Source organism: Chiloscyllium punctatum, chromosome 32 (assembly GCF_047496795.1).
Source record: "Chiloscyllium punctatum isolate Juve2018m chromosome 32, sChiPun1.3, whole genome shotgun sequence".
NCBI lineage: Eukaryota > Metazoa > Chordata > Chondrichthyes > Orectolobiformes > Hemiscylliidae > Chiloscyllium > Chiloscyllium punctatum.
In genome coordinates, this window is record NC_092770.1 from 31,382,001 (window position 1) to 31,503,896 (window position 121,896).

Genomic DNA, 121,896 nt, shown 5'->3' on the forward strand with positions numbered 1-121,896 from the left:
GCCGACCTGTCATACCAATCTGAAGCCCATCCATGTACGTCCATATGCTTGTCCAATGACGACTTAAGTGTACTTAAAGTTGGCGAATCAACTACTGTTGCAGGCAAAGCATTCCATACCCTTACTACTCTCTGAGTAAAGAAACTACCTCTGACATCTGTCCTATATGTATAACCCCTCAATTTAAAGCTATGTCCCTTGTGCTCACCATTGCCATACTTGGAAAAAGGCTCTCCCTGTCCACCCTATCTAACCCTCTGATCATCCTAGTGAACCTCCTCTGAACTGCTCCCAAAGAAATGATATATTTTATTAAATAGGGCATCTGAGACTTTGATTTATTCATTCATGGGACATGGGCATTACTGGCTGGACCAGTATTTATTGTCTGCTGCCTAGTTGCCCTTGAGAAGGTGTTGAACTGCCTTTTTGAATTGCAGTTTGACCCACAATGTCCTTAGGGAAGGACTTCCAGGATTTTGACCCAGTGACACTGAAGGAACAGTGATATATTTCCAAGTCAGGATGGGGAGTGGCTTGAAGGGGAACTTGTAGGGGGTGGTGTTCCTTTGCATTTGCTGCCCTTGTCCTTCCAGATGGAAGTGGTCATGAGTTTGGAAGGTGGTGTCTGAACATGTTTGGTGAATTTCTGTAGGGCATCTTGTAGATAGTACACACTGTTGCTACTGAGCGTCAGCGGTGGATGGGATAGTTGTTTGTAGACTTAGTGTCAATAAAGCAGGCCGCTTCGTCTGTAAGGTGTCAAGTTTCTTGAGTGTTGTTGAAGCTGCGTTCATCCAGAAAAATGGGGAGTATTCCAAGGCACTCCTGACTTGTGTCAGTTAGATGATGGACAGGCTTTGGGAATCATTAGGTGAGTTACTTGCCGCACTGTTCCTAACCTTTCTCCTGCTCTTGTAGCCACTGTATTTATGTGGTGAGTCCATTTGAGTTTCTGGTCAACGATAACCCCAGGATATTGATAGTGGGAAATTTGGTCATGATAACAAGGGTGGAGGTTGGGTTGTCTCAAATTGGAAATGGTCATTGCCCAACATTTTTATACATGCCACTTGTCATCCAAGGCCTGAATATTGCCCAGGTCTTGTTGCATTTGGACATGGACTGCTTCAGTATCTGAGAGGTCGTGAATGGTGCTGAATATTGTGCAAGCACTGGCACACATATCCCCAATTCTGATGTTATCATGGAGGGAAGGTCATTGATGAAGCAACTGAATATGGTTGTGTTGGGCTAAGACACTGCTCTGAGGAGCTCCTGCAGAGATGTCCTGCAGTTGACCTCCCACCACCACAAGCATCTTCTTAATTGTCAGGTATGTTTCCAACCACTGAAAAGTTTGCCCCTGATACCTATTGATTTCCAGTTTTGTTGCAGCACCTTGATGCCACACTCTTGTCAAATGCAGCCTTGATGTCAGGGGCTGTCACTCTCACCTCCCCTCCGGAATTCGGCCGTTTTGTCCCTGTTTGAACCAAGGCTGTAATGAAGCCAGGAACTGTGTGGCCCTGGGAGAACGAAAACAGAGAGTCATTGAACAGGTGCTGCTTGATAGCTCTGTTGGTGACACCTTCCATCATTTTATTGATGATCAAGAGTAGAGTGATGGGATGGTAATTGCCAGGTGAGATTTGTCCTGCTTTTTGTCTACAGGACATAACAATGTCAAAAAATCACCCAGGTGAGTCAATGCCAGTGTTGTAGCTATACCAGAACAGCTTGGCTAGGGAAGCAGCAAGCTTTAGAGCACAAGCCTTCAATACTATTGCCGGGACATTGTCTGCCCATAGCATTTGCAGGACGCAGTGACTTGGATGTTTCTTGATATCATGGGGAGTGAATCAAATTGGCTGAAGACTGGTACCTGTGATGCTGGGGATCTCTGGACAAGGCTGAGATGGATAATCCACTTGGCATTTCGAACTGAAGATTGCTGCGAATGCTTCAGCCTTACCCTTTGGAATGATGTGTTGGTCTCTTCCATCATTGAAGATGGGGATATTTGTGGAACCCCCTCCTCCAGTAATTGTTTAATTGTTCACAATTCCTGGACTGGAAGTGGCAGGACTGCAGAGCTTATATCTGCTCTGTTGGTTGTGGGATTTCTTTAGTTCTGTCTATCACTTGCTGCTTATGGTCTTCTGCGTTTCATTTTTTTTGTTGAGACTTTATAGCAACTGATACAACTGAGTGGCTAGCTGGGCTATTTCAGAGGGCAGCTGAGAGTCAATCACATTGTTCTGGATCTGGAGTCACATGTAGACTAGATCAGGTAATCAGTGAAAATAGACAATTGCATCTCCTCCACGATAACACTCAACATTGGAGCCCACAAGGATGTGTTCTCAGCCTCCAACTGTACTCCCTATACATCCATGACTGTGTTGCCAAATTTCAAATGAATGACATCTATCCATTTGCTGCCAACACCACGGTGCTGGGACAGAAATCAAACAACGAGTCAGAACACCAAAAGGAGATAGAGGGCTTGGTGTCATGGTGCAATGGGAACAACCTCTCTCTCAACATCAGCAAAACTAAAGAACTGATCATTGACTTCATGAAAAAAGGAGAACACATCCCTATCTATATCAACAGAGCAGAGGTTGACAGGGTGGAGAGAATCAGGTTCCTAGGAGTGATTATAACTGACAATCTGTCCTGGGTGTCCCACATAGATGTGACGGTCAAGAGAGCACAACATCATCTCTTCTTCCTCAGGTGGCTCAGGAAATTCGGCATGTCCATAAAGACCCTCATCAAACTCCTACAGATGTCCCATTGAGAGCATACTGTCCGGGTGTATAACAACCTGGTACGGCAACTGCTCTGCCCAGGACTGTAAGAAACTACAGAAGGTGGTGTGCACAGCCCAGACCATCACAGAAGCCAACCTTCCTTCCATGGGCTCCATTTACACAGCTCACTGCTGCAGAAAGGCTGCCAACATCATCAAAGAACCCTTGCACCCCGGTAATACTCTCCTACAACCTCTTCAGTCAGGCAGAAGATCCAGAAGTTTGAAAACACATACCGGCAGGTTCAGGAACAGCTTCCTCCCGGCTGTTATTAGATTGACGAATGGAGACTCTAACTTCAAATAACGTTGATCTTGCCTAGCGCACACCCTGTGTAATGTACCTGTATGGCTCTCTAAGTTTCTTTTCACCCTGTGATCTGTATGACCTTGCTCACTATGATCTGTCTGTACTGCTCGTAAACAAAGCTTTTCACTGTACTTAGGTACATGTGACAATAAATCAATCAAATCAGATAGCAGTTTCCCAGATGGGTTTTTCCACCAATCAATAATAGTTTCATAGTCTTCAGTAAATGCTTAATTCCAGATTTTGTTTATTGAATTTAAATTCCACCATCTGCCATGGCAGGATTCAAACCTGGACCACCAGAATAGTAGTGGCCCTTCTGGATTAATAGTGTCATGATAATACCATGAGGCCATTGCCTTCCCTGATCTATGATGGTGGACCAACATCTTACACTGTTGCAGTTTTATTTGATGTTGCTCTCAACACACTGGCTTCATTGATTGATTGATTGTCACATGTACCGAGGTACAGTGAGAAGCTTTGTTTATCAGCAGTACAAGCAGATCATAAAAAGCAAGTGTGTAGAGATCAGACAGACTTAGAAAGAGGCATACAGGTTCCATTGCACAGGGTGTGCATTTGACGAGATCAGCATTATTTGAGGCTACAGTGTCCATCAGTCTAATAAAGGCTGGGAAGAAACAGTTCCTGAACCTGCTGGAGCACGGCAGCAAGCCGTGTAAATAGAGTCCATTTGCACTTCAGCCCCACGCTCCTGATCTCTGGGCACCCGGTGCAGAATGGGGAGGGTAGGTCTGAGGACCTCTTGTTGGTCTGCTCCTGGGCCTGGCCAAACTGGCCATAAACAGGTTCAATCAGCAGGCCGTGGAGGAGATTGTTAGGGCCGACTGCCTGTCCCACTTCTGAGACTTTCGAACCCGGGTGTCTCTGGAGAAGGAGCACGTGGTGTCCACCAACACCCTCAAGATTTTCAGGGAGAGGTGAGCACTGCAGGGAGTGGAGTGCTTTATTTCCCCCTCCAACTCTATTTTGATTTAATCACTGCCAAAAAGAAAAAATATATAAATGGAGTCCATGGATGGAAGGTTGGTTTCCGTGATGATCTGGGCTGTGCACACCACCTTTTGTAGTTTCTTACAGTCCTGGGCAGAGCAGTTGCTGTACCAGGCTGTTATGCACCCGGACAGTATGCTCTCAATGGGGCATCTGTAGGAGTTGGTGAGGGTCCTTATGGACATGCCGAATTTCCCGAGCCAGAGGAAGAGGAGGCACTGTTATGCCTTCATTACTGTCGCATGTATGTGAGAAGTCCAGGACAGGGTGTCAATTATCGTCACTCTGAGGAACTTGACGCTCTCCTCCCTCTCAACCTCAGCTCCATTGGGGTAGATTCTCTTCCTCTCTTTTTGAGGTCAATGAACAATTCTTTGGTTTTGCCAATGTTGAGAGAGAGGTTGTTCACATTGCACCATTTTACCAAGATTTCTATCTCTCTTCTATATTTTGACTCATCATTGGTAGATATCTGTCCCATTATGGTGGTGTCATCAGTGAACTTGTGTTGGTGATGGTGTTCATTTGGAATTTGGCAGCACCGTCATGGGTGTACAGGGAGTACAGTAGGGGCTGAGAACACATCCCTGGGGGACTCCATTGTTGAGAGTTAGTGTGGAGGAGGTGCTGTTGTCGATCTTCATTGATTGCGATCTGTGGGTCAGGAAGCTGAGGGCGGAGGCGAGACCAAGGTCACAGGATTTTGAGATCAGTCTGGAGGGGATAACAGTGAAGACAGAGCTGTAGTCAATGAGCAGGAGTCTGACGTAGGTGTCCTTATTGTTCAATGTTCCAGGGATGCATGCATGGCTAGGGAAATGGCATCCACTGTGGCCAAAAGAGAAAAAGCTGGAAAATCTCAGCAGGTCTGGCAGCATCTGTAAGGAGAGAAAAGAGCTGATGTTTCGAGTCTAACTGACCCTTTGTCAAAGCTCCCACTGTGAACCTGTTACATTAGTTGGCAAATTGTTGGTGATCGAGGCAAACTGGGAGACTGGAGTTGAAGTGGGTCATGACCAGCCTCTCGAAGCACTTCATGATTATTGAGGTTAGAGCCACTACACTTCCTTTTCCAATTTAGTATTGCTCTCTCGGAAACTGGCAGGAAAAAGATTGAGTAAATTCCTCTCGAGCTCCACTAAATAAACAGATCCAAGGTGATTACAATTACCAATACTATGCTAATGAATGTACATGATCAACTTTCCTGCCTCACTTAGCGAATCCCAGTATACTGCTGGTTAGAAATCATCAACTCTTGAATTCCCTTCCTAAACCTCCCCGCCTCTTAATCTCTTTCACTAAGATGCTGAGTGGTGCCTTGACATATGTCTTTAAAAAGGTTCAATACATTAGACACAGGGATGATATTTTTTCTTATAAAATCATAAGATAATTGTGATAAAAGTCAACTGGAAATTCAGAAGAAATTTCTTCATAAAGTGTGGGGAGAATGTGGATATCAGTAGCACAGAGAGTGGTTAAAGTGAATCCGTTTTATAAATTGTTCTACCACAAGGTCAGAAGTGGGGATGTTCACTGATGACTCAAAATTGTTCAGCACTATTTGCAACTCTTCCATATCCCAAGACAGCAAGACCTGGACAATATCTAGGCTTGGACTGACACATGAAAAATAACATTTATGCTGCACAAGTGCCAGGCAATGGCCATTTCCAACAAGAAAGAATCCAACCACTGCCCCTCGACAATCAATGGTATCACAATCACTGAATGCCCCACTGTCAAAGTTCTGGGTGCTACCATTGACAAGAAACTGAACTGCACTAGCCATATAAAAACTGTGGCTATGTGAGTAGGTCAGAGGCTACAAATCTTGCAGCAAGTAAGTCACCAACACACTCTCTAAAGTCTGGAATAGAAGAGCATGCCAATGGGGTGAGATGAGATATGACGGGAGGAGGCTTAACATTAACATTAGCATAGGTCTACAGAGCTTGTTTCTGTGCTGTAAACACTATGCAAGGCCTACCTCTTTGGCTAAGCTTTGGTCATCTGTCCTAGTAACATTTCGCGTGGCTCAATGTCATATATACTGTTTGATAATGCTCTTGGAGAGCACCTTGGGACATGTTCCTGAACAACTACAACACTGCCATCTATTCGGCAATGTGGAAAATTGCCCATGTATGTCCTGTCCAGAAAAAGCAAGCCAAATCCAACCTGATCAATTACAGAAACAAAAACAGAAATCGCCGGAAAAGCTCAGCAGGTCTGGCAGCATCTGTGGGGAGAAATCAGAGTTAACGTTTCAGGTTGAATTCCTCAAAACACTTTACAGCATCTGCAGTTCTTTCAGTTTTTATCTGGTCAATTCAGTGTACTATCAGACATTATTAATGGTGCTATGAAGAAGCACTTGTTCAACAATAGCCTGTTCATCAAAGTTCCAGTATAAAATAAAAAATGAATGTGACTGAATAATTTTCACTTGCTTAGCTTCAACAATGATCAAGGTCTAGGAGAAAATAACCTGCTTAATTCCCCACCCCCCACCATCTAACACCTTTGACATTTACTAGCCCTAACAAGAGCAGTAGCATGTACCTGATACAAGACATACTGCAACAATTCACCCGTGCTCATTACACAGCATGATCCAAACTAAAATCTCAACCATCTAGAAGAACAAGAGCAGCAGATGCATGGAAACACCACCACCTTCTAAGCCACACATCATTCTGATTTGGAAATAAATCGCTATTTTCTCACTGTCACTGGGTCAAAATCCTGACACTCCCTCCCTTTAACAATATTGTGGTCTACCTACACCACACTGATACAAGAAGGCAGCTAACCACCCAGTCTGAAGAGCAACTATGGATGAACAGTAAATGTCAGAGATGCTCACAGCCTGTAAATGAATGAGAAAAGTTACTAAATTTTTAAAAATTACATAAATAGCTATTGTTGCAAATAAATGAGCCACAAAATTACAAGTACAATGGAGAAATCTTTAATTTTCATCTTCAGCTGACGACTAGGTATTTTAGTGCTATGGATCGAGTTAATATTCACATCAACTCATTTCAATTAATCCAGAACACAGTGTGAAAATACTTCACAGTCTGGCTGAAAAACTGAAGTATATTCTTCTACATCTCAGTCATCCAAAATAAAACCTTCCGATCTCCACCAATCGCACATAATGGGAGTGTTCGGTGCCAGCTCAGTCCTGAAGCCACAGACGCCGAGCCAAACAAAATGGCCTGCAGAAAGAAAACAGAAAAATAAAAGTTAGATTTTTATTTAGTCAAACGCCATGGTCAGCCTGCCTCAGCTATTATTCTTCATTCCGAGTCAGAGAAGTGGAGGTGCTCTCCCTGCCAACATTTATTTCTCTGCCTCTAGCTAATTATCCCATTTGCTATTTGCAAGAACTTGCTGTGTGCAAATTGGCTGCTGAGTTTGTCTATAACAATGTACAGAGGAACCTCAGTTATCCAAATATCAATTATCCTAATTTCGGATTATCCAAAGGAGATTACGAGGTCCCGATAGAAACATTACATCAAAGAGGTGTTTCCTACACTGATCGCATCTTTTGTTTACAGTGATTAAATATGAACCCTGTTTGTTGAAATGCTGCCGAGACCACTCCTGGACTGACCTCTCGCGCCCCCCTCTCTCCCCACACTTTCCCTAGAGTTCTACAGGGGTGTACATTAAACTCCCCTTCCCCAGATAATCTCTCCAACATTGTCCTGTACAGGGCAAAGGTGGAGCTTGGCAAAATGTTGCAGTAAAAAGTTGTGTGTGTGGCTGCGCACGTGTGTGGAGCTGCGTGCGTGTGGGGCGGCATGTGCGTGTGTGTGTGGGGGGCTGCGTGTATGTGGGGGGCTGTGTGTGGGATTGCGCGCTCGTGTGTGTGTGGCTGCGTGTGTGTGGGGCTGCATGTGTGTCTGTGTCTGCGTGGGGCTGTGTGTGCGACTGTGTGGGTGTGTGTGTGTGGCTGCGTGTGTGTGTGGGACTGCATACGTGTGTGGGGCTGCGTGTGTGTGTCTGTTGGCGTGTGTGTGTGATTGCGCGCTCATGTGTGCATGTGGCTGCGTGTGTGTGCGGGGGGGCTGTGTGCGCGCGCACGCATGTGTGTGTGTCAGGCTGCGTGTGCGTCTGTGTGTGTGTGTCGGACTGCATGTGTGCCTGTGTGTGGCTGTGTGTGTGTCGCTGCGTATGTGTCTGTCTGTGTGAGTGTGTGGCTGCGTGTGTGTCTGTGTGCGCACGTGGGGCTGCGTGTGTGGGGCTGTGTGTGTGTGGGTCTGCGTGTGCGTCTGTGGGACTGTGTGTGGGGGGCTGTGTGTGCATCTGCGTGTGCGCGTGGGGCTGCGTGTGCATCTGTGCGTGGGGGTGGGCTGCGTGTGTGTGTGCGCACGCGCGTGCGTGTGTGGGTTTGCGCACTCGTGTGTGTGGAGCTGCGTGCGCATGCGGGGGGTCTGCGTGCATACACACGCATGTGTGTGTGCATGGCGAGCTGCGTGTGTGTGTGCGCGCATGGGGCTGCGTGTGTGTAGCTGTGTGTGTGTGGGGCTGCGCATGTTTGGGGCTGCGCGTGTGTGTGTGTGGCTGTGGGGGGCTGCGTGTGTGTGCGCGCATGGGGCTGCGTGTGTGTGTGTGTGTAGCTGTGTGTGTGTTGGGCTGCGCGTGTGTGTGTGGGGCTGCGCTTGTGTGGGGCTTCGCGCGTGTGTGTGTGGCTGCGTGTGCGTGTGTGGGGCTGCGTGTGCGTGTGTGGGGCTGCGTGTGCGTGTGTATGTGGGGCTGTGTGTGTGTGGGGCTGCGCTTGTGTGGGGCTTCGCGTGTGTGTGTGGCTGCGTGTGTGTGTGTGTGTGGCTGCGTGTGTGTGTGGGGGGCTGCGTGTGTGTGTGTGTGTGTGTGTGTGTGGGGGGCTGCGTGTGTGTGTGTGTGTGTGTGTGTGTGGCTGCGTGTGTGTGTGTGTGTGGGGGGCTGCGTGTGTGTGTGTGTGGGGGGCTGCGTGTGTGTGTGTGTGTGGGGGGCTGCGTGTGTGTGTGTGTGTGTGTGTACTTTATTGAGACTTACCCTGCAAAGGCAGCAGCAGTCTTTCTGTTGGTGTGGGGGGCTGTTGGTTGGAGGCGAGAGCTTGCGTACGGTGTCTCCTAAACGGGGAGTGGTCATAGCAAATGCTCGCTGTGTCAATCCCATTGAATGGGGCGGGGGGAGGGTGCGGAGGCTTCAGCAATGCTGAAGTGTGTGTTTGCTCAGAAACAAACCCTGAGACAGAGAGAGAGGGAGCAAGGCAGGAAGAGCGAGGCAAAAGGAAACTTCAGAAAACACTGAGCTCCAGAGGAGAGGCATTGAATCAATTAACCGAATAATCAATTATCCAAACAAAATACTGCCCACCAATCTCGTTTGGATAATCGAGGTTCCTCTGTAGACACTTTGGTGACAAAGAAATTCACTGCCTCAGAAATGTTTTGGAACATCCTGCTGAATCACATCTGCTCTCGATCGCAAATATAAAAGATCCTGTGATGCTGTTTCAAGGAAGTGGAGGGATGTTTGTCCTCAATGTCCTTGACCAAATTTATTGCTCAATTATCACCCAATAACAGATTATCTAGTCACTATCACATTGCTACATGTGAGACTATGCTGAAGTAAAACTGGCTGCCAGGTTTCCTATGCTAGCACAGGAATACTTCAATAAGTGTACTGAATTGACCGCAAAGTAGGTTTCTAAATCCTGACGTAATGTAAGGGTCTAAAGAAACAGAGGTTCTTTTTAAACTGATTGATAGTTATTGAGAAACCCAGCTGGTTGTATCTGTACCATACCTGTGGATGACCCAAATGATGGACAAGTAATTGGCTGTTCGTCTTGCCTGGATAGCCAGTCGTCGCAAAAAGATTCTCGTTGGCTTTTGACCATCTAGTAACAAATAGTAGAAGAATTTATAAAGAGTAAATAAAGTCTGTTGACCAGCTACAAAGTGCAAGTCAGGAGTGTGATGGAGTACTCCCAACTTGCTTAGACGGGTGAAGCTCTAACAACTCTCAAGAAACTTGACAATATCCAGGACAAAGTAGTTTGCTTGTTTGGTGCCATATTCACAAACAATCACTCCTTCCATCAATGGTGTTCAGTTGCAGCAATGTGTACCATCTACAAGAGGGACTGCAGAAATTCACCAAGGCTCCTTAGAGAGTATCTTCCAAACCCATGACCACTGTCACACAGAAGGACAAGATCAGCAGATACCTAGGAATACCACCACCTGGAATTTCCCTCCCAAGCCAAACAACAGGGTAACTCAGAGCTCTCGTGTTGTTCCTTCACTGTCAATGGGTCATAATCTTCGTGCTCCATCCTAAATTTCATTGTGGGTGTATCTACGCCAACTGAGCCGCAGCACTTCAACAAGGCAGCTCACTGCCACCATCCGAAGGGCATTAGGAAAGGACTTTAAACACTGGCCTAACCAGCAAAGCCCACACATTTAATGGAGAAATAAAATTTACCTAACTTCCTGTTGGCCATATGGTACAATGGCAGTGGAGTGAAGGACCACCCAGTCTCGATGAACAAGTCAGTGACAGACCTAGACAGGAGATGAAGAACCACCCAACACCCCAGACCTTGAGCGACCATTGTCCAAACTCACTGATACTCTCAAACACACTACACTCAGCATGCATTATGTCACATTATTCACATACTGTATCCAAACCTGGTGCTTTAATGAAGGAAAACCCAGAAATTTATCTAAGTATATCCTCTAATGTAACAACCAGTTACGATCAGGAATGCATTGTCTGACAAAGTATTGGAAGCAGGTTCAAAACTCACTTTCTGAAAGAGAATTATAGATCAAAATGCAGGGCTATGGGAAAATAATGAGGGACTGCGACAAATTAGAGTTCACTTTTGAAGAGACAGCATGAGCTCAATGGGTGAATGGCCTTCATTTGTGCACATTTCCAAGAACAAATCCTGTCACCCGCTGCGTGTTCCCAATAATTAATCCAATGAAATCTCTTTATAAATTTTCAACTGTCTAATGCAGGTTTATCTCTGCCCCTCAGTTCAGCCATCTGAAGTGGTTCAGCTCTGTACAGTACTCTGCAGTACTTGGATGCTAACCTTTTGAGTAGAAACTATTTCATTGATGAAAGGAATAGGCCTCACATCAATGAATGAACTCTGACTCACCGGAATTGCTGTGCTCCATCCAAGTGTGATGGTCTCTTCTCTTGAGGATAACTAAAAGACAGAAAATAGACATGTAAAGTAAAACACTGCAAATGCTGGGAATTTGAAATAAAAACAGAAATGTCTCAGCAGATCAGGCAGTACATGTGGACAGAGAAATATAGTTAACTTTCATGTCTATTAATGTTTAACCAGAATATGCAAGGACATACGGAAATAACAAGTGGAGGCCTAGTGGTATTATTGCTGGACTGTTAATCCAGAGACCCGGGTAATGTTCCGGGGACCCAGGATCGAATCCCGCCATGGTAGACAGTAGAATTTGAATTCAATAAAAAAAAATCTGGAATTAAGACTCTAATGACAACTATGAATCTATTACCAATTATCTGAAAAAAATACCAATCTAGTTCACTAATGTCACTTAGGGAAGGACTGGTCTGGCCTACATGTGGCTGCAGAGCCATAGCACTGCGGTCGACTCAATCAGGGATCGGCAGTAAATGCTGATCGAGCCAGCGATGCCTTCATTCTGTGATTGAATACAAAAAAAACTGGCGAAGGCGCAGAGGGCCTCTTGGACTGCCCTCCCTTCAAAACAATCATTGGCTAATCTTCTACCTCACTATTGCTTAATCTCCTCAGCGCTCAAATATCTATGAACTTCTATCTCAAATTTACTCAACAACTGAGCACATACAGCACTCTCAAAAGTATCATAACCCTCTGAGTGAGGGAACTTTTCCTCATCTATGCCCTGAATCACTGACCTTTATCCTAAGACTGTGGCCCTGTGTTTTAGATTCTCCAACTTGGGGGAACATTTCCTCAGCATCATCCCCATCAAGCCCCTTAAGAATTCTACACATTTTCATTTGGATCACCTCCCATTCTCATAAATTCAATGAATACAAGTCGAGTCGACTCAATCTCTCCTCACAGGACTCCCAGATCATGATGCTTTTTCCCCTTTTCCAATCTATCACCATCCAAAGAATAATCTGCCTTCTTGTTTTTACCTACCAAAGTGGATAACCTCACCCTTATTCACATTATACATCCAACATACAATCGCTTGACTTGTCCAACAGAAAAAAACGTGCTTTTCCTCACCTAAACAAAAATTTCAGGGCAAGTGTTCCCTAATGCATTCCCCATGGCAACACCTCATTTCCTTGCTTTAAATTTAAACAAATGCTTGAGGAATAACTCACCTGGCCTATTTTTCATGGCAAAGCGTGTACCAATCAAAATTGTCTTCTCATGCGGATTTTCCTTTAAAATTTGATATCCTTGCATCTGGCCCAACAAGTGCATGATTTCTTTTACTCATTCACAGAATGGGCATTGCTGACTAGGCCAGCAATTATTGCCCAGGGGACAGTTAGGAGTCACACGTAGGCCAGACCAGCTAAGGACAGCTGTTTCCTTCCTTAAAGGAGACTAGCAAACCAGACGGGTTTTTCTGACAATCAGTCATGGTGTCATGGCCATCATTAGCCTCTTTAGTTCCAGATTTTTAATCCATCATCTGCTCTGGTCTCCACAACATCACCTGGGTCTCGAGATTAAGAGTCTAGTAACAATACCATTAGGCAATTGCCTCCCTTTGTTTTGATGACTTTGATAGCATGCATCTTTTTTATGCCATGTTATATTCGACCTGCCTTATCCTTGCCTACTCACCCAACACATCTATCTTTCTGTATTAGCCTTTGTGTCCTCCACTCTTACTTTCCTATCTAATTTTGTTTCAAGGGAAGAAGATCTCAGAGTTAGGAGTTAAGATATTTAAGACTGAGATGAGTCGGAATGTCTTCACATGGGGTAGTAAATCTTTGGAATTCCTTATCTCAGGGAGCCGAGGAAACTCAATATTTGTGCAGGCTTGAGGCAGAAATCAATAGATCTTGGAGACTAGGAAGGAATCAAGGAATATGGGGCAATGTGTGGAAGTTGCTTTGACGTATGGTCAGCCATGATCTAATTGAATGGCACAGCAGGCTCTAGAAACTGATAGCCTTACTCCCACGTTCATAACTTGGATATGTACAACACAGTCTCCTCATCCAAGTCATTAATGTAGATTGTAAACAGCTTTGCTAGTTTCCCCTTGCCAACCTGAAAAAGTCCCGTTTACTCATAAATCGGTTTCTGGGAAAAGGAGCCCCAATCTGTTTGGTCTTTCTATACTGTTCACCCTCTCTGTTCTGGCGTCTTTCTAATAAATCTTATTGTGAGTGAAATTGTTTACAATAATCCAAGTGTGGTCTAACCAAGAGTCAATACAAGTTTAACATAAAGCTTCTCTGACCTAAAAATGAAAATAATTATAATAATATTTATACTCTCAGAAACTACATATATATTATATACACACATGCCCTAAAACCCCTCATCCCAAACACAACTATTTAACTCCTTTGATTCTTTCAATCTCTTTGTTTTTCATACACAATGCTAATGGCCATTGAAGGTTTTACGTTATTGTTACAAAGGATTATAATTCCCACTGCACCTGCCTCAACCTTCCCAAAAATCCCCAGCAGCGTACCTGGAGCGAGTGATATCCCAAATCAACCAATCATTCCCTGCAACTGCACCAACTTTGATGGTATTGCCTAGACACCAGTCTGCTGACATCAATGGCATCTGCCCACAATCCAGAGACAGGATGGCCTGCAGAGTGACCAGGTCATAAAACCGAATGATCCCATTCTTCTGCGCCACCATCAGCTACAAAGACAAAAGCAAAGTCACCATTGCATCATCAAGTTGAATATACTCTGGAAGTCAGCAGGTATTGGCTTGACAGGCTTGCCTCATTCTGAGAGGTTTGGTCCGGTCCTCAAATTTACGCCACAGAAGCTGACAGTAACATCAGATTTATTGGGAGGGGTTAAACTGGCATATCCCATACTGGGGTGACTGAGCAGCAATTGGATAAAGCCTGGGGATGTAACTGAAGAGGCTTTTGAAACAGAGAAATGGGTTTCAACAACTAGGGTGGCACGGTGGTTAGCACTGCTGCCTCACAGCACCAGGGTACCAGGTCCAATTCCAACCTCAGGCGACTGTGTGGAGTTTTCTCATTCTCTCAGTGTCTGCGTGGGTTTCCTCCGGGTGCTCCAGTTTCCTCCCACAGTCCAAAGATGTGCAGGTCAGGTGAATTGGCTATGCTAAATTGCCCATTGTGTTAGGTGCATTAGTCAGAGGGAAAACGGGTCTGAGTGGGTTACTCTTTGGAGGGTCGGTGTGGACTTGTTGGGCCGAACTGTTTCCACACTGTAGGGAGTCTAATCTCAAGGTGGACGTTTTGGGAGGGTTTCAGGGTGAGCTACCCCCAGTGATAATTTACCGAGTTGTTGTGTAGTTTTAGTTTGCTCATCACATGTGAGGTCATAGATATTCCAAAGTGTCCCATATCAATATTCCAATCTTTCCAATTTCTGATTCAGTTGATTGCTTTCGCTTTCCATCACAAGGTCACAGCAGCAAACATAAATATAATGGAGGAAAAAAAAAAGACCAAGCTAACCTTGTATATCTCCTCAGGATGCCAACACAAGCTCATTCCTGGTGAGTTCAGGAGAAATGACGTCTTTTGGTTTCCATCAAGGTCCCAGATACTGCAATACATTTCAGAACAATGTCACCCCAAATAATGGTTAGTCAATCTACTTAAGACGCCAGATGCAGAGACGTGATGATTCATCTACTACCTCTTCTGTTGTAATGCAGTTAAATAATCCAGAATGACTTGTACAAGCATTTTGGGCATGTTAGGATCCCACAAACAGTAATTAAATAAATTGGCTGTCACTCTGTTTTTGGTTAAATCAGTTAAAAGCTTAATAAGGCCATAAGACAGAGGAGAAGAGGTAGGCTATTCAGCCCATTAAGTCATTGACATCATGGATGAAGTGAAAATCCTCAACTCCACTTTTTTGCCTTTTTCACAGAACTCTTGATTCCCTTATTGATTAAAATACTTTACAGCCCAGCCTCTATTATCCTCTTGGTAAATGATTCTACAGGTTCATTACTCTCTGAGCAAAGAAACTCCTCCTCATCTATGTCTTATAAGGGGTCACCCATTTTTAAAAAAATGATGCCCTCAGGTCCTAGACTCTCCAACATGGGGGACAACCTCTCCACATGTAGCCTGTCAGTCCCCAAGAACCTTACAAGCTTCAAAAAGGTCACCTCTATTCTTCTAATTTTCTCTGAGTACAGGCCCAAACCACTCCTCGTAAGAAAATCAACCCTGTGAACATTCTCTGGACTACCTCGAATGCCAAGTTCATCTTTGCCTAAATAGGGAGATCAAAACTATTCAAAGTATTCCAGCTGTGGTCTGACTGCTGCCGTGTATAGATTTAGCAAGGCTTTCCTATTTTTACACTCCATACTCTGTGAAATAAAGCTCCTTTGTATTTCCTATTACCCACTGAACCTGCATGCCAGCTTTCTGTGATTCAAGCACAAGGACTCCCAAATCTCAGTGTTGCAGTTTTCTGCAGTATTTCTCCATTTAAATACTATTCAGCTCATCTATTCTTTCTGCCAAAGTCCCTAACCCTTCATTTTCAACACTAGGAATATATAGTGCCTTCAAAATGCATATAAAGGTATAAAGCATCCAATGCAGAGTGAGTAACCACAGTCCTATGCAGACAGAGAAGGGTACCAGTGTAGTTGAAGAGGACAGGTTAAGCCACAGACGCTAAGTGAGCTAAGGAACCATCATTTTAGTCCCTTCAACATTCTTCAGAACTCTCTTACACAGACGTGACCAACGTTAAATGGACTGTTTGAAGGACTTAGGGAAATTGACAGTTATCTTGACATAAAAAATTTCTATGATAAATAGAAAGCCAGGTAATTTGAATTAAAAATAGGTATGTAAGATGAAAAAGTTTAAGAGCTAACAAAATGGCAGTTGATGGATCGAAATGACATTCTTTGTTATGTTCCCAGGAAAATATTTTACTGCAGAATACAATAGTCATTAACAGATCAGACATATAGAAAAAAACCCAGGTAATCAGTTGTTAATTAATTCCATAATTGGGTTAGGTGGAGTCAATAGATGTGGACAGTCTAACTAAGGAGTATAATATCAGACTAAGGGTTCAGTCATTTTGGACTGCAATGAGGAGAATTTTACTCAGAGAGTTGTGAATCCTTGATATTACATGTCCAAGATGCGAAATCATTGAGTATGTTCAACTCAAGGTCTATAGGATTTTGGACTTGAATGGAAACAAGGATATAGGAAGTGGCACTGAAATAGCAGACTGACCATGATCTTATAGAATGGCAGAACAGGCTGGAGGGGCCAAATGGCCTCCTCTTGCTTCAATTTCATTTGTGCCAGATTTCCTTTGAAGGCGTACAGGTAAGATATAAAAGGATGCTAGGGCAGTTTGCCTCAGTAAATCAGCGTTCTTTGACTGTTGCCCTCATTCTGTTGTATCACACATGCCTGAGTTTTTGTCTATTCTGTGAAAGTCTCAACAGCAAACACAGCTACTGGAATAAAAGGTTCAGCCATTGAGGCTGAAGGAAAGAATTCTCTGAGACACCACTACATGTTTGCAGGAAGAACTGAGTAGCAGCACGCAGGATTTTATCTCAAGAAGGTTGGAATATAAATGTCTATCTCAAGAGGTTTGGAATATAAATGAAGCCATGTACTTCTGAGAGCTTACAAAGCTCTAGTTAGGCCCTGTTTAGAATACTGTGTCCAGTTTTGGGCCCCACACCTCAGGAAGGATGTATTGGCACTGGAGCGTGTCCAGTGGAGATTCACATGGATGATCCCTGGAATGGTAGGCCTCACATACGATGAACGGCTGAGGATCCTGAGACTATATTCATTAGAGTTTGGAAGGTTGAGGGGAGATCTAATAGAAACTTACAAGATAATGCATGGCTTAGAAAGGGTGGACGCTGGGAAGTTGTTTCCGTTAGGACCCGTGGGCATAGCCTTAAAATTAGAGTGGGTCAATTTAGAACGGAAATGAGGAGACATTTTTTCAGCCAGAGCGTGATGGGCCTGTGGAATTCATTGCCAGGGAGCACAGTGGAGGCCAGAACGTTAAACGTCTTTAAGGTAGAGATCAATAAATTCTTAATCTCACAAGGAATTAAGGGATATGGGGAGAATGCGGGTAAGTGGAGTTGAAATGCCATGATTGAATGGCGGAGGGGACTCAATGGGCCAAATGGCTTTGCTTCCACTTCTGTGTCTTAAGGTCTCATGGATTGAAACAACCCAGATCAGCCACAATCTTAATGAATGGGGCCCAGGCTCAAAGGCTTTCTCAAAGTCTAATGTTTCTAACCTGGAGCAGATGAGAAGTAAAAACAAAAGGTTCAATACAAGCCTGCAAGTGTCGAATCCAAAAGTTTAAGCATATGATTAATAAATATTGAAATTGTCCATGTGACGATTCACAACTTTATCAAAGGTAATAATGCTGAGATTGCACAAAACTTCAGGAATACAAATCAGTGTTGTTTAGTTTTAACATTTCAAATTTCAGCACTTGTGTACTATCTCTTAGATGTCACAAGGAGGGAGGGGAAACTGGAATATTTAGAATTTAAAGCGTTAGCAATGGTGACCATCATCTTCAATAGTCATAATGATTCACCAAATTCACTAATATCCTTCAGGGAAGGATATCTACCATCCTTACCCGGTCTAGCCAATAGGTGACTCCAGACCAAAGCTATGTGGTTGACTTCAAAATGCCCTTCGAAATGGCCTAAAAAGCCATTTTGTTGAAGGGCAAAAAGGATGGGCATCAAATGCTAGTCTTAGAAATGCATACATTCCATGAAAGAATGAAAAAAAACTATGATTTCTAAATTACATTCATGACATGAGGACATTCCAAAGGACTCCACAATGAAACCATTCTTAAAAATATAGCCACTGTTGCAACATAGGAAACATGGTAGTTAATTTGCATAAAGCGTGTTGCCAGAATGAGCTAATACTTAAACAATCTGTTTGAGCTATTCTAATTTGAACCATCGATAGCAAGGAGAACAGCAAACTCCTCCTCGTACCCTGCTCACTAAAATCAGTATCACAGGATCTCTTTTTCTCCACCTGAGATGTTCATGTGAACAATCACTGGTTCAGAGAAGGTTCACTAGGATAATCCCTGGGACGGAGGGCTTGTCTAATGAGCAAAAGTTAAACAGGTTGGGACTCTACTTACTGGAGTAGAGAGGTGATCTCATTAAAACATGTCGGATTCTGAAGGGGCTTGATGGGGTCAATGCTGAGAGGGTGTTTCCCCTCCTGGGAGAGTCTAGGACCAGAGGGCATAGTCTCAGAATAAAGGGGCACCAATACAAGATTGAGGTGAGGAGGCGGAATTTCTCAGAGTGTTGAGGGTCTTTGGAACACCTTGCCACAGAGAGCTGTAGGGGCAGAGTCCTTTGTGTATTTAAGACTGAGGCATAAAACTCTTTATCAGCCAGGGAATCAAGGATTACGGGGGAAACACAGTTAAGTGGATATGAGGAATGTCAGATTAGCCATGATCCTATTGAATGGTAAAGCAGGCTTAAACAGCCAACCAACTTACTCTTGCTCCGAGTTCTAATGCTCTTATGGTGTATAGAACAGGAACGGCCTCAGTTTGATGTCATTTCCATAAGACTGTACCGGGAATATCAATCTCGACTGTGTGCTCAAATCTCTGGACTGGGACTTGAACTCGCAGCCCTCTGGCTTAAAGGTGAATGTGCTACCCAAACTGAGCTGTGGTTGCACACAGTCCAAGTGTAAGGTAGATGGAAGTGAGCTTGTATCGGCAAGCAACATGACAACTGTTCCACAGGTTATACAGACAATGGAGACAGCTGACCAACTTTGAACAATGCAAATCTTCAAGTCACATGTATTTTTGTATAATTTCACTGTCTCTAACAATTATAGAGGATTAAATGGAAAATTTGCAAGAAAATAAATTTACAGTGTTTCTTGGAATTGAAAGGAGTTCTCTGAATAAGAAGAATATTGGTTTCAGCTGTTGGCATACAAGAGAAGAGGCCGTTTTAAAAAAAGTAAAACTGCTTATCCATCTGCAGTTCCTTTTCAAAGACTGCATACTGGCGGGAATAATCAGTCAAAATCACAATATGAGTGCACAGGAATTTCACAAAGCCTTGGCTAATCCAGTGGTTTACAGTATTCGGTACCTCCCACACAACAAACTCTTGTCTACTTCACCCACTTGCAAATCCTTGGAGTAGCAAAGTCTTCTCATTGATTCTTGTTTTAAGAGCCAGCAAGAGAAATGTAAAGGATTACCTCAGGATTAGATGGTGGTTACTGATGGGGGTTAGATTGGGGTTAGTACATTGGACTGAAAACTATCATGAACTGGTGCCAAATTAAGCTGGCTAGAGAGACAGAGAGAGAAATACAGGTCAAAAAAAGGCTAACTGTATTCAAGGCAGCTGCCACAAAAGAGGTAGAAAGATGTTGCATTTATGCATTACCTTAACATCCTCAAGGAGATTCCCAGAATACTTAACATCCAGAAAATTTATTCTTGGAAGCCCAGTTGCCATTGTGTTGAAAAACCCAGCGGCAAATTGTTCACACAGCAGGATTTAACAAACAGCATCATCCTTGGTGATGGTGGATGAAAGGAGGGTGTTTGGTCAGGAGAGAGAGAGAACTTGAGTTTAGATCAGAGTGGTGCTGGAAAAGCATAGCAGGTCAGGCAGCATCTGAGCAGGAAAATCGACGTTTCGGGCAAAAGCCCTTCATCAGGAATGCCCGAAACGTCGATTTTCCTGCTCCTCGGATGCTGCCTGACCTGATTTGTTTTTCCAGCACCACTCTGATCTAGATTCTGGTTTCCAGCATCTGCAGTCCTCACTTCTGCCTATAGAGAGACAACTCCCTATTCTTCTTCAAAACTTGTTGAAGGATCCTTCCCACCCACCCAAACAGATGGTTTCATGTTTTCTTTTAAAACAACAGCACTTTTTAAAAAATAAGTTCCAACTTGGTCTGGCATTGATAGCACTCCACTGAGAAGGACAAAAACTAGGACGAAAGGAGCAAATATAGCAGCCAAATAGAGCACAGCAAGCTTCCAGAGAGCAACATGACAACCACCAGACAATCCATTTCAGAAGTACTGACAGATTTTACTCAAGAACTCCCCTGCTTTTGTTTTATTTGTTTATGCAATGTTGTGTCAGTGGCTGCTCCAGTATTTATTGTCCTTCCCTAATTGCCCAGAGAAGGTGGTGATTTGCCTCCTTAGACTGCAGCAGTCTTTATGGGGTAGGGACACCCCAGAGTTTTTATGGAAGGTTATTCCAAAATCTTTACCCAGCAACAGGAAAGGAACCACCATATAGTCAGAACGGTGAGTCGCTTTAAAGGGAATACACTTGTGTCTCCATGTAATTGCTGCCCGTGTCTTTCCAGACAGATGTTGTGGGTTTGGGTGGTGATGCAAAGAGCCTTGGTGAGTTTCTGCAGTGCACCTTGTAGATAGTAAACACAGTTGCTACTATATGTTGGAGGGGGAGAAAATGTTGAAAGTGGTGGATGGAGTGCCAATCAGGTTTTTTGTCCTAGATGGTGTGGAGCACCTGGAGTGCTTTACTCATCCAGGTAAGTGGAGAGTATTCTATAACTTGTACCTTGTGGATGGTGGACAGGCTTTGAGGAGTCAGGAGGTGAGTTACATCACTGAAAGATTTCTACTCTGACATGCTTTTGTAGTCACAGTGTTTATATGGCTATTCCAGTTTCTAATCATTGGTAACTTGTGTGTCATGAATGTTACTTGCCATTTGTCAGCACAAATCTTCTTATTGTCCAGGTGCTGCTGTATTTGAACATGGACTGCTTCAGTATTCGAGGATTCATAAATGGTGCTAAAGATGTAGTCATTGATGAAGCAGCTGAAGATGGTTGGGCCTAGGACACTACCCTGAGGAACTCTTGCAGAAATGTCCTGAACTGAGATTAGTGACCTCCAACGACCATCAGGTATGGTTCCGCTAATTTTACTCAGGCTTCTTGATGCTATACATTATCAAAATAGTGTCAAGCGCAGTCTCCCTCAATCATACTTCACCTCTAGAGTTCAGTTGATTGTTCATATTTGGACCAAGGCTGTAATGAGGTCAGGAGCTGAGTGGCCCTGGTGGAACCAAAACTGAGAGGCACTGACTCTGTTATTCCTTTGCAAGTGTCTTTTGATAACACTGTCAACAAATGCTTCCGTCACGTGATGATGGGAAGTAGACTGACGGGGTGGCAGTTGGCTGGATGATGAGCAGACAGGATTTAATGCGAGTTTAGACACGGTCATCAGAAACTCTGCTGCCTTCGAGTTTATAGAAGTTAGAACATGGGAGATGTGCCAGGGACAGTCTTCTGACAGTCGTATGGAAGCTGAGAAGAAGGTTGCCCGGGGGGTGTTGGGGGGGGGGTCCTCATAGAAACCTGTAAAATTTTAGACACATTAAGTGCAGTAGGTGCCCAATGACGAGACTCCAGAACCGTAGGTCACAGTCTAAGCATGCAAGCTAGGGCATTCAGGGCTGAGATGAGGAGAAATGTCTGCACCCAGAGAGTGGGGAGCCTGTGGGATTCTCTACCAGAGAAAATGGTCAAGATCAAAACATTAAATGTTTTCGAGAAGGAATTAGACACAGTTCTTACAGCAAAAGGGATCAAAGGGTATGGGGAAAAAGCAGAAACAAGGGAGTGAGCTGGATGATGAGCTGTGACTATATTGAATGGTGCAGCAGGCTTGAAGGGCAGAATGGCCTATTCCTGCTCCTATTTTCTATGTCTCCATATAAGCCTTGATAGTGATTGGCTCAAAGAGAAACATGCAGGGGGTGGTGGCATCTTGGGCCTGCCTAGGAACAAAGGTTAGCACAAAGTTCATCTCAGGGTCAAACATGGCACTAAGTAGCAAACAGTCTAGTTTTGCTTCCCCCACTTTCCAGAGAGTAGAATTTCAGTCAGTAGCTAATTTATCCTGGGGAATGAAGACAGCAACTTTGGTTTCTTCAACACTTAGTTGGAGGGGATTTCTGCTGACTGTGGACTGGATGCTGGAGATATAGTCTGAATAATTCTGAGGCAGAGAAGACTGAAGCTGATGCTATTACAGAGCAGGGAATCCACAAGGCACTATCTGAAAACTCATGCACGGTTTCTGGTGATGTAGCAGAACAGAATTGGCAAGACCACTGAGTAAACCCTTCAGGTCACCAGAGGTAGTGGTTCAGGAGCATATTGCCCAGGAACATACAGTTCTTCAAGTCTCCTCCACCATTCAATGGGATCATATCTAATCTGATAATCCTCAACCCCACTTTCCCGATACCCTTACTGATTAAAATTCTGTATCTCCACCTCAGTCTTGAACGTACTTAATAACAATTGTGAATGACTGAAATGCTTTTTAAAACTTTCCCAGTTTTTAAAACTTTCCCAATTCTCTGGCTTACCTTTACCTTTGGCACATTGTCTGCTTTTTTCATTTCTGTTCATGCTATCATTAATTTCCCTTATTAACCACAGCCAACTTGTCCCTTGCGTGAAAGCTTCTTTCTCACTGGAATATGCACGTGGTAAGTCATGTTTTCTTCAATGTCTATCATTGTTCCCAATCCACATTTAATGCTAAATCCCTTTCCCAGTTCACTTCAGCTGGCTCTCTCTCATTCCTTTTATAGGGGATCTATGCTATTCAATGCCCCAATATTTGTCTTTTCACATATGCCTTCCTATTTTGTCAGTGACCAATTTGCAGGTAGGTCAGGGTACAGGGTAGATACAGATAAACTATTTCCACTAGCTGGGGATCCTAGAATGATGGGCATAGTGTGAAAATCAGGGCCAGACCATGCAGGTGAGATGTGTGGAAGCACTTCTACACATAAAGAGTGGTAGCTGGGGTTGTAAGTTTGCTTGCTGAGCTGGTAGGTTTGTTCTTCGATGTTTCACCATCATGCCAGGTAACATCATCAGTGAGCCTCCAGTGAAGCACTGGTATTCTGTCCTACTTTCTATTTATGTGCCTTGGTCTGTTAAGGTGGGTGTTATCATTTCTGGTCCTATTTCTCAGAGGTTGGTAAATGGGGTCCAAATCGACGTGTTTCTTGATGGAGTTTGGTTTGAATAGGATTTCCTGTGCATATCTCTGTTTAACCTGTCCGAAGATGGATGTGTTGTCCCAGTCAAAGTGGTGTCCTTCCTCACCTGTATGTAACGATACTAGTGATAGCTGGTCTTGTCTTTGGGTGGCTCGTTGGTGTTTGTGCATTTTGGTGGCTAGTTTCCCGCCTGTCTGTCCGATGTAGTGTTTGTTGCAGTCCTTGTAGGGTACTTTGTAAATGACATTTGTTTTGCTACTTGTTGGTACAGGACCCTTTGGTTCATCAGCTGCTGTTTCAGTGTGTTAGTAGGTTTGTGGGCTACCATGATGCCAAGGGTTGGAGTAGTCTGGTAGTCATCTCTGAGCTGTCTTTGATGTATGGTAGTGTGGCTGGAGTCTCTGGGTGTGTTGTGTCTTCTTGTTTGGGTTTGTTGTTTAAGAAGCCAAAGTTTCATGCTGTACTTCAGCTGTGATCTCTTTAAGGCCTTGCATAACTGCAGTAAGACATCCCTACTTCTGAACCCAAATCCCCTTGCAATGAAGGCCAATAAACCATTTACCTTCCTAATTGCTTGCTGTATGCCTGTCTATTTTCACTGACTAATGTACAAGAACACCCATATACCTTTGTGCACACGCTTCCCAATATATCAATGCATTTTTTTAAACAATGAAGTGTATAATTTCATATTTAGCCATATTTTCATGCAACTGGGATGTGTTTTCCCACTCACTCAACTTGTGCAAATCACCTTGAATCGTCCTCACAACCCCGAGGAAAGATTGAATGTTGTTCCTTCACTCAGGTCCTTTTATAGCCACTTTTAGAATACTGTGTACAGTTCTGTTCAACCTGCTATAGGATGGATATTATTAGGCTGGACAGGGTTCAGAAAAGACTTACCAGGATGTTGCTAGGAATGGAGGGTCTGAGTTTTAAGGAGAGGCTGGATAGACTGGGATATTTTTCACTGGACTATAGGAGGTTGAGGGATGACCTTATACAGGTTTATAAAATCATGAGGGACATAGATAAGATGAAAAGCAAGGTCTTTACCCTTGGGTGGGAAAGTTCAAAATTAGAGGGCACATTTTTAAGGTGAGAGGAGAAAGATTTAAAAAGGACAGGAGGGGCAACGTTTTCACACAGAGGGTAGCTCATATGTGGAATGAACTACAAGAGGAAGTGGTAGATGCAGATACAGTTACAACATTTAAAAGACTTTTGGACACGTACATGAAGAGAAAACATGTAGAGGGATATGGGCCAAATGGGATTAGTTAGTTTGGAAAATTGGTCAACGTGGACTTGTTGGACCAAAGGGTCTGTTTCCGTGCTGAATGACTCTCTGACTTTATATATCATGAACAGCTGGCATCCCAAACACTGATCCTTGCGATACCCCATTGGTCACTGCCTGCCAATGGGAAATAGATCAATTTATTCCCACATTGCTTCCTGTCTGACAACCAGTTCCTGATCCGTGGCAAAATGTTACCTGCTGTCTCATGTGCTTTAACTTTGCCCCACTACCCTCTAATGGAGGGGCCTCTTCAATAGCCTTCTGAAAATCTAAATATACCACATCCACTGGTTCTCTCATATCTATTCTACTAGTTACATCCTCAAAAACCTCCAGTCGATTTGTGAAGCATGATTTGCCTTTTATAAACCCATGCTGGCTTTGGCCAGTCCCATCAATGCTTTCCAAATGTTTATCATTTTTTAAATGTTAGATTCCAGCATTTTCTAGGTTAGACTAAGTGGTCTGTAATTCTGTGTTTTATCCCCCTCCCTTTTCAAATAGTGCAGTTATATTTGCCAACTTTCAGTCTGTTAGACCTGTTCCAGAGTCTATAGGATTTTGGAAGGTGACCACCATTGCAATCAATATTTCCATGGCAGCTTCCTTTAGTACTCTGAGATATGGATTATCAGGCATGAGTGAATTATCAGCCTTCAATCATCATTAATATCCCCAGGACAATTTTCTTACTCATTATGATTTCTTTTAATTCCTGTTTCACTAGACCCTTGGTTTCCAAACAGTTCTGGGAGGTTATTTGTACCCTCTTGTGATGGTGCAGTGTGCACAGCAATCTCCCACAACAGTAATGTGATAATAGCCAGATAATTTGTTTTTTTGTTGAGGTATGAAAAATATTTTTAATAACAAACCGCATTCTTTTTCAAAATGATGCCATAGAGCTCTTTATATTTTCAGCAAGCATGTGGAGTTTTAGTTTAATGTCTCATCCGAAAGACTGCACAACTGTCTGTGCAACAGCCCCCCCAACTTCTGGCACCGGAGTGTCAGCCTGGAGTTGTGTGCTGAGAAGACCTGCAAAGGGATTTCTATTTCTCAGTGAAAGGTCAGTGCACCAACTAAACCATAGCTTGGGTAACACAGTGGCTCAGTGGTTAGCACTGCTGCCTCACAGCGCCAGGGACCCGGGTTCAATTCCAGCCTCTGACGACTGTCTGTGTGGAGTTTGCACGTTCTCCTTGTGTCTGTGTGTGTGTTTCCTCTGGGTGCTCCGGTTTCCTCCCAGTCCAAAGATGTGCAGGTTAGGTGAATCAGCCATGTTAAATTGCAGACAGTGTTCAAGGATGTGTGGGTTAGGTGCATTAGTCAGGGATAAATGTAGAGTAATAGGGTAGGGGAATGGGTCTGGGTGGGCTACTGTTCGGGGGTTAGTGGGGACTTGTTGGACCTATTGGCCTGTTCCCACACTGTGGGGATTCTAAGAGTCACCTGACAGAGCCAGAGGTTGAATTAATTGGCTTACGAGTTGCTTATACAAGTTGACAAGACGAAAGTGAGGGCTGGAGATTAGTGTCAAGATTAGAGTGGTGCTGGAAAAGCACAGCAGGTCAGGCAGCATCACAGGAGCAGGAAAATCAATGTTTCAGGCTGGAGCCCTTCATCAGGAATGAGGAGTTGATGAAGGGCTCCTGCCTGAAACATTGATTTTCCTGCTCCTTGGATGCTGCCTGACCTGCTGTGCTGTTTCAGCACCACTCGAATCTATACAAGTTGACAGTCAGCCGACTTTAAAGTTGGGCCTTGACATTTCTGTTGCTAAAACTGTGAAATGCTCAAATTACTTCATTCTCACAGAAGTTATTACTCAATACTAGAAGATGTCTATAAAAGGTTCCCTACATTGTTGATCTAAATGTACAAAAAGCAACATTTGAAATATATGAGTCTTTGATCTGAATCCAAGTGCAAAGAGATGAAGATAATTGATTTGCAAACAATATCAGATCTGGTTCATTATAATGGTTTTCCAGATTAGAAATCCTGATCACTTCCATTCATTTCATTGCTCCAACTGAGGCAAGCACCAGGACATCCCGCATCAAATGGGCTGTCAAGGCCAAACAGCTAATAGTTACAGGCTACAGCTTTAAAAGAATTGACAAAATAACCAAAGGCAACTGAAGAACAGTCTTTTTACACAACAAGTGGTTAAGATGACAGATTGGGTTACCTGAGGAACACACAATCAAAGTAGCTTTTAGCAGAGAATTGGATAAACACTTTGGGAACAAAGAGTGTGTAAGTGCAGGGTTTTAAGCAATTTTTTTTATTCACTTGTGGGACGTGGGTGTAGCTGGCCAACCAGCATTTATTACCTGTCTCCAGTTGCCCCTTGTGAAGGTGGAGGTGAGCTGCCATCTTGAACTGCTGCAGTCCACGTGATGTAAACAGACTCACAATGCTGCAAGGAAGGGAATCCCAGGAGTTTTGATTGAGCATCAATGAAGGAATGGTGATATGTTTCCAAGTCAGGATGGTGAGTGGTTTGGAGAAGCACTTGCAGGTGGTTGCGTTCCCAAGGTATCTTCTCCCTTTCACCTTTTATATTGAAGTGGTTGTAACTTTACCCTTTTTCCTTAAACTTTGTTTTGGACTCGCAGAGGGTGGTGCGTGTATGGAATGAGCCACCAGAGGAAATGGTCGAGGCTGGTATAATTACAATATTTAAAAGGCATCTGGATGGGTATATGAATAGGAAGGGTTTAGAAGGATATGGGCCAACTGCTGGCAACTAGGAATAGGTTAGGTTAGGATATCTGGTCGGCCTGGATGAGTTGGACCAAAGGGTCTGTTTTCGTGCTGCATATCTCCATGACTCTAAATACAGGAAGAATGTTCTTGTTGATAATCTGTCTTTTCTGTTAGAATTTTGTAGGTTTCTATGAGACTACCTTCCTGATTCTTCTAAACTCCACAGAATACAATCCTAACCAACTGCATCTGACCTCATAATTAATTCCTACAATGGCATGATTGACATGAGTAAACTTTGCTGAATTCCCTCTATAGCAAGAACATCTTTTCTCACTTAAATGATGAGACTAAAACTGCATGTAATATTCCAGATGTGACCTCACTGACGTGCTGTCTATTTGCAGCAACACATTTGAGTTCCTGTACTCAAATCCTCTCATCAAGGGGCCAATATTCAGTTTGTCTTCTTTACTACCTGTTGCACTTGCATGCTTACTTTGAGCAACTGATGCATGAGGACACCTAGATCTCACTGAACATTTCACCCCTCTCAATTTATAGCCATTAAAATAATAATCTGCCTTCCTATTTTTGCTACCTAAATGGATAAGGTATCATTTAATCACATTATACAGCATCTGCAAGGCCTTTGCCTGCTCCCCTTCCATTTTTTACAGAGTGGGGTGAGGAGAAAGGGCTGAGAAGCGAGGGCTGCCAGGAAGGGTAAGTGATTGCTTTTTATTTTGGGCAAGATCTAAACACCGTAGGGTCTCCCTCCCACCCACCACCTCTAACCTTAATAATAGCCTGTAAATTTGGTAAGTTCTTCAGGTTTTCTTTTCTTCCCTCTTCCTTCTTTAATCCCATGTGGGCTTTCAGAGTAGCAGGGTACGGCTGATAGGGCAGTTGCATGTTCCTCCTGCAGAATGTGGCAGGTGAGGGACAGGACACATGTCTCTGCCGATCACATCTGCGGAAAGTGCTCCCAACTCTAGCTCCTCGAAAACCGAGTTGGGGAACTGGAGCTGGATGAACTGCGGATCATCCAGGAGGCTGAGAGGGAAATTGGGAGGATGTACAGGGAGGTGGTCACTTCTCAGACACAGGATAAGCTGGGTTACAGTCAGGGAGAGGAAAGGGAACCAACGGTCAGAGCAGGGATCCTCTGTGGCCATTCCCCTCAGCAATAAGTATATCGTTTTGAATACTGCTAATGGGGACAGCCTACTGGGGAAAGCCATAGTTGTCAGGTCTTTGGCACGGAGGCTCAGAAGGGAAGGGGGGAGAATAGAAAAGTGCTAGTGGTAGGGGACTCAATAGTTAGACAGATTGACAGGAGATTTTGTGGTCAGGAACGGGACTCTTGGAAGATATGTTGCGTCCCCGGTGCCAGGGTCCAGGATGTCGCCGATCGGGTTTACAAGATTCTGAAGGGGGAGGGTGAGCAGCCAGAAATCGTGGTACATATTGGCACCAATGATATAGCCAGGAAAGGGATTGAGGATCTGAATAGTGACTACAGAGAGCTAGATTAGAGTCCCTACAGTATGGAAACAAGCCCTTCGGCCCAACAAGTCCTCACCAACCGTCCGAAGAGTAACCCATTCCCCTAAATTTACTCCTGACTAATGCACCTAACACTATGGGCAATTTAGCAAGGCCAATTCACCTGACCTGCACATCTTTGGACTGTGGGAGGAAACTGGAGCACCTGGAAGAAGCCCATGCAGACGCGGGGAGAATGTGCAAAAGCCACACAGACAGTCACCCAAGGCTGGAAGTGAACCCTGGTCCCTGGCGCTGAGAGGCCGCAGTGCTAACTACTGAGCCACTGTGCCGCCCCTGTTTGAAGCTGAAGAGCAAGACGAGTTTGCTACCGGCGCCATGAGATAGCGAGGTGAGGAACAGTCAATGAGTGCAGCTTAACACGTGGTTGCGAGGCTGGTGCAGGAGGGAGGGCTTCAGATACTTAGACCATTGGGATGCCTTCTGGGGAAGGTGGGACATGAAGGATGGGTTGCACCTGAACTGGAGGGGCACAAATGTCCTGGGTGGGAGATTTGCTCACGTGGTTCCTGAGGGTTTAAACTAGTTTGACAGGGGTGGGAACCATAGCTACATATCTGACAGGGGGGTAGTTGTAGATGGGGCAGTGACAGGATGTAGTGAATCTATCGGGAAGGTTTTTCACGTGATGGAACAAAAAGGATCCGTTAACGTGTGTCAACTTTAACACAAGGAGTGTCAGAAATAAGAGTGACGAACTTAGAGGATGGATACGATGTTGTGGCCATAATGGAGATGTGGGTTTCACAGGGCAGGAATGGTTGCTAGATGTTCCAGGGTTTAGAACATTTAAAAAGAACAGGGAGGGGGGAAAAAGGGACAGGGTGCAGCATCGCTAATCAGAAAGTGCATCACAGCTACAGAAATGAAGGTTGTTGAGGAAGGTTTGTCTACTGAGTCAGTATGGGTGGAAGTTAGGAACAGCAAGGGAGCAGCCACCTCATTGGGGGTTTTCTATAGACCACCTAATAGCAGTAGAGAGATTGAAGATCTCATAGGCCAGCAGATTTTGGAAAAATGCAGATGTAGCAGAGTTCTTATTATGGGTGACTTCAACCTTCCCAATACTGACTAGAACCTCCTTAGTGCAGATGGTTTGGATGGAGCTGTTTTTGTCAGGTGTGTTCAGGAGGATTTCCTTACTCAGTATGTAGACAGACCGACGAGGGGAGAGGCCATTTTTGATTTGGCGCTCAACAATGAGCCAGGACAGGTGTCAGATCTCGGAGACGGTTACAGAAAGTGATGAACTCGGTCCGGGCAATCACAAAGGCCAACCTCCCATCTATAGAATCCATCTACCAGGCCCACTGTCAAGGAAAGGCCGCCAGCATTCTCAAAGATCCATCCCACCCTGGCAATGTTTTTCTACAGCTTTACCATCGGGGAGAAGGTACAGAAGCCTGAACACACGCACCAGCCGGTTTCAAAACAGTTTCTACCCGGCTGTTGTTAGAATACTGAATGGACTCTCAAACTCTTAACATTCGCCTGTAGCTGTGTTTTTCTTTTTGCCGCTGTTTACCTATTATTCACTATCTATGCTACTTAACTTTGTGATCTGCCTGTATTGCTCACAAGACAAAGCTTTTCACTGTGCCTCTGTACACATGACAATAATCTCAATTCAGGTAGTGGATACAGGGAATTTGGCTCTCTGGATTCAGAATTGGTTGGCTGACAGAAGGCAGAGAGTGGTTATAGGTGGAAAGAACTGCCTAGAGGTCAGTATTGAGTGGGGTCCCGCAGGGCTCTGTTCTTGGCCCTCTGCTCTTTGTGGATTTTATAAATGACTTGGATGAGGAAGTTGAGGGGTGGGTTAGTAAATTTGCTGATGACACAAAGGTTGGAGGTGCCGTCGATAGTATCGAGGGATGTTGCAGGCTGCAGCACAACATAGACAAGATGCAGAGCTGGACTGAGAAATGGCAGATGGAGTTCAACCTGGATAAATGTGAGGTGATGCATTTTGGAAGATCGAACTCGAATGCTGAATATAGGATTAAAGACAGGATTCTTGGCAGTGTGGAGGAACAGAGGAATCTTGGTGTTCAAGTGCATAGATCCCTCAAAGTTGCCAACCAGGTGGAAAGGGTTGTTAAGAAAACATATGATGTTGCAAGGTTTGTGAAGGTTTGTAGCTCAGGTTGAGATTTAGGGTGTAGGTTTGCTCGCTGAGCTGTAGGTTTGATATCCAGACGTTTCGTTACCTGGCTCGGTAACATCATCAGTGGTGACCTCCAAGTGAAGCGAAGCTGCTGTCTCCTGCTTTCTATTTATATGTTTGTCCTGGATGGGGTTCCTGGGGTTTGTCTTTGCTTGGGACAGTCGACTGGGACAACACATCTATCCTGGGACAGACTAAGCAAAGGCATGCCAGAGAATTCCTAGAGGCCTGGCACTCCAACCACAACGCCATAAACAAACACATAGATCTAGATACCATCTGTCAACCCCTCAGAAAACGAACAGGAAATGACATCACCACAAACCTCAGGAACCGCATCCAGGAGAAAGATATAAATAGAAAGCAGGAGATAACAGCTTTGCTTCACTTGGAGATAGTGAGGAAAGAGATCAGTCTGAAACGGGTACAGTTGAGAACAGAAGTGAGTCAAACAGTCAGGGCAGGCAGGGACAAGGTAGGACTAATAAATTAAACTGCATTTATTTCAATGCAAAGGGCCTAACAGGGAAGGCAGATGAACTCAGGGCATGGTTAGGAACATGGGACTGAGATATCATAGCAATTACAGAAACATGGCTCAGGGATGGGCAGGACTGGCAGCTTAATGTTGCAGGATACAAATACTACAGGAAGGATGGAAAGGGAGGCAAGAGAGGAGGGGGACTGTCATTTTTGATAAGGGATAGCATTACAGCTGTGCTGAGGGAGGATATTCCCAGAAATACATCCAGGGAGGTTATTTGGGTGGAACTGAGAAATAAGAAAGGGATGATCACATTATTGGGATTGTATTATAGACCCCCTAATAGTCAGAGGGAAATTGAGAAACTATCTTGTAAGGAGATCTCAGTTATCTGTAAGAATAATAGGGTAGTTATGGTAGGGGTTTTTAAACTTTCCAAACATCAACTGGGACTGCCATAGTGTTAAAAGTTTAGATGGAGAGGAATTTCTTAAGTGTGTACAAGACAATTTTCTGATTCAGTATGTGGATGTACCTACTAGAGAAGGTGCAAAACTTGACCTACTCTTGGCGAAATAAGGCAGGGCAAGTGACTGAGGTGTCAGTGGGGAGCACCTTGGGGCCAGAAACCATAATTCTATTCGTTTTAAAATAGTGATGGAAAAGGATAGACTAGATCTAAAAGTTGAAGTTCTAAATTGGAGAAAGGCCAATTTTGACGGTATTCAGCAAGAACCTTTGAAAGCTGATTGGAGGCAGATGTTCGCAGGTAAAGGGATGGCTGGAAAATGGGGAGCCTTCAGAAATGAGATAACAAGAATCTAGAGAAAGTATATTCCTGTCAGGGTGAAAGGGAAGGCTGGTAGATATAGGGAATGGTGGATGACTAAAGAAATTGAGGAAGCATATGTCAGGTATAGACAGGATAGATCGAGTGAATCCTTAGAAGAGTATAAAGAAAGTAGGAGTATACTTAAGAGGGAAGTCAGTAGGGCAAAACGGGGACATGAGATAGCTTTGGCAAATAGAATTAAGGAGAATCCAAAGGGTTTTTACAAATATATTAAGGACAAAAGGATAACAAGGGAGAGAATAGGGCCCCTCAAAGATCAGCAAGGCGGCCTTTATGTGGAGCAACAGAAAATGGGGGAGATACTAAATAAATATTTTGATTCAGTACTTACTGAGGAAAAGGATATGGAAGATATAGACTGTAGGGAAATAGATGGTGACACCTTGCAAAATGTCCAGATTACAGAGGAGGAAGTGCTGGATGTCTTGAAACGGTTAAAGGTGGATAAATCCCCAGGTCCTCATCAGGTGTACCCGAGAACTCTGTGGGAAGCTAGAGAAGTGATTGCTGGGCCTCTTGCTGAGATATTTGTATCATCGATAGTCACAGGTGAGGTGCCGGAAGACTGGAGGTTGGCAAACGTGGTACCACTGTTTAAGAAGGGTGGTAAGGACAAGCCAGGGAACTATAGACCAGTGACCCTGACCTCGGTGGTGGGCAAGTTGTTGGAGGGAATCCTGAGGGAGAGGGTGTACATGTATTTGGAAAGGCAAGGACTGATTCGGGATAGTCAACATAGTGGGAAATCATGTCTCACAAACTTGATTGAGTTTTTTTAAGAAGTAACAAAGAAGATTGATAAGGGCAGGGCAGTAGATGTGATCTATATGGACTTCAGTAAGACACTCGACAAGGTTCCCCATGGGAGACTGATTAGCGAGGTTAGATCTCATGGAATATAGGGAGAACTAGCCATTTGGATAGAGAACTGGCTCAAAGGTAGAAAACAGAGGGTGGTGGTGGAGGGTTGTTTTTCAGACTGGAGGCCTGTGACCAGTGGAGTTCCACAAGGATCGGTGCTGAGCCCTCTACTTGTTGTCATTTAGATAAATGATTTGGATGTGAGCATAAGAGGTACAGTTACTAAGTTTGCAGATGACACCAAAATTGGAGATGTAGTGGACAGCGAAGATTACAACAGGATCTGGACCAGATGGGCCAATGGGCTGAGAAGTAGCAGATGGAGTTTAATTCAGATAAATGCGAGGTGCTGTATTTTGGGAAAACAAATCTTAGCAGGACTTATACACTTAATGGTAAGGTCCTAGGGAGTGTTGCTGAACAAAGAGACCTTGGAGTGCAGGTTCATAACTCCTTGAAAGTGGAGTCTCAGGTAGATAGGATAGTGAAGAAGGTGTTTGGTATGCTTTCCTTTATTGGTCAGGGTATTGAGTACAGGAGTTGGGAGGTCATGTTGCGGCTGTACAGGACATTGGTTAGGCCACTGTTGGAATATTGTGTGCAATTCTGGTCTCCTTCCTATCGGAAAGATGTTGTGAAACTTGATAGGGTTCAGAAAAGATTTACAAGGATGTTGCCAGGGTTGGAGGATCTGAGCTACAGGGAGAGGCTGAACAGGCTGGGGCTGTTTTCCCTGGAGCATCGGAGGCTGAGGGGCGATTTTATAGAGGTTTACAAAATTATGAGGGGCATGGATAGGATAAATAGACAAAGTCTTTTCCCTGGGGTCGGGGAGTCCAGAACTAGAGGGCATAGGTTTAGGGTGAGAGGGGAAAGATATAAAAGAGACCTAAGGGGCAACATTTTCACACAGAGGGTGGTATGTGTATGGAATGAGCTGCCAGAGGATGTGGTGGAGGTTGGTACAATTGCAACATTTAAGAGGCATTTGGATGGGTATATGAACAGGAAGGGTTTGGAGGGATATGGGTCAGGTGCTGGCAGGTGGGACTAGATTGGGTTGGGATATCTGGTCGACATGGACGGGTTGGACCAAAGGGTCTGTTTCCATGCTGTACATCTCTATGACTCGAGATCACACTGCATTAGTCTCCCGCCCAGCTTTGGGTCATCTGCAGATTTTGAGACAGTACATTTAGTTCCCTCAATTAAATCATTAACATATATTGTTAATAAGTGGGGTTCTAGTACTAATCCCTAAAGTACCTAACTAGTCAGTGTCTGCCATTTAGAAAAAGACTCATTCATTGCTATTCTGTTTACTGTCTGCAAAACAAATTTCTGCCCATCTCTCTGCACTACCCCCAATCCCATACATTTTACACATAGAAATTTACACATTAGTGATGTTGCTCGAGGGATGAATGAAACAAGCAAATGAGGGTTCAGCTCCCATGTTTCTTTGAATTAAATACCATGGAATCATTTAAATCCACTCAAGAGGAAAGCCAGAACCTTAGGTTAACATCTCATGGACCAAGCATGACTTTTTTTAAAAATCATTATATAAGTATATTGAGCAATCACAGCTATTTCTGCTTGAAATAAAAGGACTACTTCACACACTGTAACCAGCAACTTCCAAACTGGCTGTAATATAACTGGCATTATGTTTTGCTCAGCTTTCAATATAAGTAAGAGGCTGCTTTAAGCCTGGGAGCTTTTCGAGCAGTGGCAACCATGGCTCTGGTGTCCTCAACAACAATATCATCCAAAGCCATCTCTGCCAAGTCAGTATGCCGAGAAATCAAAATATCAAAGTTTGCCTTGGCAACAGTTTATTTAATCTGGCAACGGGTAGCAGAGAAAAAAGAAAATCAATGGAGAAAGACAGAATTAACCAACTTTTCCCTTACGTTAACTGTGAAAGAAACAAAGCACTTCCCCTTTTCCCACACAAGAAAGTTTGTTTGCAGGCGAATAGAGTTTTACAGCTTAAACCTGAAAATATGGATAATAAATCCTGTACCTACCGGCATGTGTGATCATCACTAACACTTGCGATTTGTTTCCCAGTGTTGGGGTCAAATACTACATCATTGATGTAATCAGTATGACCTTCTATTACCTACATGGAATAATAAATCAGGACACTTCAGTGGAAATCTAAATTTGAACAATGGCCTTATTTCAACTCAGCTGGTTCGATGTCACATTTCATTAATATTTCAGTACTTGGAACTAACTGACGTAGACAGTTCATTTAAGTCCAGCACAACACATTGGCTGAGCAGAGAACTCACTGCAAAATGATTACCTTAACTGCTGCCACTGAATAGCATACAGATAGCTCAGAACCAAATCATCTAACTTGTAATTTATCAATTGCACTCGTGTTTGGATGAGGTTAACCCTACCTTAGGGAGGATATCAAAGCTTTGCAAGGAGATTTACTAAACTAGTGTCTGGGATGAGGAACATCGAAGTTCAGAAAGAGACTGAAGAAACTGGGATTTTGTCTGGACAGCAGAAAAGGAAGAGTGGAATTTTAATCGAGGTGTTCAAAATTATGGAGACTTTTTAAAGAGCAAATCAGGAGAAGCTGTTCCTATTGGCAGCAATCAGAGAACATTTAAGATCTTTGGCAGTACAGCCCTGGGGAGGTGGAGATGAAGAGAAATCCTTCTTAATTCTGTGAGCTGTTGTGACCTGGGGCATGCTGCCTGCGAGGGTGATGGAATCACATTCAATAGGAACCTTTGAGAGAAAATACCTCAAAAGAAGATATGTTCAGGAGCATGGAAAAGATCGGGGTGGGGGAAAAAAAAAAAATCGGTGGACATTGGCACTTTATCTCAAAACCATACAACCAACAAAGTACCTTTTGAGATGTCCTCATCGTTGTGACACAGGAAAACACAACATTCATTTTGTCCACAGCTAGCTCCCCAAAACACCCATGCAATAAAACCAGATAAAGTGTTTTGATGATGTTTCACCACGGTCCCTCTCTATCCTGTCAGATTCCACAATACTCAAACAGAATGGCATAATATTGCCAAATTTCACAGAAACTACATGATATGCTGGAGTATCATCAGCAAGTCCTGTGTGTAGTTAAGTTTCACGAGTATTCCTTGCTCTGAATCCTGTTTCCTCATCTCCTGAACTCATTAACTCCTTGCTTAGACACAATTCTTACAACTTAGGGGATCTTTATTCAACTGCAGGTCTGACAAAGTGTCAACAATGGGTTCATTCCAGAACTGGTACAATGGCCATGCTCTTCTGACACCCAGGGAGAACTAACGGGGGTGAACACTTCACTCTAAAATATCCTTCATTTGGAGAAGCCTGTGTTGGACAGCATTAAAAAAAACACACACACAACATCAGGTTATAGTCCAATAGGTTTATCTGGAAACACTAGCTTTCGAAGCGCTGCTCCTTCAACAGGTGGTTGTGAAGCAGGATCATTAGACACAGAATTTATAGCAAAAGATTACAGTGTCATGCAGCTGAAATGTTATATTGAACAAACCTAGATTAAGCCTTTCATCTTTTAGAATGGGTTTGCTAATTTCAAATTGGAGATGCCGGTGTTGAACTGGGGTGTACAAAGTTAAAAATCACACAACACCAGGTTATAGTCCAACAGGTTTATTTGGAAGCACTAGCTTTCGGAGCACTGCCCCTTCATCAGGTGATTGTGGAGAATCAGAACGTAAGACACAGAATTTATAGCAAACGTTTACAGTAAATGAAATTATACATTGAAAAAGACCTGGATTGTTTGTTATGTCTTCTCACAGGCTTATACCCCATCTCACACACAGGCACACACTTTACCAGGCTTGCACACACACAAGCACACACTCGCTCACATGCACTCATACACTTACTGTCTGTCTGTCTGTCTCTCTCCTGCGCACGCCTGCGCGCACACACATTCACACATAATGGGGTGACTTCATATTTGCAGAATTATATTTGCATATACATTCTATTTTGCTCAAGAAATACATAACCTACAGGCAGTCAATCCATGTAATATCTTGTAAATTCCACCTTAGAAATAGATCCAGTCTGACTCAAGATTGGGATACAGACAAACTTTAACCTCCCACCTTTAATGCATTGTCTGAGCTGAGATGGCACCTTTTGTTATAAAACCTGAAGTTATTTTGAGAATGTGACTTAAAGGAAGTTCTGGGATTTACATATTAATGAACCCATTCTCAAAGATGAAAGACTTAATCTAGGTTTGTTCAATATATCATTTCAGCTGCATGACACTGTAATCTTTTGTCATAAATTCTGTTTTATGATCCTGCTTCACAACTACCTGATGAAGGAGCAGTGCTTTGAAAGCTAGTGCTTCCAAATAAACTTGCTGGACCATAACCTGGTTTGCATGATTTTTAACTTTCTCCAGAACATCCTGACTGATTGAAATGCCTCCTTTCTTACGATTTATCACTTCAAATGAATTAGGCTTTAAAAATCAGGGTCTGTATATTTCAGGAACTGAACCACTGGGGAATCTGAATTTTGTATTTTTAAGAAAGGAATAACCACTAATAAAACACTCCCTCATGTCCCTTAGCTTATCTCAACACAACAGGCAGGTAATAATTGTCATGCAGGGGAAAACAGCAGTAAATTTGTTCACAGCAAGCTTATCAAAACAGCAATGTGATAACGAGCAGATAACATGTATTTTGATGATGTTGGTTGCAGGGTAAATATTGGTCATAAATACGAGGGTAAAGCTCCCCTACCCTTCTTCAACTAGAAATTTCAACTAGAGAGGGGCCAGAGGAAGCCCCCAGCTGAAAGGATGTAAGAAAGGAAGATACAAAGATTTGCAACGAGATATAGACATGCCAAGTGTATATGGGAAATATCTGGGAGACAGATGTAAGAAAATCTGAAGATATCCACTGTGGCAGAAAGAACAGAAAAGAAGAATATTATTTAATGGAGAGAGACTGCAGATTGCTGCAGTACTGAGGGTCCTGGGTATCATTAACATGAATCACAAAAGGTACAGCTTGTGTGTGCAGCAAGAGGTTAGGAAGGAGAATGGAATGTTAGCTTTTATAGCAATAAGGATGGAGTATAAAAGGAAGGATGTCTTGCACCTTCTGTTACAGAGCCTTAGTGAACTGTACCTGGAGTTCTTTGCACATTTTTGTCTCCTTACTTGAGGGATGGACCTACACTAGATGATGATGCAGGTACTGTTACAATGTTTAAAATACATTTATAAATACAGAACAACCTCAGTTACCCGAACATCAAATATCCGAATTTTGGATTATCCAAACAAGATCTCAAGGTCTTGTAAAAAAGTTACATCAAAGAGGTGTTACCGATTCTGATCACAATCAGGAAATCGGAGTGCATCAGCAAGGAGGGTAATGAGTTGACTGCATTACCCTCCTTGCTGGATGGAGGGAGATTAACACAGTTTAAAAATAAGGGGTCTCTTATATAACATGGAGAGGAGGATTTTTTTTTTCTCACAGATGATTGTTAATCTTTGTAATTATCTCTCCCAGTGATCAATGGAGGCTAAGTCACTCAATTTATTCAAAGCTGATTTAGTGTTTTTTCGATTTACAAGTGAGTCACAGATTATAGGAGACAGACAGAAAATTTCAGTGAAGGTCACAAGATAATTCACAATCGTCTTGAACTTGGACGAATGATCCTTCTGCTGCTGCAACTTCTTAGTATATTATAATTGAGGGAGATGTGTGTTTTATTTTGTCATTGTGCGGTAAGTGCATCTAATGTCCCAGATATTCAAGATTTAGTAAACACATGCTCTCACTGCTTGGTCAGGCCACTGTTTATCCCTCAGTCCAGATTGCAACAGGTCAATCATTAGTTAATGTCTGTGAGATCTGGCTGTATACAAATTACTTGCCATGTTTCTTACATTGCAAGAGTAATACTTCATTAGTCATAAAACAGTTTGGAATACGAAAGATGCTACTCAAATGCAGCATTGTTCGTTCTCTTCAGTGGATAACTGATATAAATTTCATTTCTATAGTGCCTTTCACAATTAATGATGTATTTTGTGAAGCAGTCCTGCTTAGAAGATGTACCTGCCACCTGGTGTCTTCCTTGAGATCAGATGTTAGCAGCCTCAACTTTCTGTCAGCGTCTGCAGTGCAAAACCTGCAACAATTAAACCAAATTAAAGTAAGAAAACCTCAAAGGAAGCACTATTTACTTAAAAGCAAAATACTGTGCATGTTGGAAATCTGGAGAAATTCCTCAAGTCTGGCACCATCTGTGGACAGAAACAGTTACTGTTTCACGTTCAGTGTGACTCTTCTTTGGACTTGGAAGTGGTTCAAAGTGGGTTCTTTTATACTTTTAATGGAAGAGGAGAAGGTGCAAAGGGAGTAGATAAGACAGTGCACAAGACAAAGAGGTAATTAATTGTGGAGAAAGAGCAAAAGAGATGTAAAATGGGTAACTAAAATGGGTTTAAATTCAGGTGTGATAGGGAGACAGTGAGTAAAATATGCAAGACAAGCTCTTTGGGGGTTCGCAGGGGGAACATAGGATAAGCACTCAGTCTGCGTTTGATCTTGCCAATGTAAAGGTGAGAGGCCAATGCATCAGAGCTCTTAAAATAAAGCTGATCTTTATTCTTTCCATTATAGACCATGATACATGTACAGGTTAGAAGTTCCTGGGTTCATGGTGTACCCAGGAGATGTCAGCGCAAGGGTAAAGTAGGTTCAGACAAGGCCATAATGATATAAGATGCATGAGCTAGAGTAGACCATTCAGTCCCTCAGATTTGCTCCACTATTCAATGAGATCATGGCTGATCTAACAATCTTCAACTCCACTTTCCTGCCTTTTTCCCATAACCCTTGATCCCCTGATTGATTAAAATCTGTCTCAGCCTTGAATATACATAACGGCCCAGCTTTCAAAGCCCTCTGCAGTAAAGAATTTCACAGATTCACTGTTCTCTGAGAGAAGAAATTCCTCCTCATATCTGTCTTAAATGATAATTGCTTACTTTGAGACTATGAACTAGACTCTCTCAAGAAGGGAAGCAAACTTTCCACATCTACCCTGTCAAGTTCCCTAAGAGTTTTAAATGCTTCAATAAGGTTGCTCCTCATTATTCTAAACTCCAATGAGTACATGCCCAATCTACTCAACCTCTCCTTATCAGACAGTCTCTTCAGACCTGTGATCAACTGAGTGAACATTCTTAGGACTACCCCCAGTGCTGGTACATCTTCCCTGTGACAAAGGGCCTAAAAATAGTTCATATTCCAGTTATCACCTGACCAACGCCTTGTATTATTTTTAAGCAAGGCTTTCCTATTTTTATGCTGTCCCTATTACCTGCTGAACTTAGACACTAACACTTTATGATTCATGCATGAGGACTCCCAAATCCCCCAGTGCTGTAGCTTTCTGCAGTATTTGTCCATTAAAGTAACATTCAGTTCCGCTGTACTGTCTGTTAAAGTATTCTTTATGACAGCAGGTGGGACTTCTGTTTGACATTTCATCCAAAATTCAACACCTCCGACAGTGCAGCACTCCCTCAGTACTGCACGGGAGACGCCAGCCTAGGTCTCAAATCTCTGCAGCGGGATTGGTATATACAACATTCTGACTCAGAAACAGACACAGCCACTGAGGCCTGGCCAAAACACAGAGTATCACAAACCAACACGGTGGCTGGAAGTATCCCTTAACTGGTAGTACAAATTCTAACTACACTGAAAAACAAATTGAAAAGCCTCTAAAGTGCTTCTCATTTATAAGCTGGAAGTAATGAGCACATTGTAGTCTGTAATATTTCATATAATTTATCGCTAACTGACATCAGCCTGTATTTACATAGCGACAATCAAGCACATTATCCACTGCATTAGATATATTTAAAATCAATCAATAGAGCAATACCTCTATCTCAATAAAAAAGTTTTTTCAGATTTAATACCTGTCAACAAAACTTGCAAACTTTAATGGAAAACTCAACTGCAAATCTAACAGAATAAAATAGCCTTTTATAGAATATCATAAAGCAAAATGTGAGTACCGTCATTCATATAGGCATCATATAGGCATCATTCATCACCATCAACTACTACAAGTGTTCAAAATCATGAGTGGTTAATACAGAGCAGATGGGGAGAAACCAGTGCCATTATCAGAAGGATCAAAAACAAGGCATTGTTTAAGAGTAAAGGGGAAAAAAAAGCAGAGGTAACATAAGTAAAACTGTTAATATACAGTGGATGTACCGTCTGAGACTGTGATGGAGACATGCTCCATTGTGGCTATCAAATAGGAACTAGATAATTATTTGAAGAGGAAGGCTTGCAGGGCTACACAGAAAGGGCATAGTAGTGGGACGAGTTGAATTGTCTTTGTCGAGAGCATGCATGGATGTGAAGGCTGAATGGTTTCCTCTGTGTTGTCGCCAGTCTATTAGCCTGTTTTAATACAGAAGTACACTAAGGTACTGTTTACATTCCTGAGATTGTCATCCAAAAGGTCAGGGCTAATAATCCAGAAAACTGAAATCCCATCTTTGCAGTCACAATTCCAATTCAGTTTTACAGGCGGCACAATGGCTGAGTGGTTAGCACTGCAGCCTCACAGCGCCAGGGACCCAGGTTTGATCCCAGCCTTGGATGATTGTCTGTGTGGAGTTTGCACATTCTCCCATGTCTGCGTGGGTTTCTTCTGTTGCTCTGGTTTCCTCCCACAATCCAAAGATGTGCAGATCAGGTGGATTGGCCATGTTAAATTACCCAGTGTTAGGTGCATTAGTCAGAGGGAAATGGGTTACTCTTCGGAGGGTCGGTGTGGACTTGTTAGGCTGAAGGGCCTGTTTCCACACTGTAGGGAATCTAATCAAAAAATCTGCAAAATAAGATGTTGGTATCGGGAAAGATGACGTTGACACAATGCTGATTACCATAAAAATTCATCAGGGCCTTGAGGTAATTAAATCTGCCACTTTTACCCAGGGTGGACCTATTCCAGACCCACAGCAATGCGGTTGACTCTTGAGTGGCGTTTGCAGTGGCCCAGAGTGATACTCAGTTGTGTTGAATCTGCCGCGTGAAGTCAAAAGTGAAGGATCCATCATAACCTTCTCAATGACAAAGATAATCAATACCAGCCTTCCCAGTGACATCTACATTCTTACAATGAATTAGAAAGTAATCGTATCCCTTACTGGATCAGTTGTGTCAGTGTGTCCATCTTAGTTTCTGGGCTCCATGCGATCGAATCTACCCGAATTCCTCGATTAAATGTCTGAAGTGTCTTGAATTCCATACCTCTTATTTCCGCATCTTCTTCCTAAAAGATATTACAATGGAATACCCATAATATTCACAAATAAATTCAGCCCTGAGTTAATAGCGTCCTAGCCTCTGAATCAAAAGGTGCTGGGTTCAGATGTTACCCCTTAACCGAGTGGTTGCTGGGCCATTTCAGAGGGCAGCTAAGAGTCAGAGTCAATCACATTGCTGTGGGCCTGGAGTCACATGTCAACGCCACATTTCCTTCCCTAAGGGACATTCGTGAACCAGATATTTACATGGTCACCTATGCTAAGGTTAGTTTGTAAGCCAGGATTTATTAACTGAATTTAATTTCCCCCAGTGCTCTGATGGGATTTGAACCTGTGTCCCAGAGCATGTGCCTCAGCCTCTGGATTACAAGTCCAGCAATAACATTGAAACATTCAGCCCATTGAGCCTACTCCACCGCTCAATGAGATTAAGGCAGATCATATGGTCAAAAAGACCCTTCAGCCCATTGTGTCCGTGCCAGTCATCAAATATCCATCTATTCCAATTCCATTTTCCAACACTTGACCTTGTATGCTACAGTGTTTCAAGGGCTCATCTAAGTACTTTTTAAAAATACCTTGAGGGTTCCCAACTTCACCAACATTTTAGGTAGTGAGTTCAAGATACCCATCTCCCCTGTGGGCCAAAGGTTGGAGGTGTCGTCGATAGTATAGAGAGAGGGCTACTGCAGGCTGCAGCGCGACATAGACAGGAAGCAGAGCTGGGCTGAGAAATGGCAGATGGAGTTCAACCTGGATAAATGCGAAGTGATGCACTTTGGAAGGTCAAACTTGAATGCTGAATATAGGATTAAAGATAGGATTCTTGGCAGTGTGGAGGAACAGAGGGATCCGGGTGTGCAAGTACATAGATTCCTCAAAGTTGCCACCCAAGTAGATAGGGTTGTTAAGAAAGCATATGGTATTTTGGCTTTCATTAACAGGGGGATCGAGTTTAAGAGCCACGAGGTTTTGCTATAGCTCAACAAGTCCCTGGTGAGATCACACTTGGAATATTGTGTCCAGTTCTGGTCGCCCTACTATAGGAAAGATACATAGGCTTTGGAGAGGGTGCAAAGAAGGTTTACCAGGATGCTGCCTGGACTGGAGGGCTTGCCTTATGAAGAAAGGTTGAATAATCTCAGACTTTTCTCTCTGGAGAGAAGGAGGAAGAGGGGAGACCTGATTGAGGTGTACAAAATAATGAGAGGAATAGATAGAGTCAATAGCCAGAGACTTTTCCCCAGGGCAGGATTGACTGGTACAAGAAGTCATAGTTTGAAGATATTAGGAGGAAGGTATAAAGGAGACATCAGAGGTAGGTTCTTTACGCAGAGAGTTGTGAATGCATGGAATGCGTTGCCAGCTGTGGTGGTGGAAGCAGAGTCATTAGGGACATTTAAGCGACTGCTGGACATGCACATGGAGAGCAGTGAGTTGAGGGGTGTGTAGGTTAAGTTACAATATTTTACATTAGGATTAAGTCTCGGCACAACTTTCTATGTTCTAAAATTATTTCCTCAAATCTCATCTAAAGCTCCCGCTTCCTACCTTAAAACTATGAGCCCTGGTTATTGACTCCTACACTAGAAGGAAATGTTTCCCTGTATCAACCCTGTCCTTGCCCCTCTTAACTTTCTGCAATTCAATCAGGTCCCCCCTCAGCCTCTCTGCTCGGAGGAAAACAATATCAGCCTATCCAGCCTCTCTTCATAACTGAATCATTTCAGCCCAGACACATCTTCTCTGGACCCTCTCTAGTTCAATCATATCCTTTCTATAACGTGGCACCAGAACTGCACACAGTACTCCCTCTGTGGCCTAAGTGATGTTACATTCAGCTCCATCATAAACTCCCTGCTGTTGTATTCAATGTCTTGACTAACAAAGCAAGCATGTGGTTGACTCTTAACTGCCCTCTGACATGGCCTAGTAAGCCACTCAGTTTGAGGGAGGATTAATAAAATTCAGCAAATCCTGGAAACCAAAAAAAAGATTCATTGCCTGTAAAGTGCCTAGGGAGCACTGCATCCACACCTTTTTTTGGATCAGCTCAATTGATCTGCATGCAACATCACTGAACTTAGTTGAAGATAAAAACCCCAAAAAACTGTAGATGCTGGAAATCAGAAACTGCTGGAAAAAATTTTCAACAGATCTGACAGCATGTACGGGGAAAGACAATAAAGATAATTCATTCATTCAACATTTCGCCTCCACTGACTCTTCATCAGAACTGATGTAAGCTCGGCAAGTATATGCAATATGCTGAAGATGGAGTGGGGGAATGGCGAAATAAACGATGATTGGAGAGGGAACCCAGAGAGAGAGAAAACATAGTCGGACAGACAAACGAATGAGTATAGGTCAGCCTGGGAGAATCAATAGCTGAATAAGAAAAAAAATCAGCTCAGAAATCCTGAGAGAGTGGAGTGCTTCTTCAAGGTGAGCATACCTGCAAGAAATGTCATGATTTGGTGATGCCGCTGTTGGACTGGGGTGTACAAAGTTAAAAATCACACGACATCAGGTTATAGTCCAACAGGTTTAATTGGAAGCACTAGCTTTCACCTGATATCACCTGATGAAGGAGCGTCGCTCCGAAAGCTAGTGCTTCCAATTAAACCTGTTGGACTTTAACCTGATGTCGTGTGATTTTTAACTTTGCAAGAAATGTAGCAATGAGTCAGTTAGTTGAAGAAACCCTTCTTGTTGGGGGTGAAGCTTTGTTTTTTGTGTGCTTGGATGGGGCTGTTCCTACTCACTTGTCTTCCTTATCCCTTCCTCACCACCTCCCCCTCCCCAGAACAATCACACGCTCCCTGGAAGGACCTGCCCGGGCCGCCCACCTGGAAGCGGCAGCTGCCCACCACGATGTAGTTGTCGCCTCCGTAAGCGATCAGGCTGCCGGCGCCGCCGTCCTCGAAAGGGTTAAGCTCCACCACGTGCACCGTCTCCTCGGTGGGCACCGTGTGCGTGGCGCCCCGCGACCCAGCCTCGTTAACCATCATCTCTCCCAAATCGGGTCGCGGATCCCGGGGGAATGGGACGGAATCCCCGATGGAACTCTCAGACTCGATGGAACGTTGAGACACAGCCGCGCGCCGCTGATTGGCTGCCACCGCTTCGCTTCCGGGAGGAAAGTGCAACATTGTAGCGGCGGCGCTCTGATTGGTTACAGCGGGTCCGGCCCGGGACTTTTAAATTGTCCTGGAGCTCGCTGTGGGGGGAATAAGGCTGGCTGGGATCTTTCTTTACCTTTAAGCCGAGAAATAGGGGGAGGGGGAAAAAGGGGAGAGAGAAGAGAAAAGATTTACTCGCAAAACAAGGTGTACTGTTCGTGCTGACTTCTTTAGGCAGGGCTTTTGGTGAATAACCTACCTGTCTGCCTAGATTGGGAGTAACTGTACACAAGTGACAGTTGGTAAGTTCAAGAACTAAGGAGTTGCCCGCTTTCGACTGTCAGCCTCAAAAACTCAGAACAACACGTTTGACTTGGATAAACGTGGCAAATGGCAAAACACCCATGTTCTCCTCCTTCCGTATAGTCTTTAAACTATAGTGAATGAAGTATTTTTAAACGCTATTCAGCTTGACTGTTTATTGTTTCGCGGGAAAGGTTGTGTGTTTCAGTTCTGGGTGGGTAATTTATTTTAAAAACTGTTACTATCCTTTAGTTTATTGGTCGCCATCAAATTTTGAAACGTACCCCTGAACCTTTGGGAACTCCTCAAGTTTGAGACCGCCCGACGTTTCCCCCCTCTACGAGGCTGGGGGACACCTGGCCTCTTATATACATCTTTCTCTGGGAAAGAGTTTCCTATTCAGAAACGTATCCACGTTGGTGAACGGTTAATGGGATTGTACTTTTATTTGTATACTGTAGGATAACACTGTTCCATTGACGATGATCATTGTTCCAAGAGAAGTTGGAATGTGGCTTCAAGTGGAACGACAGGGATTAGATGCCTGATGACTGGCTGGAAGGCATGTTTCCATGCTGTTAAAAATCTACGATTTGCAGGCACTGGTGTTCCCGTGAATTGTTGCCCCTGGCCTTCCAGGTGGTCGAGGTCATGGTTTGGACAATATTGTGGGAGGGTCTTGTTGACCTGCTGCTGTGTGCCTTATAAATAGTACATACTGATTTTGTAGGTTTATAATGGCATGTAATCCCAATTACTTTTTAAAAAGTTATTAAATCTACTTTTGCCACACTTTTTTGTGTTGGCAATTCATTAAGTAAATTAAAAAAACTTACAGGCTTGATAAAATGGCTTATCATAATGGTATAGGGGGAAATGGTTAGATTTTGTTTTTAAGTCCCAAAGGCCAGAGAAGCTATGTCCTTACTGGGCCTGGCATATACATTACTCCAGTTCCAGATGACCTGCTGTGCCTTCATGTCCCCAAGGAATGGGCAGCATAACGGTGCTTCTACTCTTTCCTTTTTATCTTGACTTTTCCCACTTCTATCCAAACTCCTTGCCAAGTCTGATGCCAGTTTCTCCCTTCAGTATTCTCAGCTTTAAATGTATTCTCACTATGCAGTGTAAGGCAACAAGGCATTGGAGCAGAATGAGGCCATTTGGTCCATCCGGTCTATTTTGCCATTTGATCACAGCTGGTATGTTTCTCAGCCCCATTATAGAGTCAGAGATGTACAGCACGGAAACAGACCCTTCGGCCCAACCCATCCATGCCGAATAGATATCTCAACCCAATCTAGTCCCACCTGGCTTATCCTTCCAAACTCTTCCTATTTGTATACCCATCCAGATGCATTTTTAATGTTGCAATTGTACTAGCTTCCACCACTTCCTCTGGCAGCCCATGTCACACATGCACCAACTTTGCCCCTTGGGTCTCTTTTATTTTTCCTCCTCACCCTAAACCTATGCCCTCTAGTTCTCAACTCCCCCATCCCAGAGGAAAGACCTTGTCTATTTACTGTATCCATGCCCCTCATGATTTTATAAATCTCTTATAAGGTCACCCCTCAGCCTCCAACTCTCCAGGGAAAACAGCCCCAGCCTGTTCAGCCTCTCCCTTTAGCTCAAATCTTCCAACCCTGCCAACATCCTTCTAAATCTTTTCTGAACCCTTTCAAGTTTCACAATTTCCTTCCAATAGTAAGGAGACCAGAATTGCATGTGGTATTCCAACAGTGGCCTAACCAATGTCCTGTACAGTTGCAATATGATCTCCCAATTCCTGTACTCAATACTCTGACCAATAAACGAAAGCATACCAAACGCCTTCACTATCCTATCTACCTGTGACTCTACTTTCAAGGAGCTAGAACCTTTCAGCAACAGTCCCTAGGACCTTATCATTAAATGTATAAGTCCTGCTAAGATTTGATTTCCCATAATGCAACACTTTGCATTTATCTAAATTAAACTCCATCTGCCACACCTCACCCCATTGGTTCATCTGACCAAGATGCCATTGCAATCTGAGGTAACCTTCTTTGCTGTCCACTAAACCTCCAATTTTGGTGTTATCTGCAAATTTATTAACTATTCCTCTTAAGCTCACTTCCAACTCATTAATATAAATGACAAAAAATATTGGACCCAGCACTGATCCTTGTGGCACTCCACTGGTCACAGGCCTCCAGTCTGAAAAACAACCCTCTGTCTTCTACCTTTTGAGCCCGTTCTGTATCCAAATGGCTAGTTGCTCTTGTAATTCATGAGATCTAACCAGTCTCCCAGGGGAACATTGTCGAATGTCTTACTGAAGTCCATATAGATCACGTCTACTGCTTTGCCTTCATCCATCCTCTTCGTTACTTCAAAAAACTCAATCAAGTGTGTGAGACGTGATTTCCCATGCATCAAGCCATGTTCACTATCCCTCTCCTACCTTCTCCCCATAAACCCTTGGTCCCCTTACTAGTCAAGAACCTGTCTTAAAGACACTGAATGCCTTGGCCTCTGCAGCAATGAGTTCCACAGCTTCACCATTCTCTGGCTGAAAAAACACGTCCTCATCTAGTTCCTAAAGTGTCATTCCTTTGCTCTGAGACTGTGCCCTCCGATCCTGATGTCTCGTATAAGCGGAAACATCTTCTCCATTCCATTCAGGCACCTCTGTATGGTGCAAATTTCAATCTGGTTCCCGTGCAGTATCCTGGAATTAATTTCCTAAAGTTGCTTTGGGAGCACCATTATGATATACTGCTGTGGTTCATGGAGAGTCACCAAGAGTGGAAAATAAATTCTGACCTTGGCCGAGAAATATAAAATTCCAAGCTTTATCGCCATTTCCACATCTCTTCTGGCTCCTCCACTCTCAACTGCTCCAGTGCTGAAGAATCTCCTGAAAGTGTGGGTGGAGAGTTTATCTTACTCTTTCCGTTGCTGATGAGAATTATTGCTGAGGATTGATACAACAGGTCCTCCACTCGTGGTGGATTAATTTAACGTGTTCCCCTTGCTGTTGAGTAGTTGCTTAAGTTGCCTGTGCACCTTCTGGATCTGGAACCTGCACAAAGTGTCAGTCCAGTCACCAGTTGGCAATGGGGATGTGCAAGGCCTGACTTATATACATGTTCTTTTAACCTCGCCCTCCTGGTGGATTGAGGTCACAGATCCATCTTAGTCTGCCAGAATTTGCATTCCTGGAACAGTAGAGATTAAAACTAGACCAGGTCCCTAAAGCAGGTCCCTGAACTGATGCCATAGATTAGGATGAAATTGGGGTCTGCGTTACACCAGGATGACGACCTGTGACAGTTTAGAACAGTTTCCTGTAAAATCTTGCATGTTGTATAAAATAACAATGATACTACCTGACGGTACTGAATTAATTGTAGTTGTGGAGATCTACAACAAAGCCCCTCAGCTGCTCATGGTCAAAAGCAGCCACCTAACAATTCAAATCCCATTTTCCAACTCTTGGCCCATAGCCTTGTATAACTTGGTATCACAAGTACATATTTAAGTATCTCTTAAATGTTATGAAGGTTTCTGCCTCTACCATCCTTACAGGCAGTGGGTTATTTCCTCTGATCCAGGGTTAGAAATGTCACGTTATGTAATATGATGCCTTCCAAGCAGGGTAGAAGCAAAATCCTTGCAGGAAAGTAGGTTCTTTATGCCAAACCTGCCTCAGTTCTTTCATCAAGTTCAATAATATCCCACCCCTTTTTGTTTTGTTTACCTTATCATCCAGTCAGTGTTGGTTTTGAGAAACTGTACACCGAGAAGGATGTAAAAGTTCTAAATTGATCTAAAACTCATTGAGCATGCTAGGTGGCAGTGATTTACTGAAACTCTGTTCATGGATTGTAGCAATCAGAGTATTTGTCATTGGTCTCAAATTCACATTGAACTTCCTAGTGCATTTCAGAGGGCACTTAAGAGTCAATTGCGTTGCTTTTGGTCTGAAGTCACACAGATCAGACTGAGGAAGGACGACAGATTTCCTTCCCTAAGGACATTAGTGAACCAGATGGGAGTCTGGCAATCTGATAGTCAATAAGATTAACCTTTTTGATCCCTGATTTATTTAGTTAATTGAATTGAATGGTTTTCTTTGGCTCTGTTGGAACCTGAGCCCACATCTTTGGATCATGATGGTGATCTCTTGGTTTCTAGCTTGATGTCATATGCACCACAGATTTAACAGAAAAGTTCAAAAGAAATGTATGCACTGCCAATTGTCCTTTCTGTTGAAGACTAAGTGGATTGTTCTTTCAAAACAGCCAGGCAATGTATGATATGCCAAATAGACTACAGCACATGGGGAAGGAAACTATATAATATTTCTCATTCTTCCATACGATCAAAGTTTTGTTAGAATTAACTTCTGGTAAGTGTCACATTTGCTTTGCGTAACTCTTTTCCCAGTTTGTATTTTGTTGATTTTATTATAAAACAGGGTTTGACACCATGGGAAACTTGCCAATAACGTACAGTATTACAAGGCTGGAATTTAGCTTCAAATTTCTGCAAGTGTCATGTTTAATTCCTATTACAGTTTTAAGCATAGCTTCAGATTGATTGCGACCAATGCCACTGGAGATTAGCTAGCTATATGTAATGTGAAAATTTCTGTTTTTCATTCATGCTGATGAAAAGGAGAATTGAACTGATCCTGTCTCCATCTGTTAACACTTACTTATTATCTTACTTTAACTGCCTTAAAAATGCTATATAAATGCAAGCTGTTTCCTCTTGCAAATGTCTAATGGCAAATTTTCCTGTTAAATGCAGTTTCTGGCTTTTTAATTGGTTGGTTAATGTTTCTACAATCCCATTCTAGAAAATAATTGTTTTGTGCATAAAAACCAAATATTTAAATAAAATACTCCAACATACCCCTGTGATATGCCTGTCACAACATTAATTCTTCAACTCGATAACTAATGATGACCACAAAATCATTAGTCATGAAACACATCTGCTTCATTAATCATCTTCAGGGAAAGAAATCTCCAATCCCAACCCAATCTGGCCTACATGTGACTCCAGGCCAACAGCAATACGCTTGATGCCTCTCTGCCTTTAGGCAACTGGGGATAACCAATAAATGCTGGCCTAGTTAGTGATCCCCACATCTCGAGTAAATTAAAAATGAACTCCGAACATCTTAAACGGTGTCTTGAGTTTCTAGATGTTTGCATAATTTATCCTGGTGTTTGTTCACTGTCACACAGAGACATGGATTCTCTTCAGCAGCAAGTATTACAGTTGATAAGGAAATTCCGGAAAGGATGGTGCCAGTTACTGGAGCGTGAGAGAATGATCATTTGTGGTGCCGATAATATGCTGGTGGTTCTGCAGCTTGCTTTAGCTGAAATAAACAAAGAGGTGAGTTGAAATCATTAATAGAATAGAACTACAATAGAGGAAGCCATTTAATCCTCCTGCCAATAAAGTCTTGGCTGACTGGATGCACAATCCATCTATCCATCTTGTCTTGAACAGGCTGGGGCTGTTTTCCCTGGAGTGTCAGAGGCTGAGGGGTGATCTTATAGAAGTTTGCAAAATTATGAAGGGCTTGCATAGGGTAAATAGGCAAAGTCTTTTTCCTGGGGTTGGGGAGTTCAGAACTGGAGGGCATAGGTTTAGGGTGAGAGGGGAAAGATATAAGAGACCTAAGGGGCAACTTTTTCACACAGACGGTAGTACAGGTATGGAATGAGCTGCCAGAGGAAGCGGTGGAGGCTGGTGTAATTGCAACATTTAAAAGGCATCTGGATGGGTATATGAATAGGAAGGGTTTGGAGGGATATTGGCTGGGTGCTGGCAGGTGGGACTAGATTGGGTTGGGATATCTGGTCGGCATGGATGGGTTGGACTGAATGGTCTGTTTCCGTGCTGTACGTCTCTATGTAGCCTTTTGAAACCATGGCTTGGAAAAGCATTTCCCTCTCCAATTTGGGAGTATCAATTGAGCTCGTGCATGTTGCATTTGCTAACAGAATTCCACATTTCTACCACCCCGTGTGCAAAGATATATCTCCTATTTGGTGGTAATGTTACTAGATGGATTAGCCAAAGTCCACATAGATCCCTGAAAGTTGCCACCCAGGTTGATAGGGTTGTTAAGAAGGCATATGGTCTGTTAACTTTTATTGGTAGAGTGATTGAATTTCAGAACCATGAGGTCATGCTGCAGCTGTACAAAACTCTGGTGCAGCCGCATTTAGTGTATTGTGTACAGTTCTGGTCACCGCATTTTGGAAGAATGTGGAAGCATTGGAAAGATGCAGAGGACATTTACCAGGATGTTGCCTGGTATGGAGGGAAGGTTTTATGAGGACAGACTGAGGGGCTTGAGGCTGTTTTGGTTATAGAGAAGAAGATTGAGAGGTGACTTCATTGAGACAGAAGATGAGCAGAGGGTTAGATAGGGTGGACAGTGAGAGCCATTTTCCTCGGATGGTGATGGCTAGCACGAGGGGACATAGCTTTAAATTGAGGGGTGATCAATATAGGACAGATGTCAGAGGTAGTTTCTTTATTCAGAGTAGTAAGTACGTGGAATGCCTTGCCTGCAGAAGTAGTAAACTCGCCAACTTTAAGGGTATTTAAATGGTCATTGGGTAAGCATATGGATGAAAATGGAATGTGTGGGTTAGATGGGCTTCAGATTGTTACACTGACCTGTGGAACCATCGAGGGCCAAAGGGCCTGTACTGCAGTGTAATATTCTAGGCCTTCAAACAGAATAGCATGCTGAGGCTATGGATTCAAATCCCTCTAGGGTCGCTGGTGAAATTTAAAGTGAACCCTATTCCTGGCAGTCTGGATAGAGTAAAAGAAACAAGAACGAGAGGGCATACGTTCAAAGGGTTGTGAGAAAAACTTTTTCATACAGCAGAATAGTTAGGGTCTGGAATGTGCTGCCTGGAAATGTGGCGGAGTCAGGTTCAATTGAATCATTCAAGAGGACTTTGGTGTTTTGGATCCAAACTGTGTGCTAGGATTTCGAGACCGTGCTGATTTCCTGCCCTCTATGATTGATTGATAGATAAGAGAGTTGTTGCAAACATAATGGGTGAAATGGTCTCTCTATGCATCATAATAGTTCTGTGATTGAGAATCTCAATACTATTCTGAATAGCTCAACCTGATTTTAAAGCTAAGTCTGAGACTCTACAAACCAAGGACTAAGAAACAATCTCCGGCTATCTAATCAACTCCTTTTTTAAAGTTACAAAATATCAATCAAATCTCCCTTCTATATCCCATTAATAATCATTTGAGATTGACATTGATTGAGGAAGTAGTGTCAGTACACGGGCAATTCACAACGAAATAATTTATGTCCAGTATAGTGAATATGTTGAATGACTTGTTGAGAAAGGCACACGGTATGAGGCAATTTAAGGCATTGGTTCAATATTTGACTGTTTGGGCAATTAGGGGCAAGTGGGGTGTGGGGTTAAAGGATTTTATAGACCAGGTGAAACCCAAACCCAAATTAAAAGATACTATTGACACCAAGTGTTGCGTTTTGGAAAATACCACTGAATCTACTCCCATTAGATTCTGGATGATAACAGAATTCAAAAGAAGGGCATCAAGACCTCTATGAACTGTAGAAGTGGTCAGGATGGTGCCAGGGCTGGGAGCCTCCAAAAATGTGGGCTTTCAAGGGAGAAAAGGAAGGCATTATGTGGTTCTGGAGGCAGATGTAGTGAGTAGGGCAATTTTGATAGCTCTTTTTTTTAAAGAGTTGGCACTGGCATGAAGGCAAAATGGTCACTTGCAGAACTGTATTCGAGAATAAATATGTTAATGACATGATGATCTACGCAATGGTGTAACATAGTACGTGATTGATGTTCAATCAAGACACTGGAGAGCAAAAAGTAATATATGTATGTTTTTCTGGTTAGCAAACAGTGGCTAGTGATGTGCCTCAGATCAGTGTTGGGACTGCAATTGTTTACAATTTACTAAGATGGCAGGTGGGACTAGATTGGGTTGGGATATCTGGTCGGTATGGATGGGTTGGACCGAAGGGTCTGTTTCCATCCTGTACATTTCTATGACTCTATGACATGGAGGTGAGGACCACATGTAGTGTGCCAAAGTTTGCAGATGACACTAGGAAGAGTTGTAGAGCAAAGTGTGCAGAGGACACTGAGTCTGTACAGGGATATAGATAGGTTATGTGAATGGACATGGGTCTGGGGTAGATGGACTATAATATTGGTAAATATGAGGTCATTTGTTTTGGTTGGAATGACAGCAAAATGGGCTATTGTTTAAACAATGAAAATTTGCAACATGCTGCTGTGCAGAGGGACCTGGGTATTCTTGTGCATGAATCACAAAAGGTTTGCAGGTGCATCAAGTGATTAAGAAGGCAAATGGAATATTGTCCTTCATTGCGAGAGAGATGGAGAAGTTTAAAACCAGGGAAGTTATACCACAGCTGTATAGGGTGCTGGTGAGGCCACACTTGGAGTACTGTATACAGTTTTAGTCTCCCAACTTGAGAAGGCAACATAATGACACTAGAGCGAGTGCCGAGGAGGTCCACTAGGTTGAAAGGGTTGACTTATGAGGAGAGACTGAGTATACTGGAACTATGCTCACTGGAATTTAGTAAAAAGAGAGGGGGAAATCTTATAAAATTATGAAGGGAATGGATGAGGAAGAAGCAGGGAAGTGGTTTCCACTGGGTGAAACTAGAACTAGGGGCATAGCCTGAAAATAAGGGGGACCCAATTTTGGACTGAGTTGAGGAGGAACTTCTTCACCCAAAGAGTTGTGAATCTGTGGAATTCTCTGCCCAGTGAAGCAGTTGAGGCTACCTTGTTGACTATTTTTAAGACAAAGATAGATGGGTGGCACGGTGGCACAGTGGTTAGCCTCACAGCGCCGGAGACCCGGGTTCAATTCCCGCCTCAGGCGACTGACTGTGTGGAGTTTGCACGTTCTCCCCGTGTCTGCGTGGGTTTCCTCCGGGTGCTCCGGTTTCCTCCCACAGTCCAAAGATGTGTAGGTCAGGTGAATTGGCCATGCTAAATTGCCCGTAGTGTTAGGTAATATAGATGTAGGGGGTATGGGTGGGTTACGCTTCGGCGGGGCGGTGTGGACTTGTTGGGCCGAAGGGCCTGTTTCCACACTGTACGTAATCTAATCTAATCTAATCTAATCTAATGTTTGAGCAGAAAATAAATTTAAGCATTGTGGTGAGCAGATGAGTAAGTGAAACTGAATCCATGAAAAGATCAACCATGATCTTATTGAATAGCAGAGCAGGCTCGAAGGATCAGATGGCCTATTCCTGCTCCTAGTTCTTGCGTTCTTATCAGCGGATGGGGAGCTGTGGTAGTGATCAATATTCTTTACAATATCTGTGAACAGATGAGTTTATTGGCACTGAGACAAGAATTGCCTTTATGTAAGACAGTGACTTCTACAGTGACCCCCAGAAAGCTCCAAACTCTAACTCCAAAGCCTCATGATGGGCAGTATCTAGAAGGTTAAAGCAACCTGGAGTTGTATCCATGCAGGTCGCTCAAATTCTGTGTCAACTCAGTATTCAATTCTGTTTTAATATTTAAATTGTTAAATAACCTCTTATTCCCTTTCAAACCTGAAAAGTAAACTTCCCTTTTATCTTTTTGTAATTCAGACATTTTGAAAACAGGAGTCAGGACCGCTGATCAGGTTTCACTGGTCTAAACTGACTACTGTTTGTGGGGTTGTTTATCAGAGTCCTCTTTAAAGAAAGATTTGCATTTGTATAGTGCATTTCAGAATGTCTCAACAGTTTACAGTATGGAATTCCCTGCCCAGTGAAGTAGTTGATGCTACTTTAGTAAATGTCTTTAAAGCCAAGATAGGTTTTCTTTTTGAACAATGAAAGAATTTAAGGGTTCTGATGAGGGCAGGAGCTGAGGCCATGATTGTATTGAATTGTGGAGCAGGCTTGAAGGACCAGATGGCCTACTCCTGCTCCTAGTTCTCATGTACAGTCAATTAAGTACTGCTTGTGCCATCAATATTTTAATGACATGATACAACTAATTTAGATGCAGCAAGATTCCATGAACCGCAATGTGCTTTGTCATTGGTTGAGAGGCAGTTATTGCTCGGAACACCCTCTCTTTCAGGTAATGTTGTGGTTGTTAGACTTCTGTCCTAGGTGGTAGGTAGAGTCACCATTCAACACCTCATTCAAAAGGTGGCTCATTTGGTAGTGCAGCATCAATATGGATTATGTACTTAAGTCATTGTAGGGGATCTTGAGACTTCAGCCTTCTGACTCAGCAAGGACAGGACCCAATAAGCCATTGCTGACAGCTGTGAACAGGTAAACTAGGCTAGCATGCAATTTCCTGAAGAAGGGCTTATGCCCGAAATGTTGATTCTCCTCCTTTGATGCTGCCTGACCTGCGCTCTTCCAGCAACATATTGTTAAGCTCTGATCCCCAGCATCTGCAGTCCTCACTTTCTCCTAGCAGCAATTCCCAATTTAACATTGAAAGATTCCCACAAATTGGATCGTGCTCCAGTTATCTGGGATTAAACAACATTTGTTTGTTGATCCTCCTCCTCCTCTTCAATTTATTAACTTTCTTTGAATCATTTTCCTCTTGTTTTTAACATCATGCTTATAATTTCTGTTTATGCCTTGTTTTCCACTGACTCCTTAGTCCTATGGGGAATTCAGCGTTACCTTGAGTGAACTGCTCCTGTCTTGGAAACACTTACTTCGGGAGAAACTGGAGTTGCTGAGTGAGCTTGATGTGGCACCAGATGGGTACAAGAAAGTCCGAGAAACATATGAGGCTTTTCTGAGCAAAAATAACTCTGTGGACCTGATTGATGTCTACAAGATTTGTGCCAACTTAAAACCTGAAAGTGATCCTGCAGCAATATTGTCAAAGGTAAGCTGAGAGACTTAGAGAAAGGAATGAGGTAAACAAGCTAATTGGGTGAGTTTGGAAGGAGATGTGTGTGGAACATAAGTAGCTGCTGTGGAAGTTTTTGATCCCAATGGACTGTTTCTGTGTAAAATAGTTTTTTTTTGTTGAAGTATGAACATTGATCAGGACATCGCAAACCTTCATGGTCTTGTTCAATATAGTAACCACTGATGCTCACTAACAGCAGTATGTTATCTACAAGATGCACTGAAGTAATTCAGCAAGGCTCCTCAAGACAGCATGACCACTCCCATCTCAAAGGGCAAGGGCAGCAGATACATGGGAACACCACCCCGTGAAAGTTCCCCCTCGAAGTACTCACCATCCTGACTTGGAAATATACCACAGTTCCTTCACTGTCACTGGGTTAAATTCCTGGAATTCACTCCCTAAGTGCATTTTACCTTACCTACAGCATTTGCTCTACAGTGGTTCAAGAATGCAGCAATGCCCTGTCACAACAAGTGAAATTAACAAAATATATTTTTAAAAAGTGACAGGATCTTTTACATCCATTGAAGGGGGCAGTTGGGATCTCAGTTTAATGTCTCATTCTAAATATGGCAGATTTCTTGGTTAAGATTCACAATCTCCATAAACCCAATTAAAACAGCCCATTGTAATGTTACTGTTTGTCAGTACTTTAGCAGTAAAACACTTAGGAATGTCCTAGGTGTCTCAAGGGGCTATGCAAACATCCAGATGAACAGGTTAACTGGACTAGCATGCAATTCCCAAATTAACATTAAACCTCAATGCACCCGAATTTTCCTTGGTGTTGCCAAAGCCAGCATTTCTGGCCATTTCAAAATGCCCTTGAGCTGAGTGGCTTGTGAGATCACCCGACAGCGGGTAGTAGTCAGCTATCCTGCTGTGAATCTGGAATCACATGCAGACCTGGCAAGTGTTGATGACAATAATCCTATTTTTTTTCACTATTCCTGAGACTAGACCATATTCCAGATTGATGAATTGAATCCTTTTGAATTCTACTGCTCCTGTGATGAGATTTGAACCTGTGAGCAAGAGCCTGGACCTCTGGATTACTAGGCTAATAGTTTTCGCTATGCCATTGCCTCCCCTGACTGACAAGAATTGAACCGCAGCTATTTTGCTGAAACGTTTGAAGTTGATCACTTTTCCACTATTTCCCTGGAAAGTGTTGAATGGTTGTTAATTTTGGATCATTTAATAAAACAATTGAAAGGTGAAATGAAAATAGCTGGGCTGTGTGGAAAAAAGCAGCAGAGAGGGATTAATTATCTTTATTTCTGATTTTTTGCTAACTTTTTTAATGGGTAAGTAATTCATTGCAATTGTTTTCAGATGGAGCTGTTGAATTTCCTGTTGGGTACTGCAAAGCCATCGGAGAATTCCCTTTCTCCAGTTCCCACTTCTCCAGCCAATGAGAGTCATCAGACCATTGCTAAGGTGACAGTAACATTATTTGAGAAACAAACCTTTTTTTTCTTAGACTTTATTTCAGCTTAATGGTCATCTTGCAACTGAGAACATTTTTCATGGTTGACAAAAAATACAAGAGAAATGAGTGGGGGATTCAGGTCAAAGGGAGGATGAGGTGGGAATCCGTTGTTAGATAAAGTTGAGAATATTCTAGGGACAAAATGTTAGTGATGAATAGTAACCAAATGAAAGTTGATGACTTGCCAGTGTGTCCTTGACTCAGCTGACTTTCCTGAGTTAGAAACTCCTAACCAAGGCTAACACTTGGATATTGCACTGATGACAAGACAAGACAAGATGAGAACATGCCCCTATCCACATCAATGGAGCAAATGTTAATAGCATCAAGTTCCTTGGAGTAACGATACCCAACAGCCTGTCTTGGACTTCCCTTGTAGATGCAATAGTCAAGAGGGCACAACAACATCGCTTTCTCAGGTAGCTCATAAAACCCTCACCAACTTTTACAGATGCACCATTGAAAGCGAACTGTCCGGCTGCGTAACAGCCCAGTGCAGCAACTGATCTGCCCAGGATCATGAGAAACTGCAGCATGTGGTGTGCACAGCCCACACCATCAGAGAAGCTAACGTCCCCTCCACTTACATGTCTTGTTGCTGTGGAAAGGCTGTCAATATCATCAAAGACTCATCCCATCCTGGTAATACTCTCCTACAATCTCTGCCATCAAGCAGAAGATATAGATCATAGCATGATACAGCACACAACAGGCACTCTGTTTTGCTGACCTGTGAACTATTCTCACCTCATCCCCCTACACTATCCCAAAATCATCTATGTGCTTATCTAAGGATTGTTTAAATCTCCCTAATGTGGCTGAGTTGACTACATTAGCAGGTAGGGCATTCCACGCCCTTGCCACTCTGTGTAAAGAACCTGCCTCTGTCATCTGTCTTAAATCTATCACCCCTCAATTTGTAGTTATGCCCCCTCGTACAAGCTGACGTCATCATCCTAGGAAAAAGATTTTCACCTTCTACTCTATCTAATCCTCTGATCATCTTGAATGTCTCTATCAAATCCCCACTTAGCTGCCGCCTTTCCAATGAGAACAGACCCAAGTCTCTCAGCCTTTCCTCATAAGACCTTCCCTCCAGACCAGGCAACATTCTGGTAAATCTCTTCTGCACCTTTTCAAAAGCTTCCACATCCTTCCTGAAATATGGGGACCAGAACTGTACACAATATTCCAAGTGTGGCTGCACCAGCATTTTGTGTGGTTGCAGCATGATATTGCGGCTCTGGAACTCCATCCCTCTACGAATGAAACCTAACACTCTGTGTACCTTCTTAACAGAAACTTGAACACCTCACCAGGTTCAAAAAACAGCTTCTTCCGCCATTACTTCCTGATTGATGGACTCTCTAACTTCAAATAATGATATTTCTTGCCATAGCAGTGCAACCTATATGCCTTAATCAGTTCAAGCTTTTTCATCTTGTGATCTGTATGTCCTTGCTTGCTATGATCTGCATGTACTGTTCGCGAACAGTTTGTCACTGCACTCGAATACACATGATGTCACAATTCACTTCTCAGGTGAGGCATCAAATGGGTATTGTCGACTCCTTTGGCAGCTTTTGATAGTCCCAACGTATTAGAGTCATAGAGATGTACAGCACGGAAACAGACCCTTCGGTCCAACTCGTCCATGCCGACCAGATATCCTAACCTAATCTAGTCCCACCTGCCAGCACCCGGCCCATATCCCTCCAAACCCTTCCTATTAGTATGCCCTTCTGGATGCCTTTTAAATCTTGCAATTGTACCAGCCTCCTCCACTTCCTCTGGTAGCTCATTCCATACACATACACCACCTCACCACCACCCCGCCACATGAAAAAGTTGCCCCTTAGGTCTCTTTTATCTTTCCCCTCTCGCCCTAAACCTATGCCCTCTAGTTCTGGACTCCTCCATCCCAGGGAAAAGATTTTGTCTATTTATCCTATCCATGCCCCTCTTGATTTTATAAACCTCTATAAGGTCACCCCTCAGCCTCTGCTCCAGGGAAAACAGCCCCAGCCTATTCACCTCTCCCTATAGCTCAAATCCTCCAACCCTGGCAACATCGTTAAATTTTTTTCTGAACTCTTTCAAGTTTCACAACATCCTTCCGATAGGAAGGAGACCAGAATTGCATTCAATATTCCAATAGTGACCTAACTAATGTCCTGAACAACTGCAACATGACCTTCCAACTCCTGTACTCCATACTCTGACCAATAAAGGAAAGCATACCAAATGCCACCTTCACTATCCTATCTTCCTGTAACTCCACTTTCAAGGAGCTATGAACCTGCACTCCAAGGACTTTGTTTAGCAGCAGTCCCGAGGACCTTACCACTGAGACCCAGATTACACAAGAGTTTCAACCTTTTTGAATACAGATCTTTTCATCCTCTAACCATGTTTCTTAAAGTTCTAAATAACATTCCTTAGCTTTACAATTTATTGCACAGTATAATTCTGGCAGCTATTTATTCTGAAGACAGTCTGTTTTCTGATTGTGCAACTGTTGTTAATTTTTTTTTTTGTTAACATTGCTGTGATCCAAACTGCAGTTGGCACCGGTTTTGAGGAAGCTCCTTTGTGACTATTTTCACTTACTGGTGAACTCGAAGAGTGACCTTGCTCTGGCATGTATCTTCAACGTTCCTGAGCGAGGGTTTGGAAAAACTGCCTTCACTGATCTGAGACATGCAGCACGCAACAAGCAAACATCATGTTACCTGGTAAACGAACAATGCTTTCAATCGTACTTAAGTTGATATCATCTTTGATCAAGATTTGGAGATGCCGGTGTTGGACTGGGGTGTGCAAAGTTTAAAAATCACACAACACCAGGTTATAGTCCAACAGGTTTAATTGGAAGCACTAGCTTCTGGAGTGATGCTCCTTCATCAGGTGGTAGTGGAGGGCTCAATCCTAACACACAGAATTTATAGCAAACATTTACAGTGCGTAACTGAAATTGTACATTGAAAAATTGATTCTGTTAAGCCTTTCATCTGTTAGAATACAGTGATAGTTTCACTTCTTTCATGTGTAAATCACAAAACCTTCTTTTTAAAAAGTTGCATTCTTGGGTTAGCTATTAACAATGGTGATAGCTAGACAATATGTTGAAGGTGTTGGCCCCCTGTGTTCTGTCTATGCCATGATATTTAGATTGATTCTAATCTAAAAAGTGAGATAACTGATATCTACATGAATGCATGCAGTTTTTGAGCCAAGTACAATGTAACCCTGCAAGTTCAAATTCACCCCACAAAATGTGTGTGAGATATGGTGGTCACCTGTAATGTGACATGAACCCAAGGTCCCGGTTGAGGCCCTCCCTACGGGTACCGAACTTAGCTATCAGCCTCTGCTTGGCTACTTTTCTCTGCTGCCTGTCCCAAAGTTCACCTTGGAGGATGGTCACCTGAAAGTCCGAGGCTGAATGTCCTGGACCACTGAAGTGTTCCCCAATAGGGAGGGAACCCTCCTGTCTGTTGATTGTGCGGTGCCCATTCATCTGTTGGGGAAACCGAGCAAAGACTACGACAATGTACCATGCCTCCGGGTATCCTTGCCTGCAGCATATAAGGTAGACAATGTTGGCTGAATCACATGAGTACCTGCCATGTACAAGATGGGAGGTGTCCCCACGCATAATGGTGGTATCTATGTCCACACTCTGACACGGCTTGCAGTGCCTACTGTGACAGGGTTGTATGGAGTTGTCCTGAGCTGGGCAGCTTGCTACGAATAACGATCTGTTTGAGGTTTGGCGGTTGTTTAAAGGCAAGTAGTGGAGGTGTGGGGAAGGTGTTGGTGAGGTGCTCATCCTCATTGATAATGTGCTGCAGGTCACGAAGAACATGGCGCAATCTTTCAGCTCCTGGGAAATACTGAACAACAAGGGGTACCCTGTCGGTTGCAGCACGTGTCTGTCTCCTGATGGAGCGTCACTCCGAAAGCTAGTGTGCTTCCAATTAAACCTGTTGGACTATGACCTGGTGTTGTGATTTTTATCTTTGATCAACACCTCCCAATCCTATGTCGCCTGTAACATAGTCAAACTCCGCCCTCACTGAAGTGTAATCTGCCCAAAAACAATAGGATCATTAGAGAATTTTACAGCACTCAGGCGGCCGTGTAGGAAAGGTGGTCAAAAGTTTGTTTTGAGGAGGTAGCTTTTAGAGTTATCACAAGCTTTAGTGAGGATTAGCCACGAAGTGGCTGAAGGTAGTCTCCATGCAGAATATGCAAGAGGCTAGACTTAGTGGAGTGTAGGGGCATTGAAAACTCTGGATTAAGCTGGAAGGTTCGTTTTCAGACGTTTAATCACCATACTAGGTAACATCAATGGCCCTCCGGTGAAGTGCTGGTATTATGGCCCACTTTCTATTTAGGTTTAGGTTTCCTTGGATAGGTGATGTCATTTCCTGTGTTGATGAATGTCTGTCTGAAAATGAGCCTTCTAGCTCAGCGAGCAAACTTGTATCCAGAACCTCAACCTGAGCTACAAATATTCTCCAAACTCGCTAACATTGGAAACCCTTTTGATTGGAGAGTGATACAGAGCGAGGGAGGGGCGAGGCTTTGAGGAGGATTGAATGTTAAAGAATTTTAAAATCGAGATTTTGTTGGACCATGAGCTGATGTAGGTCAGTGTGTGATTATGTGAACAGGACTTTGTGCGAGTGTATGAACTTTGTGTTGTTGTTCTTTCGTGGAATGTTTGATGTCGTTGGCAAGGCCAGCATTAATTGCCCATACCTCATAGCCCTTGAATTGAGTGCCTTCCTCAGGCTATTTCAGAGGGGGGTTAAAAGTGAACCACATTGCTGTAGGTCTGGAGTCACATGCGGGCCAGACCAGGTAAGAGCAATAGTGAACCCAATGGATTTTTACTGTAGTCAGTGACAGCTTCACCGTCACCAACACTGAGAATAACTTTGCATAAATTAAGTTATGCAAAGCAGCAGTGATATTTGAACATATCCCAGACCATGAGCCTGGCACTCTGGATTTTTATCTAACAAAACTGCCACTACACCACTGCTCTCCCACACATTTTACATATATCTTCTCTCAAAGGGTAAAGATAAATAAAAAAAATTGCACTGTTTTCAAGAAACCGTTTAAAGTCTCAAATTTTAGACTTTTTTAAGGAAGTAACAAAGAGGATTGAAGAGGGCAGAGGTGTACATGTGATCTATATGGACTTCAGTAAGGCGTTTGACAAGATTCCCCGTGGGAGACTGATTAACAAGGTTAGATCTCACGGAATGCAGTGAGAACTAGCCATTTGGATACAGAACTGGCTCAAAGGTAGAAGACAGAGGGGGGTGGTGGTGGTGGGTTGTTTTTCAGACTGGAGGCCTGAGACCAGCGGAGTGCCACAAGGATCGGTGCTGGGCCCTCTACTTTTTGTCATTTACATAAGAGGTACAGTTAGTAAGTTTGAAGATGACACCAAAATTGGAGGTGTAGTGGACAGTGGAGAGGGTTACCTCCGATTACAACAGGTTCTTGACCAGATGGGCCAATGGGCTGAGAAGTGGCAGATGGAGTTTAATTCGGATAAATGCAAGGTGCTGAATTTTGGGAAAGCAAATCTTAGCAGGACGTATACACTTAATGATAAGGTCCGAGGGAGTGTTGCTGAACAAAGAGACCTTGGAGTGCAGGTTCATAGCTCCTTGAAAGTGGAATCACAGTAAGATAGGATAGTGAAGAAGGCATTTGGTATGCTTTCTTTTATTGCTCAGAATATTGAGTACAGGAGTTGGGAGGTCATGTTGCGGCTGTACAGGCCATTGGTTCGGCCACTGTTGGAATATTGCGTGCAATTCTGGTCTCCTTCCTATTGGAAAGAAGTTGTGAAACTTGAAAGGGTTCAGAAAAGATTGAAGGATGTTGCCAGGATTGGAAGATTTGAGCTATAGGGAGAGGTTGAACAGGCTGGGGCTGTTTTCCCTGGCGCGTCGGAGGCTGAGGGGTGACCTTGTAGAGGTTTATAAAATTGAGGGGCATGGATAGGGTAAATAGGCAGTCTTTTCCCTGGGGTCAGGGCAACTTTGGTGGAAGCTGGTACAATTGCAACATTTAAGAGGCATTTGGATGGGTATATGAATAGGAAGGGTTTGGAGGGATATGGGCCAGGTTCTGGCAGGTGGGACTAGATTGGATTGGGATATCTGGTCAGCATGGATGGGTTGGACCAAAGGGTCTGTTTCCGTGCTGTACATCTGACTCTGACTCTCTTGCTTTTCACCTCAACTGTGACCCAGCAGTAGTGCTCTCATCTCTGATGCAGAGGACTCTGGGATGCACCGCACTCAGAAACTTGGCATGTCGAGAGATAAATTTAAATCCTTGCCCATTTTCCCATCCATGAATTTAAAAAAAAAAAAAATCACTCGTGTCCGGGCTAAGAATAGGGGAGTTTTGCCTGTTGTCCTTTGCCAAAATAAATTCCTAAAATAACGTCACTTAAGCAGGTCATCTGGTTTCTGAACAGAAACTCGGTAGGTTTGGCAGCATCAGTGGAGCAAGGGACAGGCCTAATGTTTTGAGTTCAAAGACCGTTTTTCTTAACAGCTCAGAAGCATTGTTGGACTTAATGATAACTGCACAATTTTCTGCCACAATTGCTGAGTATCTCTAACACTTTTTAAATTTCATATTTCCAGCATCAGTAGTATTTTGCTCTTATTACATGTCAATCCAAACTTCTCGAAGACAATTTGCCCCCATCTCGAGTGCATTTAGAGATGTGCACCAAACTCTGGTCCAGCCTCATCCCATGAATAAACAAAATGAAAACCTTCCCTTTGTTGCTGTATTGACAATTCTATTGAAGGAGGTACTTCATAGGCAGAGATTCTGTACCACAACAAGGAGAGTTCTACATAGAGCAGAGAAGGCTAGATGGTGATTTCATCTATATCTTCAAAGTCATGAAGGGTTTTGGAGAAGTAAATAAAAAGAAACAGTTTCCACTGCCAGAAGGGTCAGTAACAAGAAGATGTTGACTTGAGGTATTTGACTAAAGAACTGGTAGCACAATGGGATTGCCCTATTGCCATGCGTTATGATTTGGAATGTGCTCCTTCAAAGGGCAGTGGAAGCAGATTCAATGGTCAGATTCAAAAGGGAATTGGGATAAAAGAATTACAGAGCCATGGGGAAAATGCAGGTTATTTGAAATATTGCATAGCACTATCAAGGAAAAGGCACCATTTGTGCTATAGTTTTATAATTACAACACCTCAAAAATACTTCAATATCTGTAATGCAGATTGGAACATTCTGAGATTTTGAAAGGTGCTATATAAATGCAAGTTCTTTAGCTTGTTGACCTCTTTTAAGCATTATTTGACACAAAGCATTCACTTGATTGTAATTTTCAGCAATAAAATCAGATTTTTTTTTTAATAATAGCTGCCAGAGTACTATTCAATTACGTAAATAGGGACAGAGCTATTCAGAACATTATAGGAGCTGGAATAGATTTCTCATCATCCTCTCATTGCCTGATATTTTGAGACAATTGAAACACATTCCTGGCCAGTCTCCCATCCTCCACTGCCTGACAAACTTAAAGCCATCTGAACTTCTGCTGCGTTTATCCAAACTTTAATAGCAAGTTCCATTCATTCATCACTACTGTTTTCTGACCTTCATTGGCTCCTGGCTAAATAGTGCATTGATTTTTAAAATTGTTTTCATATACTTACCTCTTGCTCCTGGTTACTTCCTGTAATGTCTTCAAATTCTGCACTCTTCTGAAATATCTCCATTTGTCTAATTCTAGTCTCAAACATCTAGCCAATTTCAATTGATCCTTCAATAATTGTCATGCTGAGACCCTTGGGATTGGGAATTCTCTCCCTACATCTCTTAATCTCCTCTTCTCTCTTTTTAAGACTCTCCTTAATATCAACCTCTATGACCAACCTTTTTGTCTTTCTGCCTAAAATATCTATCTACTTTTTAATGACGTTCCCTCCTGCGGACCACCTTTGAGTTTTTACAATGGTGAAGCGATCTAAACAAGTTTTAATTGATTCCCTTACTTTGGGTTGGATCGTTTCTTTTCCACTAAAGCTACAGCCCAGAACCAATCTTTGACTGTTGACATTGCGATGCATGTGAATCTTGTAAAGAGATTGCTAAAGATCACTTTATCCTTTGTGTTTGTACTCCTTTCTACTGCATATTTTAACGGTGTGTGTGTTTGCTTGCCTCCTCCAAGGCTGCGACATCCTTTGTTAGGTGTTTAGAACTTGGTGGAAAAAGCTATGCTCCTTCAGACAAGGACCCACTGATGCAACACGTCAAAGGGCTTCTAGATTTGGTGCATTTCATAGATAAATTGCAAGAAATAATTGGAGAGACCCCAGATTCCAGGTAAGTGAACTTTCTTTAGTGGCTCATGGATTGAATGAAACATAGCAATTTTTTTTCCCATAAATTTTCTAATGACACTGGTGTAAATTTTGAATGGGAGACAAAGCCTTTATATTTGCTTTTATATTAGTTTAGTTTTATATTAGTTTTATATTAGTCTACCCTGTGTTTTTATGGTTGCTAAAGCTTGGGAATGAGAAGAGATCAGTTCAGGTAGCATGATGGCTCCGTGGTTCACACTGCTGCCTCACAGCACCAGGGGGTTTGGGTTTGATTTCAGCCTTGGGTGATGGTGCAAACTCTATGCAGACATTCTCCCAGTGTTTTGCGTGGGTTTCCTCTAGGTGTCCCAGTTTCCTCCCACAGTCCAAAGATGGATGGATTAGCCATGCTAAATCATCCTGTAGTGTCCAGAGATGTGCAGGCTAGGTAGATTAGCCATGGGAAATGTAGGGGTTACAGGATAGAGGGCTGGGTCTGGCTGGGATGCTCTTTGGAGGGTTGGTGTGGACTTGATGGGCTGAATGGCCTGCTCCCATTCTGTATGATTCAATAATTTGATATGAGATGCTCAAGGGGATAGGCAAAGTAGATAAAAGATGTTTCCTCTTAGAACAAGAAGTAGTGGTTTTAGACTGAGGGGTGGAGATTGAAAACTGAGGTGAGGAGGAATTATTTCTCTAAGTCTTAATGAATTTGTGGAATCCTGGTGGAGGCTGGGACACTGATTAAATTGTGAGAGATTTTCAATTAGTAAAGGGTTATGGCGAGCAGGCAGGAGAGTGGCGTTGAGGTCGAGCTGAGATCAGCCATGATTGTATTGAATGGAAGAGCAGGTACTCACAGGACTGAATTATCCACTCCAGCTTCTAGTTCTTGCATTCTCCTGCACAGCATTGATTTCATTGAATCTAATAGTGCAGAAGGATGCCATTTGGCCCATAGTTCCTGTGCTGGCTCTTTAGAGCTGTCCATTCAAGCTTGGGACCCTCCAACCACATGGCATCAACACTGATTTCACCAGATTCCTCATTTTTCCCTCCCCCCACCTCATCCCAGAGAGACAATAGGTGCAGGCGTAGGCCATTCTGCTCTTCGAGCCTGCACCACTATTCAATATGATTATGGCTGATCATCCTTAATCAATATCCTATTCCTGCCTTATCTCCATAGCCTTTGATTCCACTATCCTTGAGAGCTCTATCCAACTCTTTCTTAAATGAATCCAGAGACTGGGCCTCCACTGCCCTCTGGGGCAGAGCATTCCCCACAGCCACCACTCTCTGGGTGAAGAAGTTTCTCCTCATCTCTGTCCTAAATGGTCTACCCTGTATTTTTAAGCTGTGTCCTCTGGTTTGGCACTCACCCATCAGCGGAAACATGTTTCCTGCGTCCAGAGTGTCGAATCCTTTCATAATCTTATATGTCTCAATCAGATCCCCTCTCAGTCTTCTAAACTCAAGGGTATACAAGCCCAGTCGCTCCAGTCTTTCAGCGTAAGGTAGTCCTGCCATTCCAGGAATTGACCTCGTGAACCTACGCTGCACTCCCTCAATAGCCAGAATGTCTTTCCTCAAATATGGAGACCAGAACTGCACACAGTACTCCAAGTGTGGTCTCACCAGGGCCCTGTACAGCTGCAGAAGCACCTCTTTGTTCTATACTCAATCCCTCTTGTTATGAAGGCCAGCATGCTATTGGCCTTCTTCAGCACCTGCTGTACCTGCATGCTTACCTTCATTGACTGGTGTACAAGAACACCCAGATCCAACCCTCCAACTCTGCACTGCCCTCTTGAACTGTTCTACCTGTCCATCTTCCTTCCCACCTATCTGCTCCACCATCCCCTCTGACCCATCACCCCCCCCGCCCCCCAACCTGTATCTACCTATTGTCTTCCCTCGTACCTTTCTTCCCCGCCCCCACCTATTTCTCTCTCAGCACCCGCCCCCCCCCCCCCCCCGCCCATATTTCGGATGAAGGCCTTATGCCCGAAACATCGACTTTCGTGCTCCTTAGAGGCTGCCTGACCTGCTGCAAAGTTCCACTTTTTTCTGTTTCTCCCACCTCTTTTAAAAGTTATTAAATATGCTCCCACCTCTTTTCTCTCTCCCCCCCCCCCCCCCCCGCCCACCCCAAACTCAGGCTCACATTCCAATCATCACTTTTTGCTTTGTGTTTTATGAAATGATAAGTTCTAATCTGCCTCTTTCATCCATTAACTCTTTGTTAAATTCTGTGACCTCCGGTTACTGGTTGTTCTGTCATAACAATCTCATGATTCCAAGCAGCCCTGTGAAATCTCTCCGATCTTCTCCAATCCACATAATTTGAACTCTTTACCCCCAATACCTTCCAAACCAATCTCTTCTCTGGCCTTCTCCATTACTTTGATATCCTTCCTGAAGTGTGGTGCCTGGAATTGCCTCTATTTTCCAACAATACACACCATGCATGTAACAATGGGGGAGGTGGGAGGAAGCCTCTTGATTTGTTGTTATTTTTGAAACTTTGGGCGGTGGGTGGACAAAACCATGTACCTTTAAGTTTGTCATGTGTTTCTACGCTGAGCTAAGAATAGAAAGATGTAGTTTTACTTTCAATTTGAGTTCAGAGTGGCAGTAGGTTGTCTGGAAATATGTTTATATGCACTTAAATGAACCTTTGAGAAAACTTCTGAACCGTTCAGCGCTTTAGAAAGTGGAGTAGAAGAAAAAAAATTTGTGCTGTGCCTAGCAGCATGATCTCCTGTAACACCAGGGGACAGAAGAAGGAAAAGCTCTTTTAGAAAGATGAATATCCTTGACAAGTAGGATTTAAGGAGAATCCCTAGGCATTTTATTCATGTATTAGGAGCAAGAGGGTAACTAGGGAAAGGACAAAGGAGGGAATTTGTGTGTGGAGCCAGAGGAAATGGAGGAGATCCTTCATGAGTAATTCACATCTGTATTCCTCAAAGCAGAGGACATGTATGATGGACTGAATAGAGAGGGTTATGTTTATATTCTAGGGCATTTTCAATATGAGGAGGTGTTGGGTGCCTTGAAAAACATTTTAAGGAAGTTCAGTCCCCAGGGTCTGATGGGGTCTATCTCTAAGATACTGAGCTCTCTCCACCCTGCATGCACTCTGCCTCTATTCCTGATGAAGGGCTTTTGCCTGAAACATCATTTTTTTTTTCCTGCTCCTCGGATGCTGCCTGAACTGCTATGCTTTTCCAGCATCACTCTAATCCAAGATACTGAGGGAGGCAAGGGAGAAGATTGCTGCTGTTGTGACCAGGATCTTTGTGTCCTTTATTAGCCACAGGTGAGGCCCAGAATAACTGGAATAGTCAATGTTGTTCCTTTGTTTAACATGGGCAACAGGGATAATCCAGGAAATTATAGTGCAAACGGGCCATACATCAGTGGTAGGGAAATTATTGGAGAAGATTCATAGGGACAGGACTTTTTGTCGTTTAGAAAAGAATGGACTTAGTAAGGATAGTCAGTATGGCTGTGCAGGTGAAGGTCTTGTCTCTCAATGTCAAAAGTCACTCGCCACCAGGTTAAAGTCCAACAGATTTAATTAAAATCCCAAGCTTTCGGAGCACTCTGTCATGAGTTGACTTTTGACTTTGTCCACCCCAGTCCAACACTGGCATCTGCACGTTATTGTCTCTCAGATTTGGTTGAGTGTTTGATGAAGATGATTTGGGGATAGGGCAGTGGATGTTGGCTACGTGGACTTGACTGAAATGTTTGACCAGGTCCCTCATGATAGGCTGGTCTGGAAGGTTAAGTACATGGGATTCATGGTAAGTTGGACTTAATGACTGCCTATAGCCAAGCTAATTTTTTGAGGTGGAGGAAGGTGATGGGGGACTTTCTGACTGGAAGTCAGTGACCAGTGGCATTCTGCAAAAAGAAATGCTGGGACCTCTGCTGTTTTGTTATGTAGAAATGATTTGGATGAAAATGTAGTTGGTCTGACTTGTAAGCTTTCAGACTACATAAAAATTGGTTGAATTATGGATGGTGAGGAGGGTTGTCAAAGAATGCAGCAAGGTATAGATCAGCTGAAAGTTAGGTGGAGAATTGGCAGATGGACTTTATTCCACACAAGGAGGAGGTGTTGTGTTTTGGGAGGTCAAATGCAAGAGGAAAGTATACAATGAAAGGCAGGAATCTTAGAACATTGATATACAGAGGGATCTTGGGACTTGTGTCCATAGCTCCCTGAAAGTTGCAACACAAATGGTTAAGGTGGTAAAGAAGGCATATGGCATGCTTGCATTCATTCTTCAGGGAAGAGAAAATGAGGGCTGGAGATCAGAGTTGAAGTGTGTGGCGCTGGAAAAGCACAGCAGGTCAGGCAGACTCTCGTGCTCCTCGGATGTTGCCTGACTGTCTGTGCTTTTCCAGCACCACACTGTTTGACTTTATTGGTCAGGGCATTGATACAGCTTGATAAAACTTTAGTTAGGCTACTTTTAGGCATTGTGTGCAGTTATGGTTGTCACGTTATAGGAAGGATGTGGAGGCTCTGGAGATGGTAAGCCCCTTTTGCACCATGGTCTAACCCCAGGAGGTTTACCTTGCAAGTGCATGCTTTGAGGACATCCTTAAAGCTTTGAGAAACTGCAGTTATTTTTCCCCGACAAACTAGAATGTCTCACCCAAAACTACCTGAACTGGAGAAGATAGATCTCGAAGGTGCCAACCTTGTGAACATCTCTGGGCTCAGACAGAGGCCAAGAGCAAACAGAGGAAGGTGTGTGTGAAAAACAGTGTCCCATTCAAGCTCCTCCAGTGTATCGTGGGGCTCCAGCATCAGAATGTTTAATCACCTCAGGACCCCCAACTCCAGAATGGGATAACTATGTCAACCTTTTCTTTTATTCATTTGCAGGATATGGGTGTCACTAGCTAGGGTGTCACTACTTTTCCTTCATTGCACTAAGTGTCAATCACATTGCTGTTGGTCTGGTCACATGTTAGCCAGACCAGGTAAGGATGGCAGTTTCCTTCCCTAAAGGGCATTAGTGAACCAGATGGATTTTTTTTCCCCCCCCAACAATCCGCAATGGATTCATGGTCATCATTAGACTCTTAATTCCAGATATTTATTGAATTCTGATTTGAGCCCAGGCCCCCAGAATATTGCCAGGGTTTCTGGATTAATAGTCTAGCATTATAAGCACTAGGTCATCACCTCTTCAGGTCCTGTGGAATTGTTCAAGATTAAAAGATGTGGCAGGAAGCCATTTAAGGCAATGTCATGATTTTTTTGTTTAATCCAAGCGTTTTTCTTCAGTAATAACTGAATCAAGGCATGGTTGAAACTTGACCTTGATTAATCTCAGCATAGATCCCAAGGTCTGCTCATGGAGGAAGTTGGTAAAAGGAACAAAGGGTGATGAGTGAGGGTTCATGTCATGAGTTGACATGAAAGCTATAAAGGGTCATGAGAAGTATGCAAAGCAATGGTAGGTATGAGGGCCTATGGCTATGAGTGGGGAGTCGAGAATATGGTGCTGGTAAAGTACAGCAAGTCAGGCAGCATCTGAGAGCAGGAGAATTGCCGTTTCGGGCTAAAGCTCATTCCTGATGAAGGGCTTTCGCCCAGAACATCAATCCTCCTGCTCCTCCAATGTTGCCTGACCAGCTGTGCTTTTCCAGCACCACACTTTCGACTCTGATCTCCAGCATCTGAAATCCTCACTTTCTCCTAATTGGTGGGGCTGATGAGCTGGAATGGGGAGTGTATGGGAATGAAGGGTGTTGGGAAGAAGAACTCTTTATTTTACAGTAATTGAGTAAGTGCAACAAAATCCTACAGTAACAAGACAGACCTTTCACCTCGACTGTCTCTCTCTCTCTCTCTCTCTCTCTCTCTCTCTCTCTCTCTCTCTGTCTCTCTCTCTCTCTCTGTCTCTGTCTCTGTCTCTGTCTCTCTCTCTGTCTCTCTCTGTCTCACACATATATCCATCCTGTTCCTCCATGTACTTTTATCCTAATGAAATTCAGGCCTACAAACTAATACAGGGAGCCAAATCAGGAAGAAAAATATGATTCTTTACAGTGTGACTGATTTGATTATTGCAGCAACTTGTACAAGATAAGAGCATCAATTTTTGATTTTTGTCTTGACATTTTAAAGCTGAAAGCTCTAATTATTCTCAATTCAGGGAAAAAGGTAACTTTTATCTCTATTAAACTCAGCATCTCTTTCAAAGAGCTAACACAAGTGCAATGGCAGGGCATTGGTAAACTTCTGTGATTTTTCACTGAAACACAATAGATGTTGTTAAAAAACATAAACCGTTCAAAGCAAGACTTAATCAGAAATAAACTTGAACTGCACGAATGAAGAAGAAGGAAACTTAGTGAAACTCGTCAGATTTTATACATTGAATTGCCAAAGTGAAAAATGCTGACTTTGCATTGACTGGAACATCAAGTTGTGTCTCATTCTGGGAATGAGCACTGCACAGCTGTTCAGTTTAATCCAGTTCCCTTTATTCCCTAATATTCATAAATGACCATGTGCTTAATCAGTTAGCTGTGTCATGGTCACAGTACACAGACAGCTCACGGGGAAATAATGGAAACAAATCTGAGTGACAGTAAGTTAGGCTCTTTAAAGAGACTAGATTATGTAATTCTGTTCCGTTGCCTCTTTCTTTCAATTTACATTCGAAGATTTGAGTACGTCCAGCTGACCAAGCTCTAGGGAGGATTTGGCAGCTGTTGCAGCTGCACTTTGGACTGTGTTCTGCCAGGACTGCTACAGATCTGGCTGTGAGCTTCACACTCTTTGGGCCCCAGCTCCCTCCGTGTGAGGGTCTAGATAGGGGTGGGTCGCCTGTTGGAACAAAGGAGCTGACACATGGGAGGAAAGACAGAACCGCTCAGTGAGTAGTGGAATGCTGTGGATGCTGGAAACCTGACTTTACAAAAGTAAAAGAATACACACACCACGATAGAACTGTTCAGTAGCTCGGGCAAAGTCTCTGAAGGGCCAAATAGTTGGGTATGCAATTGCAACCAGTTTGTATGGCATTGTCAGTCCAAGCAGCATTGCTGGATAGGAAAGACGTGTGCTCCTGTTGTGTGCCATAGGACCTTGAATGGATGCCATCCTGACCGCTTCCAGTTGCCTGGTGTGACGCCAAGTTCTGGGTTTGGTCAATGAACATTTGGTTAACCTGCTCATTGCTCCCTTGGCAAACAATGAGCAGAGACCTGCATCAGTGTTATTTAAAGGACCAGGCACTTGACTCGCATGTAATTAACTCTCTGAGCAGTTTCCATGGCAGTGGTTCAAGAATGTGACTTATTAACCCTTTCTCCAGGCCAGTTGGGGGTGGGCGATCAATGCTGATTTAGCCAATATCCTGGGCAACACCACAGCCAATCAGAATCCACTTACCAACCAATCCACACCACCCTCTTGCATGATAGAAACTTTATTTTCTCTTTTTATATCAGTACTCCTGCTAACTGCCCTGATAAGTGGGCTGTTGTAGAAGGCAGCAATTCTTGAGGAAACCTGGCAGGAGGAAATTGGAAGGAGAAAGTTGGTATAGGGAAAGGTAAATGATATAGGAAACAGGAGGCCCATAGCATCACCATCGGCTTGCCCCATCATACCAAAGGGCAGGATAATGGTGTCCTTTAGGCTGAGATAGGGCATAAGGAAGCAACATAGCAGCACATTCAATCTGCACCCTGATTTTCCTTTTACTTTGTTCTTGGGGTTCAGACATCTGTCTGGGCCAACACTTATTATCCATCCGTAATTGCCCTTTGAGGGTGTTGATGAACCACCTTCTTGAACCATTCCAAATCTTGTGGCATGGACAGCCCCACAGCACAGTTCGGTAAGGGGTGACAGAAGTTTGACTCAACGATTGATGGTATATTTCCAAATCCGGACCATGAGTGACTTTGAGGGAAACTGACAGGTTGTAGTGTCTTTGTGGGATCTTGAGACAATGTTGAGGACTGCCAGGTCAACTTCCTCCTGACTGTGTATATCACTGTGCCACCGCTTCTGCTAGGTTTGTCCTGCCAGACCCAGGTATCGTGATTAGAGTGCTGGAAAAGCACAGCAGGTCAGGCAGCATCTGAGGAGCAGGGAAATCCACATTTCAGGTAGGAACCCTGATGAAGGGTTCCAGCCCAAAACGTCAGTTTTCCTACTCCTCTGATGCTGCCTGAGCTGTGCTTCTCCAGCACCTTTCTAATCTTGACTCTGATCTCCAGCATCTGCAGTCCTCGCTTTCGCTTAGGGATAGCGATGGTGATATCAGGTACGATTCTGAGTGTGGCTATGTCTGGTTGTTGCTTGAAGGGGGCTAATATACAGGCTGGGAGATTTGAGAGCTGCTTGGGAGGTTTAAATTAGTAAGGTGGGGGGGTGGGACCCAGGGAGATAGTGATGAGAGAGGTCAATCTGAGACTGGTGCAGTTGAGAACAGAAGAGAGTCAAACAGGCAGGGGCAAGGTAGGACTAATAAATTAAACTGCAAGGGGCCTAACGGGGAAGGCAGTTGAACTCTGGGCATGATGAGAAATATGGGACTGAGAGCCTATCAATTACAGAAACATTGCTCAGGGATGGGCAGGACTGGCAGCTTAGTGTTCCAGAATACAAATGCTACAGGAAGGATGGAAAGGGAGGCAAGAGAGGAGGGGAAGTGGCCTTTTTGATAAGGGATAGCATTACAGCTGTGCTGAGGGAGGATATTCCTGGAAATACATCCTGGGAAGTTATTTGGGTAGAACTGAGAAATAAGAAAGGATGATCATCTTATTGGGATTGTATTATAGAACCCTAATAATCGGAGGGAAATTGAGAAGCAAACTTGTAAGGAGATCTCAGCTATCTGTAAGAATAATAGGGTGGTTATGGTAGGGGATTTTAACTTTCCAAACATCGACTTGGATTGCAATAGTGTTAAGGGTTTAGATGGAGAGGAATTTAAGTATGTACAAGACAATTTTCTGATTCAGTATGTAGATGTACCTACTAGAGAAGGTGTAAAACTTGACCTACTCTTGGGAAATAAAGCAGCTCAGGTGACTGAGGTGTCAGTGGGGGAGCACTTTGGGGCCAGCGACCATAATTCTATTAGATTTAAAAATAATGATGGAATAAGATCGACCAGATCTAAAAATTGATGCTCTAAATTGGAGAAAGGCTAATATTGACAGTATTAGGCAAGAACATTCAAAAGCTGATTGGAGGCAGATGTTCGCAGGTAAAGGGACAGCTGGAAAATGGGAAGCCTTCAGAAATGAGATAACGAGAATCCAGAGAAAGTATATTCCTGTCAGGGTGAAAGGAAAGGCTGGTATGTATAGGGAATGCTGGATGACTAAAGAAATTGAGGGTTTGGTTAAGAAAAAGATGGAAGCATATGTCAGGTATAGACAGGATAGATCGAGTGAATCCTTAGAGTATAAAGGCAGTAGGAGTATACTTAAGAGGGAAATCAGGAGGGCATAGAGGGGACATGAGATAGCTTTGGCAAATAGAATTAAGGAGAATCCAAAGGGTTTTTACAAATATATTAAGGACAAAAGGGTAACTAGGGAGAGAATAGGGTCCCTCAAAGATCAACAAGGCGGCCTTTGTGTGGAACCGCAGAAAATGGGGGAGATACTAAATGAGTATTCTTAATCTGTATTGACTGTGGAAAAGGACTTGGAAGATATAGAATGTAGGGAAATAGGTGCTGACACCTTGCAAAATAGGAGGAAGTGCTGCATGCCTTGAAATGCATAAAGGTGGATAAATCCCCAGGACCTGATCAGGTGTATCCGAGAACACTCTGGGAAGCTAGAGAAGTGATTGCTGGGCCTCTTGCTGAGATATTTGTATCATCGATAGTCACAGGTGAGGTGCCGGAAGACTGGAGGTTGGCAAACATGGTGCCACTGTTTAAGGGTGGTAAAGACAAGCCAGGGAACTATTGACCAGTGAGCTTGACACTGGTGGTGGGCAAGTTGTTGAAGGGAATCCTGAGGGACAGGATGTATATGTATATGTATTTGGAAAGGCAAGGACTTATTAGGGATAGTCAACATGGCTTTGTGCGTGGGAAATCATGTCTCACAAACTTGATTTGAGGTTTTTGAAGAAGTAACAGGATTGATGAGGGCATAGCGGTAGATGTGATCGACATGGACTTCAGTAAGGTGTGTGACAAGGTTCCCCATGGGAGATTGGTTAGCAAGGTTAGATCTCATGGAATACAGGGAGAACTGTGGGCGGCACGGTGGCACAGTGGTTAGCACTGCTGCCTCACAGCGCCAGAGACCTGGGTTAAATTCCTGCCTCAGGCGACTGACTGTGTGGAGTTTGCACGTTCTCCCTGTGTCTGCGTGGGTTTCCTCCGGGTGCTCCGGTTTCCTCCCACAATCCAAAGATGTGCAGGTCAGGTGAATTGGCCATGCTAAATTACCCGTAGTGTTAGGTAGGGGTATGGGTGGGTTGCGCTTCGGCTGGGCGGTGTGGACTTGTTGGGCTGAAGGGCCTGTTTCCACACTGTAAGTAATCTAATATAATCTAAACTAGCCATTTGGATGCAGAACTTGCTCAAAGATAGAAGACAGGTTGGTGGTGGAGGGTTGTTTTTCAGACTGGAAGCCTGTGACTGGTGGAGTGCCACAAGGATCACTGCTAGGTCCACTACTTGTTATCATTTACATAAATGATTTGGATGTGAGCATTAGAGGTATAGTTAGTACATTTGCAGATGAGACCAAAATTGGAGGTGTGGTGGATAGCAAAGAAGGTCACCTCCAGATTACAACAGGATCTAGGCAAAAGTGAGGACTGCAGATGCTGGAAACCAGAGTCTAGATTAGAGTGGTGCTGGAAAAGCACAGGAGGTCAGGCAGCATCCGAGGAGCAGGAAAATCGATGTTTTGGGCAAAAGCGTACTTTTTCACAGAGGGTGGTACGTGTATGGAATGAGCTGCCAGAGGAAGTGGTGGAGGCTGGTACAATTGCAACATTTTAAGAGGCATTTGGATGGGTATATGAATAGGAAGGGTTTGGAGGGATGTGGGCCGGGTGTTGGCAGGTGGGACTAGATTGGGTTAGAATAACTGGTTGGTATGGACGCTTTAGACCGAATGGTCTGTTTCCGTGCTGTACACCTCTATGACTGTACACCTCTGTGTGATTCCAGACTCGTGCTGTGGATTCTTACTCTCCCTTTAAATGTGGTTCACAAACCACTAGGTTGTGTTTAATATTTATGAAGCCTAAACTACAGAATTAAACCAGATGGACTCTGGTATTGACACAGGCACTGGAAACAACAGTGGCATATTCAGTTCCGTCAACTCCTTTTTCACTATTTGGGGGAGCGAGAGCAAAATTGGGGGAGCTATCTCACCGACTAGTCAGAGTCATAGAGATGTACAGCATGGAAACAGACCCTTCGGTCCAACATTTCCATAACGACCAGATATCCTAACCCAACCTAGTCCCACCTGCCAGCACCTGGCCCATATCCCTCCAAAACCTTTCTATTCATACACCCATCCAAATGCCTCTTAAATGTTGCAATTGTACCAGCCTCCACCACTTCCTCTGGCAGCTCATTCCATACACCTACCACCCTCTGCATGAAAAAGTTGCCCCTTCGATCCCTTTTTATATCTTTTCCCCTCTCACCTTAAACCTATGCCCTCTAGTTCTGGATTCCCCCACCCCAGGGAAAAGACTTTGTCTATTTATCCTATCCATGCCCCTCATAATTTTGTAAACCTCTAAAGTCACCCCTCAGTCTCCGATGCTCCAGGGAAAACAGCCCCAACCTGTTCAGCCTCTCCACATAGCTCAAGTCCTCCAACCCTGGCAACATCCTTGTAAATCTTTTTTCTGAACCGATAGGAAGGAGACCAGAATTGCACGCAATATTCCAACAGTGGCTGAACCAATGTCCTGTACAGCTGCAGCATCATCACGTTAACCAACCTCCTGTCTTCTGGCACCTCACCTGTGACTATGGATGATACAAGTATCCCAGCAATCACTCCCTAGCTTCCCACAGAGTTCTAGGGTACACCTGATCAAGTCCTGGAGGATTTATCCACCTTTCTGCATTTCAAGACATCCAACACTTCCTCTGTAATATGGATATTTTTCAAGATGTCACCATCTATTTCCCCACATTCTATATCTTCCATGTCCTTTTCCACAGTCAATACTGATGCAAAATACTCGTTTAGTATCTCCCCCATTTTCTGTTGCTCCACACAAAGGCCACCTTGCTGATCTTTTGAGGGACCCTATCCTCTCCCTAGTTACCCTTTTGTACTTAATGCATTTGTTAAAAACCCTTTGAATTCTCCTTAATTCTATTTGCCAAAGCTATCTCATGTCCCCTTTTTGCCCTCCTGATTTCCCTCTTCAGTGTACTCCTACTGCCTTTATACTCTTCTAAGGATTCACTCGATCTATCCTGTCTATATCTGACATGTGCTTCCTCCTTTTTCTTAACCAAGCCCTAAATTTCTTTAGTCATCCAGCATTCCCTATACCTACCAGCCTTTCCTTTCACCCTGACAGGAATATACTTTCTCTGGATTCTCATTATCTCATTTCTGAAGGCTCCCCATTTTCCATCATGTAGGCATCAGACACAGGTGCAGACAATCTCTGATACTGCTTTGCTTCATTCATGTCCATTGTGCCATGTTACCATGAAGGGATAGGACAGCATACCAGTGGATGTGATGCAGGGTGATGTGCCTACCACTGCTGAATAGCTGGAAGCATGTAGAGGCAGTCAGAGGTGAGACAGGCTGCAAGCACTGATCGTATTCGACCCTTGCCAGTTTCCTGGCAGCATCTGTAATAGGGCTGAGGGTTAAAAAAGTTGAACAACCAAGATGTGAAGCAGAAATGGGATAAATAAAAAAGATGGGGCTAAAAGAAGTGTGAATGGTGACAGAAGAATTATTATCAACAACTGATCTCTGATTAACAAAGTTAAGGTCTGAAATGATTATCAGGTGAGGCTGAGGTGTGACCTTCCAGAGGTTTATAAAATAAAGGGCATGGGTAGGGTAAATAGACAAGTCTTTTTTTCTTTTCCCCAGGGGTGGGGGGAGTCCAGAACTAGAGGGCATAGGTTTTGGGTGAGAGGGGAAAGATTTAAAAGGGACTAAGGGGCAACTTTTTCACACAGAGTGGTGCATGTATGGAATGAGCTGCCAGAGGAGATGGTGGAGGCTGGTACAATTGCAACATTTAAAAGACATCTAGAGGCTAAATGATTAGGAAGGGTTTAGAGGGATATGTGCCAAGTGCTAGCAGATGGGACTAGATTAATTTAAGATATCTGGTTGGTATGGATGGGTTAGACCAAAGCGTCTGTTTCCATGCTGTACATCTCTGACTCCACGTTTTGAGTTTATTGTTAGACGTGGAGGTGCTGGTGTTGGACTATAACCTGGTGTCATGTGACTTGAGTTTGTCCATTCCAGTCCAAGTTTACTTGGTATCACAAGCTTTTGGAGTGCTGCTCCTTTGTCAGGTGACATCCTTCAGGTAGATATAGGAGACCAATGACACAAGCATAGGAGGGACATTCTCCCTGGAGTCCTGGTCAATAGTTATCCCTCTGAAGTTACTACTAAAGTAATGGCCATTGTTAACTAGTTGTTTGTGGGAGTTTGCGGTGTGCAAATTGGGTTGTGTATTATGACTATACTTTATTGGCTGTACTTTGTCACAATTTGAGATGTGAAAGGTGCTATATGAATGTGACTCTTTTTCAAAGCAGTATCTTTGCAAGTGACTCTAATGGCTTGTGCCAGGAGTCCAATACAAGCAGCTGGTAAAGAGGAATAGCTGAGCCCATCTTCCACATTACTGTTTTGCTTGGCAACTCTGGTTCTATTTGCATTTCTCTTTAAATGATCAGAACTGTGACAGTACCCTGAATTCCTAGTAAAGCTGAGGGACAGCTGCAGAATCCGAGTGCACCTTGCATTCAGTTTTTTTATAAACTGTCAATTATTATACAATTTGGAATTGCTCAAATAGCTTCACTGTTATGAGGTCAGGGTTGAGCTCTACCAGGTTGTAACATCATGTCCTTTCCCAAAACCAAGCACCACTTTCACAGTCCCCTACATGTAAAGCAACAAAATTTTAATCCTGCAAACATCCATTTTTTAATTTTGTTTTTTAAGTATCGTTATTTTATCAAAGTTTTCTCTGCATTAGTGTAAATTGCAGTGAGCAAGTCAGTGTGTGCATTTTCCTGTCATTTAGATAATTCCTTTGCATTTATGACTTTTATGTTTGTGTAGTGTCTTTCAAACCCCCTGTGCATTCCAATGAGCTTCGATCAGTGTAGGAGGCACAGCAAGATCCACCATGGCCATGTGATTTTGATCAGATAATCTCTTGACCAAGTTTATTCTTGGCATGAGTAGATCTTGCTTGGAATCAGTAAGTTCCATCCTCTGGAGTTTAGATTGAGAGATGACCTATCTGAAAGACAAAATTCTCAGTTAATTGTGTTGGCTGTTGAAATTGAAGTGTTCAGAGTTATTGTATGTTACCCAGAGGAGGCCTATTCACAGGCTGGTCATGTTGGTGTGGGTCTGAAGATCAAAACTGGCTAACGGGTAGCAGATATTCCTAAATCAACAAATCCGACAATGGACAACTGTTAAATTCTTATCATCAGACTGATTTTCTGGTGATGAGACAGGACTTTTAAAAAAAAGCTTTGAATTGGTTATTGCCATGTTGAACCTGATCAGCATTCACTGGATAAGGAGCTCTGTCTAACATTATAGAATGGTTCCATAGATTCACTTTCTATTTGTCGCCTGGTTTTTGTCTCCTCGTGTGTGTCGCTCTCACTCTGTCCCTGGGTGTGTGTCTCTTTCTCGGTCTGTCTGCTGTGTTGCCAATTGCAGAGTAATTTCAGTGTATTTGCATTACTTTAGAAATGCAATGATAGAAATCAGAATAAAATTAACTGAATTCAGAAAGCTTTTAGAGCGTGGAAGGCCGTTCAGCCCCTCTGGCCTGTCCTGATGTTCAGGTGAGGTCATGGTTGATCTGTATCCAAACTCCATCCATCAAACTTGGCTCCAGCTTTCTATGCTCTTGGGTATCAACAACCCATCAATCTCCAATTCAGAGTCGATTCAGTTAACACCTGCATTTTACCGAGAGCTTTCCCCCTTTTATTCTCTCTTTCTCACAGTATGTAGAAAGTGTATTTGTCAGTTGGTTATTGTTGAATAAGTGATCCTTTCATCAGTTTTGCTGACAGAGCATAAGCTGAAGAGGCAGTAATTGGTAGTAGGGTTTGTCCTGCTTTTACGGGCCTCGAGTTTACACTGGCTGTTTACTTGTCCATTGCCATTCATGATGGAGTGTGGCAGGACTGCAGAGCTCAAATCTGGCCTATGGAATCACTTAGCTCTGTCTATCCCTTGCTGCTTATGCTATTGGCTCACAAGTAGTCCTGTTTGGTAGCTTCAACACATAGGCATACCTCAAAATGCGATATCAGATGCTGCCCCTGGCATGCCCTCCTGCACTCTCCATTGAACCAAAGCTTTTTCTTTTAAATTCCAGATGTAGTCTAAATTGCCAGCAGCTTTTGCTGGGATTTCAAGACATTAGTCAAGTCATGTTGCCCTTTTCCTGTAGGGGAGGTGCCAAAGAGGGGAGAGTTGGAGAAACAGTGATTGCAGAGGGTTGGCATTACAGCGATAGGGAGGAGCGAGGGTGTTTGAAAACTGGACTGGAATTTTGAAATCAAGATGTTTATCAATTGGTAGCCAATCCAGGTTAGTCAGTGCCTAGATGATGGCTAACTGGGACTTGTTGCATATTAGAACATAGGTAGTAGCATTTTGGAGGAGTTCTGATGGAAGGCAGACTGGCCACTAACTTAGTGATAGGACAACCAGAGGATAACTGTCTTTTTTTTTAGTGTTGCAGCTGGTCAGATCCTATCCTGCATCAAAAGGCGGCTGTTGAAGGGTAAAAGCAGCAAGAGTTCATTCTGTCTGGCCACTGAGGAGGTCTCAGAAGATCTAACGATGAGGATTAATAATGTCGTCAACCATCAGCATGAGTGCACAGATGAAATGGTGACTGGCATCAGCCCTGCTCGGGTAATAGCCCTTTCTGATCAACCTCCCATTGTGTTGCTTCAGGCAAATTTCCTTATTATGACATATCTCCCAGGGATTCTAGTTAATCCCTGGATTAATAGCACAGCCTGACTTTTTGGATAAATGTATTCAATATTTATGCAACAAAGGATGAGCTTACTGATTTAAAATCACTTAGCAACAGGTCTCATTTCTGTGCAGAAGGTCTCTCTTTGACTTTCAAATTATCTGTCAGATACTTCTCAACTACTGGCTGAAACATTTTACTCCTCTTAAATCACTTTTTTTCCAAAGTGCATTTAAATCTTGAAGCCTCCAGTCTTGGATGTTACAAACTGATCTTTGATTTTGCTTTTTTTTTAATTTTTGCATTGTAAATTGAAATTTTATGAAGTTAGTAATTGAGAGGAAATAGGGTGAGGTAAATTTCAATCTGAAAGCACCAATCTTTTATGAAACCTGCTGGGATTTTATTGCAGTTGACAGAATGATCAGGTGGCTGTGTAAGTGGGCAGGAACTTAGGAGTGGTTCAGTGCAGTAAGGAAAGGATTCCTTACTCCCCATCTTAAATCTGTTGTACTGTAACACCTCACTGGGCTCGTACACTGGGAATGAAGTTCCCAATCCCCACTATTCCTGTTGTCAAGTTAAAGTTTTAAAAAAGAACACCGCATTCTCCAACTTCCCTGTCTTTTAGATCCAGGTTGGCAGGAAACACAAACTGGGACTACATACTTAACAAGAATTACAAATCAATAGATTCTAGCTACAGACAAACAATGTTGACATATACCTGTACCAGCTGAAGCTGCCTACAAAACTGCTCCCTACTACATGCTCTGAAACAAGAAAAGGAATGAGTATGATGAGCAAATGGAAATGTATGGAAGGTGAAATAATTGCACAGAGGCTGGTATCCTGTCACTAAGTCACCCTTTATTTATGTGTGCAGTGAACTTGGGCTGTGACCAGCCAGCTCAAAGCCAGCCCCTAAACTGAGGAGACCACCTGAAGCTCCTGTTTATTTTTTTTTAAACTGAGGAGACTCTGAATCTCTTTTTTTTTTATTAAACAAATTACAAAAGTTTACCAAAAACAGTTAACATTTACAGCTGTATTTAACAGCAATTTTACAAGGGAAAGCGCCTGTTTATATCTGTCAGCCAGGGCTCCCTGATTAGCCCAGGTTAACAGTCCCAATCAGTGATCTCATCATCAGAGATCCACGTGGCCCTGGTTCCAGTTACTCCAAAAGATGGTCCAATGTTTAGAGTTTGTGGAGATATTTTTAAAAGGTGCATAATTTCTGTTGGCAGGAGATTCGAAGGTTATTGAGGCCGGGTGGGAGTGTAGAAGTCAGCACACTCCCTCCCTAATAGGATTGTGGGTCTGTCCACAGCACATGGACTATAGCACAGTTCTGGAAGGCAGCTTGCCCTCAATAACCATCTCTCAACTAGGGATGGGTAACAAGTGTTGGCCCAGTTAGGGATTCCCATGAGTGAAATAAAAAATGCCATACAGATCAGCCATAATCTTACAGAACAGTCGAACAGACTCGCGGGGCAGAATAGCCTTCCTCCTATTTTGTAAGTTTGCATAACTTCTCAATTTATGAAACTGGAATTTGCTGCCTTAGAAAGCCAGTGGGAGTGGTTTCGGTATTAAAGGGAATTGATTAAATACATGAAAAGCAAACTTTTGCAGAGCTCTGTGGGTGGGACTCATTAGGACAGTTCCAGCAAAGAGCCAGTACACATGTGGTTGCCTGAATGTTTGTTTGTAAAATGAAAAGAAAGAAACAATTGGTCCTTATTCTTTCCTTTGGTAAATACTTTTGTTAGCCCAAGGTTTATGCTATCAACCATGCCACAGCATACGGTGGTCGGAGAACGGTGAAAGCTTTGATAGCACTGCTGGATGAAGAAGCAGCTCGGCCTCCAAGTGAAGGCAAGGCTGAGCTGCTCTATGGCACTGAACAACATGACAGCATCTTTGGCGTTCCATGCATGCTGACCCTGTTCAGGTATGATGCTGCTTTATATTTCAGTTAACATTTATTAATAAGGAAAGAACTGCCAGATAAGTAGTTCTGAAATGCTGCCACCTTTTGTAATATATAAAATACAGAAACAGCGTCATTAGCACAAAGCAAGCTCTCCACTACTAACCCGATTATGTTGATTGAGGGATGACCATTGTCCAGGATACCAGGGTGACCTTTTTTGTTCTTCAAGGTATTGTCGCTGACTCTTTCACATCCACCCAGAAAAGCAGAAATGTTTTTGTTTGCAGCTGATAGTTGTACCTCTGACTGTGCAGTCTGAGGGTGGATTGTATGCTCATGTTTTGGGAATGGAGTTGGACCCCAAATTCTCTGACTCTGAACTGACTTGGAGGCACAGTTGGCATTTTACAGTTGATAAAAAGAACAGAAGTCTGTACCACTCGACCATTCATCAATGGGAGTTCCTCCCTGAGCCCCCATACCATCCTAACTTGGAAATATATCACCATTTGTTTAGTGTAACTGGGTCAAAACTGTACCCACTGCACGTGGACAGCAGCAGTTCAAGAAGGCAGCTCACCAGCACCTTAAGGGCAACTAGGGATGAGTATCTCTTCCTTTCCCTTAATGTCTTGAGACCGACCTTTTGACCAAACCTTGCTTTAATTGCAATATTCTACTCTCCATATTAATGTTTCCTGAAACTGTCAGTGAGTATGCTCCTCATTTAGCTTCTCTCATTTTGCATTGTGGCTGTGAGTTGGCACCTTGATGGTGGACTCAGGATCACAGAATGCCACCTCACTAACCCCTCTGCGGTTAATCCTTTCAAATCATCTCTATTCTAGGTCTCCAACTCAATCAAGCGGCTTATTGCCAAAACCTTTGTGCCATCGCGTTCAGAAAAGAATTCAGAAAGAGAGACTTGCCAAGGTACTGTTAAACTTTCCTACATTAAGCTAATATCGTTGATTACATTACAGCAATGATCATAATTTTCAATTATGAAATCCTGCTGCGCACTATCATTGATTCATCTTAATGTCATTTTCTAAAAACAAATAGGAATATTTCTGTGATTTTACTCATCCCAAGTGTAAGGGGAGACTTTTTTTTCTTTTTTTTAAAGCTTTTGCCAGCAGTTCTTGGGCAGACCTTACTGTACTTTTACAGAAGATCTATTTAATCAGGCTCCTTGGGTTTATTTTATTGAATTCTTTGTCTGCAATCCAAAGTGAATAGGACATTTTCTCCAGAGCTAAGGTGGTCTTGTCTGTCACCAGTGATACTCTTTTCTGGCTGCTATTGTGGGACATTATTCCTCCTTGCTTTCTACAACTTGTCTGCCAGCATCTGGAGACCATGGGTCAAGACCCAGGGCAGAGATTGGGATATGTAAACTAGACTGGCAGTGCAGTGCTGAGGGACTGTGGTGCTGATGGAGGGTTAGTGCTGTTGTCACTGCCTTGCCTGAATTGCTACTATCAAGCCTATTCCATCCTTTCGTAAATGTGAAGCATTCCTGGCAATCATGTACAAATGAAGTCATCTTTGTATATTGATGGTTGATTTTTTTTTTCTTAAGGTTGGGGGAAAGTGTTATGAGATGTGCCTTTAAGAAAGATTTGTTCTGCTTCCTTCCTTTTGAAAGGAAATTTTGTAAACTAGGAGCCAAACTGTCTGCTCCGAGCCTAATAATGCAGCTAGCTTTAGGTTTTAAAAAAAAAGTTGGAACAATAGAAGCAGCAAGAAAGGGTGGAGTCAAGCTCCCACAGAACCAGGATTTTAGTTTGACATTCAGTAGCTGTTGGGGTTTGGAAGCTGCTATACATTTCTCCTTGCTGCAGAAAAGCACTTCAGTTCTCGGTCTCTGAGTTTTCTCTTAATACTCTGTCTTGAACTAGAGAATTGTATGTGAGAGAATCTATTTTATTGAATTTGCCTTTGCCAAGGGTTTGATTATGCAATTGTTACTATATTACAACATTTACTGTTTAGTCATTAAAAAATTTATTAGTTTGCTAAGTTTTCCAATAGAGTTAGCTAGGTCCAATTCTTATTTCTTTTGTTTGTATCTTAGCATAAGAATAAAGTATGTTTTACTTTAAGCCAGGCAGTTTGACCAATTGATTTATATCTGGAACACAATGCTTTACAGTTGCCTTTTAAAAAAAATAAAAGGTTGGGTTCTAGGCTATCTTAAAATATTGAGGGGGTTTTGTCTTCCCCACAACATGGGACAGCTATGTGCTCAGTGCCGCTAATGAGATTTTATTTGAATATTTCAGGTGAAGCATACTTTAATTAAGTCACAGTTTGCTTGTACATATAAAGATGAATCTGCAGCAAATATCAAACATCGTAATGATCTCAGCTTTGGTCAGGCTCCAACTTGTGTCCAACCTGCGCCAAGACCAGCTGTCACGATCTTCTGTGATGAATCTATTGAAGGTAAAGGGATAGCATCATAAATCTACTTTTTTTTTTTTACTTAAGCCAAAAATCACCAGGTTGAAAACTTTGTCCACAATCTTTGCTTGTCAGCTTCTTTATGTCAACACTGACTATTGTCAGTTACTATGCCAATACCTTCCTTTCAATTCTCCTATGTCAACGGTCACAGTGCAGTTGCAAATTTTGACCACTGGAAAACCCTACAGGGTTAACATTCTCTTCACAGCAACTTATGCCCAAAGCAACTCGTTAATCAATTGACTGTGGAGAAACCCCATAGAGAATTTACAGCTGTGATCTTCGAGGCCCATATTACTGTACTATTGTAAAGTTGCAGGTCTTTGTGTGATGCAAAATGTTTTGATGTTTGCTATCTCTGCTCTTTCCTATTGTGGGGCTGTGTACACACATGACAAATATCGTGCAAAACGTTTTAAATTCCTTGACAAAATTGGCTGCACGCAACGATTTAGCTTTTAAAGGGACTGTTGCATATTACTTCCAGCTTTCCTTTTCCGTTTCTAGGAGACCTGTGGCCTGTTGGTTTAGTGTTGCTGTAGTCCAGCATTGATTGCTGTTAAATCCAAAAACTAGAATGCCTTTTAGAGCCAAAGTGGGATGAGGATGAGGAGTGGTTGAGTAAACAGCAATTGGAAAGGGCTGTATGTCTGAGGCAAGGTTGGACAGGTGTCCACCGGAGTAAAAACTGATTTAATTGAAACAGAAAAGGTCCTCCCATTTTGACTGGATGTGGTAAAGAGATCCCCTCTTGTGGGGGAGCCTTGAACCAAAGATTGCTGTTTCAAAATAAGTTGGGTCTCTGTTTAAGACAGGTGAGGATTTTTTCTGTGTGTGGTGAATCTTTTGGAAATGTTTGAAAACGTAGACGCAACCTTTGACTGCCTTGCTTATCAAGAATATCAGGGGTAGAACGTGAATGGGGGGGAAATCTGATCCACCATGATCAAATTGAATAGTGGAACAGTCTTTAGGGACTGGATGGTCTACTCCTGATCCTTTGTTAGAATAGATACATTTTAAGGGGAAGCTGAATAAACACCAAGGAGAAAGAAAAAGAATATGTTGATGAAGTTTTTATTATATTTACTCATGGCTGGTTAAATTTGAACTTAATAAAATTCTAGAAGAGAAAGGTATTTTAATGATGACCATCAATCGTTTTTAAAAAAAAACAAAATCTGATTGACTGAAACCCTCCAGAGAAGGAGATCTGTCATCCTTAAACAGTCTGGCTGGGCCACCATTTATTGCCCATTCCTACTATCCAGATGGTCAAACCCATTGCTGTGTGACTGGAGTCCAGTTAGATCAGACCAGGTAAGGATGGCAGATTTCCTTGCCTGGAGGTTTCCAATGAATCAGATGGGTTTTAAATAGGTCATCATTAGAGTAGCTTTATATTCCTGAATTTTAATAAATTCAAAATTTTCCAGCCATGGTGGAAATGGAAATAGAACAATTGTGGGTGTGAGGCAGCTACTATGATGTATAACTGCTGCATGAAACTGATTGCAAGCATACGTGTGTACACACACACCTGCATCTCCCCAAAGTGACAATTCCATGGGAGTGGATTGCCCATTTCCATCCATTCTACTTTCTAACTCCCCCCACACAATGTAGGAGCTAACGAAGTAATTAATGATCTCAAATATGCAACTTTTTTGGGAAGTAATTTTGGAATACACGGGTGTTAGTTTTCCCGAACATCGGTAAATAGCTAAGTAGTGCAAGTCTTAGTATTAGAGCTGAAATACAGGAGGACAGGGTGTTAAACCTTACAGCCTTAGACAGTGGGTGAGAGCTCCCCAATAGAGATGTATGAAAATGGAATGGTTAAACTTCACCTCATGCAAGAGAATGTGGGACAACAGTTGATGGAAAACCAGTTAAGGTCTGCTGTTAGGAAGTCCTCCTTCATGCAGGAGTTATTTAACACTGTGGGATAATCTCCTCTGTGGGGTCATGTCACACTCCTCAGAAGCTATTTGATTGGCTGTTTGGAAATGATTTCCACCAGCAGGAGTGTCGGGAAGCAGAGGACACAACAACAACTTGGATTGATGCAGCACCTTTAGATTGGTCAAACATCCCAAGGTTCTTCAGGAGAGTTTTCAGGGAAAAGGAAAAAAGTCTGAGCCACAGAAGCAGACTTTAAGGCAGGTGACCAGAAGTTTTTGGTAAAGAGATGGATTTTTCAGAAGTTCATAAGATGTAGGAGCAGAATGAGGCCATTCAGCCCATTGAGACTGCTCTACCTTTCGATCATGGCTGATATATTTCTCACCCCCATTTTCCTGCCTTCTCCCCATAACCCTTCAACCGAATACCAATGAAAAATCCAACTCCTTAAATGTACTCCCTGTCCCAGCATCCAACCCACTTTGGGGTTGCAAATTCCACAGATTCGCAACCCTCTGTTTTAAATTTGTTACCCTTATCCTAAGGCTATGACTTCTCACCTGAGAATGCCCACAAGAGAAAGCATCTGCTCCACATCTATTTTATCCACACCTTTTTATCATCTGGAATACCTCATTTTGATCTTCCCTCATTCTTCTAAATTCCAGTGAATAAAGTACTAAAGGGTGAGAGTTAGAGGTTTGGGTCAGGAATTCCAGATCTTAAGCAAAATAAGCTGTGGAATTCTTTACTGTAGAAGGCTGACTGGGCTGCGCCATTTAAATCTATTCAAGGCTGAGATTTTTAATCGGGAAAGAATCCAGGGTTATGGGGGAAAGGCAGGAAAGTGGAGTTGTGGGTGATCAGATCTGCACTTAAAGTATTGCATACAGTTCTTTTCACTGCATTATAGGAAGGATATGGAAGCTTTGGAAAGGGTTCAGAGGAGATTTACTAGGATGTGGAGAGAAGGTCTTACGAGGAAAGGTTGAAGGACTTGAGGCTGTTTTCATTAAAAGAAGGTTGAAAGGTGACTTCTTAGAGACATCTAAGATAATCAGAGGGTTAGATAAGGTGGACAGTGAGAGCCTTTCCTCAGATGAAGGCTAACATGAGGGGACATGGCTTTAAATTGAGGGGTGATAGATATAGGACAGATATCAGAGGTAGTTTCTTTACTCTGAGTACTAAGGGCATGGAATGCAGTGCTTGCAACAGTAGTAGACTCATTAACTTTAAGGGCATTTAAATGGTCATTGGATAAACATATGGATGACAATGGAATAGTGTAGGTGAGATGGGCTTCAGATTGGTTTCAAGGTCGGTGCAACATTGAGGGCTGAAGGGCCTGTACTGCGTTGTAATGTTCTATCACCCCAAATCTCATTGAATAATGGACTGAACTCAATGGGCTGAATGGCCTACTTCTGCTCCTATATAGAATATTATGGCTTTCAGGCAGCAAGTTGTTACAACCTGGAATTTTGCGTAAAGATATAGAATTTTGCAGGGCTATATCAGTGGGATATGGCTGTTGTTGGTTTAGCCAGTGTTTATTCCCCATCCTTAAATACACTGGAGAAATGTTGAGTAATTTACTTTATAATTTAAAATTTGGAACTTGCCTGGCATTGTCTAATTTTAAGATTTCCCTCCTCTTCTCTGTTCCCTTCAAGTTGAATCCTCTCAAATATTACCACCATCGGCAGGGCAGTTGGAATTACCAAGGAAACGAGGATATGAAGCAATTCTCGGGAAAGCTAGGAATGAGGAAGTTGGAAATCGGAAAGGCAGCAGGAAGGTGTCAAAGTGGAAATGCATGGAATTTGATAATGATATGGGCTGTGAAAATGAACTACCTAACTGTCCCCCTGCCTCACTGGAGAGGAAAATGGGGAAGACTACAAAGACTGTCCGAACTAAGGCCAAGAATAAGTTAATTGCTGGACAATCAAAACTCACCAATTTCTTTCGGGTTTAGGATTTTTTTTTCTGTCCTCTTTTCAAAACTAGATGAGATTTTCAAATGTCAAAAGTCATTGATCAGTTGTGTAATTTGTGTGAACTTACTTGTTTTCAAAATGCAGTACACAGGCAACACTCTCTTGTGATTATGAACATAGGATGTTCAAAATTTTATTTTTTTAAATACACTAACCAGTTCAATAACAATTTCAGCTTTAAAGCTTTCACTGTTTAAAAGATGCAGAATAAATCACAAGTCTAAGTGCACGGTTTCAATCACTTATGAATGCACAGTCACAGTCTGATAACGGGGTGTTAAAGTTTCACCAAATATTGAGGCTGTAACCAGGCGGTCAGTTTTGCCAGCAGGGTCGATAAACTCTTCCCAGCATGCAACGGAGCACTGTGATAGAGGAAAGAAAATAGAAAGAGTTGAGAATGAGATCCTGGACTGCAGCTTGTTTATACCTTTTTTGAATTGGGACTTGAACCCCAGGTCTCCTGAGTCCGATGAAGTTGCAATCCTCGAGGCTTTTTCTCCAATACAGTTAGACCCTTCCAAATGATACTGTCTCTCAAGGGAATGTTATAAGGCCACAGTTATGGATTTGTACATTCTTGCGTTTAGATAAAGGGGTGAACGAATTAATGTGGTTGATTTTTAATGCATTTTAAGCCTGCTCCTGGGCCTAGTTAAAGTAGTCAACTGATCTAGGCATTAGGCCGTGCAGGGGAGAGTCATTCCCTACTATCTGCCCCTCTTGAGGGTGGCTTGGTGGTCAGCACTGTTGCCTCAGCACCAGGGACCTGGGTTAGATTCCACCCTCAGGTGGAATCTGTCGCATGTTCTTCCTGTGTCTGCGAGGGTTTCTTTCGGTTTCCTCCTACAGTCCAAAGATGTGCAGGTTAGGGTGGATTGGCCATGCTGCATTACCCCATAATGTTCAGGGATTTGTAGATTGTGCATAGGCTGTAGGGAAATGCAGGGTTACAGAGATAGGGTAGAGGGATGGGTCTGGGTGGGATGCTTTTCGGAGGGCCACTGTGGGCTCATTGGGTTGAATGGCCTATTTCCAGACTGTAGGGACTCTAAGATTCTTCAGAGTATATGTTTGTGCCTGGGTGCCCAGGCATGGGAGGGAGCATCCAGTGCCTGTAAGACCATTAGAGATGGGCACCATAAGGGCTGGTGTGCGTTCTCTTCCCCTGCTAACACCATTTTAATTTAGTCTTCTTCGTCTCATCCTTCTCTGCCTTCACTTTTGTTGTTGCTTTGCCCCTGGTACAGTGCTTGTTAATTGTTGATTTGGTGAATAGATTATTTGGGTGATTTGGTGGTGGGTTACCTTTTTTACAAAAAAAAAACGGAATCTATGGGTAGAAACACTCTTTCCCCTGGTTGTGGGTGCCTGGGAGAGTCTAAACGTCTAAATTGGGAAGAGGAATAGGCCATTCAGCCCTCCACCATGCTCTGCTAGTCAATAAGACCGTGGTGGATTTGCTTGTGTATTGGATGCTCGTTCTTGTCTATCTCTCCTGTAACCTTTTTAGATTCTGAGTAGGCAGGGAATCAATCTAGAACCACCTACATAAAGCAAAACAAGGCACTTTAATTTTAAAATGAAAGCCATTTGGAACTACAGTCAGGAAGCACTCCCTTTACAAAAGGAGTTGTGGGGATCTGGAACACTCTCTTTAACCCTCCAACAATCTCTTGAAACTGAGTGGGTTGTAGTGCGGGGATGGCGGGGGAGAGCGTGGGTAAATCAATTGAAATTTTCAAAATAAAACCTTAGATATTTGGATCTAGGTTTTACTGGAGTGGTAGATGGAGTCCAGATACATACCAACTGTAATCAAAATGAATGACCACTAACTTGAGGGGCTGAAATGGCTTCCTCTTGTCCCAGTGCTCTGCTTTTGGAGGTAACATCTTTCATATAAGAGATATTAAATCAAGGCCCTGAACCACACATTAGATGCTGGCAATCCCAAGGCAGTATTTTGGAAAAAAAAACAAGCAATTTCTGTCTGGTGACCTGCCCAACACAACTTAGAGTAACAGACACAAAATGTTGTGAGACATTGCAGTTTTTGTTTGATGCTGTAACAGTATTGATGAGAGTTGATTTTGGAAAGCCCTATTATGGATACAAAGAGCTATGCTCTTTCATCAACTCTCTTAATGGTATAATTTTGAATTTTCAGTCCCACTGCTGTGCAGATATATGTGGGAGCCAGATTTCCAACATTTGTGTTTTACAACTGCCAGGATGGTAAACAGTCAGTTAAATTTTGACCTGGGACTGATATAGAAAATAGGTGCAGGGTTAGGCCATTTTGAACTTTCACCATTATCAAGTTTGATCATGGCTGGTCACACAGTTTCAGTATCCCATTCCCATTTTCCCTCCATACTCCATGATCCCTTTAGCTGTACGGGCCATGTCCAGCTCCCTCTTAAATATACTGAGCTTGAATATAATGCTGCCAGACTTTGATTTTAATTTCTCATCTGAAAGGTGAACCTGCTAGTGTGCAGCACTCCCTCAGTACTGTGTTGCCTCATTGACTGCGGTCCCGTGCCTAAGGAATGGGGATAGGTGTGTAAAAGAGGTATTTATTTGGCCATTATGTTGAATGACAAGGTGGATTTGATGGGCTGAATGGCCTACTCAACCGTTGTATCCTGCACTTTGTTCTGCTACCCTGTTGCACTTTTTTATGGTACTAACTTCCTGTGAAGCACATAAGACAATACTTTGCACTGTACCTCTGTACAGCTGACAGTAATACATCAAATCAAATAAAATCCTATTCATATTCCTACGTTCAACACCAGGTTTTGAGCTCCCCACCCCTCCCTGATTCTTGTGTGGGTGCCAAAATGACACAAAAGATGATGTGATTGGTGTTTGTAAGCTAGTCTACATACTGGTATGGGGTAAACAGTTTCTGGCCATTTGCAGTTTTGGACAGACTGGATTCATCTAGAAAAGTGACATTCTGGGGTCAGTCACCACAGGAGATAAAACTACTGAATAATGTATCCACCAGCTACAGAAGCTTTGGAAAATGAAGCAAATTCGTGTGAATCAAAATTAAAACCGATGCAGATTGCTCAATTAATAATATTCTGCAACTTGCCCATCTTCCCCCGGTATATCAACTCAACAGCCATTTCAGCATGCCACTTACTGTCAAAATCTCTCCTGCCCACAGGAAGCAGAGCTCCATTTTCTCCATCGTTATTGGCTCGATGTGCCTCTAACATCTCAAACTGTTCCAGTTGATTGGAGTTTTCGGGAGCATCCATCCTCTTGGCTGAGAGGTACAGAGGCTTTTTCATTGGCTCATGCAAGGTGAAAAGTCGTTTAAAAAATCTCTGGCCAGCAGCCATAAAAGGTGGTTGAATAATTTTGGGGTCCATTCCAAAACCTAAATCCTAGACCAAAGACAAGAGTGATTTTTGCAACAACAAAAACTTGCATTGTTCTAGCATATCCTGTGTGGATAGAACACCGAGGTCATTTCAAAGGATTGTAAAGAGGGCAAACTGAACATCAATCCAAAGATAGAGACCTTATAGTAGGCAAAACAATTGTGATCTGTGACACTGACTTTAACACAGAGTCGTAGAGATATGCAACATAGAAACAGACCCTTCGCTCCAACTCTTCCATGCTGACCAGATATCCTAAATTAATCTAGTCCCAATTGCTAGCATTGGCCCATATCCCTGTAAACCCTTCCTATTCAAATACCCATCTAGGTGCCTTTTAAAAGCTGTAATTGTACCAGCCTCCATCACTTCCTCTGGCAGCTCATTCCATACACACACTACCTTCTGCATGAAAACATTGTCCCTTATGGTCCCATTTAAATCTTTCCCTGCTCAGTCTTGATGCTGAAGAACCCACTAGTTCTGGGCACCCTCACCCCAAGCAAAAGACCTTGTATATTTACCCTATCCATGCCCCTCGTGATTTTATAAACTACTATAGGGTCACCCCTCGGCCTCCGACACTCGAGGGAAAACAGCCCCAGCCTACTCAGTCTGTCAACTATGCAACCCTAGCAACATCCTTGTAAGTCTTTTCTGAACCCTTTCAAGTTTAACAAAGGGACAAGTGGAGAACTATCAGAGAGGGAGCTATAAAGGTAGATAGTGGGATGAGGCAAGTCTAGAGTAACTGGAACTCTTCTCACAATAGAGAAAGCTTAAAGTAATAATGGTGGTGAACAAAGTTGCAAGCATTTCATAGAATATGTAACAAGAAGTTGTTTCCAGAAGATCAGTAACTAGGGGGCACAGATTTAAGGTAATTGCTATTAGATAGAGTGCAGGAGCTGAGAAAATATTGTGAGCTGGCATGTTTTGCCTATAAAGGTAGTAGAAACCGATACAATAGGAACTATAAAAAGAGAATTTGTTAAATACTACACAATGAACCAAATAACCCTCTGGCAGTGGAAACTGGTTTTCCTTATTTGCCCCATTAAGACTACTCCTCAAACAAGAGGGAGCTGCTCAATCTCCCAAATAACTTCCTGATGTGTCCTTGAAGGCTGAAGGAGCAAATAAACATTAACAACTTATGTTAAAACATTTTAAGGTTAATTGAACACATTTTCCTTCTGATAATGAAAGAATCAGTTAAATATTTTAAGCAAGAGTTTACTGTAATAAGTCATACTTCTGAGTTTACTTTGTCCGGCTGCAGGAGCTGATAGGGTTTGAACAAGCCTGAAGACCTCGGTTGCTTTGGTAGACCAGTGTTTGCCAACATTTCTTGGTTAAAGTCATTCTGCAGCACCTTGCTTTCTTCCAACTGTCCCACAGCAGATGAAATGGTGAGTTCTACGGAGAACAACACAGAAATAAACAGAGCTATGTAAACGGAGGCATTCATTCTTGCACTAGTCCTGCCTCAAGCTAAAGGCGTTTTGTGGACAGAACCTGAGGCACCTGAGAGGAGACAAGTCTCCCTTTTTATCCTTTTTAACTTCATTAATCGGCCTCCTGCAGAAACCCATCTAGCGGACCAGATATGTCATATCTGAAAGATTTGGAAGCTGATTTATCACCCCAAGAGGTGGACTGATCATTTTCTTCAATCTAAATCCCTAATGAGTTTCTTTCAATTGTAGCCTTCAGATATCTAAATCAGCAGCAGTCTTAATGAATAGAATGGGATCCATAAAGCCAAAAAGGAAGGTTATGCTTTTGTCTAAAGAGTGACACATTAACATATCCAATTTACAACACCAGCTTTAAAAGATACTTGAAGAAAATCCATCCTGTTCCCTTTTATCTTGAATATCACAGACATTATCAATTGGACAAAGAATGTAAGTTTCATTATGAAATCTTGCTAATCCCTGGAAGATTTATTTTTAAGTGTTTTGAAGAAGTACTTTTTATCTATAAAACTTCTGAAGGTAAAAAATAAAGAACTTAATAAAACTTTAAAAATTGATTTTAAAAATTCATTAGCTAAGTTGCTGCTCTGCTGCAATGTTGGAAATATTTTCAACATTGAATATTGACAATTGGTTCCTTTAATGTGAGAAGTCACATCTGGAACTGGTTTGTGCCATGACTAAATTTGACTTTACAAGGTGATTATTTAGAGATGGTAACTAATTTCAGATTTATTTATTTGTATGGTTTCGATATATAAATAAATCAGAGTTTTGATTCTTTTATTTCAAACCAGAACAATAACCTTTTGTATAATGGACCATTTTGTAAACAGATTGTTTGAGGTGATGGGAGGACTGACAAGGCAAGAGAGTACATGTGAATGTTAGGATTCTAGGAAGTATGCAGGATAAGAGGAACCATGGTGTGTACATCCACAGATCCCTGAATGCATCCAGACAGGTAGTAACAGAGGCAGGACACCAGTGGAACAGGCCCAGTAGAGGTGTGACAGAGTGGTATATAGTTGAGAGGAAATTGTCTTGGGAGTCCTCAACATTGACTTTGGACTCCATGAAGTCTCATAGCATCAGGTTAAACATGGGCAAGGAAATCTCCTTCTAATTACCATGTGCCATCCCCCCTCGGCTGAGGAATTGGTACTCCATGTTGAATGACACTTGCAGGAAGTATTGAGGGTGACAAAGGTCCACATTGCACTCTGGGTGGGAGATTTCACTGTCCTTGAAGAAAATGCATCCTATTCCCTTTTATCTTGAATGGATAGTGAGTATCATAGACATTATAAAGAAGGTATTAGCTCGGACAGTATGCTTTCTATGGTGCATCTGTAGAAATTCGTGAGGGTCCTTATGAACATGTCGGGTTGCCTGAGGAAGAAGAGATGTTGTGCCTTCTTGAATGTTGCATCTACGTGGGAACCCCAGGACAGGTTGTTGGTTATCATCACTCTGAGGAACTTAATGCTCTCCACCCTCTCAACCTCCGCTCTGTTGATGTAGATGGGGGCATATTCTCCTGGGCAACACGGTGGCACAGTGGTTAGCACTACTGCCTCACAGCGCCAGAGACCCAGGTTCAATTCCTGCCTTGGGCAACTGTCTGTGTGGAGTTTGCACATTCTCCCCCTGTCTGCGTGGGTTTCCTCCGGGTGCTCCAGTTTCTTCCCACAGTCCAAAAATGTGCAGGTCAGGTGGATTGGCCATGCAAAATTGTCCATAGTGTTAGGTGAAGGGGTAAATGTAGGGGAATGGGTCTGGGTGGGTTGCTCTTCGGAGGGTCGGTGTTTACACACTGTAAGAAATCTATTTTTAAAGTCAATGATCAGTTCTTTAGTTTTGCTGATGTTGAGAGAGAGGTTGTTCCCATTGCACCAGGTCACCAAGCCCTCTCTCCCTTTTGTATTGTGACTCGTCATTGTTAGGTATCTGTCCCACTATGGTGGTGTTGGCAGCAAACCTGTAGATGGTATTCATTTGGAATTTGGCAACACAGTCATGGATGTGTAGGTAGTGCAGTAGGGGCTGAGGACACATCCTTGGAGGGGGGTGGGGTCCCAGTGTTGAGTGTTATTGTGGAGGAGGTGCAGTTACCACCTTCACTGATTGCTGTCTGTGGGTCAGGAAGCTGGGGATCCAATTGCAGGGGCCGGAGCCGAGACCAAGGTCACAGTTTGAGATCAGCCTGGAGGGGATAACAGTGAAGGTGGAGCTGTAGTCAACGAGCAGGAGTCTGCTGGAAGGGTCCTTAATGTCCAGATGTTCCAAAGATACTTAGTGATTTAATGATAATTTCAAGTCTAAAACTTCTTCCTGAATCTAGGATTAAGACAACACAGGAATCAATGTAAATGCTGGATGACAGGAATGATTCCAAACCTGAGGCAGTAAATAAAGGAGATTGTAGTTAAGAACACTCATACCAATAATCCAGATCAACTGCAATGGAAAATATCTTTGCTTGATACATCAATTGAAAAGACCATAACATATAGGAGCAGCAGTAGGCCATTCAGCCCATTGATTCTGCTCCACCATTCAATGGGATCATGGCTGATCTAATAATCACTTCCACTTCCACTTTCCTGCCTCTTCCCCATAACGTTTGATTCCCTTACTGTTTAAAAATCAGCACTGAATATACATCATGACCCAACCTCAACAGCTGTCTGTGGTAAACAATTCCACAATTTAACAACCCTCAGAGATGAAATTCCTCCTCATCTCTGTCTTAAATGTCCACCCCCTTATTCTGAAAATATGTTCTCTGATCCCTAAACTCTCACGAGTTGAAACAACTTCTCCACATCCACACTGTCAAGTCCCCCTAAGAATCTTGTGTTTCTCATTCTCCTAAACACCAATGAGCACAAGCTCAACCTTACTTCATAAAAAATTCTTAGCTAAAGGGCCCAAAACAGACCACAGTATTTTAGAGGTCTCTGACTAGTGCCTTGTATAGTTTTAGTTAGACTCCTACTCTTATATTTCACTCTCTTTGAAATGAATGAGAGCTTTCCATTTGCCTTCCCAATACCCAATGAACTCAGCTGCTAGTTTTTTGTGATTATGCTCAAAGATTCTCAAATTCCTCTACACTGCAGCTTTCTGAAATTTCCCCACATCTACCAAGATCCTTTGTATTTTACTCACTACTTGTTTTCCCATGTATTTTTGGGTCATCTGTAGATTTGTTAATAGTACATTCACTTTCCTCATCCAACTCATTAATGTTTATTGTAAATAATTGTGCCCTTGGCATTCATGCTTGTGGGACTCTATTAGTTACAGGTTGCTATCTGAAATGCTCAACTTGCTGTCTTCTATTAGTTAGCCAACACCATCTTTGCTAATAGACGACTCCCAACAACTTTGGCTCTGACCTGGTTGAATAGGTTTATGTGTGGTACCTTATCAAATGCCAAATGTACTACATTTAGTGTTTTCCCCTTTATCTATCCTGTTTGTTAGCTCCCCAAAGAATAGATTGGTCAGGCATGATTTCCTCTTGATAGAGCCATTTTGAATCTGATTGAGCCATATTGTGTATTTCTTTTGAATGATTCACTACTACATCCTTTATATTTGACTTGAGCAGCTTTCTAATAATAGATGTTAAGATGACTAACATTTACGTGCCTGTCTTTTGGCTCCCTAACATTTAAATAAAGACGTTACATTGGCAGTTTTCACTATTCTGGAAGACTCTAAGGATTCTTAGAGGATTACCATCAGTGCAGTAACTATCTTTGTTACTTTTTTTAAAATCCTAGGATTAAGGCCCAGTAGTCCACAGGACTTCTCATGCATTGTTCTTATTAGATTCACTCTTGCTTTCTCTGAAAACCCTAATTATTGATTTTTTTTTTTGTTTATTTCAGATTTGCCTCTTCCCCATAACCCCTCGATTATTTAGTAGATTTTGAATTCTGTTAGTGTCCTATACCACGAAAACTGATGCAAAGTATTAACTGCCATACCATTTGCTTGTTCTATCACCACTCTCTCTAAGGAATCTGCATTTAGGTTCAGCTTCACTTTTCCTTTTGTACGTTCAAATAAGGTTTTACTATTCATTTTTATACTATTTGCTCGCTTGCTTCCGTTGTTTACTTTCTCCATCTTTATCGCTTTTTGTTCATCTTCTGTTCACTTTTAAAACTTTTCCAAACCTCTACCACTATCTCTTCCACATTTTAGAACATAGAAAACAGAATATTACAGGCCCTTCAGCCCCGATGTCGTGCTGACCTTTTATCCTACTCTTAAGATCAAACTAACCTGCATACCCTTCATTTTACTATCATCCATGTGTGTATCCAAGATGTCCATAATGTATCTGACTCTACTACGACAGCTGGCAATGCATTCCACACACCCATCACTCTCTGTGTAAAGAACCTACCCCTGACCTCTCCCCTAAACCTTCCTCCAATCACCTTAAAATTATGTCATCTCATGATAGCCATTTCTGCCATGGGAAAAAGTCTCTGACTATACACTCACTCTGTCTATGCCTCTCATCACCTTGCACACTTCTTTCAAAGTTGCCTCTCACCCTTCTTCACTCCAATGTGAAAAGCCCTAGCTTCTTCAACATTTCTTTGTAAGACATGCCCTCCAGTCCGGGCAGCATCCTGATAAATCTCCTCTGCAACCTCTCTAAAGCTTCCACATTCTTCCAATAATGAGGCAACCAGAACTCAACACAATATTCCAAGTGTGGAAAATGGAACTAGGTTAATTTAAGATACTTGATCAGCATGGATAAGTTGGACTGAAGGGTCTGTTTCCGTGCTGTACAACTCTATGACTCTACCACCCTCTGTCTTCTATGGGCCAGCCAATACTGTATCCAGACAGCCAAATTTCCCTGTATCCCATGCCTCCATACTTTCTGAATGAGCCTACTATGGGGAACCTTATCAAATGCCTTGCTAAATCCAAGTATTCCATATCCATTGCTCTACCTTCATCAACATGTTTTGTCACATCCAAAAGAATTTAGTAAGGCTTATGAGGCATGAGGTGCCCCTCACAAAAGCCATGCTGACTATCTCTAATCATACCATGGTTTTCCAAATAATCATAAATCCTGTCTCTCAAAATCCTCTCCAGTAATTTGTTCACCACAGGCAAAAGACTGACTGGTCTGTAATTCCCAGGATTACCTTTATTCTCTTTCTTGAACAAGCGAATAACATTTACCATCCTCCAATCATCTGGCACTACTCCAGTGGACAGTGTGGGTGCAAAGATCATCGCCAAAGGTGCAGCAATCTCTTCCCGCGCTTCCTGTAGTAACCTTGGGTATATTCTATCTGGCCCAGGGGACTTAGCTATCCTTATGTTTTTCAAAATATTCAGCATGTCCTTCTTCTTAACATCAACCTGTTTGAGCATATCAGTCAGTTTCACACTGTCCTCACAAATGACAAGGTCCCTCTCAGCAGTGAATACTGAAGCAAAGTATTCATTAAGGACCTCCCCTACTTCCTCCAACTCCACGGACAAGTTCCCTCCACTATCCCTGATCAGTCCTACCCTCACTCTGGCCATCCGCTTGTTCCTCATATAAGTGTAGAACACCTTGGGGTTTTCCTTAATCCTACCCTCCAAGGCTTTTTCATGCCCCCTTCTAGCTCTCCTAAGTCCATTCTTCAGTTCCTTCCTGGCTACTTTGTAACCCTCTAGAGCCCTGTCTGATCCTTGCTTCAGTAAAAACAATGACTGCAGACGCTGGAAACCAGATTCTGGATTAAAGTGGTGCTGGAAAAGAACAGCAGTTCAGGCAGCATCCGAAGAGCAGGAAAATCGACGTTTTGGGCAAAAGTCCTTAATCAGGAATAGAGGCAGAGTGCCTGAAGGGTGGAGAGATAAATGAGAGGAGGGTGGGGGTGGGGAGAAAGTAGCATAGAGTACAATAGGTGAGTGGGGGTGGGGATGAAGGTGATAGGTCAGAGAGGAGGGTGGGGAAGGTAGCAAAGAGTACAATGGGTGAGTGGGGGTGGGATGAAGGTGTTAGGTTAAAGAGGAGGGTGGAGTGGATAGGTGGAAAGGAAGATAGGCAGGTAGGACAAGTCATGGGGACAGTGCTGAGCTGGAAGTTTGGAACTAGGGTGAGGTGAGGGAAGGGGAAATGAGGAAACTGGTGAAGTCCACATTGATGCTCTGGGGTTGAAGTGTTCCAAGGCGGAAGATGAGGCGTTCTTCCTCCAGGCATCTGGTGGTGAGGGAGCGGCGGTGAAGGAGGCCCAGGACCTCCATGTCCTAGGCTGAGTGGGAAGGGGAGTTGAAATGTTGGGCCATAGGGCAATGTGGTTGATTGGTGTGGGTGTCAAAGAGATGTTCTCTAAAGCTTCTGCTAGGTGCCATCCAGTCTCCCCAATGTAGAGGAGGCCGCATCAGGAGCAACGGATACAATAAATTATATTGGCGGATGTGCAGCTAAAACTTTGGATGTGGACGACTCCTTTGGGGCCTTGGATGGAGGTGAAGGAGGAGGTGTGGGCGCAGGTTTTACAGTTCCTGCGGTGGCAGGGGAAGGTGCCAGGACAGGAAGGTGGGTTGTTGGGGGGCTTGGGCCTGACTAGGTAGTCACGGAGGGAACGATCTTTGCGGAAGGTGGAAAGGGGTGGGGAGGGAAATATATCCCTGGTGGTTGTGTCTGTTTGGAGGTGGCAGAAATGTCGGCGGATGATTTGGTTTATGCGAAGGTTGGTAGGGTGGAAGGTGAGCACCGGGGGTTCTGTCCTTGTTACGGTTGGAGGGGTGGGGTCTGAGGTGCGAGATGTGGACAAGATGCATTGGAGGGCATCTTTCACCATGTGGGAAGGGAAATTGCGGTCTCTAAAGAAGGAGGCCATCTGGTGTGTTCTGTGGTGGAACTGGTCCTCCTGGGAGCAGATACGGCGGAGGCGGAGGAATTGGGAATATGGGATGGCATTCTTGCAGGAGGTAGGGTGGGAAGAGGTGTAATCCAGGTAGCTGTGGGAGTCAGTGGGTTTGTAAAAGATGTTGGTGTCAAGTCGATCATCCTTAATGGAGATGGAGAGGTCCAGGAAGGGGAGGGAGGTGTCAGAGATGGTCCAGGTAAATTTAAGGTCAGGGTGGAATGTGTTGGTGAAGTTGATGAATTGCTCAACCTCCTCGCGGGAGCACAAGGTGGCGCCAATGCAGTCATCAATGTAGCGGAGGAAGAGGTGGGGATCCTTGCTTCCTCAGCCTTAAGTAAGCTTCCTTCTTTCTCTTGACTAGATGTTCCACATCCCTTATCACCCAAGATTCCTTCACCCTATCATCCCCTCCATGCCTCAGTGGGACAAACCTATCCTGCACTATTAGCAAGCGCTTCCTAAACAACCTACACATTTCTGTCATGTATTTCCCTGAGAACATCTGTTCCCAATTTAGGCGCCCCAGTTACTGCCTAATAGCATTGCAATTCCCCTCCCCCAATTAAATGCTTTCCAATACCATCTGCTCCTATCCCTCTCCACAACTATAGTAAAGGTCAGGGAGTTGTGACCACTGAGAGATCTGATATCTGACCTGTATTTGTTGCCAAGCACCAAATCCAACATGGCCTCTCAGCTGGTCAGCCTATTTACTCAGGAACCTTTCCTGACAAAAACAGCTCCATCCAAACCATTTGAACTAGGGACAGACTCCCTTTCTGCAACTGTCCTACTATCCCTGATTAACAATGCTACTTTCCCACTTCTCTTACCTCCCTCCCTATTCCTTTTGAAACATCTAAACCCTGGAACGTCCAACAACCATCCCTGCCCCTATGTCATCCAAGTCTCTGTAATGGCTACAATATCATAGTTCCAAGTACTGATTCATGCTCTAAATTCATCACCCTTATTCCTGACATTTCTTGCATTAAAATGGGTACATTTCAACCTATCACACTGACCGCAGCTTTTACGTCAATGGAATGCTCTGCCCCAGAAGGCAGTGGAGGCCAAGTCTCTTGATATTTTCTCGAAAGAGATGGATAGAGCTCTCAGAGATAGTGGAATCAAGGGTTATGGGGATAAGGTAGGAACAGGATACTGATTGTGGATGATCAGCCATGATCATAATGAATGGTTGGTGCTGGCTCGAAGGGTCAAATGGCCTAGTCCTGCATCTATTGTCTATTGTCTATCGTTTATTGTCTTCTTTCAATTCAATACTATGCTGAATTTCCTTGATTAACCCTGTTAGTAGATCCCTTTCCTTGACTTTTTCATCCTCATTGGGATGTATCTTTGTTGTGAATCGTGAATTATTTTTTAAATGTATGACATTACTCTTTAACTGTCAAAAAGTGTGATGCTGGAAAAGCACAGCCGGTCAGGCAGTATCCGAGGAGCAGGAGAGTCAACATTTCAATGATAAGCCCTTCATCAGGAATGGGGGGGGGGGGGGGAGAGTAGCTCAAGAGGGTAGAGAGATAAATGGGAGGGGGTTGGGTGGGGCTGGGGGAAAGGTAGCTAGGAATGCGATAGGTAGATAAACTATCATCCCCACCTTCATCTACCTATTGCATTCTCAGCCCCCTCCCCAGCCCCACCCCCTCCCATCTATCTCCCTACCGCCTTGAGCCGCTGCCCCGACAGTCCTGATGAAGGGCTTATGATCAAAACGTCGACTCACTCCTCGGATGCTGCCTGACCTGCTGCGTTTTTCCAGCAACACATTTTCATTTCTGAATTCCAGCATCTGCAGTCCCCACTTTCTCCTAATTGCTCTTTAACTGTCTGTTCTGCTAAACTCCTTCCTCAATCCACCTCAGACAACTCTGCCCTCATCACTTTGACATTATCCTTAATTACATTTAACATAGTTATTTCTTGCCCAAGTTACTCACTTGCAAACTGAAAGTGAAAGTCCACCATGTTATGGTCACTGTTTCTTTGGGGTTCTTTTAGTCTGAGATTATTTATTAAACCTTCCTCATTAACCATTATCCTATCTAAAAGAGCCTAAAATCTGAAGCTTATTAGAACCCAAGAAAATTTAAACATTTGGTTTTGTGAGTATTTACGTAAGAAGAATGTTCTCGATTTTTGGGGGATTTCATAGAAGAATCCCTACTGTATGGGAACAGGCTATTCGGCCCAGTGAGACTACACCAACTCTCCAAAGACCACCTCTCCCCGCTACCCTATAACCCTGCATTTCCCTTGGCTAATCCACCTAACCTACACATCCCTGCACACTACGAGTAATTTAGCATGGCCAATTCACCTAGCCTGCATATCTTTGCACTGTAGGAGGAAACCAACACAGACACAGGGAGAATGTGCAAACTCTACACAGACAGTCACCTGAGGGTGGAATCGAACCCAGATCCCTAGTGCTATGAGGCAGCAGTGGTAACCACTGAGCCACCATGCTGCGCCAAAGTCCAGAACTTGGGGGCATAGTCTAACAATAAGAAGTAAGCCTGAGAACTGAGATCAGGAAGAATTTCTTCAACCAGAGACTTGTAACCTGTGGAATTCTAAGCTGTTGGGGTCAGTTCATTAGATATATTCAAGAGGGAGCTGGGCATGGCTCTTGTGGCTAAAGGGATCAAGGGGTATGGAGAGAGGGCAGGAATGGGACACTGAGCCATGATCATGATCAGCCATGATCATATTGAATGGTGGTGCAGGCTTGAAAGGTCAAATGGCCTACTCCTGCACCTATTTTCTATGTTCCTAAGACTTCACAGGAAAGAAACTCTGGAGAAATAGTTAAATAGAACCTAAAGATTTGAGAGGGGTATTTCTCTGAACTTGGATCTCTGTAAATTAATGGCATTGGGAAATACGTTAAAAAGATTGTGTTTACATTTTGTCTCAGATGTCTTCTGAATCTAAATAGCTTAGTTTTTAAAAAATCTTTTCTGAAATAAATTTCTATTGTGTTTGAGAGACTCTGCAGCCTCATGTGATTATGTTTCAGTGAATAACCACATTAACTACAAGTTAAAAAATAGATTTAATCCTGGGACCTGAATTGTCCAGTAGTAACATAACCTAAGAACATAACACATGATATTTTGTTCTTATTGTTAATACATGTAGTTTACTGAAAACTAATAGTTCATTAAACTTTATTAATTAATTATGAATATTCCCAGTTTGATTACATTTTAACCCTTGGCTGCAATATCTAATCACTTCAATATCATTTTAACTGCATTGAACTTCACCTCATCAAACTTTCTGTGGCTTCAGTTATTCAATAACAAAACTTCACTATTCTGTTTTTACAAAATTTATTGGTTTGTTGGCAAAATGTTTTGTACATAATGATATTAAATCATTTAATTAATAACATAACACAGAATTTGCATTCGGTGGTATAAAGGGTTTAGTTCCTGCACTTTGGGCAAGAGGCAGTGTCTAGCTCAGTCTGTGGCCTTGCAGAATGTTGTGGGATGTATGGTGTAGATTGAGCTACTTTCAGAGACGTGAACTACAGACCAAGGCTACCCAATTGCGTGTACTGAATTAAGGATTACGCAGGACTGCTCAGAGAGCTTCTCCATTGAAAAACAAGCTTCTTTCAACCAACTCTAATAGCTTTTCATTGTTATCAGGCGTAACTCTGCTTGTGGGATCTTGGAATCATAGAATCCCTACAGTACAGTGCAGACAGAGGCCATTCAGCCCATTGAATCTGCACACTGACCCTCCGTAGATTACTGTGCAGCAAGAGCTGATTTGTTTACTTAGTTGTATATGAAAGCAAAACAAGATGCACACTATTTTGATAACAGTTTGAAGAGCTTTATTTAACCGACCTCACAGAGGCGACAATTACAGATTGTAGATAACGCAACTCAGTGTCTCCTTTGAAAACTGTGGTCATGTGGCAGGCAGGATTCTGTTTTTGGAAGTTGTTCCCAGGCTGTGGATGGTACAGCATACTCCTTGTCCTTGATAGATGTGGTAATAGGTCTATTTCTTGATTTTGTGGATTGTTAGGGCATTTTCAAAGAAACCAGAGACACTTATGAACCAACCCAGAAAAGGACAATTAGTTGTCTTTTCTGAAGCACGGCAGTGAATTCACTGGTATTTTATAGAAATCCAAAAATTTTACGATTCTCAAATACTCCCTTAGTGTCAGTTCCCAGATCACACATTTAACTGAAGTAAGTTTCAATGGATAAAACATTAACATGTTTTTAGGTGAGTAATCTGAAACCCAAAATATTTTTTAAAATTAATTTTCTTCTCACTGTGAAATCAGAAGTAAATTATACTGACAGTGAAGATTTATGTTCTGCTTAAACAAGATTTACTACAGCAAAACAAATGAAGAACCTTACATGTATTGGATTGTGAGGGTCAATAGATGGCATTGCAAATCAATGAAACAAGTTACATATTGTGGTAGATCTTCATTGTCACAGAAAGGGCAGTAATCTAGTTGCTGTTTTATTTTCACACATTCTCCTTGGATAATAATATGAGGGTTCACTCATTGATTGACTGTTCCAGCGACTCTTTTCATCAAACACTCCAAGAATTGTATTTCTAATGACTCTGTTGCAATAAGACAAGCACTTACTGGGCTCTTGTGGTGCAGTGGTAATGTCCACACCTGTGAACCAGGAGGCCTGGGCTCAAGTCCCACCTGCTCCAGAGCTGCATAATCTCTGATGAGGAAATTATCTGAGAGAAGCATGGCAAAATGACACACTTGCTTCTGCGCATCATACAGTTTTGGACTGTCACAGTTTTAAGTCAGCCGCAGTTCAAGGGATAAAGGCTTCCGCTAGCAGTACCCGGAACATAAGAACCAATTGGGAAAATAAAAGTACATGTATTAGGGAAGGACAATATCCAGGAAAGAATTCCTAAAATAGGATAGTTGCAGTTTTAATGGAGGATTCTGAGATAATGTAGAAGCTTATTTTTCTTTGCAGTTCTGCCTGAGTGTAAGATCCAGGTAATAAGACAACATTGGCCAAAATTACTCACTGTCAAAACTACATTTACTGCATGTGTTCTCAGAAGAAGTTGGCTGGTTTGTTACACAAAATTTAAGGACAAGTACTTGGTAAATAAACAACACAATAGCACCTTTGTACTGAACGTACTTTGTATGTAACCCCTTGTAAATAAAGTATACCCCCAGCCCCATGTAAAACAGTTAAGTTTAAATGTGAAATCACCCACATGGGCCAACAATGAAAACTATTAAATCATTTACTTGAACTTCAATTTCAAAGTTGTCAGTTGTGGTGTTTCTTGTTTATTCTTAAACAAGATGTGGGTAAGGCCAGCAACTGTTGCCCATTCCTAATTGCCCTGGAACTGAGTGGCCATTTCAGAGGGTAGTTAAGAGATCACCACATTGTCTTAAGTTCTCTGCTCATTTAGTCCTCACATGTTCCTCACTAGGTTATGCCATGTCTGCTGCTCTCTAAGCTATAATTACTGTAAGTAACCATAAAGAATATCTAATTAAGATGTCTCTTGTGTAGTAAACTGAATGATAATACAGAAATACAATTCAGAATAGTGTGATCTGCAGATACATTCTACATTGACAACCTACAATGAATAGTGGAGGTCACTGAGGTTGCAAAGTGACTAATATGTAGTGAGAAGCTTGTTGAAATCATGGGAAGGATATCAAGGATGAAAAGGGATGGTTACCAAATGTTGTAAAGTGGGATTGCAATGAGCCAGTGGTTACACACTGTGTAAAATGGTAGGTTGTCCAATTACTATTTTTGTTAACTAATTACAGCTGTCCTTCACACAGCAACTTTATATCCAAACCCCAAACTGGACACACACCCAAGTTTTGCCGTGAATGTAGAAGCATAATGGGACTGGAGTTCTCCAGAAGCCTGGACTAATGAAGTGAATTCAAATCCCACCATGTCAACTAGTGAGTGAAAATTCAATTGATTAAATAAATCTGGAGTAATAAAATAGTCTTAGTGACAATAATCATAAATTATTGTAAAATCCCATCTGATTCACTCATCTCCTTTCAGGAAGGAAGTCTGCTGTCCTTGCCTAGTTTGGACCTATATGCGACTCCCATCCCACAGCAATATTGTTGACTCTTGTTTGCAGTGTGCTGGAAATTAATGCTTCCCTTGCATGTTGTGGCTTTAATTTGAATAAAGGTTGATAATTAGAGTGTTGTTGATATTTTGTAATATTGCTTCTGTGAGTACAAATAGGCAGATGTTAAAACAAATTCAGAGAATAATATTACTACTTGACTCCATCACCTAATAAATGAATTGGAGAGAACAGATGAGAAGTCCCTGAAAACAAAAAAAAGCCCTCAAAAATTAAAAGCCATGAACAAATTCTCAAGAAAGGCCCCCAGAGAAGACTATTTTGACTCCTGCCTAGCACCAAGAAAGATGGTTACAGTTGTCAAAGGCTCATCTCCAGGACATCTCTGCAAGAGTTCCTCAGGTTAGTGTCCTAGGCCCAACTATCTTCAGCTGCTTCATAAATGACTTTCCCTCCATCATAAGGTCAGAAGTGGGGCTGTTTGTTTATGGTTACACAATGTTCAGTTGCATTCACAACTTCTCAGATAATAAAACACAGAACGAGAATGAGATGATTCAGGCCATCGTCTCCGTGCTCGCTTCCAACTTGTCCCGCTCCCGTATCTTTTCCTTATTCTTTTCATCAGAAGGTTATCCGAAGCAGTCTGTGTCCCTGTTGGTGTAAGACCTGGGCAATATTCAGACTTAGGCTTATAAATGGTAAATAACATTTGCATCACTCAAATATGGAGGAAGCTCAATTATCCGGCATTCGATTATCTGAAAATCAGATTATCAGGCAAAATCACAAGGTCCTGAAGTTTGACTAAACTATGTTATCTGACATTTGATCATCCGTTATTTGATTAACCAAATGAAATACTCCCCGTCCGTGTCCTTCGGATAATCGAGGTTCCTCTGTTCTGAGTAAGGACCATTTCCAACCACATAGAAAATCTAACCATCTCCACTTCCATTCCTGCATCTGTCGCACAATTATGTCACCAAGTCCTACCAGACCATAGGGCTGCTCTCTCATTAGAGAGAGACAACTAGTGGTGGTTTAACCTGAGGGTCACCATGTCTCAGTTGAGGGGAAGAGGGTGAGAAGGAGAATCCTTAATGGAAACCTCAGCTGGTGTGGGAATTAAACCCATGCTGCCCAGCCAACTGAGCTAACTAACTCCATATGGTCTGTTTCTGTGCTGGAAACTCAATGTAATCTATTCTTCAGATAAAAGTTGGAAGAAGCAGTTCATTTAAACATTATCATTGTCAGACTTAAGGGTAGCAGGGTGAAGTTCTGCTCTTAAAATGCAGCCTTGCTAAAATAGTGCACAAGTTGGAGATGAAACTACGAAATCATAGGGGTGATTTAGAATAGTGTGATCCTTGTGTAAACTTCAAGTTTAACACATTACAGTTGCTTAGCAACAAAATACCGAGGGGTCAGAGACCTTATTGTACTGATTGAAATCCTGGGTTATCAGTGAAACTGCATCAGATTGTATTCCGTAATCTTATGGTATTTGCAGTTACAAAAATCAACACGCTAAAGTGTGCAAATATTGAAAGTACCTGTAACTTGGCTTGCACTTTTGATATATAGCCCAATTACCATATTGCCATGGATCCATGCCACAACTGCATAAATGTTGCAATCCAAGCCTCTGCCTCAACCCATCACCATCACTTGCCCTCCCCTCCCTAGTATGGCCGATCCTGGGCGAAAACAGAAGGATTAATTTGCTGCAGCCCAATGTAAATAGAATGCATTTTCTTTTGATTTTGCAAACCTGTTACTTATGTGTAATTTAGTGTCCTGCACAGTCAACCATGAATCCAGCGCCATCTATGATTACAATTAGCTTCTTAAAAAGGACATATGTCACAATCTTTGGTTGCAAGTTAAAATGAAACCTGTTTCTTAGTCTCTGGCACTCCAATGGTCCACACAAATGCAGTTGATTAACTCATCGTTGGCTATGGACATTTGGATGTAACACACCTGCTGAGAAAGACATTGTTCTCTGGTAGTAGCATCCATTCAAAAAACCTTCTATATATCCCCCCCCCCCTCCAAAGAAAACCTGGGAATTCTGACAAGGCAACAGAGGATTTGTGCTTTCCATACGAAGTGTTCACCCAATAACAGATCTCTCTTGTTGTGACCAGTGTGTGACTCTTGATTGTTGAACGGTGTTTCGCTATGCAGTGAGCCCACACCAGTGTTATCCTGGAACAGGTTCGCCTCTGATCCCTTCATTGCCTACTCTCTCAGATCCGGGAATTTCGCTGGATACTGCTGGCATTAGCCCGGTTGGGGTTCCTCCACACATTCTCCTGCAACAGAGCAAGAGAAAAATAACATTGAGTTGTGAAACCTAAAGCGTTGATCACTGAGGCGCATTTATTCTGAGGTTCAAAAACAACCGTGAGCATTAAAGTGCTTCAAGGAGACATTAGCCAAGAGAAAGGGAGAGTTTGAAGGAAATGATACAAGTAGAGGTAAATAAAAACCTGGTCAAAATGTTCGGTTGCTAAGGAACACCTTAATAGAGGAGAGAGATGTAAAGGGGCCTAGGCAGAATTTTTCAGAGCTTGGGGTACAAATAGCTGCCAAAGATGGAACATAACAGTTCGGGGATTTGCAAGAGGCAGGAGGTAGAGAAACATCTGTCGAGGTTATACAGGTTTATCAATGTGACCACATCACGAGGCAGATCAATGGAGGCCAGTGAATAGGGGGGTGAGAATTTAAACATTAAGGGTTGGTTGCTCAGGAGCCAATGTAAATCAACAAACATTTGGGGAGGGGGTTAAGATTGGTTTTCAAGTGGGTGGGAGATGTTTGATCTTCCAAAGTGGCATTGGAATCATTGAGGCTAGAGTTTCAGAAGAACTGAGGGTTGTGGTACAACAGAGGTGGAGATATTTGCTTTTGTGATTGTGGAGGTGGGAATTCAGAGTCTAAGTTGGGATCAGGGAGTGAAATCACTCCCAAGTTTGTGATGGGGACTAAAAACAGTGGTTTCTTACATTTGAGACAATGGGTGTGCAGGATCCTGTGAGGTCTGTGGTGCAGGGGTGAGGGCGATGGGTAGGATATGACCTTTCCTTACCCTCTGTCCTTTCTCAGTGTGATGTTGGATACGTACGGGGCCAGTTGCTCGCTGAGGCTTTGCACAGTACATCTCGAGCAACTTGAGGTCACAACTCTGGAAGCAGCACTCATCCACAATCCCTCTGTGTGGCCGCCTAACACTTGACCTGTAGCCTGTGGGTTTGTCTGTGTGAGCAAAAATACTTTCATTTAGTCCTGCTCTCCATGTGATCACCAGGCTGCCGAGACCATAAAGAAGGTGAAAAACTGATTCACAACTGTGACAACAGAATAGAAAGCTCATATATTTACCAGGAAACCCTCTCACCGGCTTAGAGGAACTATCTTTTAAAAATGGAACACTCATATTTTGGTTTTGTTAAGCTGAAAAACATATTTAACATAATGAAGGAGGTCACTGGGCTAGACAGAGAGGTGCTGTTCCCACTTGTGAGGGAGAACAATGTCAAAGAACAATAAATAAGATAATCATTGACAAATCCAATAGGAATTGTTATGAAGTTGCGGGTGTACTGTACCTTTAAGGGAGCTGAAATTTCTGGCTAGCTCAAAGTGTCCTGAACAAGTTAACAGTGTAACATTTGGTCAAAAAGCAAGCAGTAGCTGGGTTGGTATGAGACAAAAGCAAAGTCAAATTCGGCCAATCAGTTTAAATTATGCCCCAAGATACCAAACTCCAATCAAGTTTGAATTTAATATTTTGATAATAGTAAAACCAATGAAACAATTCAATGTTTTGGGGTATAAACATCAGACATTTTGAATAGTTAGTCAGAAGGAAAACTGCCAAGCCACCAACAGGTGTAGGCTGCAAGTTTAAAAGCTCGCTGAGAGGTACCTGTCTGTGGATGAAGACTGCGTAGCAGAACATTGAGGCTGACCTGGAGAGAGAATCTACAGAGAAAAATCTACATTGGAAAGTTGGCAAAGCTGACTGGTTTTGAAATGGGATTATTTTTCTGTAAATCGTAATCAGGTTTTTAAAAATCGGGCTAGTATTTTAGAAGGGGAATTAAAGATAGGTTTAAGAGAAAGGAGTTGTAAATAGTTGTTGGTTAATATTCTCTGTTAGACTTTTAAAAAAATGTTAATTTTTGCTTTAGATAGAGACCTCTGGGATAGCTCTTTGCCTCGAACTTAACAGATTACTGCATGAGGTGAATCTTTTCTGTGTTGCTGGTTTAGGTTAGCAGAGGGGTTTACCCCGTGTCATAACAGAATTCAGGAGAATCTTCTTTTCACAGAGAACAGTGAGAAGATGGAACTTGCTCCCTTGGGGATTGGTTGAGGGGACAGTATAGATCCGCTGGGAATGCGAGTGGAAAGGATATTTCCTCTTGTAGTCAACTGAGGCTAGGGGGTAATAATTATAAATAAGAGATCATCGATTTGAAACAGAGATGAGGAGAAATTTGCTCCCCTGCAGAGGGTCATGAGTTTTTGGAACTGTCTTCCACAAAAAGTGGTGGCGTATTTTTAAGGCAGCGAAGAATAAGTAAGAAATGAAGTGAAATGTTATTGGGGGGGTCGGCAAAATGTGGATCAACATCTTGTTGAATGGTGGATCAGGCTGAATGGGCCAAATGGCCTACTCCTGCTCTTAACTTGTGTGTCTATAAACATCGAACGGAAAGCTGAAGAAAGGAAGATGAAGGATGTGGGGATGGGATAAGATGAAATATGTGGAAAGAGTCTGAAATAGGTGGAAGGAGTCATGTGGACTGTTTCTCTGGTAAAGACTCAATGCAGTTCTGTACTTGTATAAATTTATGTGTAATATTTATAATGCTTATATTTTCACATTGAGGAAGGAAAGTTTCCCTGACCCAGCTGATATTTGGAAACCCAGTAATCCTAATGATTTGATGCATCATCTGAGCCCCTGGCCATAACACACAGGCTCAGAACTTTGCCAGAATCCATGGGCTTGAAGTCTCAAGCAGAATGATCAGTGCCAAAAAAAATACATTTGGCAGGAGAAATGCTGTGTTGTACAAAATCTAATGTTGGAAAGGAAATGTGTGCTTTTGTCAAAGTTTCAGATATGTTCGTTCATCCACTTCGAAAAGGGCTGAAGATATGATGAACAACTGGTTTAACCATTCCCTGCCAGGTCTGGCTGACCATATACAACACTCTCAGGTCCCACTCCTCTCTGCCAAAACCACACACTAGTCCAGGATCAACCTAGAATGTAAAGATATCCCCAACTTCCCTTCAACTCTAAACCATCCTCTTAAAAACAGAAATTGCTGGAAAAGACTCAGCAGGTCTGACAGCACATGTGGAAATAGAAACACAGTCAACATTTTGAGTCCAGTGATCCTTCTTCAGAACTCTTCAATAATTTTCCCTGTCTCCTCCAGTCCCAACAAAAAAGGTGATGAGCCTCTGCTTTTCCACATCACAAAGATTAGAACTATCCACCAGCAGATCGTCTGTTTCCCTAGCCACTGGGCCAGACTTATTCCAAAGCTCTCTGTTGTCCTTGCCTTAAACTTACATCTTTCCCTACTTTCTCTCCCATCTTTCCTAATGCCCTCTTTGTGTGCTGTCAGGTAGTCCCATCTCCCGCTTCCTATATGGTATTGAGTGTTGTTGGAGCTGCACTCATCCAGGCAAGTGGAGGGTCACACTCCTGGCTTGTGCCTTGAAGATTGTGGGTAAGATTTGGGGAAATCTGGAGATGGGTTACTCACTCCAGAATTCATAACTTCTGACCTGCTTTTGCAGCCACAGTATTTATATGGCCAGTCCAGTTGAGTTTCTAGTCAATGGTAATCTCCAGGATATTCACTGTGGAGAATTAAGACATTGAATGTCATGGGATGATAGTTTGATTCTCTCTTGTTGGCGATAATCTTCACTTGGCACTTATGTGGTGTGCGAATTATTGGACATTGTCAGCTTAACGCTGGATATTGTCTATGTCTTTCTGTATTTGGACATGTGAGAAGTGGTGAATGGTGCTGAACATCATGCAATCATCAGCAAATATCTCCACTTCTGACCTTATGATGGAGGGAAGGTCACTGATGAAGCAGCTGAAGGTGGATGGGGGAATATTACCCTGAGGAACTTGTGCAGAAATGTTCTGCACAAGTTCTTCCTGTGTGCCAGGTTTGACTCCAACTAGCAGAGAGTTTGCCCCCATTGACTCTAGTTTTGCTCGGGCTCCTTGATGCCACACTCAGTTGAATGCAACCTTGATGTCAAAGGCTGTCACTCTCCCCTCCCCTCTGGAATTCAGCCATTTTGTCCATGTTTGAACCAAGACTGTAATGAGGTCAGGAGCTGAGTGGCCCTGGGGGGAACCCAAACTGAGCATCATTGAGCAGGTGCTGCTTGATAGCACTGTTGATGACCCCTTCCATCACTTTACTGATCATTGAGAGTGGACTAATGGGGTGGTAATTGACCAAGTTGGATTTGTTCTGCTTTTTATATACAGGACATACCTGGGTAATTTTCCACATTGTGACATAGATGTCAGTGTTGTAACTGTACTGAAACATTTGGCTAGGGAAGTTCTGGAGCACAAGCCTTCAGTACTATTGCCAGAGTGTTGTCAGGGCCCGTAGCCTTTGCAGTATCCACAGTCTCCAACTGTTTCCTGATATCACATGGGGTAAAATAATGAGGCTGAAGACTGGCACTTGTGAGGCTGGAGGTGGATGGGGTTGGCTAAATAACCTGCCTCATTGTTGTAAGATTCAATGGTGAAATGTGAATGATAACAGACCCATGTCCACTTTGTTCACCTTCTCGCATCTTGGTGATCACATGATACAATGAGAATGAATCATGTGATCAATTGGATGAGTCTACAACAGACCCAGACATGAATTGAGGAAACTCTCTGGATGGGAGCTTTGAGAACCAGAGGTCTCAACGTTACCCAATCCTTATCATTATCTCTGTCAACACAATTAGCATTAATTTCTCCTAAATTCAAACCTCCTGGTATTATTATGATGATCTCATACCAATGCAGCATGGTTCTGATATCAATTGCAGTCTGAACCATTCACTCACAGAAGGGGATGATTGATCTCAGTGAACGAACATAAGAAATAGGAGCAAGAGGAGACCGTTCAGCCCACTGAGTGTGATACTGTCATTGGATTTGATTGTGTCTGATCTTGGGCTTAGACTCTACTTTCTGCCCTCTCCCCAGGATTATGGCCAGAGCGTTCAGGAGAGATGTTAGGAAACTCACAAGGTGGGAGAGGTTTGAGCTCTCACAAATGATAGAGGAGACTGGATGAGTTATTAGTTTTAAATCTGGGATAGATAAACTTTTGTTAAGCATAATATTAAGGGATATGGGCCAAAGGCAGATATATGGAGTTAGGCCACAGATCAGCCATGATCTCATTGAAAGTTGGAACAGGCTTGAGTGGCTGAATGGCCTACTCCACTCTCTATGTTCCTAAGTATTTTGTTCTCATCTCAGTCCAAACAAGACTGTGTCACTGTGCAGTTATAAATACAGGAACAGGAGGAAGCCATTCAATCGCTTTGAGCATGCTCCATTATTCTAGATGATAGTTCATCATCTACCTCAACACACTATCCCAATATCCCTTAATGCCATAAGTAACTTGAAATCCATTGATCTTTGTCTTGAACTTGCTCAATGAGCTTCCATAGAGGGTCACAATGATCTACTAGACTCTGATTGAGAAAATTCCTCTTCACTTCAGTCTCTTTATCCAGAGGCTACTTCCCTGGCTGTAGACCCGAACATAGAGTCGTACAACACGGGAACAGACTCTTCAGTTCAACCAGTCTATACTGTACATAATCCCAAAAGAAACTAGTCCCACCTGCCTGCTCCTTACCCCTATCCCTCCAAACCTCTCCTATTCATGTACTTATCCAAATGACTGTTAAACATTGTAATTGTGCCCATGTTCACTACTTCCTCAGGAAGTTCATTCCACATGCAAACCACCCTCTGTAAAAAATTTGCCCCTCAAGTCTTTAAATCTCTCTCCTCTCACCTCAGATGGGGAAACATCCTTTCAGCATCTACACTGTTCACCCTTCGAAAATTATAATATATTTCAATGACACCACCTCTTATTCTTCAAAACTCGAAGAAAATCCAGGCCCAGTCTTCTCATTTCTCCTTAGTGGACTATCCCAATCTATCTTTCTAGGAATCTGTCTGGTAATCCTCTCTTTCTCTCTTTGGTCAGTGTATCCTTCCTCAGATAAAGGGACCTCGACGGCACCCAATACTCCAGGTGTGGTCTTACCAATTCTCTACACAGGTTTGAAGAAAGATAGTGGTGAAATGGCAGAGCACTGGAAACAATCTTAAAATCCCCCTGCTCAATCACTTCAGAATCTGACACAGCAAAGAAAGGATGGCAGTAAACTTACTGAAATAGAAGCCTCGGTCGCCACACACAAACTGGAGAGCATCCACCAGCTCTGCCCCACACAGTGTCTCCGTGCTGGCATCCACCCCACTCAATGTCAGCACACACAGCATCAGGTAGAAGAGGTGAGGGTAGGAGACAAGACTAATCCTGACAACCTGCAGAAGGAAGGAGAGATAATTGCTATTGAAATCTGCGCCACCAAGTCAGTCAGCCTTCCTTAATGTTTCTCTCCCCACACTAACAGCCCTGATAGGACGTTGGTTGCAGCTCGGTGAATAGCATTGTGCCAGAGCTTTGTAGCTTCACGTGTCAGTAGTGACTCAAGTAGGCCAACATTAGCAGTTCTTGGCAACCCCACCATGCTGTGGGTACCCAGCTGGTTGGGATTTCACACCAAAGGCATCCAAACTGGCAAATGAGATTCCCGGAGGAAGTCAACCATATTGCCTTCAGCCATGTAACATGGATCGATTGTGAACGCAGGTTTCTCTCATCCCTTCACGTACATCGACCTGTTTAACAAAGACCCATTAGCAGTAAGACAAACAACGCAAAGTCCATCTCCCATGAATCCCAATTTGGACACGTTCACCTTCCTGGGTGGAGGAACGTACAGGGAAAAAATGTATATTCAAAATTAAAGAGCTTAGCACTTTCACTAAGGCCTCACCTCACAGAATCACAGAATTATTATGGTGCAGAAGGAGACCATTCAGCCCATCACGGCTGTACCAGCTCTATTACCTAGTGCCAATCTCCCACTTTGTCCCCCATATCCTTGCATATTATTTCTATCAAATAATCATCTAATGCACTTTTGAATGTCTCTGTTGAACCACCTTCCCAGGTGATGCATTCCATACCCTAATTACTTCGCTGAGTGTAAAAGCTTTTCCAAAGGTTACTCTTGCTTTGTTTTGACATCACTTTAAGTCCATTTGTTGTTGTTTAGAAAACTCTTACCTGATTTTGTTGTATCACATTTACATCGGTAAAGACCATTATTAGCCTAGAGTTTGCTGCAACACGACATTTAAAAGCAGCTGCCGCTATTTAAGCTTGTCCCTGGCACGTTGAGGTTTTGACATGTTTTGTATTACACACTACTGAGTGTGAGAGGTGTTAGTATTGCAGCATGTGGAAACCACAACCCCAGTGAAGAGAATAACCAACAAGAGGTATCTCCTTCAACAATCATACTGCTCGGAATAAAGCTTGAGATGGAAGTGCAAATTAAACCTGGTGAATTGGAGCTGAATTGGGTACAGAAAGTGAAACAGAGAGAGGGTGGGTTAAGAGGAGGGAGAAAAGATGAGATGGAATTGAAGAAAATTTTAAAACTCAAGTTATTAAAATCTCTGACAACAATGTGAAACTCTACACCTGTGTTTGTTAATTTTCAGTGCCAGAGATGGTGATCAGGTGTAATTAATAATTATCACCTTAGCTACTTGGACAAGCGTCTGTTAGCAAAATGGCTGCTGATTTGTAATGCGCAGATGTACCAACAGCATGACTACAATTCTTGCACCAACTGAGATTACCGTGAAGGACTCTCCTTCTCAACTTTGCCCCTCACCTGAGGTGTGGTGACTCTCAGGTTAAACTACCACCAGTCTGATCTCTCCCTCTCGCTAATGAGGGAACAGCGCAATGGCGAGTTTACCTTTACTATACTTAAACTAGTACTGACAAGACTTAACTTTCTGTCGAGTTAAGTTGGTATCCACTGCACAAAAACACAAACTTCAGACAGTTCAATGAATTTCAATGGTGAAACAGTCAGTCAAATGCCACCTTCATGAAGCTGGAAGCAGAATAGCACAATTTAGACAGCAGTATTTGGAATTCCTGTTTACTGTGTATACCATTTCCCACAAATGCCACTTAACCCCAAATTCTGCCACATTAAGTACATTTCAAGATAACTGTCACAAAAATTGGGTTAAGATGTGAAAATCGTCTCAAACTGCAATAATTATACTTGATTTTTGAGTGTTTCTTGAAATATAAACTAATGTCCCCCCCAGAAACCTACCTGTAGTATGAAGGGTAAGAGGTGAGCTTTAGCTGTGGCTACAGTCTCTACACAAGCTGAGATTCCTGGATGCAAACAATTCATTAAATGCTACCTCCAATCGTTGAGTCCCTGGAATTTAAAGGTTAATTTGTCCGACATTCTACCCTTCGGAAGGTGAGGTTTACACACACACATACTAGGATCTGTCTCAGTTTCAGCAGCGCGGCTGGAGTTCCAATACACACCAAAGATGAGAGAGAGCGGGCAAAAAAATCACCTGAAAGACGTGTGCGAGGCGGCAGTTGGGTGTCTGAGCTGATTTCTGAGTCTCCTCCATCACTTGTGTCACTGCTGAGCTCCCCATTCAGTGCCCTCACTTCCAGCCTGGCAAATCCAGCGGCAAAGTCAGTTCCGGAGTCTGAGTTTACATCGCTGGCTCTTTCACACTCAAGAGCTGGGAGAATGTTGATCGATTGCGCAGTTTATAAAAAAAAATCTGCGCCCATTTCAAGGACAGAGGGATTTCATTTAAAGAGATTCCCCTCGATCTGACTCTCGCTCTCTCACACACACACACGTCAGCTTTCCCTTCCCAAAACCCTACGTTGCAATCAAACACTTTGAACAAGTGATTTTGCGAGTTCGCTTCTTCCACACAGCGAATTAAACCTTGCGCCCAATTCCCTTCACTTTGTGAATTTAACCCCCTCACCCCGCACACTTCTGCATAAAAATACCAGGAGACGCTCATAAACTCAGCACAGTTTAAAATCACAACTAGCTTCTGGATTTTGTGAGTTTATTAAAATGCCATATATATATATATCGATATATAAACTCTATAAGTTCCAATCTTAATGCAACTTTCTTAAGAAATGTGAGCACGCGGTTAGGGATTTGGGTAATTTTGCCGGGAGATTGAGGTGGGTGCAGGCTGTGCAGGAACCGACTATTATGGTTTGGGGTTTGAGAGAGACTGGGGTTTTAATAAAAACCCAGGATTGGTTTAGACCTCGGCTGGGCAGTTTGTAACTGACTGTCTGCCTTCTCAATGGGACAGTTACATCTGTTCTAGGGCCAGTGTTCCTGCCCCAGAGATAGGTCAGAACAGCTTGGCTCAAAATATCTTCAATGCTGCTGGCATCTCAAGTGCCCTGCTGAGGCAGATCCTCCATCTATTCCCCCAAGAACACACCAGTACAGCCCAGGCCTGGTTCAATGACATTGGACTCTTGTCAGTACCACTGGTCGTGGCCAGAGGGAGACAGAGAGCAGTGACTCAGACCAGGCGCCCAATGTTGCACCAAAATTCAGGTTTGGCTAGAGGATGGATAAATCCACAAAACCTGATCAAATGTCCCTTTAAACTCTGAGGGAAGCTAGGGAAGTGATTGCTGGGCCCCTTGCTGAGATAATGGCATCATCGATAGTCACAGGTGAGTTGCCACAAGACGAGAGGTTAGCTAACATAGTGCCATTATTTAGGAAAGGTGGTAAGGAAAAGCCAGGGAACTATAAACCGGAGAGCGTGACATCAGTGGTGAGTAAGTAGTTAGAGAGGATTCTGAGGGTTGGAGAGTTTGAGCAATAGGAAAATGTTAAATAGGCTGGGGCTATTTTCCCTGGAGTGTCAGAGGCTGAGGGGTGACCTTAGAGAGGTTTATATAATCATGAGGGGCATGAATAGAATAAATAGACAAAGTCTTTTCAAGATAGACGAGTCAAAAAGTAGAGGGCATGGGTTTAAGATGAGAGAAGAAACATTTAAA

The 121,896-nt window shown here is 42.9% G+C and overlaps 4 protein-coding genes across 5 annotated transcripts; 1 reads left to right on the top strand and 3 right to left on the bottom strand.

The window, feature by feature from the left end:
- Window positions 1–7,099: 7,099 nt before the first annotated feature.
- Window positions 7,100–45,991, bottom strand: nup37 (nucleoporin 37). The gene is made up of 9 exons (XM_072552017.1): window positions 45,674–45,991; window positions 42,705–42,829; window positions 39,580–39,652; window positions 35,494–35,588; window positions 14,873–14,963; window positions 13,889–14,070; window positions 11,335–11,385; window positions 9,960–10,053; window positions 7,100–7,375 (listed from the first exon to the last, which is right to left on the bottom strand). The coding sequence occupies exons 1-9, from the start codon at window positions 45,974–45,976 to the stop codon at window positions 7,262–7,264; spliced, it is 1,128 nt and encodes a 375-aa protein (XP_072408118.1). The 5' UTR covers window positions 45,977–45,991; the 3' UTR covers window positions 7,100–7,261.
- Window positions 45,909–97,148, top strand: parpbp (PARP1 binding protein). Its single transcript, XM_072552016.1, has 11 exons — window positions 45,909–46,248; window positions 51,493–51,646; window positions 56,959–57,192; window positions 58,558–58,662; window positions 61,279–61,449; window positions 66,966–67,120; window positions 83,097–83,280; window positions 85,126–85,307; window positions 86,138–86,222; window positions 87,578–87,740; window positions 91,343–97,148. Exons 2-11 carry the CDS (start codon window positions 51,497–51,499, stop codon window positions 91,645–91,647), a joined length of 1,734 nt encoding a protein of 577 aa, XP_072408117.1. The 5' UTR covers window positions 45,909–46,248; window positions 51,493–51,496; the 3' UTR covers window positions 91,648–97,148.
- On the bottom strand, window positions 91,772–96,577 carry pmch (pro-melanin-concentrating hormone). The gene is made up of 3 exons (XM_072552018.1): window positions 96,329–96,577; window positions 94,830–95,076; window positions 91,772–92,034 (listed from the first exon to the last, which is right to left on the bottom strand). Exons 1-3 carry the CDS (start codon window positions 96,542–96,544, stop codon window positions 91,985–91,987), a joined length of 513 nt encoding a protein of 170 aa, XP_072408119.1. The 5' UTR covers window positions 96,545–96,577; the 3' UTR covers window positions 91,772–91,984.
- A 9,784-nt stretch (window positions 97,149–106,932) lies between the features above and the next one.
- On the bottom strand, window positions 106,933–120,545 carry igf1 (insulin-like growth factor 1). Of its 2 annotated transcripts, none has more exons than XM_072552020.1 (4): window positions 120,405–120,545; window positions 118,106–118,262; window positions 112,749–112,879; window positions 106,933–111,933 (listed from the first exon to the last, which is right to left on the bottom strand). In XM_072552020.1, exons 1-4 carry the CDS (start codon window positions 120,489–120,491, stop codon window positions 111,868–111,870), a joined length of 441 nt encoding a protein of 146 aa, XP_072408121.1. In that variant the 5' UTR covers window positions 120,492–120,545; the 3' UTR covers window positions 106,933–111,867. The 2 variants fall into 2 exon arrangements, with proteins under 2 accessions (XP_072408121.1, XP_072408120.1); XM_072552019.1 differs by having other exon boundaries at window positions 112,713–112,879.
- Window positions 120,546–121,896: the final 1,351 nt, after the last annotated feature.

Coding starts and splice junctions, on each gene's coding strand:
- nup37 (XM_072552017.1), bottom strand. CDS start 45,976: ATGTTGCACTTTCCTCCCGGAAGCGAAGCGGTGGCAGCCAATCAGCGG. Junction 14,964..35,493: donor AGTGATGATCACACATGCCG/GTAGGTACAGGA, acceptor AATGTATTGCAG/TATCTGGGACCTTGATGGAA. Junction 7,376..9,959: donor ATCATTTGGGTCATCCACAG/GTATGGTACAGA, acceptor TTCTTTCTGCAG/GCCATTTTGTTTGGCTCGGC.
- igf1 (XM_072552019.1), bottom strand. CDS start 120,491: ATGGGGAGCTCAGCAGTGACACAAGTGATGGAGGAGACTCAGAAATCA. Junction 118,263..120,404: donor GCCTCGCACACGTCTTTCAG/GTGATTTTTTTG, acceptor TTCCTTCTGCAG/GTTGTCAGGATTAGTCTTGT. Junction 112,880..118,105: donor CGACCGAGGCTTCTATTTCA/GTAAGTTTACTG, acceptor TTGCTCACACAG/ACAAACCCACAGGCTACAGG.
- pmch (XM_072552018.1), bottom strand. CDS start 96,544: ATGAATGCCTCCGTTTACATAGCTCTGTTTATTTCTGTGTTGTTCTCC. Junction 95,077..96,328: donor CGGACAAAGTAAACTCAGAA/GTATGACTTATT, acceptor TCTTTGGTCTAG/GATTTAGGTTTTGGAATGGA. Junction 92,035..94,829: donor GGGCAGGAGAGATTTTGACA/GTAAGTGGCATG, acceptor CCTCTATCACAG/TGCTCCGTTGCATGCTGGGA.
- parpbp (XM_072552016.1), top strand. CDS start 51,497: ATGGATTCTCTTCAGCAGCAAGTATTACAGTTGATAAGGAAATTCCGG. Junction 61,450..66,965: donor AGCAAACATCATGTTACCTG/GTAAACGAACAA, acceptor GCCTCCTCCAAG/GCTGCGACATCCTTTGTTAG. Junction 86,223..87,577: donor AGAAAGAGAGACTTGCCAAG/GTACTGTTAAAC, acceptor TGAATATTTCAG/GTGAAGCATACTTTAATTAA.